General features: G+C 40.1%; 3 protein-coding genes across 3 annotated transcripts; 1 reads left to right on the top strand and 2 right to left on the bottom strand.

Moving 5' to 3' along the window:
- Window positions 1-4702: 4702 nt before the first annotated feature.
- On the bottom strand, window positions 4703-7541 carry CLDN2 (claudin 2). The gene has a single exon (XM_045537905.1). It carries the CDS (start codon window positions 7363-7365, stop codon window positions 6673-6675), a length of 693 nt encoding a protein of 230 aa, XP_045393861.1. The 5' UTR covers window positions 7366-7541; the 3' UTR covers window positions 4703-6672.
- Window positions 7542-30499: 22958 nt separating this feature from the next.
- Window positions 30500-33768, top strand: RIPPLY1 (ripply transcriptional repressor 1). Its single transcript, XM_045537903.1, has 4 exons — window positions 30500-30746; window positions 31638-31692; window positions 32365-32429; window positions 32965-33768. Exons 1-4 carry the CDS (start codon window positions 30595-30597, stop codon window positions 33212-33214), a joined length of 522 nt encoding a protein of 173 aa, XP_045393859.1. The 5' UTR covers window positions 30500-30594; the 3' UTR covers window positions 33215-33768.
- A 22824-nt stretch (window positions 33769-56592) lies between these two features.
- TBC1D8B (TBC1 domain family member 8B) lies at window positions 56593-120385 on the bottom strand. Its single transcript, XM_045537902.1, has 21 exons — window positions 120220-120385; window positions 106204-106314; window positions 103479-103597; window positions 102397-102622; window positions 101472-101712; window positions 98739-98946; window positions 97595-97762; window positions 86860-87009; window positions 86112-86262; window positions 85357-85571; window positions 75661-75778; window positions 72828-73113; window positions 71430-71559; window positions 70774-70872; window positions 65863-65931; window positions 65460-65700; window positions 64631-64696; window positions 62323-62406; window positions 61247-61303; window positions 59447-59544; window positions 56593-58057 (listed from the first exon to the last, which is right to left on the bottom strand). Exons 1-21 carry the CDS (start codon window positions 120347-120349, stop codon window positions 57662-57664), a joined length of 3363 nt encoding a protein of 1120 aa, XP_045393858.1. The 5' UTR covers window positions 120350-120385; the 3' UTR covers window positions 56593-57661.
- Window positions 120386-120764: the final 379 nt, after the last annotated feature.

Genomic DNA, 120764 nt, shown 5'->3' with positions numbered 1-120764 from the left:
TTGGCAGCTTTCCTGATAACAAAACAGTCATCAAGATCCTATTCTTACACTCCAGGAGGTCTTGGACTTGTTGGCCTCTGCCCATGTGTGTTTGTTCTCACTGGCTGCTTTGAATCCTCCCTCCCCAGACAGTGCTGAGTTGGACAAGTCTCTTGGAGAAAAAGTGACACTTGAGAACATATTGGTTTATTATTATACACAGAGGAGTAAAATTAACCATATGAGGCGCCTCTGGAATTGCTAACAGGAAGATGGCACACCTTTCTCATCCTGTCTGCCTTTTTCTTGATTTCTACCTCATCTCCATTTTTGAATCATTTAGTTGAAGAGTGTGTTATTTGGGGAAATCCTCTGATCCCCTAAATTCCAGGGTCCATTTTCTCTGAATTGCTGTTCTATTTTTTAAAGCCATTGGATTCCTCTTCTGGCTCCTTTTAGGGCTAAACTGAGAAACTAGGGCAAATTCTGGTGTTAATGTCTGACCTGTGGCTCAATGTGTTTCTCTTCCCAGAAAACATACTTCCTTTTTAATCAAGGCATTCCATGCCTTTAAACCAAGGGAGTAGGGTCTTCACAGTAGCATCAGACAACCCTTGCGGGGATGCTGATCCATCCTCTTGCATCCCGTTAGGTAATTCCAGAAATAAATTCAGGTGAAGAGGCTGCAAAGGGCATCTTATCTTTGTACCTTTGGTGTAACTGGCCTTTCTCCCCCACAGGACTTTGTCAGATATTAGACTTTGAAAGTGCTGTTGGAGAATAGGAGCAACCACTCAAATGCTGGGTTGCCTGCCACACTGCTCATTTGGCAGCTCGTTTCACATCCCATTATACTCCCTACTATCTTTTTAAAAGCCTGTGAGCATTCTCAGTGATAGCTCCACAAAGTCATGAGTATTTGCAAACAAAGTTCCTCAAAGTCACCAGGAGGTGGCTACCTTTCTGGAAGAATGGGACTTCAGGGAGGACAGGAAAGCAGCAGCTCCCTCCTAAAAGGGACCTGATGATGTGCCCTTGCAGGGTGGCTTCCCGCTTGTCTTCTGGAGCAGTGAGGCCTAGAGCAGGGAACTGTAGGTGAGCGTTAACCAGGAATCCCTGAGCTGCAATTCCCAGGCAAGTGGTGGGTTGTAGGTGGGAGGAGGTGGTCAGATTACAGCCTCTATCACTGTGCCTGATAACAGCCTGTTAATATTTTATCAGTGATCACATCGCAGCATATAGTGAGCCACCTCTTAGGGCAGAAGAGAGAGATAACCTGCTGGACTTCCTGTTTGAGGTTCTTTTCCCTCTTGAGATAACAGAATTTCTCATCAAAGCCAGGAACCGCTTGGGTAGGGAGACCAGTCTGGGCGAAAGCCAGACTTCAGCCAGCTGAGGAGCACATGCGCTTCCCAGCCTGGGGCCTTTGTGTCCTAGAGTGGGCAGCCACAGGCACAAAAGAATCCCTTGTCCAAGGACCCAGGGCTGAGTGGGAGGGAACAGTTGACCGTGCAAGGTCTCATTTGCTTTCCTTTTAGCACTAGGCCCTACTGTCCCCTCTCCCTTCTCCCATGCCTGTGAGTCTCCTCTGGGCCAGAGCCAGGAGGCCCCCGGCTACCTAGATGGGCACTGCCTCTGCTGCCCTCAGCAAGTTCTGGAGACCTGTCCAAGGGAAGGGGATGAGGGAGGAGAGGCTGAGCCCCAGTGTCACTCTCTCTCTTAGAGCCACTTAGGGGTCCTGTAAGGCAAACTCAAAAGGATTCTGGGTTAGATGTGCAGTAGTTCCCTGTTACCTCCTTAGCACTGCCCTCCACCCTATTTCTCGATATCCCAGTCCTTCAGCTTCAGAAGGCAGTTTCTTTCAATCATCCTTCCCCTAGAAGCTCAGTTAGTGTCAGGCCCTCATTTCTTATGGATTGGAACTTAAAGGGACTTACACTCTTTTTCTCAGCCCCTGACACCTCTATCTTTGATAAGGAAAACCCCCATCTATTACTTAGCACAGCAGCCACCTGAGACCCCCACCCCTCACGGAAGACCCACATTAGCATATGACTAACCTAACACCTGGCACATTAGCATATTACTAACCTAACACCTGGGACATCAGCATAACACTAAACCTGTTACCTGGTGCAGACACTAAACCTATTACCTGGTGGGCATTAATCACCTGAGACCCCACCCCTTGGATCACCCCAACTTGATAAAAGTGGGAAAAATTGGGTAGACAGGGCTCAGAATTTGGTGGCGAGACCCCTATGAGCCCGCCGACAGATAAACCTTGATTCTTCGACTCTCCGTGTGCCGCTCGGTTTGTCCTCGGGACCACTCGCTGTAACACGTGCTGTAACATCTTAACGTCATTTTTCCCGTATCTTTCACAGGACAGTGCGCATTCTGCCTTGTACCATGGTTAAGTGTGCATGTCTTAGCTCCCCTAGATCAGCTGTCAACTCCTACAAGGTACAGACTTTACCTTGTTCACTCTTGTCACCCTCAAAGCCCTTAGCATGTTGCCTGACGCGGAGTAAGAGTTCAGTTAGCGTAGGCTGGCAGGTGGCTATTTGAATGGCAGTTTGACTGGGGGGATGAAGGTCTCTTGGAAACCTGGAACTTGCCTTTCCACTAAGAAGCCAGTTTCAGTCTTTCCGCCCCCACTAATGATCACCTAGCAGTGGGTTACCAGGCCTCCAGGGGGTAAAAAGCATGAGTCACATTATTATCAGAGGAACGGAGGGAGGGCAGAAACATCTCTCCTTGTGCAAGGGTTGGAGCCATGAGGTTGGGGCGCAAACACAATGGCCTTCACTATCCCCTAGGTCTATGGCTAATCTAAATTACTTTATGAGGGAAGGTAATGGGGTGAGCTGAAAGGTGTTCACCTTGGACCCAGGCAGGACTCAGGAAGATTTCTAGCAAACTAGAGCAAAACTTTTCTTGCTCAAACAGCCGAAGGGAATAGTTGCTCTTTGTCAGGTGTTCCCTGGTTTTTCTAGTTGAGGATAAACTAACTCCTTCCCTTGAAACTTCCCAGATTAACAAAGGTAGGAGGATCCCCCAGGCCAGCCTCATCCTAAGATGAAGGGAAGCTCTGTGCTCTGTTTTACTCAAAGGCCATCATATTCCAGTGGCAGACAGGGACACAGAGGCTGCAGGAGTATGAAGAGCAACGGGCCCTCATATACCTTCTGAGACCAGAATCCGGGACCCACATTGTTGTGGGAAGAGTTTCCAAGCTTATGTTCAGACTCTGACACTCTGACTTGGAGGACTTTACTAACTACTCTGGGCCTCCAATTTGTCCGCTGTAAAAGTCCTGCTTCACTGGGGCATTAGGAAGATACAGTGAAATTGGTGGATCTGAAAGTGCTTTGGCTGCCAGGTGGTGGTCATCAGAGCCCACACTAGACTGCTGCCCACTCAGAACAGCAGAGTCAGCAAGGCAACCCTGTCTTCCAACCTCCAGTGGCTCCCAGTCAAGGGCTCTGCGATCCCTGGTGTCAGAGCAGAGACATGACCTCTTGTTAAGTTTCTTTCCAGAGAGCCCTCTCTCAACCCTTATTCCCACCTGCTGCCCTTCCCTCTAAATTGGCTTGGATGCTGAGGTTCTAGTGTCTGCACCAAGGAAGGCCCACTTGAGAAGTGCAAGGGTAGTGTCTGGTTTAATAAGCTCCTATGTGCTGAAACCCTCTAGGTGCAGGGCCTGGTTAAGCTGAATTTTGCAGGGCTCCGTTATTGTCAGTGTTGCCACAGTTAACACCCTTGTGAACAAGGCTTTGTTAATTCTCAATGAGAGCCATGGGGCTGGGGCACAAACCCAGTGGCCTTTGCTATTCCCTAGGTCTATGGCTAATCTAAATTATTTTATGAGAGAAGGTAATGGGGTGAGCTGAAAGATGTTTGTCTTGGACCCTGGCAGGACTCAGGAAGATTTCTAGGAAACTAGAGCAAAGCTTTTCTTGCTCAACCAGCTGAAGGGAATAGTTAGAACAGGGCCAAATCGTTGGCCTCCTAAACTCCCACACCCCCAGAGTTAGGAGAATTGGAACTGAGGTATTATGTCTTAATCAAATGTAAGCCTGGCATCCCCCTGGTAAGGCCGCTAACTGGGCCCACGCTGGCCAGCATGGCAGGAGGGGCGGTTCCAGGCGGTGCATTTGATGAATTGGTCCTGCTCTCCCAGATCACCCTCGTGGAAGACTAGGAGAGCCTGCGCCCCTTACTGTTACCTGGCTGGCCATAGTTATTTTCCCCGTGCAGCTTCGGGAACTCTCGAAGGCTCTTCCTATTGGCCGTGAGTAATATCGAATCAGCAGGGTCCTACTTTGGGAGTCAGGAGACTGCGGTACTAACACCAGCTGTGTGGCCCTGGGAAAATTTCTTCACTTGTGTGGGCTTTAGTTTCCCCATCTGCTCAATGGACACGATCAGAACTCGTTCACCTTCCTCTTAGTAGTGGCTCAGAGAAAGAAAGGAATACATACATAATCATTTAGCAAATAAATGAAGTAATTGTTGTGAAAAGGGAGGAGCCCTGGTTAAGATGAAGAGGTAGAGTTTCATGGGGAGGGGAGTTGCCATGCTTTCTGTTTCCAGTAAAGTCTAGAATTTTCTATTCATTCTGTGGGGAGAAAGGCCAGCTTCCACCCTCCCCTCCCCTAGCCCAAATCCCTCCAGTCACACCTGCCCTGTCTGGGCCCCTTTTAATCAACAAAGCAGACTCAATCAACAAGTGTTTATTGATCACCTACTGTGTGCTCAGCACTGTTACAGATAGTCTGGGGGATACAGAGAGGTCTAAGATGTGGTCCCTGCCCTCCAAGAGTTTACAGTGTACTTGTGAGATCAGGCACACACATGAAAAGATAACTATCAATAGCTATCAATCAAAAATTGTGAATGATAAGCATCAAGAAGGGATTTATACATTGAGGGTTGGAGGAGGGAGGGAGAGGAGAGGAACGGAGTGGTCAGAGAAAGCTCAATGAAGGAGGTGACACCAAGCAAGTCCTCCAAGCACGAGGAGGACTTTGCTAAGGGGATGGGGCCTTCCAGGTTGGGAGAACAGCTGGAACGTAGGCAAGCAGGTGGAAATGTGAAAGGCACGTTAGAGACAATGAATGGGCCTCTTCTGCTGGCACTGAGGTTTGGGGAGGGGTACTGGAGTTTTTCAGAAGCTGGTCATGCCTAGGCTGGTGAGGGAAAAGGTCTTTGGCTTATGACCCCCACTCCCACTGCAGGGGAAATGGAGCATTTTCAGACCTTAGAGGTGGAATTGTCTGCCTGGGAACCGTTCTCTAATCTCCCACCTCAACTGCAATCCCAGCTCAGCCATCACTCAGACCATGGTCATAGCACCTTGGGCAGGGATGTGCCACACTGGAGCCTTTGGTCACCCTCTGGCAATTCTGGAATATCTTCTGATGGCTGTGGGGAGAACAGGCCAGGCCCGCTGGGTGCTGTGGTCCTCCAGAGGCTCTGTAGTACTCTGTGGGTAGCCCCTGGGGGCCTGATCTCAGCCTTCGGGGCTGATTTTTCATTAGGCCTGAAGACCCTCTGAGGGGCTGCCTCTCTCTGGCACAGTAGAAACACCCACTGGAGCCACCACAGATGTCCACCCAGCTTCTTAGATACCAAAGTTCTTATTCTTCCTTGGCCAGCATTGGGGAGTGGTATGTTCCTCTGTACCACACACTTCCGTGCTGTCATCCCCCAGCCAAGGACGATCTCTAGAAAAACTGGTTCACTGTTCTTAAGACAACCATTGTCTAGGGTCCTTAGCCTTGTGGAGGAGGCCAGGAAGCCGGTCAGGTGCCCCAGAGGAAGGCAGGGACCTTAGCAGAAGTTGGGGCCGCAGCTTCTGAGGCAGTTTCTCCGGGGAGTCAAAGTCTGCTGCCGCCCGAGCTTTCCACCAGATCTTCTTTCCTCATGTGTTCCTCAAGCCACAGACTCCATCCCTGACCCACAAACATGAGGGAATTCTGGGAAGTGCCCCGGGAAATGGTTCTGGTCTCTTTTTGCTCCCAGGCTGCCTACCCGTCCTCTCCTCCTACACCCAGTTGCTTTCTGTTCCCTAGATGCCGTGGGATGGTTTTATTTCAGTTCGTGCTCAAACCAGTCTGGACACTGTGGAGTCATAACAAGAGTGGGATGGAGGTTCCACGGCCCATTACTGACCAGTCAGTTTCTTTGGAGGGAGGCTTGAGAAGGAGGTTCGAGTCATGTCCATTAAAGCCACCTTCTCCCCCACCCCATCCTCCAGCAACAAGCTAAGAGCAACCTCAGCCAGAGGGAGAGGGTCTTTGATCAGAGAGAGTAAGTCCCCAGGATGTGATTAGTGGGTTTGGGGATGGATTCCCAGGTAAAGCAAAGGGCAGAAGGGAGCCTCTGGGGCCTGGATAAAGGTAGGGGCTGTGGTTTCAAGCTGAGAGTTGGGGACTCAGAGCAGGGGGAGGGCAAGGTGAGGGAAACAGAAAGGCTGGCTTGGCGAGCATCCTGCAGGCAATTCAACCTGCACACTGTCACATTAGCTCCCATTTCTGCCTTTGCTCAATCCAGCGGCCAAAGTCAGTCTATCCTCAGCAGCACCTTCTGACATGATCCAGTGGCAATGTCCCTCACCTGTGGCCCCAGAGGCCTGTCCACTGGTTTTCACAGACCCAGCCACCCCCAGCTCTGGCCCCTGGTTCTTCACACATACCCTGTCAGACTGTAGGAGTTGAATTCACTCTTGGCTTTGGGAGGCTGACCAGGCCTGGGAGAGCTCCCAGTGGCAAGAGGCTGGGCTTGGTAGCCATCGTAGTAGTTGGAGCGATTTCTCTGGGTTGGGCAGGAAAAGCAGAGGATGATTCCAGCCACCAAGGAGAACAGGGAAGAAATAATGCCCAAGTAAAGAGCCTCTCCGATCTCAAATTTCATGCTGTCAGGCACCAGTGGTGAGTAGAAGTCCCGCAGGATCCCATGAAGATTCCAGGCAACAGGAATGAAGCCCAGGAGGCCTCCAAGGATGAAGAAGACTCCACCCACTACCGCCACTCTGTCTTTGGCTCGGGATTCTTGGCAGAAGACTGTGCATCTCATGCCCACCACAGAGATAATGCAGGCCAGCGAGGAGATTGCACTGGATGTCACCATCATGGCCTGGGCAGCCTGGATGTCAGCGGGCAGGCCTAGAAGGGTGCTGTAGATGTCACACTGGGTGATGCCTGTGCTGTGGGTGGCACACTCCATCCAGAGGCCTTTGGAAAAACCGACTGCCGTCACAATGCTGGCACCGACGTAAGAACTCGTTCGCCAACTAGGGAGCAACATGGCAACCACTGTGCCCAGCAGCCCCAGAAGGCCTAGGATGTAGCCGACAAGTTGGACGCCAAGAGAGGCCATGGCAGACCTCTCAGTGGAAGTGTCTTCAGGGCCCGCTCCCTCTTCTTCTGGCTGCAGTTCTTGCTCCTCAGATCCCAGCCTCTAATCCCTCATTTCAGAGTAACTCTGCCAAGCTGACTTCTCTCCTCCTTACAAGTGTCTGTGGGTGGCCACAAGCAGGCTCAAGAAGGCATCTAGAAGACCTAAAAAAAAAATCCATAAACCAGATTAAATATTGACCAGAAGCTTATGAGAAACCAGAAAATGCTGGATGCCTTTTGACCTTTGTTATCTTTAGAAATAACACACGAGAAAGGGCGAAAAAAAAAAACTTTGAAAGTGGAGCCAAAATGTCATCGCCTCCTGCGTAGGCACATGCCTTACGTTGGCAGCTAGACAAAGCCAAGGGCCAGACAGGTGGCTACTTTCCAGGAAGGTGGTGATGGCAGTGGCGGTTGTCGTGGCTGTGTTAACTGCTAGTATCTAAGGCCTTCCACGTAACACGTTGCCAAGGAACAGTGCCACAGGGCCCCTCAATTGCAGACTGAGGCCAAACTCCAGGGGACTGGATCAGGAGGAACAGGTCCTAGAATACAGCCTTGGACTCCGGCTTGTTAGAGGCCTCTTGGATCTCCAAGGGCCTAGAGAGTAGTGCCCATGGTGAAAATCTACTCCAGGGCACACTGGAGTAAATGGGTAAAAAAGCATTCTGTTCATACTCTGAGAGTTCAGATCCTTCCAGCTCTGCCCAAATCCCCCTCTGCAGGCTAGCCTATGGCCTCCTGCATTTATAACACACTCAGACATTTCCTGTCTGGTCTCTTAATAGATGCCCCCATCCATCATCAGCCTCTCAAATGATGAGGGAGTACTCTAGAGCAAAGAGGTTGTTCCAGGGCCTGGAGGGAGCCCTGAAATTCCCTGAGCTATGTATTAGGGGCACTAGGGCAGACAGGAGAAAGGGAGGCTGCTCTAGAATAGAGGGGTTTGTATGAGGCAGGCATCTGAGCCAATCCTTTGGAATCTCAGAGCTATAAAGGATTTTGCAGTGTTCAGGGAGCCCCAACTCTTACCAAGGTTCAGGACACTATGGGTCAAGAGCACACCCTTCTCCCTATCCTATACAAGACCCTCCAATCCACTAATTTTTTCAACTTAACCACAATCTGGCTATTCCATTTTAGCCTTCTTCAAGATTTCTCTTTCCCTACTCATCTCTTACATGTGGGTATTCCTCAGAAGTCCATCCTTCTCTCAATCAACATTCTGTCCCTGAGCAAACTCATCTGCCCCCATGAGCTAATCTACTACCCATCCATCCACTGGCTCTTCCAAATCTGAATTTCCGGCAAAGACCCTCCTGAGCTTCCAAGACTGGCAGAGCAATCACCTAGTTAAAATGTCCACATGGAAAGCTCATAGGCACCTTGAATTTAACATGTCCAAAGAACACTTGCTCATCACCTCCCCCATTGCACCTCTCCCCAAACAGTTCTTCCTTGGGTCCCCTGCAGTCACTGAGTGATGCCTCTATCCATCCCCTTGTGCTGGACTACAATCCAGGAAGTGATCCTTGAAGTCACTACTGTACATAAAACATTGCAATGGCTTCTCATCAACTAAAGGATAAAGTCCAAACTTGCCTGTACTCCATTACCTCTCAAGCTTAGTCTCCTGCCATTCCCCTCCTTGTACTCTATACTCTTGCTGAACTAATTTATTTTCAGTTCTTCAATCATGCCATGTGGTCTTTTGCTCCCAAATGTGAGCACAGATTGTTCTTTGCGGAATGCTCTGCATTCTTCTTCCTTTGTTTAGTGCCTTCTCATCCTTTAGGACTCAGCTCAGATGTCTTTTACTCTAGCCTGGGTCAAGTGCCCCTTCTTTATGTTCTTACAGTATCTTGTGTTTACTTACTTCCATCACAGTATTAATAACAACAATAATAGCAACACATATAGTGTTTCTTATGTGACCATTATAAGCACTTTACACATTTTAATTCATTTAATCATCATGACAAGTTTTTTGTGGTAGGTACTATAATCCTTATTGTACAGATGAGGAAACTGAGGTAGAAAGAGTAATTTTTGCACAATATTGCAATTTCCTGTTTAAACCCTTATTCTGCCCCATTGGTCTGTGAGCTACTTGAGTACAGGTACTATATCTTATTTTTCTCTGTATCTCATGTGCCTTGCACAGTGCTTTACCCAGAGCAGGAGTTCAAAAAATGTTTTCTTAATGAATGAATAAAAGTGGCAAAGAAACTGGAGACCATTCTCCTAAGTGAAGTATCTCAAGAGTGGAAAAACTAGCACCACATGTACTCTCTACTAAATTGGAACTAATCAATGAGCACACATGTGCACAGAGGGAAGTAAAACTCAGTGGAAATCAAGCAGGGAGGATAGGGGAGGAGGGAAGGGGCAAAAACCTACCTGGTGGGTGCAATGAACATTGGTTGGGTGATGGACACATCTATAGCTGTGACTAAAGCATTACAAAAGCAATCCATGTAACCAGAAACATCTGTACCCCCTTAATATTTTGAAATAAATAAAAAAAGAAAGTAAAAAAAAAAGTTGAAAGAGGTTTGAGGAGCTCCGTATGACTACCAGATAGGGACTTTCTAAATGAGTCGATGATGCTGCAGTGTAAGGGTCATCGAAGTGCTGCCCAATGTTGGAAAAGAAGATTGAGAGAGGAACAGGGGATCAGAGGAAGAAGGGAATTAATAGAAAGAGAGAGAGAGAGAGAATGAATGTGTGTGCAAGTGCAAGAAGAGTTACACCATTATATATATTGGGCAGGACTTAGATGACCCTTACACTGCAGTGTCATTGACTCATTTAGAAACTCCCTATCTGGTAGTCATATAGAGCCCCTCAAAACCTCTTTACTACTTTTATTCAGTCATTAAGAAGACTTTTTTTTTTTGAGACAGAGTCTCACTCTGTTGCCTGGGCTAGAGTGCGGTGGCATCAGCCTAGCTCACAGCAACCTCAAACTCCTGGGCTCAAGTGATCCTTCTGCCTCAGCCTCCCGAGCAGCTGGGACTACAGGCATGTGCCACCATGCCCGGCTAATTTTTTCTATATAGTTTTAGTTGTCCAGCTAATTTCTTTCTATTTTTTGTAGAGACGGGGTCTCGCTCTTGCTCAGGCTGGTCTCAAACTCCTGACCTCGAGTGATCCTCCCACCTCGGCCTCCCAGAGTGCTAGGATTACAGGCGTGAGCCACCGCACCCAGGCCCAAGAAGACATTTTTTCAACTCCTGCTTTGGGTAGAGCACTGTGAAAGGCACAAGACCTTTGTTGAATACCTTGTCTCTTCAAATTCTAAACAATTTGAAGGTGAAAAAACTTATATTAGACTTCTATTGTGCCTCCTCAGCACTGGGCACATGGTTGATAATAGCATTCATCAGCGTTGGATATGACAGTGCCAACGCAAAGCAGTGCAGAGTAGGAGCCATTAAACATTTGATGACAGCTGAGACGGGAAATCTAGTTTGAATCTCAGCTCTGTCACTTATCAGCTGTGACACTGAGCAAGTCTTCTTAACCCGGGCACAGTAGTACCTATCCTGATCATGACTGAGCAGCTCAGTAAAGCCTTCAGTGCTGCTTGGCAATCTTTCTCCTTCCCCTGGGAAGCATTCTCCTGATGACTACTTCAAATATTTACCATGCTTTTTGAGCTCCCTACCCCACCTCCTCCCTGTGCAGCTATTAGCTTATCTTGATCATTCTCTTTGCAGCCAAGATCCTTAAACAGCCATTAGTATTGATGTCTCCACTTCTTCACCGTTTCACTCACTGCTCAGCCCTCTGTAATCTGGCTTCTGTCATTAGCTCTTGATAGAAAATGTTCTCACCAAAGCTATCCGCTATTTCCTTGTTTCAAAATCCAGTGGTCATATCTGTCATCTCAGCTTGTCCCTTTCCTTCCTAAAACTGTCTTCTCCCTTGTTTTCTGTAGCACCACTCTGTTTTCCCCACCTTATAAAATGATTCTTCTAGGTCTCCTTTATAAGTTTCTCTTCTGTCCACCCTTTAAATCTGACTATTCCTGCTGTCTTAGGGTTTCACCTAGACTTCCAGACTGCTGTTCTTAGTCTTAACATTCTCCATGGGTGATCTCATCCACTCCGTCTCTATACCAGTGACTCCTGAATTTATACCTCTGCCACAGATCTCTCTCCTGAACTCAAGATATGTACAGTCAACTGCATTTGGAATGACCCCACCTGAATGTTTTAATGGCACCTCAAATTTAACATTTTCAAAGCTGAAGTCATCTACCCTCTTCTCTCCCCACCCTCAAACTATTCCTCATCCAGTGTCCCCTATCTCAATAGGGCCATCACCCATCCAGTAACCCAAGTTAGTCATCCTGGATTCCTCACCTATTGTTGAGATATAATTAATTATAAAGTCCCATCAGATCTACCTTCAAAATATATCATGAATCCACCCACTTCTTTTTATCTGTACTGTCCAAACCTTAGTTCAAACCATACAACCATTATCTCTTGTCTGTTTGGAAATCTAATAGGCACCTCAAATTGGTCTCTTTTAATTCCACTTCTGCCCCACTTCTTTGATGAATTATCCATCCAATAGTCAAGGGTTTTTTCTAAAGTAAAAATCAAATCATGACTATCACCTCACCCTTTGCTATGCTTAAAAAACTTCAGGAGTTCTTAAGTGCTTTCAGGATGAAGTTCAAACTCCCCAGCCCAGGAAACCTGGAGAGCCCTTCGTTGTCCGATCCCTGCCTTTCTTCGCAGCCTCATCTCTCACCATTAACTTCCAACCTCATGCTTTATGCTGCTACACACACACACACACACACACACACACACACACACACACACACACACACACACAAACACGATCCAGCCATACTTAAGCACTTGAATATCTGAATTTGCCTTTCTTTCTGTCTTGAAGCCCTTAAGCATGCTATTCCACCATCCACCATTCACTTGGATAATTGCTAGTCATTCAACTCATCCTCTCCTTGAAACCATCCTTGGGCCCTCCCCACTTCCCATCCAGGCTGGGTTAAATAGGGTTCCTTTGTCCCTCCTATCTGTATCTGGGCATTCAGTGAGAGTGGGTGAGATACCTTGAGATTTTCAAGGGAAAGACCTACTGCCTCCCAGAGAAGCGCAGCTCCTGCTTCAGCCTTCCTGGGATGGCAGCAGAAGAGCCAAGCTTAAGTTTCTTATGGAAATCAACAGTGTCCCTAGGAGGTGAGTCTCTCCACAGAGCCAGTCCTGACTCAGAAGGAGTAAGTAGGAAAGTATTTTGGGGCAGTGGGAGGGCAGGGTCAAGAAAAAGCCATCACTGAGGCTTGGAATCTCTAGAAAGTCTGACTTGGCATAGATGGGAAGGAATAACAACTTGTTCTTACAAGTTGTTGGAGCTTATTCAAATGGCAGAAATGGCCCCATGGGGGTTAGCTTTCAGCCAAGGTCAGGAAGACGGGTAGACAGATGGTTTCGTGGTAAGCCAGGCTAGGTTCAGCCAGGATTTTGTTTGATGAGCAGTTGAGGTGAGGACAGACAGGGTTTAGATGAAGGGTCCTGGCCTGAGCTGTGCCTGGAAACTGGTTGAGGAAGTCCCCTAACTTCTCTAGGCCCCACTTTGCTCATCTCCAAAGTTTTGAATCTCAAGCAAGGTAACGGGGACAGGAAACCACTTTGACAAATACAGAAGACTGAAAAGCTGTTATTCCAAGCAGGCAGCTTTAAAAGAAACCTCTTTTTGAGGGATCCTCCTGGAAGCCAAGTGCTGGCTGCTCTGAAGGTACAGAAAACTACAGGCCTTGCCAGCTGAATTTGTCTTCTGGGCATGGGGCCAACAAACTCCATGGCCCCAGGGCCCGGCAAGAAGGTTTCACTTAGGATACTTACCTAATCTTCCTTAGGGGAGGGATTGGAGCTGTAGGAGAGGATTAGGAAGGTCAAGATTGACAGCCACTCCTGACTTAACCCCTTCCTGCCTAGGGACTTGCCCTGCTACTCTTCACATCTCTTGCTCTAAGAATCTTGTGCATGGTACCCCTTCTTTGGGGGCACCTTCATAAGACTGCATGGGACAGGATACTTATGGTTATCAGACTCAAGGAAGGTCCTAATTTGGCCTCCTGAGAGTGATGGGGGCCACCACAACCCTCTTAGATCAGTCAGCCTCATTTCTCCATCCCTTGATCTCACCGCCCCTCAGAGGACTCTGAGACACTTGCCCCCTTCTCTGAAACCTCACTCCCAGCTGCCAGAGGCTCTAGTAGCTGGCAAAGCCATTTCCTTGAGGCCCTACTTTCTGGAAAGTTTGTCCTTGGAGCAGTTTGCCTTTCCTTCTACATCAATTGATTGATGACAACTCAGGAAACTGCAACTGGATTGAGAGATTTTCTAATAGTTTTTAAAAGTTTATTTTTGTCCTGATCATCAAACTAAAACATTCTCACTTTTAGAACACTGGAAAACACAGAAAGGCAGAATTTGGAAAACAAAAATCACCTACAATCTGTCCTCCTGGAAGTGCTGTGAGTATGGAGTTCCAACTCCACTCTCAAGGAGGGCACTTGAAGAGAATAATGTCTCGGTCCAAAGCAGGAATTTCTAATGGCAGACTTTCAGGGCAGTGGGGGAGAGCCATTCCAGGGCTTCAAGGGGAGACTTTAGGACTTCACTCAGGAGCCCACCTACTGCTTCCTCTCTGAGCCTTCATGCCGAGGAGGGCACTGGAGCTGGCTGTGAGGGAGGACCCCTTCCAGCCCCCCTCTGGGCCAGTTAGGCAGAGGCATAAACTATAGCTCCCTTTTGTTCCATTTTCATTCCCGTCCTTTGGCCCCCAAAAGCTCCAGCCAGAAATGATCTGATTTGGAGAGTGCTTCCTTTGGCCTTGTAGTTTTGAATATGGGAACCTTTCTGATAGCTTTTAAGAAACAAATACCACCAACCTAAGTGCCACCAGAATTTTCCCTCCCATACCCTTTACTCAGAACCCAAGGCAGCCCAGCCTGGCTCCACCATGGGCTGAACTGATAGCAACTAGGAAGGAAGAGCACTCACACAGGTGAACTCAAAAGGCAGCAACTAAATCAGGATGGAGATACTTACAGAGCAGTTCTTTTGCAGAGCCTTGGAATGGGAGATGCCCCTGAAGAGGGAGGAAGGGCTCCTGAGGGAGGGGAGCGAAGTGCAAGGGGCCACAGCCAGAGGTGATAAAGGATTTCTAATTGTTAGCCACAGCTTTGCAAAATCCATCTGCAAACCTGAGCCTTGGGTCAGAGACTTATTACAGATCAGAATTAAACCCCTGGAGGCTGGGAAAGATTGAGGTACTTAAAAAAAAAGATTTGGTGGGTTTTGTGTTTTTTCTGTCAAAAACTCCAGCTGGGCTTTTGTGTGGTGACCTCTGTGAACCCAGGGGAGGCCTCTTGGGGAGGGCGGTTTGGCCCAAGGTGGAATTCAGAACATTCCAGCTTTGAGGGTGGTGAGTGGAGGGGGCTATGTTATGCCCATTAGGTGTCCCTGGCTAGCGGCCCTGAGGCCCAGCATGGAGTAAGCCTCATAAGCACAGCCTTGGTGAGCCAGTGCCCAAGCAGCCCTGGGCTCTTCTACCCAGGTTGGTTCTCCTGCAAGCCCCCAGCCCTACCCCCTGCCAAAGTTGTGCCCAAGGCTCAAGGGCAAACATGTGTACTCTAGGTTTAGACTCTGTGAGTTCAAGAGCAGGTCCTACAGGTGGAAATGAGGTGGCCCTCATAACGGCAGGCCTCCCGTTTTTACCACATACCACAGTACCGTACACTATGTCATTTAAGCCTCTCAAAAGTGCTTTGGAATGGAGTGCAGTGACTGGGTTTCCTCTGCAAATGGAATAAAAACTTTCCTGTATTTTTCCTGAGTAGAAAAATACTAGATACTATTGAAAAGACGTCAGAAAATGAAGTACAAAGAAGAAACTAGAGGTTCTCATAATGCTACCGGCCAGAAATAGTCAATGGTAACAGTTTGATGTCCTGTAGAAGACATCAGTAGAAATATTTTTTATGAAATTGAATCATACTATACCCACAGTTATCTAACCTTCTGTCATTGCTAAATAATGTGTCAGGCACCATGTCAATTAAAAAACAGAGCTACATCATTCTCTTATGGCTGTACTGCATTCTATCATATAAAATATTATTCATTTAACCACCGACTACTAAACATTTTTATTTTAATTTTTTCACTACTATATCCTAGCATCTTTGTTCATAATACTGACAAATTCCTAGGAATAGAATTATTAGGTCAAAGGTTAATGCAACATATTCCAAAAGTAGGGCAGCTATTACTATTTCCAGATGAGGAAACCTAACTCAATGAGATGAAAAGAATGAATTACCCAACATCCCAAGTTGAGTAGTTATAGTTAGACCTGGAATCTAAGTCTCTAGATGTCTAGTTCAGTAAACTTTCCAATGTACCACACTGACTCCCTCCCAAGGATTCCCATGTAAAAATGATAAAGCTAGTGGCCACTATTCATTGAACACCCTCTAGGTGCCAGGCACCATGCTGAGGGCTTTCCTATCCATTGTTATACTGAGCTAGTGCAGAGCAGAACCAGGCCTGCATACCAAACCTGACCAACTCTGGGACCTGCCTCTTACTCATTACGCTCAACTCCCTTTTTCAAGTAATATCAAGGCAAATAGTCAGATTTGTTGCCTAGGGTGAATTCAGTGAAGCAAATCAGAAATCACCTTCCCAAGGTGGCCCATCCCTGCCTTGCACTTATCCCCTGGCAGTGCTCCTGAGCAGGGGTCTCTCAACGGTACTCCCCCTTGGCAGGCTGGGGCAAACAAAGTGCAGCCATGCCTGAGCTCAGGCCTGGGGCATCTGTGGGCACAAAAGCAAGCAAGGCTAAAAGGGTGGGAGGGATACCAGGCTAAGGGCAAGTCTGGCTGTCTTCTTTCTCCAGGCTTCAACCAGCCAACTTCCCAAGGCTGGGCTAATGAATGCGAAAGTATTTTGACAAGTTAGAAAATGCTGGTTGAATGCAAGATATTAGAACGTAAGGTAGTAGAGGGGCACCTTATCAGCTCACAATGATTCTGTGAAGTTGAGGATAGGAAAAGGCAGAATCTTAGGGGCAGGTGCCAGGGCGGATGAGGGGACTGTGTTGGCAGGATGTGGTTACCAGATTGGCAATCATTCAAGGACTGGGTTCTAACACCGTGTTTTCTATAAGTCAGCACTATCAGATCCTGGTGGAATCATGCCAAAGGCTATGACTCCTCAGTGTTGAGCCTGGGAGGCTTCTTAATAATCATTCTGCTAAGACCCCTGCTGGGATCCAGAGAGCCTAGATAGATGAGGCAATGGAGAGGGTCTGAAAGAAGAGAGGAAAGAATAGCAGGCTGAGAAAATCAGTATCTGGTTTAGGAGAGGAGTGAATGCTGAGAGAAGAAAGGGAAGAAAATAAGGTTCTGGGAAGACATGGGTGAGGGAAGACAACAGGAGAAGAGGTAGGAGAGGAGTCTTTGAGGAAAAAATCTAAGAGAGCTCTGTATAAAGCAGGGTCTTGAGGAGGCGGAGATGTTGCTATGAAAAGAGGAGTCTAGAAGGAGAAATGAGAAATTCTAGGGGAAAGGGGGTAGAGATGAGAAGACTCTGGGAGAAGGAGTCAGGTCTAGGGCAGAAAGAGGCTTAGAGACATTTCATCTTCATTATTCCACCAAATCAAGAAGTTCTTTTCTCGGTCACCAATCACCAAATCCATTGGCCACATTTTAGTCCTTAACTTCCATGACCTCTATGCAGCTTTCAGTGCCCTAGATAACTTTGCCTTTCTTAAAATGCTTTCTCCTCTTGGCCCTTGTGACATAATGCACCCCTGGTTTTTCTCCTGTCTCTCTGGGTTCTTCTTCATTGGCTCCTCTGCCTCTGCCAGACCCTTAAATATGGATATTTCTCAGGAGCCTGACCTAGGTTCCTCTTTTCCCGCTCCACATCCCCACTCTGGGAAGTCTCATTTATTCTCCATGGTTTCAATTACCCTGTATAATCTGATGATTTCCAAATTGTCATTTCTAGCGCAGACTTCTGTGAGCTTCAGACCTTTATATACCTCTATATCCATTCGGACAGCTCAAAGTCATCTCAAACACAGCATGTCTAAAACTGTATCCTTGATTCCCTCTTAAATGAAAACCAATCCTCCCTCAGTCTTCTCTATTTGAGAAAGCCAATTGTTTAAGCCAGAAACCTCAGAGTTAGCCTTAATTTCACTCTTCTCTTTCTCTGACCCTCCACACCCTGTCTCATCTGACCTCTAAGTCCTTCCAACTCTACCTCCAAGATATGCACTTCCACCTCCATTGCCATCCTCTTTCCCCTAGACACTGCAACAGCCTCCGGATTTTTCTGCTTCTCCTCTTGGCTTTCTACGGTCCAGTCTCCACACAGTAGCTGTGCGTGGTTTGGCCGCCACCTAGCTCTCCAAACTGATTTTGTGCTACTCTCCTCACTCGTTACACTCCCCACTGGCTCTCAGTTTCTCAAACCTACTATGCTCTCCCTCCCCTCTAGGCCTTTAAAAGTCCTATTCCTTCTGCCTAGAACTTTGTGGACCCTGAGCCCAGCCCACCTTCACCTGACTTTGTCTGAAAAAACGTCTCTTTCAGGTCTCAGCTTAGGCATTGCTTCCCTGATTCCTGATGCCCGTTAGTTGAATGTTCCTACTCTGTGTTCCCAAAGCCCTTTGTCACCCTTGTTATCTCCCCAAAAATTGTCCTGGATTGTATTTGTTGTTTCTTCTCCACCATAGGGCTATGAATCCCTGGAGGGTTTGGCTTTCATTTGTTGTTTTCATCACTCTACGCTAGGCTAATACAGTGATTAGCACATAGCAGTTGCACCACTGAATTGATGGAATTGGACTGAGAAGAGAATGTGGTGAGAAGGGAAACAGTAGATCAGTCAGGGAAGGGAGGAGTCTGGGAGAAGAGGAAGGAGAGACAAAATGATGTTGTAAGGGAGTTCTGGGAGGGGAGGCAAGAGAAGGGCTCATGAAGACACATCTGGCAGGAAAGAGAGAATAAAGGTTTGAGAGGAGATGGATGAGATCTAGGAGGAAAGATGTGGAACAAGTGGTTCCCAAGGACCAATGCAAAGACTTTTAAGAAGGAAGGAAGGGCGTGGTGAAGGAATCACCGATAGAAGGAAACTAAGGTCCATGTGCCAAGATTTTTGAATTATTTAAAGTTTATTCAATTTAAAGGGCTATCTGTAATTCTGAGCTTATTCTTTGAATAGTTAGTATTAAGGTTTCTTTTGTAAAATAAGAGGTAGTAGTATTAATATTTGTTAGGGTGGAAATTTTTTTTAATGCCCTTAATTACAAAATGAAAAGTTTTGCAACCACATGTCAATTCCCCCTCATTGTTTTTAAATTGTAATTTTAAATTTTAAATTTTGAGATTGCACTGGTTGAAGTACCAAAGAGGGGAGAGCTCTGGGAAGAGAACATTCTATGTCAATGGGTCTCAATATTTTTGGTCTCAGGACCACTTTACACTCTTAAAGATTATTTAGAAAATGACCCAAATCTCTTTCAACTAGTGAATGGAGAAACAAAGTGTGGTATGTCTGTACAATGGAATACTACTCCACAATAGAAAGGGGAGTGTACAATTGATACGTGCTGAGTGAAAGAGCCAGACTCAAAACGCTGCTTACTGTATGTTCCGTTTATATGACATGCTCAAAATGACAAAACTATAGAGATGGAGAACATATTAGTGGTTGCCAGGGGTTGGATGGGGGAAGTGGTTGAATACAATGATGTGGCAGAAGGAAATTATTTGGGGTGTTGAACTCTAATGATTGTTTCATAACTATGCATTCATCAAAATTCAGGGAGCCGCACACCAAAAAGAGTGAATTTTATGCGTCCTTCCACATTTTGTCACACGGAATATTAAAAAGGCATCTGTGTAAATTTTAAAATAAATAAATAAAAGACATTAGTTAAAAAATTATTGAGGACTCCAAGGGGCTTTTATTTTTATGGGTTATATCTATTGACATTTAACATTTGAAATTAAAACTGAAACATTTTAAAACTATTCATTTATTAATTTAAAATCACAGTTATAAACCCATGACATGATAAAAAAGATAATGTATATTTATAAAAAATAGCTATAGTTTTTGAAACAAAAAATGGCAAGAAAGTGGCATTATATTAGATTTTCACAATTCTCTTTAATATCTGGCCAAACAAAACGCAGCTGAGTTCTCATTTTCGCTCTTGCATTCCCGCTGTTGCAGTACGTTGTTTCGATTGAAGTATATGAAGAAAGTGCAGTCTCACAAAGATAGGGAGTTAGAGAAAGGGGGTACTTGATGGTCTTTTTAGGCAGAATTCTAAGAATGACCCCCAAATGACCCTCACCTGTAGAGAAATGCCCTCCCCTTTGAGAGTGGGTGTTTATGATGAGCGATCACTCCCATAATTATGTTAGTTATCTGGCAAAGGGAAATTATCCAGGTGGGCCTAATGCAATCATGGCAGTCCTTTAAAAGAGGGTTTTCTGGTGGCAGAAAAAGAAGTCAGATTCAAAGTGTGAGAAGTACTTGACATGCCATGGATGGTTTGAAAATAAAGGAGGCCATGCGTAGCTTCTAGAAGCAGAGAGCAGCCTTTGGATGAGAGGCGGAAGGCGATGGGGCCTCAGACCCACACTCTGAAGGAAATGGGCTCTGCTAACAACCTGGGTAAGTTCAGAAGGGAATTTCTCTCCAGGGCCTCCAGATAAGAGTCCAGTTCCGCTGACAACTTCACCCTGTGAGACCCTAAGCAGAGAAAACAGATGAATCCACCTGGACTTGTGACCTATATAACTGTGAGATAATAAGTGGATGTTGTATAACATTAAGTTGTTAAGTTTGTGCTAATTTGTTATGGCAACAATAGAAAACTAATAAACTGTGTGGGGATTCTTCTTGATAACTACACCTAAACTTCAGGAGTGGTAGTTTCTTAATGTTTATTTGCTATGTTGAATCTGAAAGCATATCAGGGAACCTTTTGTACTCTGTTACATTAAAATCCATTGGTCTATCTTGCACTTTGAATGGCTCTATTATCCATGCATGATTTTGTAACATCATGCATTAGTTATTTGGAAAATATCAGTCTACCCAGTCATGCAGATCTTCCAATTGTTGACTCATTTTTGATTATACAATATTGAAAAATCACGTTCATTACTATTATTAATAATCTTTTCAGAAAGGTCTATAGGGTTCTAGGAAGCTCTCAAGCTCACAGTGGCAGATATAGGTTTTCCAAAATTATGCTTTTTACTTGGAAGCTTAAACTTTATCATCGACAACAAACAGTATCATCAGTTTTTTTCCTTGAGGTGACAGGATTCATTTTTAACAAAATACTGGCCAAGTACCCGAGTTTGAATAACCATAATTTGCCTCTCAATCATTCTTTCAAGTTAAAAAAACAGTGTTCCATGAAAATTGGCTAGTTTAGCTTGTAATTCAATTGCACGAGTGCTTTTCCTCATGGCAGCCATCATACCTCAGTATGCAGAAGGGCTTTCTATATCCTTCCTATTTTGTTACACAGATTATGAAGAAGACATACTCAAAGGATTGATATTGAATAGAAGTTAATAATTTTTACTTTTTTCATCAAGACATTCTTAAGAGAAGCTGACATTTCTTTTACCAGGAATACATTGGTGCTAAAGAGTAACATGAATACAATGTAGTGCCACTGCCTTGGTCCTTGCTAAGGCACCTGCACTTTTACCCACCATTGCTTTTGCTCCTTTGGTGCAAATGTCAACACAGTAAAAAACACAAATAGTGCCTTAGTATGATCATGAAAGTAATTTTGACTGAACCCCCTGAATCTTAGGGGCACCATGGGGTTTTCGCTTTTTTGTTTGTTTGTTTGTTTTTGAGACAGAGTCTCGCTCTGTTGCCTGGGCTTGAGTACCGTGGCATCAGCCTGGCTCACAACAACCTCAAACTCCTGGGCTCAAGCAATCCTCCTGCCTCAGCCTCCCAAGTAGCTGGGACTACAGGCATGTGCCACCATGCCCGGCTAATCTTTTCTATATATATTTTTAGTTGGCCAGATAATTTCTTTCTATTTTTAGTAGAGACATGGTCTCACTCTTGCTCAGGCTGGTCTCGAACTCCTGACCTCAAATGATCCACCCACCTCAGCCTCCCAAGTGTTAGGATTACAGGCGTGAGCCACGGTGCCCGGCCACCATAGGGTCTTTGGACCACATTTTTAGGGATGCTGGTCTAGGCTGAGGCTGGAAGAGGAAGGAAGAGGCCTGGAGAGGGTGGAGATGAAATGTTAATCATAATTAGAAATGTCCTATCAATAGAGGAGTCACTTGGGAATGAGGAGGAGGAGAGAATCCTTAGTTCCTTCTCCCAAGGATCTCTGCTGTGCCATTTCCTACTCCTGACCTATCCTGGTCATGAGCTGTCCCAGCCAAGTCAACAGCTACCCTCTAAAGCCATTCCCATCCTGGGATCTTGGATGGTCTGCCTTACAAGGCCAAAATAAAACACTAACAGAGAATCTCATCCTGGCCCATGCACCTGTCAGGGCTGTTTGCCACCCTACCCGGGAGCCCCAAAGCCCTGCTAGACTAAATCTGTTCGTCTTCTCAGACCAGTGACCTGTGCCAAATACCATTCTGTGACACCTGCTGTGTCCCGAGTCCTGTGCCAAGCGCTGATGGGAGGGAGGAGACATGACTAAGCACAGCCCCTTCCTGGATCACCTCAATAGAGAGGCTTGCGTCCCATCTGAAAAAGTGACTGAAAAGAAGGCTGGCACCCTTACATGGGAGCAGAGCTCAAATGAGAGGCCTGGGGAAGGAGGCAGGTGTTACTGTGGCTTGGAGGCTCCCTGCAGTAAGTGTGGGTTCAAGGAGGACCTGAAAAGGAGAGGCAGAATTGGTATCATGGGGGAGAGAGAAGGATTTCTAGACTTGGGCAGGGGGTGGAGACAATCACGTGCAGGGACAGTATAGTAACAAGCCTGCTGGAAGTGACAGGGAGAGCTGGGTGGAGCCAAAGGTGAGGCTGGGGGTATAGGGAAAATCTGTGAGCGCCTGACTTATTCCCGTCAGTCATGGGCTGCCAATGCAGGTGTGTGAGTAGGATGGAAGCTGGGTTTTAGGGAGCCGAATCTGGCCAAGCATGCAGAAAACACCTGAAAGTGTATGGAACAAAAAGAACTAACACCAGTGTATGCACAGTGTTTAATTCCATCCTCACGCCAGCCCTATGAGATAGGTACTGTTATTTTCATCCCCAGGAAACTGAGGCTCTGAGAAATTTATTAACCCACCCAAGGTCACCTGGAGGGAAACGACCGAGGAAGGATTCCAAGCCAGGCCTGCTTCCAGAGCCTGTGCTCTGAATAACCACAGTATACTCAATGAAGGAGCCAATATCTACCGAGTGCTAAATACTCGTCAGGCTTGAAGCAAAATTGATGCACTATTTCATTCAATCTTCACTGCAACCCTGTGAGGTAAGGAACATTCTTATCCCACATACCCACATCGAACTGTAGGGCCCAGGCTTTTCCACCTTAAGGCATCAGACGAGAAGGGTCTGCGCTGGAGTGGCAGCCAGACCTCTCAATAGCTATTTCTTTTTTTTTCTTTTTTTTGAGGCAGAGTCTCACTCTGTTGCCTGGGCTAGAGTGCCGTAGCGTCAGCCTAGCTCACAGCAACCTCAAACTCCTGGGCTTAAGCGATCCTCCTGCCTCAGCCTCCCGCATAGTTGGGACTACAGGCATGCGCCACCATGCCCGGTTAATTTTTTCTATATTTATTTTTAGATGTTCATATAATTTCTTTCTATTTTTAGTAGAGACAGGGTCTCACTCTTGCTCAGGCTGGTCTCGAACTCCTGAGCTCAAACGATTCACCCGCCTCGGCCTCCCAGAGTGCTAGGATTACAGGCGTGAGCCACCGTGCCCGGCCTCAATAGCTATTTCATCCTGGTCAATCACTTACTCTCTCCACACCCCAGTTTTCTGCTCATCTTTAAATGGGAGCAATAATCCTAACTTATAGGGTTTTTATAAGGAGTAAATAAAACAATAAAGCAATCAAGTGCTTAGCATAGTGCCTGGCACACAGTAAGCATTCAATAAATGTTAGCTATTTTTTTTATTGTTGTTGTTGTTATTAAGAGTTTGTCAGGGTCCGCCTCCCAGGAAGGGAGCTGCCACTAGTTACCAATGTCTTAGTTACCAATTGCTTATTAGCCAGGACACCAAGACTAAAAGGACAGAGGAAAGACCGCACTGCTGGGAATTCAGCACCACTCCATCGTCCCAAGGCCTCAGGCCTGGCTGGGAAAAGAGGCTATGTCAGAGAAGAGGGGCTGGATAGGGTGGCCAAGGGGCCGGGGGTGGAGCTGGGTGGACCTAAAGGCGAAACGTGCGGGAAGGAGCCCGGCTAGGAGTGACCTTTCCAGGCACCCTCCCTCCCACCCTCCTCCTTCCGCAGAGCTTTGTTTTTCTAGGCCTCTGCCGTCCAAATGAGGAGCAAATGGGGAGCTGCTAGAGACTGTGCCAGGAGAGCCCGCGCCACATGGGCCACAGCCCTGGCTCAAATGGCGGGCCAAGCGGCAAAGGGTGCAGGAGGAGAGCTGACCCAGCAACAAACTGCTCTCCAGAGGAGACCCCCTGTCCCAGGAACCCAAGGGGCTGGGTCCAAGATTTGGCACATTTGGGACATTTGGACTTGAGGACAGAGGCCCCAGGCACCATTTGCTATTTTTGCTTTGGGGGCAGGCTTGGGTCAGGGAGAGAAAATTCTCCCTTCCTCTTCTCTCAGAGCAGGCCCTGCATCCACCTGGCACCTTCACTGGGTGCTTAGGCTTCCTGTCCCCAGCCCCAGGGGCCCTAGCTCACAAGGCAGAGGCTGGAGGGAAAAAGGGTAAGAGCTCCTTCCCGGAGGTGAGCGCAGAACCTGTTGCGGGGGCTTTCCACCTGCCATTCCAGGTCTGCTCCCTCGATGCCTGCTGGCCCACCCTGGCCAGCCCACCTCTCCACACCAGCCCCCAGCGCAGGGCAGGGCAGGCCCGTGCTTAAGAGCACAGAGACTACCCGAGTTCAAATCCTAGCCTTGTCACTTTCAGCTCTGTGATCTTGGGCCAGGCACTTGTCTCATCTATAAACTGAAGCTTTGAATAGTACCTTCCTCATAGAGTTGTTTGTGAGGCTTAAGTTAATCCATGCAGAGTGCTTAGAACAATACCTGGCCCATAAATGTTTAACAAATGTTCTCTACTCTTATTATCTGCCTCTGTGCCATTTCTCCCTGCCGGAATGACATTTCCCCCTTCTCTCTGCCTCCGTAAACCCAGCACAGCTCCATCTCCCCCTCCTCCATGAAGTCCTTCTGGCATTATCCAGTCTCCTGACCTTTGTTGCACCCCCTAGTGAGACTAGAACCATTTTGAGAGTTAGGGACTGTGACCTGAACAGCACTAACTAAATGGAGCATGGAGTAACATCTGTACTAACCCTCTTAGTGCCGTCAAATTTTTTGACTGTGACCCAGAATAAGAAATACATTTTACAGCACAACCCAGTACATGCATTTGCATATCTTTATATAGAGACACTGTATAGTTATATTCACATATATCTCCATACAAAAGCTTCACGGAATAATTTATATCCTTACCGTGTGTGATCTACTCTTTTATTTGCTATTCATTTTCTCAAATGCTGGTTGCAACCTACAAAACTGATTTTAAGCCCTGCCATTGACAGTGTGTGACCCAAAGTTTGAAAACCACTGCCCCAAGTGTGTCCCTGATTTTCCCTCCTCTGTGACAAACCCCACACAGGGTGGGATTAGACTTTCAGAGGCCCAAAGCCCTGGAAAGACCGCACGTGAACGGCCTGTTCACAGTCTGGAGCTAGAGGCATGGGGGCTCGCAGTGGACACACGTGGAGGGCCTTTGGAAGCAGGAGACCAGAGAGGCAGTCAGGACTCAGAGGGCAAAGAGCTTCGAATGCCACACAAAAGATTTTGGGTATTTCCTACAGGCACTGGAAGTTCTTAAGCAGAAGACCACACTCAGCTACGTGTTTTAGAAAGCTCACTGGGGCAGCTGTGAGGAGAATGGGTTAGAAAGGCTAAGTCAAGGACAGGGGGACATATCAGGAAGCCATTTGGGGCACGTAGGTGAGAGAGGACAGATGAGGCCAGAATTGAAGACGAGAAGGAGAGTGGGGAGCATGGAGGAGACAAAAGTGAGAAATGGTGGAGATTAAAATCAACAGGGCTCCATGGCTGGTGTTTTTAGCTTGAGTAAGTGGGTCACTATGATGCTGGTCACTGAGGCAGGTATGGAGGTTTGTAGGGGAGAAAAACAGTTCGGTTTTGGAATGAGTTTGAGACACCCCTCAGGAAAATTTCATCAAGAAGCACAACTCTCGTTCTTTCATTCTCCAATAAACATTTATGGGACTGACACAGAGAAGCTAACGTTTTATTTTGCCAAGTAGGAACATTAAGGAAAGAAACTAACATCCATCCTCACCATCATTTTGAAACAGAGAGACTATTTTACTACCAGAACCCAGGAAGGGCATAATCTCAGAATGAAGGACGGTCCTTTATAACTGAATAAATTTAGATTATGGGAAAACTCTCCTAGCACAGTTTTTCTCATTTTGCCGTGACCCATTGAAAACATCCCTGCACATCAGGCTGATCTGTGCACTGCCATTTAAGAACCGCTGACTTGAGGGATGGACAGAGGAAGAGAGGCCAGCAAAAGGGACCACAAGGAAGGCTTCTGGAGGCAGGAGGAAAGCCAGGAAAGAGTGCTGATGGCGGCTGAAAGAGGAAGGAGGACTTGGCCAATAGTGTCTTTTGCCACCCAGGGTTCAAAGAGGTCATCGAGTTTGGCAATTAGAAGTTCATTGGTGACCTTTGGCAGTGCACTTTTACTGAGCTAATGGGGCTGGGGCCAAATTGCAGTTGGTGTGAATGGGAAGCTGGGAAAAGTGGAAGTCTAGCATGTAGTCTATTTTCAACAAATTTGAGGGAAAAGAAAAGAAAAGAAAAGAAAAGAAAAGAAAGAAAAGAAAAGAAAAGAAAAGAAAAGAAAAGAAAAGAAAAGAAAAGAAAAGAAAAGAAAAGAAAAGAAAAGAAAAGAAAATAGAGAACGAAAGAGGGAGGGGAGAGAGAAAGAGATCAAGGGAAAGAGCAAGTTATGGGAGCAAGAGAACACGTCCGGGAAGGAAGGGTGCTTGTGTTTTGGGATAACAGAGTGTGGGATTCTATAATCAGAAGAGAAGGAGAAGGTAGAGAGAAGCTGAACTTGCCTGAAGAGAAGGAGCGCAACGAACGTCTGGAGGAAGGGCCCAGAAAGGGAGGGTGGATGAGGCCAAGGCCCAGGAGAAGGGATTAGCCTTTAACTAAAGGGGCATCTTGTCCCCTGAGAAGGGAGGGCTGGAGGGGAAGGAAGTCGGAGAGGCCAATTTTTGGGGGGTGGGGCAGGGCACTGAGGTAATTCACGCTTGAAGGCCTCTGTTTTCTCAGGGAAGTAGGAGGAGAGGTTGTTCCGTTAAGGGAGAGGGGTGGGGCGGGAGCATGGTCGGGAGCTGAAGGAAGTTTGGAATGTGGCCCAGAGAAATAATATGGAGGCTGGAGCTGGGGCCTTGACAGGGGAACGTGCTCAAGGATGGCTGTGGGGTCCGGCCGCAGCTGAGGTCGATGGAGTCTTGTCTCCCTCACTGGGCTGTAAGTGCCTCGAGGCAGGGTCCATAGCACTTTCCCCTTCCGGGCCCATCCCCTTGTAGGCAATGCCCAGCAGGGTGTCCGGCCCAGAGGAGGCCCCCACAGAAAGGCCTGGCAAATCCAGAAGCACTCTAGGGCTGTCAGGGGAAACAGAGGTGAGATCTGAACTGCCCTGACAGGAAGCTCTCCATTTTCGTTGCCCCAACACCTTTTCTGCTGCCTGTGACCAGTTTACTCCTGTTCCGTGCCAGGCGTAAAGAACAGCCAGCTCTTGCCCAGCAACCCCTGCAGGCCGGGGACAGGCCCACAAGAGGGTCGCGTGGCTTCGTCCCCCACAAGCTGAATGAATGAGGCAGAGGCAATTTTTTTTTTTTTGAGACAGAGTCTCACTCTGTTGCCGGGGCTAGAGTGAGTGCTGTGGCGTCAGCCTAGCTCACAGCAACCTCAGACTCCTGGGCTCAAGCGATCCTCCTGCCTCAGCCTCCCGAGTAGCTGGGACTACAGGCATGCACCACCATGCCCGGCTAATTTTTTCTATATATTTTTAGTTGTCCAGCTAATTTATTTCTATTTTTAGTAGAGACGGGGTCTCGCTTTTGCTCAGGCTGGTCTCGAACTCCTGAGCTCAAATGATCCACCTGCCTCGGCCTCCCAGAGTGCTAGGATTACAGGCGTGAGCCACCGCACCCGGCCTCAGCAGCAATTCTTAGGAGGTAGCGAGACAGAGCGTTGAACAAAGAGCTCCGGAGACTGGATGGAAGGTGACTCTCTGGGCTCCAGGACTATGCTGGGAGCTGGGTGCAAGGGGAACCCTGCGGCCTGGCTGCTCAGGGGAGTGAAGGGACTGGACAGTTCCCATCATCCAGGGAGTGACTGAAGGAACACAAGTTCAAGTTGGGAGGTGGCATGATGGATGATGGCAGGGCCGAGTCTGGTTGGGCTGAGCCCCAGCTCAGGAAGAATGACTGCCTCTTCGACCTTTCCCTCCTGCCTCCTACCTATTCTCAGAGGCCACCTAGAGGTCAAAAAGATCCTAGAGTGTGACAACAGGTCTTGTGCTTTGTCCTTTGCATGCCATCCCCTTCCAACCCAGTCTCTTCGGTGTGGCTCCTTCTCTCAGCCTCACTCCTCATTTTAGCCAGTGAGGCAGTACAAGCCAACTCTCATTTCCTGATGGTAAATTTAGCAAGAACTCTCAGAGGCTGATAGAAGCCCAGGCTCTCCAGCAACCCTCCCTTTGCTGCCAAGATTTCCCCCTTTAGGATCCAAGATCCAGCCTGTACTTACAAAATTCAGGGACAGAGCACTCGCCCCAGTCCAAAGCAGCACATTCCACTGAACCCATTTCACCTCATGTAATAAACCTCTGTTTACTGAGGGCCGGTGAGGTGCCAGACGCTAAGGTTAGGTGGTGGCTGAGCTGTTAGAAAGTTTTCCTTTGATTGAGCCAAAATGTGTCTCCCTGTAGCTTCCAGGGCCTGTAGCCTCAGGCCCGCCCTTTGAAGTCACCCAGAACAAGCATAATCTCATTACAGTCTAATCTTTAGATATTTGAAAGTGGCTGTCACTTCCCCCAGAGTTTTCTCTCCTCCCCAGATAAGCACTTCTTTCTTTGTTTCTTTTATGCATCTTTACTTTTTATAACTCAAATATAGAATATCAGTTCATTGTGGAACTTTTTAGAAGATTGTGAAAAGCATAAAGAAGTCAAAATCCACCCTATTGTTACTCCCAGAAATGACAACTGTAACATTCTTTCTTCTCACCAGTCTTTTTTTCTCAGCATACCAAACATTCTATACTTTTTTTCTTACCAAAATGGGATCATCCTCTAAGTAATATTTTAGAGGCTTATTTTATTTCACTCTTCAATATCTTAACTTTTCCCTCATTCTCCTACCATGCCAAATTTAATATGAAATTGTGTAGCTGCTCGATGATTTATTTAATCAGCTTTTAAAAGTGGGACATTTAGGTCATTTTCAATTTTTCTTTGCTGCAAAGAACACGGCAGGGCTGGAATTTGAAGTGGGACAGAGGTTGGGGGTTAGGTGAACCGAGAAAAGAGGAACCTTTAAGTTACTCCTACTATTTTAGCATCTGATTTTTTTTTCACTTTCAGTGTTAACAATTAGACTTCCTAGAACATGATCGTGAACACTTGCTTAGTATTCAGGTGCAAGGATTAATTTATGTCACTGATTTCCTATTATTGGACATTGAGGTTGTTTCTAATTGTTGACGATTACAAATCAGGCTGTGATGAATGTCCAAGAAGCTAAATCTGTGCTGGCGCTGGACACTGAGGTCAGGAGGAACAGTTTCAAGACCTCTAAAGGGTGAGACACCTGCGAGTAGTTGTAACTGGAAGCTTTTTGGCCAAGGCCCAGAAGGCTGGCTAAGGCCGAGGACTGTGCTCAAGCCTCTGGGCTCGCCCAGGGTCAGTACCCATTTACTCAGCCCCTACCACGGAGCGGTCAGACCGGCGGGGCCCTTTGGGACCACTGGGCCAGCACCCTCATCGCTCACGTGAGAAAACCGAGGCCTGGGGCTGGGGAAGGTCCTTGAGCAGCTTAGTGGCCAGACAGAAAGAACTCTGCCTGTCCCCAGCGCCCTGGCTCCCCCGCTGGAGGTTGAACTGTGAGATTTGGAATCTGACCCGGAGACCCTACAAAAAATCCTGCCTGCTCTCCTCCACTGGACCACTTCCTGCCGAGGCTGGAGAGGGCACTTTTGCAAATGAGCTGACCAGTAAGGGGTGGGGGAGCACTGCAGGAAGACTCGAGTTGACCCCCACAGGTAACTGGGCCTACTCTACCCAGAACCCCTTTTTTTTCCTAACCCAGATGATGTGCTTAATGGCGGCCATCCCATATCAGGGCCAGCCGGCAAAGCTATTTGGGGTTTGAACTGAAATAACCTGTCAGTCCCTTGCTCTCCTTAGTGGGGTCAGCTGTCTCTTCTTGCTGGGAACTGGCTTTGCCAAAGGCCTGTCCGTCCAGCCCTCCGTCCCTGACAATTCTGTAGTGTCAGGTGCTAATGAGCTCCCCTCCTTCCCCCCTTGGGCCTTGCTACTGCCTGGGGAATTCACACAAATTGTGTGCAATTTGCCCCTTCTGTGTTTTCCTTTCTGATTTGGAGGTAAAGCAACCCCCTCGCCTCCCACTGACACCCTGTTGATTCAACTGGGAGAGATTTCACACCCAGGAATCCAGCTCCCCCGCCCCCAACCTCCTTTCCTACATCTTCATTCAGCCCCCTCCCAAGTCCCCCCACCCCTGCACTCCCTGACTAATTTATGAGTCCAGGCAGGGCTTATAAAAGGGTCTCCCAGAAAAGGCCAAAAGAGTGTAGAAGGTTCTGGGAAATAGGAGACCCCACAGCCTGCCTGGCCTTGGCACCCTAAGGATGGACTCTGCCACTCACGCCGCTGCCGCCCCCGGCCCAGCCCCCGCCCTGGCCCTGGCTCCAGCCCTCACGCAAGCCCCCCTGGCACTCCCTGGCCTGTTTTGCCCAACGCCCCTCCTCTCCTCTGGACAAGAAGTGGATGGGAGGGAAAGGTAAGTGGAACTTGGTCTTTGGCAGCCTGAACTGAGGCTTGAGGGATTCCTGGGAGAGGAAGTGACATGAGGCGTTCAGGGCACCCCTTTTCGCTGTGCATTGCTGGCTGGAATATCTCACCTGGCTTTTCACCTCAGTGATCTCTGTGGGTGGCAGGAGGGGACTTGGGGACAGTAAGCATTGCCAAAGCTGAAGGCCAAGCAGCCAGCCCTTCGTGGGCCAGGCTGCTGAGTCCACTGACGGACACAAGGACACTGCCATGGAACCCGGGCTTCACACGACCTAGATTGCAGCGGTGGGGTGTGGGGAAAGAGGGCCAAAGTCTAAAGAGGCCCTTGTCTGGGGCACTTCTCTTTCCTTGACCACATCACCGGGTTCCCATTTGCTCGTTTCCTGCCCCTGCAAGTCCAGTGGGGACACAGTGGGCCCAGGAATATTTCTGGCCCTTCTTCCCAGCCCAGGAAGATGGTAGGGCTCTGAGCTCTCCTTCTTAGAGCCACAGGTAGGAGGCAAGATATTTTCTACCTCACCCCCATTCATTCCTCCAAACATTTAACCTTCAACAAACATTGACTGAAACGGCTGGCTACTGTGTGCGGCATTGTGTTAGGTGTTGGGGATTCAGATAGGGATCAAACATATCTTTGAGCTTAAGGAGCCCAAAGATAAGTAAACAGACAATTACAAAACAGGGTGATAAGAGTAATGTTGACATTGCCAAGTCCTAGAGGAGGGGCATCTGTCCTGGCCTGGGCTCAGGGACGTTGGGAAGGGCTTCCTGGAGCAGATGGCACCGGAGCCAAGCTTTGGGGAGCCCTCTTTTATTATCTCAGGGAGCCCACGTTTCAGTCTCTTCCTCCACTTACTGATCTCTCTCCTTTTTGTCCTAGAGGACCTTGTCACTGGAGGCCCTGGCTGTCCTCCACAAATGACACTCCAAGGCAGGTGAGGAAGCTGGTGGATTTTTTGAGTTTGAGCCCAGGTGACACATAGTCACACACACACACACACACACACACACACACACACACACGCAGCCACATGCATTCACACTGACTGGGTCCCTTCCCAGAGATCCCCTGACCTCAATCCATGGCTGCAGATCAGGGCAAGCATCCTCACAGCTTTGCTAACTAACATTCAGTGCCCACAACAGCCCTGGGAGGAGGGCACATCTGAGGTTTCCGTGGCAATTGGAAAGATGAAGAGGTTGAGGCTCACAGTGGACAGGGGATTTGGGCCCCACAGCCAGCGTGTGGCAGTGCTGGTGCTCGAGTCTCGGTCTCCTGGCACATTGCCCCGGTGCTCTCCCATCCCCTCCCTGAATCTTTGTTGCTCCAGTAGAACTCTGTCCCCTGGCCAGCCTCCAAACAGGTGTTGGAACAGGGGCAGAAAGCAAACAACCCCCCCAGGACTCTGTCCACTTGTTTTTCAAACAGAACCAAGGGGGACCTCCCCCCTGTTGTGGGGTGGGTGTTTTGGGGGGCAGGTAGACCCTAGAGATGTCGAAGGTATCTTCTAGATCGTCTTGCCTGTGGGTTTCAGACTTCTGATATGGAGGAGGCAGTTATCTGGCCACGTACTTTAAGCCACATAACTAGCTTTTGCTTTGGACAGGCGGCTGGTGGAGCAGCAGCTACTGAGGTCACCAAGACCAACTCTGAGTTTCATCACCCCGTCAGGTAAGCTTCTGGCACCAAGCTCCAAATTTGACATGAATCCATTAGCTCTTTGCATCCTCATAATAGTCTTGCGGCGCAGAAGGGCAGCAGTGCTATGATTGCTGTTTCACAGAGGAGAAAACTGAAGTCCAGAGAGGTTAAGGGACTTGGCCAAGGTGGCTTTCCCTGGAAGCAATGTCATGACCCCCAAGAATGAGGCCCTTTCCGTGGGACAGTGAAGGAATCCTTGGAAGGGGATGGGGACAACAGGGCTAAAGAATGCTTGGCTAGAAGCCTCCTGGGGTGGGCTGGGAGGAGCGGGGGAGGGGTGGGCTGTCGGGGCCAGAATTGATAGATGCTGGGGCTGGGGCCCCCGGGGCCATTTTGTAACACTTCAGAAGGTTCTGTTACAAAGCTGGCCCTTTCCTTCCCTCTGACCCCATTACTGCAGCTAAGAAAAGGGATCGAGGGGCTGGCTTCCTTCTTGGCCCTGCTGGTCCCTCTGCACATATGAGGCCTTGTCTAAGTTGGGGCCATGTTTCTTCTCTGTCCGCAGGCTCTTCTGGCCCAAATCCTGCTCCTTTGACTACCTGTACAGTGCTGGGGAGATTTTACTGCAGAACCTCCCTGTCCAGGCCACCATCAACCTGTATGAGGACTCAGACAGCGAAGACGAGGAGGAAGAAGAGGAGGAGGAAGAGGAGGCAGATGAAAAGGGGCCAGAAGGGTGTGCCAGGGTACCAGGGTCCGCACCACACAAGGCCACAGCTCATCCCCCTTCCCTGCCCCTGCCCTGTCCGAACTGAAGCAACAGTATGCCTGGCAAGCTTCCATGGGCGTCGATCAGCCAGGAGTCTCTGGGCACAGCTTTCTGGACTGAAAATTGGGTCCTCAAGCTGCCCAGCTCACCCTGGCTTACCTGACTGGCCTGTGAACCCAGGCCTCTGGCATCTCATTATCTGGGCTGCTGTTGTGTTGACAGCGGGAGGGTCCTAGGAGCTCTAGAGGAAGGAAGACCTGGTTTCTGAAGCCCCCAGGAAGCAGAGCAGGACAGAGCATGCCCTTGCAGGGGGAAGCAGTCACCCCTTAGGGCCCTTTGACTCTGCAGCCTTCCCAGGTGGCCATGTGGTTCCCGCCTCCCCATGTAAAGCCCGACTTCTGGCTTCACCTCCAGAAATACCGACGCCAGAGCCAAGAAAAGCTGGGGTGCCTTTCTCATGGGTCTTACAGGAAGGGGAGGGGGCATCTGCAGAATCAGCCCCCTCTGGGGTCCCTCCCCCTGTTTAGCCTACTGTCCATTGAAGTCTGTGTGTTGGCATAAGATGAATCAGAGGAAAAATAAACTGGATGTTTGCCTTTTTCTTGGAACTGTGCTGATTTCCTAACTGAACTCTGTCCATGTTGTGAAGCCGTGGGCAGAGGGTCAGAGACCAGCTCAAGGCCAATTCATTGCTCTACCTGAGGTCAGTCGACAGATTTTTCCCCATGGGGCTGTAGGACTGGGGACCCAGCATGGGGCCAGGTCCCCTCCATTCACGTGTGAAATCAAACTTGATTAAACTTCAAGGACAGCTTGGAAAGGGAACAAAAAGGCTCCCAAAGGGCAGCTTGAATGCTGGGAGTAGGGATGGGAGTTGGGGGAAGATGAGAGGTACAGCCTCATTTGAGCCTCAGAGACGGTGCATGTGGGGAGGGGACTGCTAAATCCTATCAATTTCGTCTCCTCAATCCGCTTTGTACCCACCACAGCTCACACCCTCATGCTGACCCTGCCCCAATTACTCTCCAACTAATTTTCTTGTCCCCAGCATGCCCCTTGCAATTCATCCTCCACACTGACCACTGATCAGACCATGTTGTGCCTCACCAAATAGTTGGACTTTATTTTTTGTCACCTATCCCCTTGAGAATCTATGGCTTCTCTACCCAGAAAAATACATGCGTATACACACACAGTGCTGGGTATTCATAAATCAAGTCCTTAACCTGATATTCTAGACCTTCCAATCGTCTGTTTTTTGCCTTTCGCCAGACTCATCTCTCAACACTCGAAACTTACACCACCTATCCTGGAATGTGGCATGATTTCTGACACCCCTGTGGCTTTAAACCTGTCTGGAATGCCTTTCCACTTTTGCATGCCTGGTAAACTGCCATGCATCCCATAGAACTAGCTCAGGCACCCTCCTGCGGGAAGCCTCCCCGGATCCCCAAGTCTGGCTTGGGTGGACCCATGCAGCCAGTGCCTCCCCTACCATGGCATCCGCCTCCTTCCTGTGCAGGGAGATGCGGCTGCGTTTGGTATTCCCCTATGACTTCACTGCACAGCATCCTGCCGGGCACTAAGAAAATGTTGAAGGAGAAAAGATTCACAGGTCTTCTTAAAGCAGCTCATGGTAGAACTACCACTGTCTCCCCACTTGCCAGCTTCCCAGCTTAGCTACAAAGGGGACAGGGTAACATCACCTTATTCAGAAGCAAAATGATGGCCATCTGTCTTTCCCTCCTCTCCCAACTTGAGATAGGCTGCCTCACAGTTCTGAGCTCTAGCTGGGACTGCCCTGAATTGGACACAGCCTTGAGTAGGCTACCAAACCCATGCACTGGTGCCATCTATTGGTCAAAATTTAACCTTGTTCCTTAATTAAGGCGGCCAGGCAGCTGACCTTTGTCTATTTTAATTCCTTTAGTCTGTGCTGTTTCTGCTTGTAAGTAAAGTGGAATTTACCATGTGCGAGCTGTATGACCTTGGTCAAGTTACTTAGCCCCTCTGAGCCTCAGTCTCTGCATCTGTAAAATGGGGATAATAATGATACTTCCTCTCAGGGTGGTTCTGACGATTCAATGAAATAATATATGTAAAATACTTAGCATAGCCCCTGGCATGTAGCAAAAACACTCAATAAATGGTAGGCATAGTAACAGTAGTCATAGTAGCTGCTATGATTGATTTCATAAAAGAAATGAGCTTATAGCCTAGAGTCAGCTAATGGTTGATTTACCCAACTAATGACTGATTTGTCAGTCATCCCCTCTTGATCTCCCTGGCACCGTTTGGTGGTTTACCAGTCATGGTGTAAAGGCCCACTAGAAAACTTATGCTTGCTCGCTAGATGACCGATGTCCACTTGACCTAAGTCTATAATTTAAACCTATGTTTGCTCGTTAGGTGACGTATGTTCGCCTTGACTTATGTCTGCAACTGGAAAGACGTACTCTGCAAAGATAAAATAAAGCAATTAACTTGTAACTAATTGTTTAAACTTTCCAGCTGCCTGTCATGAAATTTATTGTGCTTGCTTGATGCCTGAAAGAATGTTCCTTAATTGGTGCTATCTGCTTCTGTAAACCTGCTCGCTTGAAGATTGTAACCGAAATGGGGGGGGGGGGGTCCGGTCTGAGGCTGGTCCCAGACCCCACAGCTGTAAAAAAGATGATATAATGTTGTTTCTACCACTGTGCCTAAAGTCACATAGCTCTAACTCAGGATAATATAAAACCTTCCTGTTTTTTCGGCTCAGGGCCATTCTCTGTACCTGCACCCTAACAGGGCAGGGGGTGGGTGCTGGCCAGCTAATAAAGACTCATGACTTGGCTCAATTCGGTCTCTAGGTGGTCATTTCTCGCACTCCATACTATAACAACGGCATCTTCGAGGTGTCTGTTCCCATTAAAAACAAACAAACAAAAACCCCAAACAAATTCAAACAAAAAAACAGAGGCCAAGTGTGGTATCCTGGACCACTCTTTACATTCAGATGGTAGCTCATAGCTTTCAGGCCCCTTTTTCCTAGGACAGAGGTTTTAAAACTTATTTTTTGTGCTTTAGCCAGAAAACTCATCTTTTGAATTAAATGCAAAAGCCCAAAATAGAAATCAAATAAAAATGGAGCCCCCCTAGTGGAAGTCACAATGGGGGGGCCCAGAATTCCTACCCTGGTGACCTCTCTGCCCTAAACCAACTCTCGCCACCCCCTTCTGTGAGGTACCTTTGGGGATTGTGAGAAAGACAACTTGGAAACCACTGTCCCAAGGATTAAACCCGGATTGATCTGAAGTAGAAGAGGGACTAATTCGTACTTTAAAATGTCCAGTGTTCTGTTTAAAATCCTTGTTTGGGGTCCTAAGCTCCCAGCATTTCATCATTCAAAACTTGCTTCAATCCTTATACCATAGGTTATAGGGATTTAAAATCCGTGGAATCCCAATATCCTTGGTTTTAAGGTATTATATAGCATAGAATTACAAATCCCTAAATCTCCAGGGATTTAATGACCTTGGAGCAGCAATTCTTAACTGACTTCCCAGCTCCCCCCTCACCGCGCATGTGCTGCTGTTTACTGGACATTTTGTCTGACTTTCCTCCCAGTCCCCTGTCCTAAAATGGCTTCCAGTCCTCCTCCCCATACATGGTTGCTAAGTGATTGGAATACACTGTTCTGGCTAATCAGAGCCCAGTGTGAGTTACTTTGTCACCGATGTATCCGATCCTAGTAGCAGCTTCAGCTCTAGTGCACAAACTTAGGAGAAAAAATCTCTCTGCAAAACTTGAGTCCTTCCTCCAGCTCCACCTAGCTGTCCCATCTTAGTGTCCCAGCACTTCCCTACCGGAGCACTGATTTCCTCTTGTTTCCCCCACCTCATAGCAACAGGGAGAGGGCACATTGCTAGGGTGAGGCTGCATTTGAGCTAGGCCTTGAAGGATAGGCACAGGGAGAGATAGAGGGAGAAAAGCTTCCAGAAACAGGCAGTAGTATAAATTCCTTCATTGAACAAATATTTATTGGGCACTTACTATGTGCTAGGCATTAATTTTGCAATGATTAAGAACCTGGGCTTTGGAAGCAGAAATACCTGGATTCAAATTCCACATCTGCCACGTGCTGGCTCTGTTCATAGGCCTATCCCCTCGGTGTCAAGGTCAGCGCTCTGCTCTTAACCGTTTCACTACAACCTCTGTGGTTCTTTATTATATCACACCTCCACCCCACACAGCACATGCTCATTAAAACAGTTGCCTATTCTCCTCTGGACCCCGAAAGCACCATGCCCTACCCAGCAGGTGTTGCCCCCACCTTTCACCTCCTCCTGGCGACTGTACCGTGTGGCTGTCTAGTGGGTAGATATACCGTCCCCTTTCCTCCCCAGTTCCCTGTTTTAAAATGGTGGCCAATCCTCCTCCCAAACAAGGTCATTAGGTGACCTGAGTTCAGTGTTTTGACCCATCCAGAACCAGGTTTTGGTTCCCGTCTCTTTGGTTTACCCCCAGCCGGCAAGGCTTGCAGCAGCCTCCACCTAAGTGCACAAATCCAGGCACAGAAACCAGCAAAGGGTGAGTAAGTGGTAGCTACCACACCCACTCTTTGCCCGGCCCTTGCTACTCATGTTACACTCATCACCTTGCGTGGGACAGTAGTCACAATAATCCTAGAGATGGGCACAACTATTATCCCCACCTATGAATGAGAAAACTAAGAGTTAGCCAGGCTTTTGTACCTGGGTTTGCGCATTTGCATTACAAGCCTTGCCAGCTGACGCCAAACCAAAGGGACAGGAACACATTGCCAGGCCCCTGACTGGTCAGAACAGTGAAGTCAGGCCACCATTTTACAACAGGGGACTGGGGAGGAAAGGAGACAAAACTGTGTGCCCACTAGATGGCCACACACGCACAGTGTGAGTGGTGGGTAAGACGTGGTGACATCCACTGGGGTGGCAGAGGGGGCTTTCCCCTGTCCAAAGGACAGTAGGCAACAGGATAACTAGGAGGGTAAGAGTCAGAATACCCAATGAGTCTTTTTTTTTGAAACAGAGTCTGGCTCTGTTGCCTGGGCTAGAGTGTGGTGGCATCAGCCTAGCTCACAGCAACCTCAAACTCCTGGGCTCAAGCGATCCTCCTGCCTCAGCCTCCCGAGTAGCTGGGACTACAGGCATGTGCCACCATGCCCGGCTGATTTTTTCTATATATTTTTAGTTGTCCATCTAATTTCTTTCTATTTTTAAGTAGAGACGGGGTCTCGCTCTTGCTCAGGCTGGTCTCTAACTCCTGACCTCGAGTGATCCTCCCGTCTCGGCCTCCCAGAGTGCTAGGATTACAGGCGTGAGCCACCGCGCCCGGCCTACCCGATAGGTCTTTAATTCTTACTATGGATTGGGTGCACAGCTAGGATTAACTCCTTTAATACAACAACTCTGAGGGATAGGTACAGTTAGGGAAACTAAGGGTTAGAGTGTTTTTAATTAAAAAAAAAAACTTGCCACAAATCACACAGTTGGTAATCTGTGGCCCCTTCTAAATGCCAGGCCCTTTACACCTATTACCTCATTGAATCCTTACAGCAACCCTAAAACATAAGTACTGTTATTACCCTTGTTTTATAGACGAAGAAACTTAGGTTCAAGAATCTGCTCAAGATCACACAATTAATAAATGACTGAGCCAAGATTTGAGAGATGACTTGTCCAAGGTTGCACCGATAGCAAGTGGCAAAAGCAGGATTCAGGTCTGCCTGACTCCAGAGCCCTTGTGCTTTCAGGGGGTGAATCAACAGATTGAAGTAAAGGCTTAAATCTGTGGGAGGGCGAGGGAGAAAGGGTTTAAGTTCTGGAGGGAAGTGAGTCAGAGGATATGAAGAACTCTGGGCCAGGGTCCAGGAAAAGCTGAGGACCTCTGAAAGGTGTCACCGAGGGCAGGACATTCAGGGGCCTCCTGCCTGGCAGTGGCAGGCTGTCACAGAACCTGGGCTGTGAGCACAGGGCTAGCAGAAGCGAGGGGCTGATGAGAAAACTTTGTTCCTGCTGCTCGGTGCTGGCAGCCTCGCTCTGGCTGAAACACGGGAGGAACTCTGAGCTGTCCCGTGGCACCCCAAGCACTGTGCTCCTGGGTCCCCCACCGCGCCCGCTTTATCCCCAGTGGGGCAAGGGGTAGGGAATGGCTACCTCGTGTTTACAGACAAGAGACTAGGGCACAAAGAGGTGAAGGGACCTGTTAGTCACACAGCCAGTAAGTGGGGAAGCTGGGGGAGAATCGGGACAGTGTATGACAAAGTCTTGGCTCTAACGACTAGGCTCCTCCTGGCCTCCTCCTCCCTCCCCCAGAGAAGCCCTGAAAGCCCCTCAGGGCAGGCAGCCGCCCTGGCTTCAGCCTACAGAGAAAGGAAGTGCATAAACTGTCCTACAAAGGCATTTCTGTCCCCATCGTTGTGACACCTGAGGCCTGGGGCCAAGTGTGAACTAAAAGAGGCCGAGGGAGAGTGGAAGAACCAGCTGGAGTCAGGCTCTGGGTTCTTCCGGAAATCCTACACCCCAGGGCGAGAACAGCCAGGGGCACGTCCCAAGCGAATCCAGCGCTGCCCGTTAACAACAGGAGAGGCGGCGCCCTCTAGCGGCTGCGCTCTAAACCTACAGCGCTAGGCGCGGAATCGGGAGGCCTATCCACCCAGAGGCTTCTATGCATGGCCTGCAATTTTTAGTGCCTGGTAGTTACGGGGATAGGCTCTGGAGTTAAACCGAACTTGGGTTCAAATACTGGTTCTATTCCTTGGTAGCTAAGAGACCACGAGAAAATTAGTTTCTAAGCCTTAATTTCTTCATCTATAAAATAGGAATGATAATAATACCAATTTCATAGGGTTAGCGTAAGCATTAAATGAGATAATACATGTAAAGGCCTCAGCAGAGTACTTGGCACATTATAGATGTGACATACACATACATTTATACTTATATGTATATATGCACACAATATATGTGTAAATACATTTATATTTACATATATACATTTATATATACAGACACTATAGTACATATGAATATATATACGTGTAATGATTCATTTTTGAAACATGCTATGTTATTAGTCATCACATCTGTGACTCCCCTTGCCATTCCCGTCTAGCTCTGTTAGGTCCCTGCTGCCCCCACGCCTGCTGTCTTGCCCCAAGGGAGGCACTGTCAACAGGCCCTCCTAAGGCTTGTGGGCAAGACGTGAGCTAAGGTACTTGGTTTTCTCACTTTCAAGAATCTTAGACTACATATATTTGTCCTTTAGTATCTTAAGAATAAAAGCTGGTTTTACACAGGTGGTATGTTCCTTCTGCATTTTAGAGCAACTTTACATCCATGACCTCACTTGAATCTCTTAATATTCTCAGAGATATATTCTCATTTTTCAATGAGGAAATTGAAGATGATGAGAAGGGAACTGACTTGCTTGGGTTGCACCGTAAGTCAGTGCAGGAGTCAGGACTAGCCCCCAGAATCTTGATGTTGATTGAGTTTAATACTTTCCACCAACCCTTGCAGTTGTCCAGGGCCTTGAACTCTGGCTAAATGTGAAGCACCTGTAACCCAGGACTTGGCTTACTTTTTTTTCTCTCGAGACATGGTCTCTCTCTGTTTCCCAGGCTTGAGTGCCATGGCGTCAGCCTATCTCACAGCAACCTCAAACTCCTGGGCTCAAGGGATCCTCCTGCCTCAGCCTCCCAGGTAGCTGGGACTACAGGCACGCACCACAACGCCCGGCTAATTTTTTTCTTTTTTCTTTTTTATAAACAGAAGGGTTCTTGCTAGCTTACTCAGAGTGGTCTTGAACTCCTGGCCTCAAGCAATCCTCCCATCTTGGCCCCCCAGAGTGCTAGGATTACAGGTGTGAGCCACTGTGCCCAGCATGGCTTACTTTTGAAGACTACATCACTGCACTCTGACAACCAATTTCCTGCTTCTACTGAGGCCAAGTAAATTATCAAGCTATGATTCCTCACCTGAAAGACGTGGCAGCATGTTGCCAGGACTGGTGACCCAAGACAGCTATATCTCCAAAACATACCAGGAATACAATTAAAGGTTAGATGACAAGTTTGTGGAGAGGTGAACATTATCTCCTCAGGCAAGCTGCATGGACGGCTGAGGAATCAGCTGCTGTCCTGTACTCACGGCCAGCTTGATTTAGCCACTTGTCTCATGTCGGACATAACCAGCAGGGTCTCAGAAGGGCAACCTTGTCCCTAGTCAGCACAAAGATTGGGAGGTGTTGATGTGTGTCATCAGCATGGGTCCCGATGGCAGCATCTGCTTGTAGGCACTGAGGGAAGCAGTCTGATAATAACTCCAAGTTCTCAGTGTCACTTGACGTGACTGTGGGGGCAGAGAATGCAGGCTTAACTGTCAGGACCACAGGCCGTTCCTCTCTTTCTAACACACTGGCAACAAACACGGGCACCACTGAGATAACAAGCCATTGAGCCCAAACACTTCATCCCTAGCCCCCATGCGACACTAAAGCACTGGCAAGCTTGGTTCTGCTCAGAAGGGAATCTTGTCACTTCCTCCTGGAACACTGGATCTCTGGGTGGCACTGAATTTCTCTTTCTGCTGTCACTTGTTCTTTACTCTCTCATCACCGTGGCAACCCAAGAGAGGGAGCCAGCATTGAAATCAACCCTCCCCTTAATAGACATATGTGGAAAGGCAAATGTACTCGCTCTCTACGATTACGGAAGGGGAACATTTTTAACTCTCTCTCCATGTTTCAGCCTTGGTCCATGGTGGAGAGAAAATACTTCCCCCTATAATTTTGGGCACTTTGATATACCTCTTTTTTAATCTTCTTGTATGGGAGTTACTAACCTGCTTGGTCTGAAGTCAATCATTGGGCATATTTCACCAGTGAGCAGGCCCATCACAGTAAAAAATGTCACACATCTGTAACTATATAGTCAGTCCCACTTGCTGCTGGATGATTAGGTCATGCCACATTTGTTCTGAACACTTGAGCTTCTCAGATTCAGAGGGGAGAGAGTAGCTTAAGCCGCATTTTCCAATCCATATTTTTAAACCAGAGAATCCTGCAACAGAAAGATAGGAGGACGAGGTTACCAAGCCTATGCTGAATTCTCAAATTGGGCTTTTATTAATATTTAATAAATATTTTGCTTACTCTTCTACTATTGCTCCTAGTGCATATAGCTTCCCTAGTGGGAAGTCTCGAGGAGAAGAAGGGTAAGTGGTAGGATTCAAGCATGAAAATTTCCCCTTGAACCCAGAACACCTAGGAAGATTTGCCCAGGGTCAGACTTTTGTTCCAGCGTGTCTGTGCTGGGCATAAAGGACACACATGTTCAGTTTCCCCACTTTCCACTGTCCCTGGCCTCTGAGTGGGTTTTTTTCCGAATTATTGTTGTTCCCCACAGAAAAGAACTTCAGGATGCACCACATAAGCCAAACAAATAAAAGCTTTATCGAAAATGAAAGTATACTCTCAGGAAAGAGTGTGGGCAGGCCGGAAAAGAGCGGCTGCACTGAGAGGAAGTGGTCTTAGATCTTTTGTACTCTTACTAATTGAGGGGAGGAATATTCAAGGCCAAGGGGGTTGGCTTTTACTAAAAATTTGGGCAGTAATTCCCAGCATTAAGTCCCCCTGACCCCATTTTCATACTTTATATGGTTGTTTCAGAACTGTCATGGTGATTTCAAGGGCAGAGAAATTTTAAAACCACATTGTAAATTACAGGTCCCCAACCTATGGTAAGTTGTATAATTACTTCATTATGTATTACAATATAATAATGATAGTAGAAATAAAGTGCATAATAAATGCAATGTTCTTGAATCATCCCCAAACCATCCCTCCAGCCCCGGCCATGGTCTGTGGAAAAATTGTCTTCCATGGGAACTGGTCCCTGGTGCCAAACATGTTGGGGACTGTTGCTGTAAATGATATTGTAATTAGCCAAAGTTCATGTAAGGTGTCAGAAAGCTGACAAGCAGGTTGAGGCCGGTTCTTATCTGCGTTATCAGCCCCTCCAGTTAACTTCTGTTTAAGAGTTGTTTATTTTAACACCTGCACCTGATCTTGATCTTCAAGCACCTGCATCCGGTCTCAGCCCTGTCTCCTAGTCTACTCTAACACTGCTGATTTCTGAGGACTCGCAGAATACATTCAATTCGAATTCAAATTTGATATTGAGCTTCCAGTGGTGTGTAGCTCTCATGGACACCCAAAAGCAACCTGCCCATGTAGTGGAGTTGTTAGCCTGGGAGTAGGGGCTTTGCCTTGGCCTAACAGGGAAAAAGTTCCTGGCTCAAACACAATCATGGAAACTTGTTTAATTACCAAAACATTCTTGGAAAACTGTTGACAATTTGCATGAGTAAGAAAGCCTTAAAATAAAAATCCATTTTTTGTAAACTTAGCAGATTTCAATGGATATTTAGTGTTTTCTGAGATGGGGGCAGTGTGCTGGGAAGGAAAGGACATCAGGCATCAGGAGACCTAACTCAGGTACTTGTTAAGGTTGTGTCATTTAACATCTGTAATAACTTGGACAAGTGATTTAGTTTCCTCATCTCTAAAACGGGGACAATCTTTAGCCTATCAACCTCACAGTTTTGTTGGCAATGAGTTTCCAGTGAATAGTTATATGATATTAATAAAACTACTCTGAAAACTGTAAAATGTTATATAAAGTTGTGTTTTAATAAGTACCGTGAAAACAGCTTCAGCATAATAGTCTGCCTTTCAAAAGCCAGGTGCAAGCCCCAGAAATTTCTGGGAGAAAGCTTTGGTGATCTGGCATAAAAGCCATTCAGGTCAGTTGCTAGAGAAGCTAAGGTACATGACTTCACTTCTAGAGGTAGCTGGAATATTTCAGTTTTTCTTTGCCTGCCCACCTTCCCTGGATACACTGTTTCCTAATCAACTTGGGAAAGCCGTCCAAGAGGCTCTGTATGTGAAACCGTGAATATGGGAGCAGTAGATTTGCTTGAATTACTGGGAGTGGTGACATTTGGTGGTTGCCACTGGCAGTGGCTTACAAAATCTGCAGTTCATGTTATTTCTCCAAAACTAGGCTGCTTGCGCATTTGAGTAAAATGAACATATTATGTCACTCTGGAGGCACTCAGCATGTTAGGAAAATGGAATTTTTTCCCCCTAGAAACCACTTTAAGGATTCTTACTATTTAAACTCGAAAAGGTATTGGAAAACTTTTCAAAATTTTCTCTAAAATGGTGGCAAAACTTACAAATATTCCATAAAAGAATCACCATAGGCACAAAAGCAACACTAAAAATGATAGGAGAAATCCCAACCGACCAAAATGTTTGCTGAAACATAAAAGGGTAAAATGAATACAGAGTCATGAGAATAAAAATAAAATGATCAAAGGTAGGACAGTTTCTTTTTATTTTTAAGAAACAGAAGGGTGAAAATACTAGTCTTTATGTAACGTATTATACACTTCTTGCATACCCCTCCCATCTTAGATATATACAAAACCATATGTAGGCCTATGAGGAGTTAATAGAAAATATTGCTCTTCTTATGTGAATAGAAGGTAAGAGTCATAAATGTAGATGTTTGCAATGCTTCCTTATATCTATTTTTGTGAATCCAATAAAATTGCATGCAGTTGGAGATACCACAACTGAAACCAGATAGAAGAGAGTAGGATTAAAAGAGAGAAGTAGGAAGAGGATTAGAGAATTAACCATCTTAAAAATGCTTATGGAAAATAGTATCCAGAAGCACAAAACTGTGGTTATATCAGTGTGGTAATGTTGGATGTGATTGTACTTTATTTTCTCTTTTATACAAATGCTCCTTAAATGGCTTAAGTTGTTTTGATTGATTGACTGAGACAGACTCTCACTCTGTTACTGGAGCTAGAGTACAGTGGCATCATCATAGCTCACTGCAACCCACTCCTGGGCTCAAGTGATCCTCCTGCCTCAGCTTCCCAAGTAGCTGGGACTACAGGCATGTGCCACGATGCCTGGCTAATTTTTTCTATTTTTAGTAGAGATGGGGTCTTGCTCTTGCTCAGGCTGGTCTCAAACTTCTGACCTCAAGTGATCCTCCCACCTTGGCCTCCCAAGGTGCTAGGATTACAGGCTGGCATGAGCCACCGTGCCTGGCCCTTACATTGTTTTTAGACTTTTTATTTTTTTGAGACAGAGTCTCACTCTGTTGCCCAGGGTAGAGTGCTGCGGTGGCAGCCTAGCTCACAGCAACCTCACACTCCTGGGCTCAAGCGATCCTCCTGCCTCAGCCTCCTCAGTAGCTGGGACTATAGGCATACACCATCATGCCCGGCTAACTTTTTCCATATATATTTTTAGTTGCCCAGCTAATTTCTTTCTATTTCTTTAGTAGAGACGGGGTCTCGCTCTTGCTGAGACTGGTCTCGAACTCCTGAACTCAAGTGATCCTCCCGCCTCGGCCTCCCAGACTGCTAGGATTACAGGCGTGAGCCACCACACCTAGCCGTTTTTACACTTTTAAGTTAAGGGTTAAGGCAGTCAGAGGGAAAAAAAAGACATATTAATCTCAAAAGAGCAACAATAAAAGTGACAGTTTAACAGAACCAATAAAAAAAATCTTTAAAAAATGAAGGTAAATACACCCATACAGATATGCCAAATTAATTTTTGTCAAAGTTGCAAAAGCAATTCTATGGAGAAAGACAGCCCTTTCAAACAAAATGAACTTTGACCTAAACCTCACACCTTATACAAAAATTAACTCAAAATGGATCACAGACAAGTGCAAAATGTAAAATCACAAAACTTTTAGAGAAAACCATAGTAGAAAATCTGTGGTATCTATGTCTAGGTAAGTAATTCTTAGACTTGACACCAACGTCACAATACTATACAGGAAAAATTGATAAATTAGACTTCATTAAAATTAAAAACTTGTGCTCTGCAAAAGATCCTGTGAATTAGATGAAAAGATAAGCTACAGACTGGGAGAAAATATCTGCAAACCACATAGCTGACAAAGGACTCATACCTAGAATATAAAAAGAACTTTCAAAACCCAGCAGTAAAAAAACAAAACAATTCAATTAGAAAATAGGCAAAAGACATGAACAAACATTTCTCCAAAGAGGATATATACATGGTAAATAAGCACATGAAAAGATGTTCAACATCATTAGCTGTATTCATTTGTTAGGGCTACTATAACAAAACACCACAGACTGGGTGACTTAAACAACAGAAACTTATTTTCTTACAATTCTGGACGCTGGAAGGCCAAGGTCAAGGTGTCAGCAGTGTTGGTTTCATTCTGGGGCCTCTGTTGTTGGCTTGTGGATGACCATCTTCTTGCTGCCTCTTCCCATGGTTGTCTCTCTATAAATACACACCCCTGGTGCCTCTTTCTCTTCTTATAAGAACATCATTTATGTTGCATTAAGGCCCCACTCTAATGGCCTCATTTTAACTTAATCACCTCTTTAAAAGTCCTATCTCCAATTAGTCACATTCTGAGGTACTGAGGGTTGGGACTTCAACATATGAATTTGAGCAGGGACACAATTCATCCTATAATAGCTATTAAGAACATAAAAAGATGCTCAACATCATTAGACATGAGGGAAATACAAATTAAAACCGCAATGAGATTATCATAGACACCTACTACATGGCTACAATAAAAAGACAGAAAATAACAAGTGTTGGCGAGGATGTAGAGAAAATGGAAACCTCATACACTGCTGGTAGGAATGAAAGATGGTGCAGCCACTTTGGAAAAAAATTTGGCAAGTCCTCAAAATGTTAAACATAGTGTTAACATATGTATGACCCAGCAATGCCACTCTTAGGTATATACCCAAGAGAAATTAAAAGATGTCCACACAAAAACTTGCACCATGAATGTTCATGGCAACACTATTGATAATGGCAAAAAAGTGGAAACAATCCAAGTGTTCATCAATTGTTGAATGAATATAGATATTGTGATATAGCCATACAATTAAATACAACTCAGCAATTAAAAAAAATCTAACTACTCAATCTTGGCTATGACATAAATGAACTTCCAAGAAATTGTAAGTGAAAGTAGCTAGATGCAAAGACGAAATGTATGATTCTGTTTTTATTAAATGTACAGAAAAGGTAAATCAGCAGAGATAGACAGTAGATTAGTGGTTACTTGGGCTGGGAGTGGTAATGGGGATTGAGAACTCTTTTTGGAGTGATGGAAATGTTCTAAAATTGGATTGTGGTGATGGTTGTAAAACTCTGCAAATTTACTAAAAATCATCAGATTTTACATTTAAAAATGGGTAAATTTCATGGTTCATAAGTTTTATCTCTATAAAGCTGTTCTAAGAGTATATAAAAATTAAAATAAAATCTTATAAAAACTGCTACATACTGTATGATTCAATTTGTATGAAATTCTAGAAAAGCCAAAACTATAGCGATAGAAGGCAGATCAGTATTGCCAAGGGCCAGTGGTGGAGGGAGGAAATCACCTCAAAGGGGCCTGAGGGAACCTTTTGGGCTGATGGAAATGCTCTGTATTTTGATTGGAGGGGTGGTTATACAAGTGTATACTTTTTCCAAACTCCTCAAGCTGTTTAATATTGGTAAATTTTATTATATGTGAATTATAACTCAATAAAACTGATTTAAATTTTTTAATCAGTGAAAGATTTTAACAGACTCTTCACCAAAGAAGATATAAGAATGGTCCCTAAGTACATTAAGTGATGCTGAACTTTATTAGTCATCAGTGAAATGCAAATTAAAATACAATATGAAATACTCTATACACCCTCTAGAATGGCCAAAATAAAAAAGGTCAAAAACTTAAAATGTCAAATGCTAGTAAGAATGTGAAGCAATTGGAGCTCTCATATATTTCTGGTGGGAATGCAAAATGGTGCAGTTAATCTGGAAAACAATTTGGAAGTTAAAAATATGAAATTAAAAATATGCTTATATGTCCCATCAATCCCATTCTTGAATATTTACCCTAGAAAAATGAAAATAGGTTTACACAAGACTTATAAGCAAATCTTCCTAACAACATTATTCATAATAGCCCCAAACTGGGTACAACCCAAATGACAGTCAACAGGTGAATGGATATAAAAATTGTGGTGTATTCATAATAATGGAATGCTAAAAGAAATGAACTTCTGATATAGGCATGGCTGAATTTCACAAACATTATGTTGCCAGAAATGGTAGACAGAAAAGGGAACTTAGTGTACAACTCAATTTTTATGAAACTCTGCAAAAATACATCTGTGATGACAGAAAGCAGATGAGAAGTTGCCTGGACGGGGGTAGGGGAGGTTGAGCTAGTTGAAAAACAAGGGAATGTTTTAGGGTGGTAGAAATGTTCTTTATCTTGATTGTGGCGTGGTTGGTTACACAGGTGTACAAATTTGTCAAACTCATCAAAATGTACACTTTAAATGAGTACATTAGTTGCATGTAAATTATATCTCAATAAAGTTTATTTTAAAAAATAATCAGGGAAATGCAAATTAAAATTGTAATGAGATACCGTTATACACCCACCAGAATGGCTAAGATGAGAAAAAACAGACAATACCAAGTGTTGGTGAGGATACAGGGCTACCAGAACTCTTATTCATGACTGATTGCAGTATTAATTGGTACAACCACTTGGAACACTGTTAAGTAGTAGTCTATCAAAGCTGAACATATACATACCCTATTCACACAGTAATTCAACTTCTAGATATATAAATATATATCCACTCAAAATGCATAAATATGGGCATCAAAACACAAATATAAGAATGTTCATAGCCACATTATTTTTAATATTCCCAAACTGGAAACAACCCAAATTTCCATCAACAGTAGAATGGATTAAAAAATTTTAATTATATCCATACAATGAACTACCATACCACAATACAAGGGAATGAACTACTGATACGCTACATAAATGAATACCAAAAACATAATGTTGAGTGAAAGAAGCCAAACACAAAATAATACATACCATATCATAGCTGTAGGATTCCATTTACATAATTTTTTCTATTATTGTTAATTGACACATAACTGTACATATTTATGGAGTACAGTGTGATATTTTGATACATGTATACAATGGGGACTGATCAAATCAGCATAATCAGCATATTCACCACGTTAAATATTTCTTTTTTGTGTGCTGGGAACGTTCAACATCCTCTCTTGTAGCTATTTGAAAATATACAATAAAGCAGCAGTCCCCAACCTTTTTGGCACCAGGGATTGGTTTCATGGAAGACAATTTTTCCATGGTCGGGGGTGGGGGGGGTGGGGTGGGGGGTGGGGGTGCAGATCTCTGCCCCCGGTCCCTAACAGGCCACAGGCTACCGGTCTGGGGCCAGGGATTGATGACTGTAGCAATAAAGTATTGTTAACTATAGGCACTGTACAGTGTTACAGAACACTAGAACTTATTCCTTGTATCTAGCTATAATTTTGTATCCATTAACCAATCTCTCCCTACCCCTACTCCCCGACCCCTTCCTAGCCTCTAACAATCACTATTGTACTCTCTACTTCTATGAGATCAATTTTTTAGCTTTTACATGAGTGAGAACAGGTGGTATTTGTCTTTCTCTGCCTGGCTTATTTCACTTAACATAACGTCCTCCAGACTCATCCATGTTGCCATGAATGACAAGATTTCATTCTTTTTTATGGCTGAATAGTATTCAGTTGTATAGAAATACCACATTTTCTTTATTCACTTGTCTGTTGATGGACACATAGGTCAATTCCATATCTTCTGTATTGTTTTTTTTTTATTTCAAAATATAAAGGGGTACAAATGTTTTAGGTTACATGGGTTATTTTTGTAATGCTTGAGTCTTGGCTATAGGTGTGCCCATCACCCAAATCGTGTTCATTGTACCCATTAGGAAGGTTATTCCCCTCCCCTCCTGCCCCTTCTCCCCTGGTTGATTTCAGTACTGAAATGGGAGTGCAGATATCTCTTGGACACACTAATATCCTTTCCTTTGAATATATAACCAGTAGTGGGATTGCTGGATCATATGGTAGGTCTATTTTTAGTTTTTAAAGGAGGGCCGGGCATGGTGTCTCATGCTTGTAATCCTAGCACTCTGGGAGGCCGAGGCAGGAGGATCGCTCAAGGTCAGGAGTTCGAGACCAGCCTGAGCAAGAGCGAGACCCCCTCTCTACTAAAAAAATAGAAATAAATTAGCTGGACAACTAAATATATATATATGTAAAAAATTAGCTGGGCACAGTGGTGCATGCCTGTAGTCCCAGCTACTCGGGAGGCTGAGGCAGTAGGATTGCTTGAGCCCAGGAGTTTGAGGTTGCTGTGAGCTAGGCTGATGCCACGGAACTCTAGTCCAGGCAACAGAGCGAAACTCTGTCTCAAATAAATAAATAAATAAATAAATAAAGGAACCTTCATACTGTTTTCCACAATAGCTGTACTAATTTACACTCCCACCAACAGTGTATAAGCATTCCCTTTTCTCCACATCCTTGCCAGCTTTGTTATGTTTTGTCTTTTTGATAACAGCCATTCTAACTGGGCTGAGATGATATCTTATTGTGGTTTTAATTTGCATGTCCCTGACAATAAAGGATGCTGAATATATCTTCATATACCTGTTGGCCATTTTATGTCTCCTTTTGAGAAATGTCTATTCAGCTCATTTGCCCATTTTTTAATTACATCATTTATTTATTTATTTATTTTTTGCTGTTGAGTCCCTGGTATGTTCTGGATATTAATTTCGTGCCGGATGAGTGGTTTGCAGATATTTTCTCCCATTCTGCAGGATGTCTCTTCATTCTGGTGATTGTTTCCTTTGTTAGTTTGATATAATCCCATTTGTTTATTTTTGCTTTTGAGGCCTTATTAATAAAATCCAGACCAATGTCCTGAAGTGTTTTCCCTATGTTTTCTTCTAGTAGTTTCCTAATTTCAGGTCTTACATGTTACATCTTTAACCCATTTTGAGCTGATTTTTGCACACGGTGAGAGAGAGGGGTCTAGTTTTATTCTTCTGCGTATGGATACCTAGTTTTCCCAGCATCATCCATTGAAGAGACAGTGTCCTTTTCCCATTGAATGTTCTTGGCGCCTTTGCCAAAAATCAGTTGCTTGTAAATATGTGGATTGATTTCCGTGTTTTCTATTCTGTTTCATTGGTGTATCTGTCTGTTTTTATGCCAGTACCATGTTGTTTTAGTTACTATAGCATTGTAGTATATTTTTAAGTCAGGTAGTGCAGTGTCTCCAGCTTTGCTCTTTTTGCTCAGGATGGCTTTGTCTCTTTGCGGGCTTTTGTAGTTTCATACAAATTTTAGGATTTTCCCTATATCTCTGAAGGATATCATTGGCATTTTGATAGGGATTGCATTGAATCTGTAGATCACTTTGGGTAGTATAGACATTTTAACTATTAATTCTAAGTCTCCTTAATTTCTTAGTTCATGCTTTCATTGACAATAACTTGCTAATTTCAGTGAGAATAATGGGAACCTAGAATGGCAGAGAACAAGTGGTAGCACTTAATGACCAGAGATGGGTTGAGCACGGTGAATATAAGAATGTGGCCAGAGAAGTAATCTGAATGTTTTGACCTGCTGAAAAGTATGATAGTGGCTAATTATTCCTCAAGTCTCTTAGACTAAAATAAATGAGCAGTCTGTTAATTCTTACTTGATTTATATAGCCAAAATAATTCAATGTCTGGTGAACAGAGACCTAATTTGCATCATTATGATGGAGATTTATGGCCTTTCACCCAATTTGCAGACCTGAGTCTGTTCACACACCAAGAGGCCTTCACAGGGAAAGCCAGGTACCCTTGAGGAAGGACTCTGCAATACCATAAAATATGTGTTGTAAATCTTCTTTCTAGCTTTCCTTTTTTCCTTTTGGCCAAAGGGGTCTGTGGCCATTTACTGGGGTAACTGTGCACTGGGCAAATAGAATTACTCAGACTTTCAGAGATTCTTGGACCCTGACTCTGAGTTCACACTCATGCCCAGGGGAACCTGGAGGGGGTTAGAACACAACGGTCATCCACTAGTCAGAGTCAGGGCTTATGGAATCAAGGGACATAGTTTTATCTAAATCCATCTAGAATGGGTGTAGTGGACCTACAAATGTATAATATGGTTATCTCTTAGTCCATGAGTGCATACTTGCAATAGCCACAAGCAGCAACTGACAGATACACCACATTTGCTCCTTGACCACTGTAGTAAGAACTATTTATGATAAAAAGGGCCAAGTAGAATTTACTGAATCCATCAATACCATATCCCTAGGGAAATCAGAGATGAGTGTGCACCAAAGATTTGAAGAATGTGTTTGTGCATAGGAGGTGGGGGTGATTGCCATCATGTTCTCATTTAACTTGCTTGTTTGGCCTGTGCAGAAGGTAGACAGGTCATGGAGAATGATAGTTGATTATCAAAATTTAATCATTAATCCCAAACAGGATTTTTTAAAAAGCTAAATAAATCATAAACTGCAGAACATTGGAAAGATCAAGATCTTAAAAGCGGTCTTAAAAAAAAGACATTACCTGCAATGGAAAACGAGTAGAATTAGGAGCTAGGGAATCTATTACTTGATGCTTCTGGGATGGGAGAAACATGTAGTTCTGATGACAGAAATAGAAATTGCAGCATAATGTGAGATAAAGGACAAAATGTGCTTCTTATGGTGATTATGTGCCTATGAATACAGCTACTGGAATAATTTGCCTTGCCTTGAGGGATGCAGTGCTACAGGGCCCCCAGTGTTACATGTATCTATCTTACTTTAAAGCCAACAAAATATCCTAGCTGATAAAGAAAAAGAGGAAAATGTTTATTGGACTGTTTGGCTCATAAAATGACTAAGCAACTCCCCCTAAAAGTAGGGGATAAAGAAAGTCTGGGCATTCAAAAGCACTCTAAATCCTATCGTAGAACCAGAGTGTTGATGTGAAGATGCCACTACTGCCACCAGAATGTACTGTATTCTCCACTTTCCCTCCTACTTCCTACAGATTGAGAAATTCCAGGCAGAAAATTCTGATTAACCATTTCTTGCCCCATGGCTGCAAGGGGCGGGGATGCTGGGAAAGCAAACATCTGCTCTTTTATATGGTGGGCAGAGAACTGATCAGTGGTTGTTAGGGTGTGACTATAAAGGGATAGCGTGAAGGAGTCTTTTTAGGGTGATGAAATTATTCTGTGTTCTAATTGTTGTGATGGTTACAGGTATACTTGTGTTATTATAAAATTCATAGAAGTATGCACCAAAAAAATTATTGTATAATAGAAAAAACCCAAAATACAACTATAGCCATGCAACCAGTTGCAGAAATGAGGACTTAGTAGCTACCGGTCATCTTTCCTTGTCTCTTTTAGGTACATAATAATCTATCTCCCTACTTTTCCTCTACTGTTTTATATGAGTTGATGGTAATTAACTTTATAATTTAGCCCACATATTATAGGATATCAACATGGGCTTGAGACTGAATTAGGAGTCAACATCAGTCATGGATAGAGCCAAGTAACTGATAGAAACTTGGATCTTTCGTTAGCAGAGAAGATAGTACACTTTTGTATGAGGGAGATTTATGTTATAATAGGTGGGATCATGCTGCTGTTGCTATCAGTGGTTATTTAGAAGTATGGGAAGAAGGGTGTGTTGTATGGCAAAAAAGGTAACATGGAATGGTGCTTGTGGTGGACAGACTCTAAGACTCTATGGAGCACCCTCCATGATCTCTGCCTCCTGATGTTCATGCCTTTGTATAATCCTTTCCCCTTGAGTGTGGGCAGGACCTGTGACTTTCTTTTAACCAACACAACATGGCAAAGGGGATGGGATGTCACTGCTATGATACATTATATAAAACACTGTCTTGCTAGCAGACTTGCTCTAGACTCTCCTTGCTGGCTTGATGAAGTAAGTGGCCATTTGGGGGAAGCCTGTGTGGCAAGGAACTGTGGGTGGTGGCCTGTAGAAGCTGAGGACAGCTGCTAGGAACTGAGTGAAGCCTGTAGAAGCTGAGGGTGGCCTCCAGCTGACTACCAGCAACACGCTGGTGTTCCTAGACCTACAACCATAAGGAAATGAATTCTGCAAACAGCCTGAGTGAGCTTGGAAGTAGATTCTTCCTTAGTTGAGCCTCTATATGAGAACCAGCCCAACTGATGCCTTAAGTTGCAGCCTTGTGAGATACTAAGAAGAGGACCCAGCTAAGCTGAGCCCAGAGTCCTGACTCACTGAAATGGTGAGATAATAAACGTGTGTTGTAATTTGTCGTGTAGCAATAGAAAACAAATACACTGTTCAATGTGCTTTCCACCCTCTTAGTGCACCTTCCTGTACTGCAGAGGCTAAAAAGCTAAAAGCACATTTGCCAGATACCTTTGTAACTAGGATTCTGGATTTATAATAGACCAATTAGAAGCATACATGTGAGACATGAATGACAGAAGCAAGGTGGAGGCTATGCTTCTGCCATTCCTGCAGTTAAACATGCTTGTGAAGACGTCTGGCTGTTCTATCGCAATTTAGTCACTAGCTTGTGGGTGCTGAGAGGCAAGGGTGCATGGCATCTATTTTGCTGACGATATAAATCACAGCAGATGGAGCATGGTTCAAGAGGTAACAGCAGTAGTGACGGCTTTTTATTACTGCAGTAGGAAGTAGCAGTTTTCTAATCATTGAAGAGTTAGCAACTCCTTTGGTGGCCTGGTAGTGGTATGGCTTTGAAAGTTGTTCATGAAAGCTCAGTTTAGTCAGTCCTCCTGATAATTATGTAAGCCATTTAATATCCAATAATAAATCTTTTTCTGCCTGAAATAATGAGAGTGAATTTTGTTCTCTGCAACTGAATCCTAACTAATAAGGGAGGGAAGTCCTCAAGTGCTATTAAGTACAAATAAAAAGACATCATAGTAAATAATATTCACATCTTAAAGTAAACTATTTTTCACATTTAATATAGATTTATAATATTTATTTTTATAAAGACAAGTAAATATATTTAATTTAATGTATAATGCACTGATTCAGTTTGAAACAATTACATAAGATTTTAATATTAAGAACAACCCATTTGCTTAACAAGGCAGCAGCTATAAAACTATAATGTTCAGCTTGTTTCTCCTGCAGACTCAGAAAATAAATGTTTGTCTTTTTACTTTGCATTTATAATCTTTTTGCAACTCAAGAATCTAAGTATTCAATTTTAATTAATCTAGGCTAAAATATAATAGTAATCTTCACTATTCTGACTTTAAAATCATATCAAATATTAATAACATATGCTCTTAAGAAAGTATCTTTCTTTGTAAATACAATTGGCACAATATTCAACAAAGTGTGTACAGTAGTGCTTTTGTATATAAGCACAGACTGTGTCTTTCTAGAGCTACTGTAGTGTAATTTAATAATCATTGCATAATAGCAGATGTGTGATAGTTTTCATATAAACTATGAATTAAACACTAAAATGTGGACATATTTCAGCAAATCATTTTGGAGCAAAAGCATGGATGCTTATTTACCAACTATCTCTTTAAGTGGTAATTTCCTTGAAAAGACAAGATTGATCAAATCACTTAAAAGACACTAATATAACGTGTTTAGCTAAAGTCAATTTATGAAATTTTCAAAGACTCAACATGAAAATTCTTTAACTTTTCTGAAAGTAACATATTCTATGATGATGAAGCCCTCTGTGTTACGCTTTGTTCACAGTGGATTCTTGCCAAAGGCTGACTGTACCAATTCTTTTCCAGAAAGGGAGACTTCCTGGATCACTCTGAAGGAGGTCTGTCCCTCAATTGTTTCACATTTCAAAAAGTCAAATGGCTTAAGACCAAAGTCTTTTGTGAAGAAAGAAGCGCCAATGGATGATTTCTCCTCCAATTTCCTAAGTCAATTGATTAATAAATTGTTCTTGTCAGAAACAGCACAGAAGTGGACAAGTGTGGTTGGTTTAAGGCGCTAACAAAGCCCATTATCTCTAAATGGACTGTCATTGTAATGACTGAAATAAAAGCAGCATAAAGAATATAGAAATTACGCATCTAGGCCAGGCGCGGTGGTTCATGCCTGTAATCCTAGCACTCTGGGAGGCTGAGGCGGGTGGATCGCTCAAGGTCAGGAGTTCGAGACCAGCCTGAGTAAGAGTGAGGCCCCGTCTCTACTAAAAAAAAACAGAAAGAAATTATCTGGCCAACTAAAAAATATATATATAGAAAAATTAGCTGGGCATGGTGGCGCATGCCTGTAGTCCCAGCTACTCGGGAGGCTGAGGCAGGAGGATCGCCTGGGAGTTTGAGGTTGCTGTGAGCTAGGCTGATGCCACGGCACTCACTCTAGCCCAGGCAACAGAGCGAGACTCTGTCTCAAAAAAAAAAAAAAAAGAATATAGAAATTGCGCATCTAAATCAGATAGTCAAAACTTTTTAGATAGATGCCAGCAATTCTATACATGACCTTGGCAATCATGACACACAAGTACACTTGATGTGCTTCCCAGACTAACACAATTAATTCAGTCTTAGTGTAACTATTCTTTACTATCTAATGTCAATTAAAACATGACTGGTGAAAATCTAAAACCTAAAACTAGAACCAAAGCAGATATAAGCTAGTCTGAGAAAAATGCTACAAACAGCAGTTCTCAGAAGAATTTCCCAGTCTAATGAGAAACCTATATAGTTAATTGAACTGTTTCTTAACTCTTCTCAGAAGGCTGGCTTTATCTAGCTTAAATCCAAATCCAATATTGTTTTTCCTTATATCAGCCCAGAGTTTAGAGTTCTTGATTTGCTTTTATCAGTATCAGAGTTAGCAGTGTGAGTTTGTAGCTTCTGAACCACCCAGGTAGGAAGGATGCATAAGTTACTTAAAAAATTATCACTAGAAGACTGAACGAGATTAACTTTAGAAACTTAATAGTATGTCAGTTAAATAACTTGAAAATGAGTGTCCCAAATGGTCCCAATCTAGATAATTAAGGCTCTAGATCTAAGAGCCCAGTTTTCTAAAGCATTCTAATAGGACTGAAGCAATTTGGAAAGAAGAGTTTCTTGATATGACATAACAGCATCACTAACACTCAAACATAACACCATCTTTTCAAAATCATCAGTAATTCATATGTAAAAAGCAAAACAAGCTAGTAATTTCCTTACTAAAAGTGATATGCTGGTGCCCTCTGGTGGTAGCATTTGCATATTCCCCTGATATTGCATATCTTGTGAAATATAAAAAAGTATATTTGTATTTGAGAATATCAAAATTTGAGATCATCATAAAGGAATGACGCATTGTGCTTGTGAATTTTTTTTTTTTTGCCTTCAAACACATTGATAACAAGATAAATCCCTGAGCCCCACTCCCAGGAATCGAGCTGATAGCTATAGGAATCTTGGTAAACTTGTCTATGATAAGCAACTCCTGTTAAAAGATTTACATCTTGGTTCTATACCTTAACTGAGAGGTTTTTGCATTTTCTAGCTTGGCTTTTACATCTATGGGTTTCTCAAAAAACCTCACGAAAGCTGGTTCATTCAAGAGAGATGCAAGAATCTGTTCAAATGCAAATGACCACTGAGGTTCCGCCTTAGGAGAGGAGGGATCTTTCTCCAAGTGGTTCTCTGTTTTCCTCTCACTGGGTCCTCCAGAAGCACAGACTGTACCAGACAATCCTTTGGCTGATGATGTAGGGCTATGCAGTTTTCTTCCAACTTCTTCCATTCTAAGCAGAAGGCTGGTTACGACAGCAATGGCTTGATATAATGACTCTTCTTCAGGGTCCTCATGAAATAAGTTATAGAGGGTCTTTGAAAACTGAATAAATTGTGACTAGAAGACACAAGTTGGAAATATCACATTTGAATATTACACTTAGAGAATATAAAGAGAATTAAGAAGTGATTAGTCTTCCATATAGAATTTGTACCATATAACCTTCACCTTAGATGTTATAAGAACTGATGATTTAGTCCCCAAATAAATCTTGGTTCTAGAAAGATGACTATGAACCATGGAAGAAAATTTAATTTAAGTCCTCTCATTTATTGCCTAATAGCAGTGCCTGCCAGCATTATTTCAATGTGAGGGGGTACTTTTAATTAGGCAAAGCCCCATATTTCTGTACATGTAAATTATTAATTCATTAACCCATCTTAACAAAATGATTAAGAATGAGTTGCACTTGATCTCAAATGATTCGAATGGGTAGCTCAGTTAGGATGAATTAAATTTAGGGAAAAAATGACCTGGGACCTATCTAGTAGTGCAAGGTAGCTCCAAAGAACACATTTAGACAGACAAGTGTCTTTTTAAAGGCTGAGGGGGAGAGACAAACTGCTTTGTCTGCTAATTGCCACTAGATAATCCATAGACATTGCAGGAAGATATCTGTCAATTTTAAAAAGTGATTCCAACATGAGTCCTATAAGTCAATCATCCTACCAGAAAAGTTTATCTGTAAACAAAAAGCAAATACAAAGGGCATACCTCATAATAATATATTACAACAAAAGTTTAAGTTTTATTTCTTTCTTCCCTAGTCTACAGTTCTGTTCATTTATAATAATTTTAGAATAAAAGTATAATACTGACTCATTTTAAGAAGTACTTATTCGATTGTCAAATTACATAGTCTATTGAGAAATACTAAGTTATTTGATACTTCTCATTCTGGTAAAGTTCTTGGGATCCTCAGTATCTGTATCAACCAAATTTTAATTAAAAAGAAATAAGAACATATTCTGACTGGACAGTGTATAAGAAAGAGATGAATTTAAAATTGTGTCAATAGTAGTTATTAGTGTTGGCTGAGCAGGTTCAAATATAAGATCATTAGGAACTAGGATGTGACTTATCTCAGTAATTTCTTGTTCCCAGTACCTAGCTGGCTTGGCATCTAGTAGGCACTAAAAAAATGTTTACTGAATAAATGAACATTTCCAATAAAGCTGGAAATATGTTATATATACATTTTCTTCTATACGTACAAATGTCATAGCAGAGCAATTATCTGAAACACTAGATGCCTTTAAGTGTTTAAAGTAAAATATCATTAAAAAATGTGTTCCCACTCTTCTGCACCCATTTGAAACTTACAGAGATGATACATAGATTATTTAACTATTTTTTAACAGCACACTAGCTATTTTAGAGTTGGCTACACCCACATTCAAACAAAAAAAGCAAGAATCTAGAACTTTCTCTTTGAAAACACTATACCTGATTCATTCTTGGTAAATCCTTAATGTTTTCTTCTTTTTTCAACAGCTCATCTTGCCACTGACTTAGATATGCTTGAATATCAATTTTTCCTTTGCCTGAATGAGAGAAGTAAAACCATTTTGTAGTAAACAGCCCACTATATTTTCCTAAATCTCAAAAAGAATAGTTATGATTGAAAGATATTTCACTTAGATATAAGATTCAATCTCTTTTAAGCTAGGAAATGATCTTATTTTACCTTTTATTTCATGTACTGGCTCTTATAGTACTTTCCCCATTTCCATTTAGACTAAAACTTTTACTTTGGGAAGATTAGGGACTAGGGAAGGCATGGGGAGACAGGGAGAAAGGACATATTTCGATTAAAACAGCATACCCTGACTTGACAATGCAAATTCCATGTAGTCATTCTCATGAATACAACTAAGTTTAACAAAACTTCTATATTATCTTCTTAATACGCAGATACTGTACTAAAGTGGTCCATAGTGGCTCTTTTTCAAAGATTCAAAATACTACTTATTCACTCATTGCTTTAAAGAGCTTAATCAAGATGATATTAGCATGACTTTTTAAATAATTATTTAAGATACTTTGAAAACTGAGTGAAAACACTGGGGAAGTTGTTATATTTAAATATATCTTCAAGGCCAGGCATGGTGGCTCACGCCTGTAATCTCAGAACTTTGGGAGGCCAAGGCAGGAGGATTGCTTCAACCCAGGAGTTCAAGACCAGCCTGGGTAACATAGCGAGACCCTGTCTATACAAAAAATAAAAACAATTAGCCAGGCACGGTGGCAGGTGCCTGTAGTCACAACTACTCTGGAGGTTGAGGCAGGAGGATCGCTTGAGCCCAGGAGTTTGAGGTTGCTGTAAGCTATGATTGCACCACTGCACTCTAGCCTGGGCAACAGAGAGAGATCCTGTCTCTTAAAAAAAGAAAACAAAGATTTTCAGCAACTGATTATTTTTTTCAACTAAATGTTTTCCAAAAATATAAAAAGAATGATGGGCTTCTGAAGAACAAATTTGATATCCTCTATCAAAATATTAAATGTGCATACTATTTGATTCAGCACTCCCACACTTCTATGTATTTATCCTATGCTAAAGAAATATTTGTAAAATTATCCTAAAATATAATTTTTTTACAGTACACTTTGCAGTAAAAATAATTGGAAACAACCTAAATGCCCACCAGTATTGGGCTAGTTACTGAAATAAATTATGGTACAACCAAAGAATGAAATACTCTGCACCTATTAAAAAGAATAAGGTAGATCCAAATATACTGACATGAAAAAGATGTCCATGATATATTGTAAAATCATAAAAGGAAATTATAGAACAATATTATGGAATGTTTCTTTCTTTTTTTTTTAAAAAAGAGATGTCTACATATGTTTATATACACATAGCAACAGGTCTGGAAAGGGTATAGACAAAAATATTCTCAGCCTTTACTTCTAGGTGGTGTTGAGTGAAAATAGAAGGACTTATGTACTATCTGAATTTCTTTTACAAGAATTATCTATTACTTTTGGAATTAAAAATACTTAAAAATAATAAAATTAAATGAATATAGGTCATTTACTATTATATTTTCTATAACTTCTAAGACTTAAGTATCAAGAGAAAAAAAGAATAAATTATTAAATTAACACAAAGGAACTTAAAAAGCTCTCAGGACAAACCAATCACCTTTAAAAAGAATCCACTTTTTTCTCCTTTGTAGTTATCCTTATTCACAAAAACAATAACTTAATAAACTAAATTATATCCCTAGATCACAGTACCTTTTTCAGGGCTGTTTTTTACTGATTCTGCTTCCTTCTCATTTGCAGGCTTGGAAACTAGAGGAAAAGAGGGCAATTGCATTTTGTAAAAGAACAAATATATTTGAAAGTAAAATAATATTTTACTTTAATAATAATAAAAGTATGTTATTTTCTTCAATTCAGCAAACCAATTTTAGCTGACCTGACCTCCTATCATTAGAAGACAAAGTACTCAAAAACTTTCTTAGTAAAAAGAACACTGGGGGAAAATCCACATTTAAAAAAATCCTAGAAGGAAGTAAACAAAATATTAAGTATTTATTTCTGGGTAGTATTTTCTTCTTTGTGACTTTCTTCAAATAAAATTGCATTATTTTATTACCAGGAAAATAAAAACACATCGGAAGTCAGAAGACTGAGCTACAAGCCCTGACTGTGGCAATAACTCATTGTGAAACCTTGCACAAGTCACTTCTCTCTGGGCCTTAGTGCCTTTATCTAAAAAATTAAGGAACTTGACTAGGTGATTTGTGAGATCTCTTCAAATCTAATGTTCAAACACTTTAACATATAGTAAGCACAACATACATTAATCAGGACTTATCCCTTTGTAAGACATTGCATATTTATGAAAATGAAGCAAAAGACATAAAAATAAGCTCATATCACTTTAAATTATGTCTTGGTGACAGTCTCATTCCTGTCTCCTACACCTACAGTGATTTATAATAGGTATTCACTGTTTGAATAATAGCCATGACCTTTAATCATCAAAGATTCTATTGTCTTCACTGTATTTTATCAAGCATGAAAATGGTCTGATACCTTTCAGAAGTTTCTGCAACATACTTAGAAACAAAATACATTTTCTTTTTGATTTTTCCAAAAAATAAGAAATTTTATAAATCAAAGCCCTAAAATGACTTTGGTTAATCAGTCCAATATTTATGAACTATGCTAAGTGCTATTGTAGCATAAAAGTATAAGGTAAAATGAACCCAAATTTTACTAGTGGTAGCTGGGTAAAGAATATCTAAGCCAGGAAGATGGGTGACTAATCATCAAAACAGTTAAACTTTAAAACAGATATTTACCATGGAGTTGACTGAAATAAAGTAATTCTTCCTTGGAAAGTTCATCTCCTTTTGAAGGGTCCTTAGATTGCACTTCAGTGTAAGCTGAAAACATATAACCCAAATTACATTTAGTGACAATGAGGTACAGAGATGGGGTTCATAATGGGTCAGGTAAATTTGGGAGCAGGGAGTTAAACAAAGGATTTCTGTATAAGAGAGACATAAGTGAAGAAATGTGGAAGGAGTACTACTCTACTGTATAGTAAATAACAAAAAGAGTGCTTGATCACTTTGAGTTTTATTATTCTCCTATGTGTCTTTTAATTATTTTCCGAGAGCCATTACAAGTTGAAATAAGAAAATGTAGCATTGGAAATCTCTGAAAACGCGACCTCTGCCATCTAAACTTCCTCAATAATAAGAAAAACATGAAGTTGAATGTACTGTTTTACTTTCTACCTATGCTTTAATGAGTACAGGTTTTTCCTATTTTTGATCTATTAAAAGCACATTCAATGACAATATTAAACATTCTAACAGCAACCTGACTTGACAATGTAAACTTTTACAATTTAAATTATTAAGTGGTTTGTCTTTTGTTTTTTTTTTGTTTTGTTTTTTGAGACAGAGTCTCACTCTGTTGCCCGGGCTAGAGTGCCATCGCATCAGCCTAGCTCACAGCAACCTCAGACTCCTGGGCTCAAGTGATCCTCCTGCCTCAGCCTCCCGAGTAGCTGGGACTACAGGCATGCACCACCATGCCCAGCTAATTTTTTCTGTATATTTTTAGTTGTCCATATAATTTCTTTTCATTTTTAGTAGAGACGGGGGTCTCGCTCTTGCTCAGGCTAGTCTGGAACTCCTGAGCTCAAATGATCCGCCCACCTCGGCCTCCCAGAGTGCTAGGATTACAGGCGTGAGCCACCGCGCCCGGCCTGTCTTTTGTTTTTAATGCTGTGTTTGTGATTTGAGTATGTGAAGGTTTAAAGATGATTTTAGCCTGTTGGTCTGGTAAATAATGTTTCCTGGCTATCCTGAGAAGAGTTTAAAAGGGATCCCATGTGTAGCTTTAGACAAATTATAAAGTGCTGTTTGTTTTTGTAAACTGTCCTGCCTAAGCTAAAAGGTGCTTTTTGCAATGTTCCTTCAGTGGAAAGCCTGTTTTCTCAAAGTAGGGCTCAGGCCTTTGAAAGGCAACCTTTTAAAGTCAGTGGGAAAAAAATAAACTAGAATGGTGTGGTAACTTTGAGTGTATGGTAGAATAGAAAGAAATGTGAACCTTGGAATCAGCTAGGCCTCAGTTCGAATCCCAGCTATGCAATTTATTAGCTATGTGATCTTGAGCAAATAATTTAATCTTTCCAACTCTCAGTTTCCTTATCATCAATATTAGAAGGATAATACCACCTTTTAGGGATACTGTGAGGATTAAATAAAAGAATGCATATAAAGTAATTGTCTTGACAGAGCAAGTGCACAATAAATCGTAGCTTTTATTTTGCTTCCTTTTCCAAATATTTAATATCCCTGCTGCCTGGTCCCACTTTTCTGAATAATTTATAGAATTTTGCAAGTTTGGCAGTTTGTCTAAAGTTAATTTTTATTCTAATAACAACAAAAATTCCACATTATACCAATATTCAAATTACACATCATATTCAAATTGCATATCATATTCAAATGATATGTAATTCTTATATACAAACTATTTATCATTAAATTAATTGCCCACTAACAGGAAGGAAAGTTAAAGACTCATCTGTTACACAGAATCTCTTCCATAGATTTCACTGCATCTGTATCAGCAAAAGTAGTGGTAATATGATTTGAGGACCACAATGAAGCAGTGACCTTACATCATATCGAAAATTATGTTAAAATGGAATAGCTGGCCGGGTGCGGTGGCTCACGCCTGTAATCCTAGCACTCTGGGAGGCTGAGGCGGGTGGATCGCTCGAGACCAGCCTGAGCAAGAGCGAGACCTCGTCTCTACTAAAAATAGAAAGAAATTATCTGGACAACTAAAAATATATATAGAAAAAATTAGCCGGGCATGGTGGCGCATGCCTGTAGTCCCAGCTACTCGGGAGGCTGAGGCAGTAGGATCGCTTAAGCCCAGGAGTTTGAGGTTGCTGTGAGCTAGGCTGACGCCATGGCACTCATTCTTGCCGGGCAACAGAGCAAGACTCTGTCTCAAAAAAAAAAAAAAAAAAAGAAAAAAAATAATAAAAAAATAAATAAATAAAAATAAAATGGATTAGCTGTAATACTTGTTAAGATGGAATCAATTGCTGCTGTATATCATTAAAGACTGTTAAACTCTTACCTGGAGGAATATGAAGCTTAAAAAGCAGCTTGAGCTTCTCAGTAAAACTTCCATTGTACATTATATCTGTTCAATAAAATTCAATTGCAAATAATCATGTATCCAAAGAACATTCAACCAATTCCAGCAGCAGAGATTAATTAAGATAAAGATATTAGCCAGGAATTAGAATTCAGAAACCTTTTATTACTTAAGCTAACAGTTAAACAACCACCCAGTCAGCCAGATTCTCTTTTTTAAATGTATAAGCAAAATACTCTTGACCAAAGGGATAAAATGCTATCCTATCTATCTCCTTTCCCCCAAATGCAGATTGTTTTTTTCCTTTGAATGAGCCCTTCTACCTCATTTGAGGAGAGAAATTCTCTTTAAGGAGCAATCCCTGATAAGAAAGCATGCTGGGGTATCTTTAAAAGCAAAGGAACAACATCTACAGGTACAACATATTGACTATCTGTAGGAACAACTTATTTGTTGAGTATTTCTCTGCCACTTTTCTTGGCAACATGGTTGGATTTTTACTGAAGGAGAAAGTCCTTCTATGGCATCCATGCATATGAGTGTGGGGAAATCTAGATATTCTCTTCTTTTGTGTTAACTCTTAAAACATCCATATCTAACAGCTTGCTTTTCTGAAAGTGGGGCAAAATGTGATCAACATACTCAGATTTAGCAACAAACACAGGAAAAGGCCCATTTATTACTAAAGCTGGAAGTAATGTAACCCAGGGTGATATAATCTGACTAAACTGGCAAATAATAGGCAGTATTAAATATTTATAGGAGCACCTTTATTTTTTGCTTAAAAAATTATTGGACATCATCCTACCAATTGCAGAGGAGAATTCTTTGAAGTTTATAAGGCAGTCAGAGTTTTCATCCAACAATCTGAATGTCCACAAAGCTAGCGAATCTCTGTTTGCAGAATGAGCCCAGGGACTCAACAAGTGATACAATGCTCTGAACTGCTGGCAGTCAATCTGATACTGTTCCAAATATGGCAGACTGGGGTCATGGTGCTTCATTACCGGACAACTCAAACACCAATAACAAGATAAAAACAGCTCTTTCTATTAAAAACAAATAAAAAAGGGAAATTCATTAAATCAGAAAAAATTTTGGAAGTTTTTTTAAAACATATATGCTAAAATAAAGATAAAAATATTTAAGAGTGGTTGTGATACAATTATGCTAAAAGGGCATTATTTTTATTTAAAGAACAACAGCAGTACCTTAAAGATGACATAAAGTTCATCCAATTCATGAAGGCTCAATTTCACATCTTGTGACACAACACGCAACTTTAAAAAGATTAAAAACAATTTAGAATTTTGAATTTAACACTTCAGTATAGAAATTCTGTCAGGGTCTCTCTCTGACAGAAGAAAATATTTTTCTTTTAACTTTTTAAAGGAATACTCAAGGTAAATGCATCTATTTTTACTCTTTTAAAAAGTTGTACATAGACTACAGTTCAATTCTACTCTGATACATACTTTGACGTTCATCTCTTCATATCCAGAAATCACTACCAAAGGACAGCCACTTAATGTCTATAAATATAAGTAACAGCATTCTAAGTCTCATTCCATTCTAAGTCTCTCTTGTCACATAAGCAATGTGTCAAGCCATTATGTGAGGTTGTCATTAAATACTTCAAAGGCAATGGCAGATATACATTCCCTCTTTGTCTCTTTGTGCCAAAAAACATAACCCAAGAAGTAATAAGCTTAGAAAATATGTAATTTCATCCTACTCTATGAAGAATAAGCACTAATGGTACAATCATTATGGTATTTAAGAAATTTAAAAGTAAGGGTAAAGAAAAAGCTAGAATTAATGAAACAGGAGAAACTTTAAAAAAATTCAGTAAATTTAATAAGTAGAAGAGTTGGTTAATTGAAAAAATAAATAAAATAGACAAATCTCTGGCAAGCGAGATAAAAGAAATCACAAAAATCATTGAGAAGAAAAGGATAATATAAACGTGGCTAAAGAGGTCATTAAAAGTACCCAAAATATAGAAGCAATCATTAAATATTTGTTGAATGAATTCCATAAGCTTTATACCAATATATATAAAAATCTAAACACAATAGTTAATTCTATAAGAAAATATAAATGACCAAAATTGGCCAGGCGCAGTGGCTCACGCCTGTAATCCTAGCACTCTGGGAGGCCGAGGTGGGCGGATTGTTTGAGCTCAGGAGTTCGAGACCAGCCTGAGCAAGAGCGAGACTCCGTCTCTACTAAAAATAGGAAGAAATTATATGGACAGCTAAAAAATATATATATATAGAAAAATTAGCCGGGCATGGTGGCACATGCCTGTAGTCCCAGCTACTTGGGAGGCTGAGGCAGGAGGATCACTTGTGCCCAGGAGTTTGAGGTTGCTATGAGCTAGGCTGACGCCATGGCACTCTAGCCTGGGCAACAGAGTGAGACTCTGTCTCAAAAAAAAAAAAAAAATGAACAAAATTGACTTAGAAAAGCAAAAAAAAAAAGAAAGAAAGGAAAGAAAAAGAAAAAAAATTTGAATAGACAGAACTGAAACGGAAATCAGATATTTTCTAGGCAGCAAATCCAAAGACAGCAGACCGAGATGGCTTTAAAGGGTTGTTTTCTCAAACCTTCAGGTAACAGATGATTTGAAGAAAACTTTAAACCAATGTCACTTTAACAAAGATGCAAAGAATCTATTTAGCAAAATTATTAAAGCAGAATATTCAAAGAATAATACATCTAAATAGGATTAAATACATCTAAAATAGGATTAGGATAAATGACTGAATAGAATTCATTTCAAGAATAAAATAGAAGTGTAATGTAAGGAATTCTTTAATAAAATTTAAATTAATAAAGTAGAAAAACATATCATCTCAAGATATGGAAAGGTCATTTGATCAAAGTTAACACTCAATCTTGATTTTTAAAAAAATGTCCCAAAACTCTTAACCTAGAAACTGAATAAAACTTCCTTAGTTTGATAAAGGACATCCTTTAGAAATTAACTACAATAAAATACTAGAGGTATTCCTATTAAATTCAGGAATCAGACAAGGAAAACCTGTTTCTATTATTGTTCTTCTATACTTCTATGAAGATCCTATCAAATGCAATTTAACACACACAAAAAGAAAAGAGGTATAAATATTAGGAAGGGTAAAAATTCTAAGACTGGAAATGATATGCTTGTCTATTCAGAAAATTTGAGAAAGTAAACAGAAAAACTATTACAATTAATGGCAGTCAGTAACGTGGCCACTCAGAAAAGCAACATACATCAATAGCTTTTACGTACACAGCAATAAAGAATTAGAAAATGTAAAGGAAAAATGATCTCATTCATATTAGCAGCAAAACCATAAAATACACAGGTGTAAAAAAGACCCAATAAGAAATGTATAAGACCTACATGATGAAAATTATAAATGCTTACTAAAGGACATTCAAAAAGATCATTAAAATGGATGTTAAAAGGAATTTTAAAAGCCTTACCAGATTTCAAAATGGACAAAGCTACAGTAATTAAAAGTGTAGTACTGTTGTAGTAACAAAAAAAGAAAGTCCAGAAATAAAGCCCATGTATGTATATAAGAATTTAGTATATGAGAAAAGTAGAATACAGTAAGAATAGACTATTTAATAAATGGTTTTCAGACAATGGGTGATTTTGGTTGAAAAAAATAACATTAGAACCCTGTCTCACATCATAAACAAAAAATATACTCTAGATGTATCAAAGTTTTAAGTGTTAAAAAAGCAATACTAGTACTATAAGCCAATATGAGAAAGTATTTTTATAATTTATATAATTTTAAATAGGGAAAGCCTTGTTAAGTTTGATACGAAACCCAGACACTATGAAAGAAAAAAGAGAAAGACTCAACTACATAAAAATTTGTAACTTGTATACTCTGAAAGATGCCATGAAGAAAATGAAAGAAACAACAAGATTAGGAGGAAATAATATAACTGACAAAGAATTAATACCACTAGTATTCAAAGAGCTCCCAAAAATCAATAAGAAAAAGGTCAGGCATGGTGGCTCACGCCTGTAATCCTAGCACTCTGGGAGGCCAAGGCGGGTGGATCGCTGGAGGTCAGGAGTTTGAGAACAGCCTGAGCAAGAGCAAGACCCCGCCTCTACTAAAAATAGAAAGAAATTAGCTGGACAACCAAAAATATATAGAAAATGTTAGCCGGGCATGGTGGTGCATGCCTGTAGTCCCAGCTACTCGGGAGACTGAGGCAGAAGGATCGCTTGAGCCCAGGAGTTTGAGGTTGCTGTGAGCTGGGCTGACACCACGGCACTCACTGTAGCCTGGGCAACAAAGCAAGACTCTGTCTCAAAAAAAAAAATTAAAAAAAAATCAATAAGAAAAAACAATCTCGTAGAAAAATTGGCAAAGGCTATGACCAGGCAATTCAGAAGAAATGAAAAAGGCTAATGAACATTTATGATCAATGGCCAGGTACAGTGGCTCATGCCTGTAATCTTAGCACTCTGGGAGGCTGATGTGGAAGGATTGCTTGAGGCCAGGAGTTTGAGACCAGCCTGAGCAAGAGTGAGATGACATCTCTACAAAAAAATAAAAAAATTAGCTGGGTGTGGTGGCGCATGCCTGTAGTCCCAGCTACTCAGAAGGCTGAGGCAGGAGAATCGCTTGAGCCCAGCAGTTTAAAGTTGCAATGAGCTATGATGGTGCCACTGCAATCTAGCCTGGGTGACAGATAGAGACCTTGTCTCAAAAAAAGAAATATATGATCACCAAAATGAGATTTGATTTTTTATCTAGCAAATTGGCACAAATTAAATATTTTTAACATCTGGTATTAGTGACAGTGTGGGGAAAAGGGCATTCTAATACATTGTTGGTTGGATTACAATTTAGTACAAATCTTTTGGAGGATAATTTGGCAGGACCTGTCAAATTTTAAATGGGCATACCCTTTTACCCAGCTTCCACCTCCAGGAATCTACCTTACAGAAATACTCTTACAAAGACTATATATGCAAGGATATTTACATAAAGTATTATTTGTAAGAGGAGAAAAAAGGGAAGACATTAGAAGTATATTAACAGGGAATAGTTAAATAAATTATAGGATATCTTCACTATGGTACCTTACGGTGCATTAAGAAGAGTGAGGCAGATCTACATGTACTGATACACAATGACCATGATATATTTGAGTGAAAAAAGTTACAGAACAAAGTGGTATGATCTCATTTCAAAAACTATATGCCCATCCATACACATTTATGTGTGCAGACACATAGAAAAATGATCTGGAAGGATATATGCCAAATTATTTTAAGATGGTTACTACTGGGGTGGGGAACCTTTACATTTTACATTTTTTGTAATACTTGCATTATTTAAAATGGGCATGCATTGCTTCAGTAATTTTTTAGGTTAATATACATAAAAACTAAAACAAGGGGGCTCTATGCTAACTATGTCACAGTAACATCATTGAATTATTTAACTGAAATCTAAACCTGGAATCTTCAGAAATGTTAATGTTCCCAGATTTGTATCTCTGAGGACCTAACCTGGCCTTTAGGTAAGTAAGTTTACAAAAACAACTTACACTCACAATAAAAGCTCAAACAGTACAGAAGAATATAAAAAGCAAAGTAAAACCCTCTCCATTCTGACCAGAAATCTATTTTCCTATTCAGCAGAGACAACCAACAGTAACAGCTTCTTATAGAGCCATCCATATACTAAAAAGTCAAGTACTTAAAACACACTATTTTATATCCTTTTTCACTTTACCTTAGGTGTCCAAGGATAATATTTTTAGCAGCATCGATTACCACATAGATCATCTGTTCTTATTAATGCAGCACATCACAAATGTTATGCTTAAATGCCTACATCATAGCATTCAATACTGCGTTGCAATGCTATTGAAGGTCAAATAACACAAAACATGTTGGAGAAAGCAATATAATTCAACCAGAAGAAAATAATTTATTTCCTCTCAAAAAATTTACAATAAACTAAACCTTGCCAAGAATCTGACTCACAAGTTTAGACCTTTTCATTTTATTCACACAGAATAATTTCTAAAAGAAATTAAAGAAAAAGAAGTTAGTCCACCTGGCTTTACCCCAATGGGTGCATACTCACCACATTCTGCTTTGTTGTTTCCTCTAGGGTCTGTATCACATACAACCTATTTCGACAGCGCATACTGTGTATATCTTCATAGCGAATATTACCATATTTCTGCAAGAAATACAATTTCAGTGGATACTCATTTATAATAAACATCCACTTCTCCTCTTACAATTCAATTCATCAGACTCAATTCTCGGAGGTCTTGGTTCTATTTCTAGCTATTTTCCTGACTTGTTCAGTGATTTTGTGAATTTTCACCTCCCACGTTTCAGTTTTGATATACATTCACTGCAGATAATTCCATCTACTAAGTGTCTAGACTAAGTACAAGAACATTGGTAAAATTCTTAGTCTTTAAGAAGAGATTAATAGGAAGAGAAAATAATTTACCTTTTTATACAGTAAGAGATATTTAAAAGTGGTCATTATTTGTGAAAGCAAATGAATTTAGTTTTATTTAATAAAAGGCGAATTGGGGCAGAAGAGAAGAGGTTATACAACCTAGGATTAGTTCACAGAACTTCATTTTTAAAGTGAAGTTGCATTTTAAGTTGTATCTTTACTTGTGTTATTATCTTACTCTTAATATACCATTAGAGATATAACTACGGTATCAATCATTTTAAATATGCTATGTAATATATTTATGGTATAAAAATACTTACCTCATTTGACTCTCTAATCAAATCTGTAATATCCACTCTAATATGACTGCTTTTTTCATCACTCACATTTGAACCCTGCTGAACACTTGAAGGCAATGGGCTATCCTTATTAGTGACATTGTCAAAGAACCTATCCAAAGTGATAGTAATACAAGAATTAGTGGAATTAAAATTATTAAAGCAGAGAAAATGACAGTTAATTTCTCCCTAGTTAGTTAGAGGTTAATTTCAACAAAGAGGACAAGAGAAGGTCTTATGAAGAAGTGAAACTCATAGATGGTTGGCAATTAGGAAGAAATGGGTGGGGGGAATGGGATGGTGAAGAAATCATTTTGGGGTGGGGGAGGAAGGCATGAAGGAAGCAAACAGGCTCAGAGAGTACTCAGCATATACCACATAGCCCAGTAAGAATGGAATATAGGATGTATAGAGGCACGTAAGGGGAAATAAGTGAAGAAAGGTACATTGAGGCCTTATCACAGAGTTCTGAATGCCAGAGTGAGGCATGTGTATTTTATTCTGTACATAATGGGATCTGATGTAGCATTACAATGGCTGCCCATTCAAATATTCATTCAACATATACGAACATGTGCATACACATACACACACACAAAACACACACGCTCCAATACAAAAGAGCATTCATACAAAAGCCACTAGGAAAATAAAGTTGCCCTACCCTGGGGAGGGGGGATAAAGTGGGGATAGTTAATAGGTACAAAAATACGGTTAGACAGAATGAATATTTGATAGCACAACAAAGTGAGTATAGTCAACAATAAGTTATGGTATACTTTGAAATAACTCAAGAGTAGAATTGGAATGTTCCTAACACAAATGGTAAATGCTTGAGGTTGATGCCTATTCCACTTACCCTAATTTGATTATTATACATTGTATGGCTATATCAAAACAACACATGTGCCCCATAAATATATACAACTTTTATGCACCCATAATTAAAAACCTTTTCTTAAAAAAAAGAAAATAAAATTCAACCTCCCTGACTGAAACCACATGGAAACCAGAACAATTTCCCCTACTGGATATTTAACATTATTAACTACTTTTCCCCCACCCAAATTACTTTTACACAGAGACACTTTATAACTCAAGTTGATACTATGAAAGTCCCAGCATACTGAATCAACAATAGTAGTGTAAATATGTAAATAACCTAATGGTTCACTTCAAAGTAATGATTTACTTTGGTTATATTCTGTTTGGAGACAGAGGACTGGACTTTAGGCTTAGCTCTTTCACTCAACTAGCTCTGTGACCTTGGGCAAATTGTTTGAAGTTTCTAGGGCACAGTTTCCTCTGAAACATAAGGGGACTGAACAACATAATCTCCCAGAGCTTCTCCAGATTTAAATGTTACAATTCTTACAATACCTGTTTAAAGTTGTCACAGCTTCAGCATCATCTTTACAAGTCAGCAGTTTGTCTAAATTGTAGTCAAGTATTGCCAATCCCAGTTGCAAAATGGCCTTTATTCCATCATAGAAGAAACAGTCCACCACATTCACTGCACTTTCAATAGGCAGCACACTAATAAAAAGTGTGAGGAACCATGAGAGAGAAACTGAGGAAAAGAATGTCATATCAGTCATGTGCTCTGTCAGCTGAGGGAGGTGATCCCTTATAAGTTCTTCAAAGACTGCCTGATCCACCAAGGCACCTAGAGAATATCAAAAGAAGTTTAACAGTAAACATCTTTCAAAAGGACTTGTTTCCAATAACTCCATACTTCTATTAGCATGCTGATATATCTCATCTCTCTTCCTTACATTATGAACTCCTTCAGTGCCTTTTCTATTTTTCATACATCTTTATGTCTGCTAATAGAGTCTCACATATTTAGGACTTGAGAAACACAATTCACATTCATTTGAAGAGTTATTTGTTGAGTCTTTATTATACACAGAGACCTGTAGGAGGTACTACAAGAGATATATCAATTAATAAAATGGTCTCACTTTCAGAGAACTTAGTATCTAGAACTCAAGATAAACACACCAATGAGGCTAGGCTCGGTGGCTCACGCATGTAATCCTAGCACTCTGGGAGGCCAAGGCAGGAGGATTGCTCGAGGTCAGGAGTTCGAGACCAGCCTGAGCAAGAGCAAGACCCTGTCTCTACTAAAAATAGAAATAAATTATCTGGACAACTAACAATATATATAGAAAAAATTAGCCGGGCATGGTGGCGCATGCCTATAGTCCCAGCTACTTGGGAGGCTGAGGCAGGAGGATCGCTTAAGCCCAGGAGTTTGAGGTTGCTGTGAGCTAGGCTGACGCCACAGCACTCTAGCTCGGGCAACAGGGCGAGACTCTGTCTCCAAAAAAAAAAAAAACACACCAATGACAATAACGAATGACAGTACAATCAATGATCTAGTCACAACACTGAAAGCTTATAAGGGTACAAAGGAGAGACCATCCATGAGTTTTAAGGTAAGGGATCACAGGCCTATAAATATTTGATGACTAAAGAAAATATTATACAATTAGAAAACTAAGAATTTGTCCTTCTTTCAAACCTTGCAAATATCTAAATAATTCATATAAATGTGGAGATTTTAAGCTGATTAAAATCTCCCTCCCATCAAGAAAACTATTAAAATCCCCTGGTAGCTCTAGGTACTTCAAATTACCATTGTTTCAGAGACTATAAACTTAAAATTTCCATTTTATTAAGAAAAAGACCAGGTATTTTATTTTAAAAAGCAACATAGTAAACAATCTTTCCAACTATACATTCAGTACAAAAAGCTCTTCTTTTGAGAATGTCAGGGAACGTGACATTTTGATATTGTTTGCATTGTGTATTATAACCTATTAGGTCATTAAATATGAAATGTCCAATTTCAAATCAAAAGTATAGTTTATTATATCTCAAACAAGAAGCAATAAAATTAATCAAAGTATGTGCCTATCGATGCAGTTTTGCCATCTTAATGGTAACTTGTTTATACCAGTAGCTAAGAAGCCCAGTGAGCAAGTGGCGATGAAATAATGAAAGGCGTTTTCCGCAGCTTGTTGAGAACTGAGTATTTTTCCTTGTAAGAAGTGATCCAAAGCCTAGAAGTGGTAGTCAGTTGGTGCAAGGTCTGGTGAATACGATAGATGACAGAGAGTTTCCAAGTCCAGTTTCTGTAGTTTGAGCAGCGTTGTTTGTGCGACATGCGGTTGAGCGCTGTCTTGCAAGAGGATTGGCCTGTCTCTATTGACCAATCTTGGCTGCTTAATCACAAGCATCCTCATCATTTTGTCCAATTGGTTGCAGTAGACATCCGCTGTAATCGACTGACCAGGTTTCATGAAGCTGTAGTGGATAATACCAGTGCTGGACCACCAGACAAAATTAGCTTTTTTTGATGAATATTTGGTTTTGGACTATGTTTAAGGTACTTCATCTTTATCCAACCATTGTGCTGAATGCTTGAGATCGTCAAACAGAATCCATTTTTCATCACATATAACACTACAGTGTAGAAATGGTTCACCTTTATGTCGTGACAACAAAGAAAGGCAGGCTTCCAGATGATTTCTCTTCTGACACTTGTTTAATTCATGTGGTACCCATCTATCCAACTTCTTTACCTTTCTGATTTGTTTCAAATGCTTCAGTATTGTTGGAATAGTAACATCAAACCTTGCTGCTACTTCACGTGTAGGTTGAGATGGATTCGCTTCTACTACAGCTTTTAGCTCATCATTATCCACCTTGGTTTCAGGTCACCCACGTGGCTCATTTTCAAGATTAAAATCACCAGAACGGAACTTCTCAAGCCATCATTAGCCACATCCTTCCAAAACACTTCATTGATATTTTGAGCTGTCTGTGCTGCATTGGTTCCACAATGGAACTCATATTTGAAAATCACACAACTTTTTTATTTATCCATAGTTTTGCAAACATTGCTCCAAAAAAATTTGAAAGATAATCACAAAGTAAACTGTGTGTTTGCAATACAAGGGATGTACCTTCACAATAAAATTAAAACAAGAAGTGTCAAAGTGAAATGTCAGAGATATTAACTGTCAAACTTAGTACTTAAGGAAATCGGACATTTCATACTTAATAACCTAATACTTCATCAGTTCTTCTATTTGACTAGTGATTGGATAGATAAGAGACACTGAAATTGTTTAGAAAAGAAATACGTGTCTGTATCTGAGTGTATGTTGAAGAGTGTTTTTTTTTTTTTGGTTTGTTTTTTTACCAATGATTCGACGATTAAAATAATCAGGCAACATCCGTTCACATACAGCAACCAGAAGCCAAAAAGCTTCTTCTTCTTTTGCATACAGAAGCAGCATTGAAGTCAAAATGTTCATTGCCTAAAATTCATAGAAAAAAAATTTTAAAAGTTAATATTGATCAGGTAATAACTATACTTCTTCAAATGTAATAGTTTTCAACAGTAATAAGAACTGAGAATAAGAAGTGTAATAACACTGAGAACTCTGAGCCAGTCCAAAATAAAACAAGGTGAAGTCAGGCTAACATTTGATAATCAGTTATTTTATATAGCAACATTCAAGGAAAATGAAGCAGTGATATCATGAATGTAGAACACAATAAGTAAAACCTATCTAATTTAGACAAATTTCAATGGGTCAAAAACCTTAATTATCACAAATCTGAGAAAAAACCCACATAATTTTTAAGAACATACTAAAAAACTGGAGAAAACAAACTTCATCTGTATTTCCAACTACCTATAGAAGAATAGCCCTTAGATGTCAATCATTCTCAATTATGTCCAAAATTAAACATTGTCTTCCCTATCAAGTAGAATTCTTATCTATTCTAATTTTGATCATATTAGAAACCCTATTATTTGCTACATCCAATTTTTTTTTCATATCCTAGAGTTTCTTCTTATAAAACATCTTTTAGATTTGCTTTTTCCTATTTCCACTACCACCCTAACTTTCTGCTTCTTCTAATCTATCTGGCATACAAATGTCAGATCACTACTTTTATATACATTGCCACATCCCTTATTATAAAGATAATAAACTCTTAATGTATAGAATTTGGAGAGAATGGAAAGGTGTGAAGAAAAATCAAACCTCATGCATCCTACCTACCCAGAGATTGCCACTGCTAACAAGTTGATCAATTTTTCTGCAGTTTCTTCCTTCCTTTTCTCCTTCTAAAATTTACATAAAATTGTATACTAAATATTTTTTTCACTTAGCACTATATTGTACACATTTGATGCCATTAAATATTCTTCTAAAACAGTATTTTTAATGATTGTAAAATAATCTGAGATGGATATAATATAAATTATTTAACCATTCTGCTATTGTTAGGGACAGAAAAACAAGTGAGAGGTAATAGAAATCAGAAAAACAGAAAGAAGAAAGCAGTTATAGAAAAACAATAAGGAGTAAATGGTTGCAGAAAAATAAAAAAAAGGGAACAGTTATTTCAGTCTTAAAGAATGGGGTAATTAGGCCATGAAACACTGACCACCAGGGAATGAAAAAACACCATAAATGGTTATGGAACTTTTCCCATCATATATATACTAGAAAGAATTACTGGAACATAATCTTTAAGTCATGTCCAAACATAGAAAGAAGCCAGTCCCCCAAACAGTGACATATAGTTATAAATAGTTATAACTAATTTTTACCTAAACCTAACATATAAAAGGAAAAACAAAGAAGTAGACAGTGTCTTCTCCACTTGCGGAGACAGCCATTTCCCCTTAGGAAATGTACTTTCGCTTTGCACCCTTAAACTTTTCTTACAATAAATTCTTCACGCATACTTGCTGAGTGTCTGTCATCTCTCTCCATTTTGCGGGTCAAGGCTTGCCATTCCTCCAAGCCAGGACCCCAAGAACTGGGGAAACACTTCAAAGTCCAGCCATGGACTGAACCGTGACACTATTGTTGAACATTTAGGTTAATTCCAATTTTTTTACTATTATATTAATATATAACACTGCAATGGATATCTTTGTATACAAATCTTCATCTAAATGTTATACTATTTTCTCGGGATAGATATCTAGACATGAAATTATTTGGTCAAAAGGGTATTTTTTTAAGAGACTTGATATTATTGCCAAATTGAATTTCAGAAAGACAGTACTGATTTATATTTTGGACCAATAGTGTTTGAATGTTTATTTCACTGCACCTTTGCCAATATTGAGAATTGTACTAATTATAATCATCTTTGTTGATTTGATAGTGAAAATGGTATCTCACTGTTTTAATTTGAATTTCTTTGAGGTTGAACTTTCTTTTTCAGGCTTTATTATCAATTCATATTTTCTCTTCTGTGACTAGTCCTTTCATGTCCATTGCTCATTTTTATACTTTAACACCTTTCTTATAGATTTACATATTAAGTATGTCAATTCCTTGCCATCTCTGGCACAATGTTTGATTTCAACCTTTGCTTTTACTCCATCACTTTCCTGTGCAATAATCCATAATGACAGGGATATAGTGGAAATAGCAGAGTAAGGGACTTTCAAAAATGCTCTTCTCTATAAAAGCAACAAGAACACTGTTAAAAATCATCAGAATTGGGTTAAGAAAAAAAAATCATCAGAATCAATTTTTTTATAACTCTGGAAATTAACCAAGAGCTTACAGCAATTCAGGTAGCATTTATTTAAGCAAATGACTGATTCTCAGCAAGAACAGTGAGCTCTGTGGCATTTTAAATTGCCCTATTGCCATTCCCCCTCCCCAGTTTCAGGGAACAACACCCAGTAATCATGGTGAAAACTAGTAACCTAGCAAACGCTGGAGGGAACAGAATGGGGTTGGAGCTCCTTCAAAGCCCCATTCCCAGAGAATTGTCATTATTTGACCCATCTGGTGATTCCTTGGAAGACTCCTCTCACAAGGCTGTCTTTATTTGACCTGACACAGAGTTCATCTAGTGTAAACAGCCTCTTCCCCAGGGATGTTTGTTGAAAAAAGAGGCAGTTGTTGGACACGTGGCTATCTGAGGCGGTGGATAGTAGCTGTGCCAAAGAATATGCTAACAAAGGGTTAAAAGAAAAGCTGGGGGTTTTGAAAAACCTTGACACATTCCTGGGAACCTAGAAGGCCATCTACATGCATACGGCTTTAAGCATACTCATAGCTGTATGTATGCTTAGAAAAGTACAGAAAAGACCTAAGCCTTCACCTCTGGCTAATCTTGAGGCTCCGCACAAGCAGAAAGTGACAGAGAACAGAAATAGAGAAAAATCAACAAAACCAAAGTTTGGTTCTTTGAAAAGATTAAAGAAAAAAAAAAGGACCGAAAACATTAAAACACCTTTAGGTAGCCTAACCAAAAAGATAAAATAACCCCAAAGAGAGCAAGAACTAGAGAGTGAGAGAGCAAGAGCATGTAAGAACAAGAGTGAGAGAAGGAACTCAAATTATTACAATCAGAAAATAGAGAACATTACTACCAACCTCACAGAAACAAAAAGGATCATAAGGGAATATGATGAACAATTATATGCCAACAAATTAGATAACCTAGGTAAAATGGACAAGTTTCCAAAAAGCAGAAATTACTGAGACTAACTCAAGAGGAAATAGAAAAATCTGGCTGGGTACAGTGGCTCACACCTGTAATCCTAGCACTTTGGGAGGCTGAAGCGGGAGGAACGCTTAAGCCTAGTAGTTCAAGGCTGTAGTAAGCTATGATCATGCCACTGCACTCCAGCCTGGGCAAAAGAGTGAGAAATTGTCTCAAAAAAAAAAAGAAGAAATAGAACAATCTGAATAATTCTGTAACAAGAGATTGAATTAGTAATATTTAAAAAAAAATTCCCACAAAGAAAATGCTAAGAACAGATGTTTTTTTATCCAAGATGGTAGAGGCTTTGTTAGCATGCCTCACCCACTTGGAGACAGCAAAATAGTGTGTAGACAGTCACACTGTGAACTTTTATCCAAGAAGGAACACGGGACCTCAACAACAACAACAACAAAAAAAAAACGAAAGAAACTTCGGATACTGTGAAAAATACAGTGGGCAGCAGCCCACACTGCAGATTCAGCAGAAAACTGTGAGTCTGTCTCCGCAATACAGGTTCCACTGGGGAGTTGTGCAATGTAGGCCAGGGGGGCTCCTTGATCCTACCAAGCGCTGGATCTGACTTGGGGGGCAGTGGGGAGGCAGTGAGAAGGGGAAGCATCAGAAGTACTTTGCAATGTGCTCCTAGATCCTGCACTGACATAAGGAGGCCATTCTGATCCTAACTCATATGGGGCTGCGTAGAAATCTGCCAGCCAACACAGGCCGCAGTCACTGGTTGGGAGATGCTCCAAACTGAGATTTGCTACTCCCACTCTCATCTTGAGTAGGGGAGGAACCCTCATGGCCAGAACTGAGAAGTGCGGTGTGGGCTCATGCCTCAGGAGCTGGGCATCCCATCACTTCAAGGGACAGACTGGGAGAGGTGTGGCCTGGGAGCCATGTTTTTTGTTCCTAGCAGGGAGTTTTGCAACCTGGAGCAATTTCGCAACCTGAGCACAGACTGCTGGGGACTTGGCTGACTATTTCAGCTTGCTGCCAGTGGCTGGTCATGACAAAAACAAAAATGCAATAAAAACAAAAACAGACAAATGGGACTTAAACTGAAAAGCTTCTGCACAACAAAAGAAATAATCAACAGAGTGAACAGACAACCTATACAGTGGGAAAAAATACTTGCTAACTATGCATCCGACAAAGAACTAATATCCAGAATCTACAAGGAACTCAAACAACTCTACAAAAAAGTCCCAAATAAACCCATTAAAAAGTGGGCAAACTATCTTCTGAAACTGTTTCATGAAAAAAGAAAATAAAAGTGGGCAAAGGACATGAACAAACATTTTTCAAAAGAAGATATACAAATGACAAATAAACATATGACAAAATGCTCATCATCGCTAATCATCAGAGAAATGAAAATCGAAACCACAATGTGATACCATCTTACACCAGTCAGAATGGCTACTATTAAAAAGTAAAAAAATAACAGATGTTGGCATGGATGAGGAGAAAAGGGAATGCTTATAAACTGGTGGTGGGAATGTAAATTTGTACAACTTCTATGGGAAACAGTACAGAGATTTCTCAAAGAACTAAACGTAGAACTACCATTTGATCTACCAATCCCACTACTGTGTATCTACCCAAAGGGAAATAAACCATTATATCAAAAAGACACCTGCACTCATATGTTTATCATAGCACAATTCACGATAGCAAAGGTATGGATTCAATTTAAGTATCAATCAAGGGATGATTGGATAAAGAAAATGTGACACACATAGACGCACCATGGAATGCTACTTAGCCATAGAAAATAATGAAATCATGTATTTTGCAGCAACATGGATGGAACCGGAGGCCATTATCTTAAGTGAAATAACTCAGAAATAGAAAGTCAAATACCGCATGTTCTCACTTATAAGTGGGAGCTAAATAATGTGTACACATGGACACAGACAGTAGAATGACAGACATTGGAGACACAGAAGGGTGGGAAGATGGTAAGGGATAAGAAATTACTTAATGGATAGAAAGTACACAATTCAGGTGATGGCTAAACTATAAGCCCAGACTTTACCACTATGCGATATACCCATGTAAACAAAACTGTACTTGTACTCCCTAAATCTACCAAAAAAAAAAAAGAGGGGGGGCGGAGAGAGAGAGAGAACAGATAGCTTCACTGAAAAATTCTACCAAACATTTAAACAAGAATTACCACTAATCCTTCATAAACTTTTCAAAAAAATAGGAGATAAGGAAGCACTACCCAACTTATTCTAAGAAACCTTGATACCTAAAACTAGACAAAGATATCACAAGAAAATATATATCAATATATCTTATGAATATAAATATAAAAATCCTCAACAAAATACTAGTAAACTGAAGATCCCAAAGACCATGTGGGATTTATTCTGGGAATGCAAAAGTGGTTCAACATATGGAAATCAATCAACATAATATACTGTTATTAAAATAAAGGGGAAAAAGCACATGATCATCTCAATGAATACAGAAAATTCATTTGACAAACTCTAACACTCTTTCATGATAAGAACACTCAACAAAACTAGGACTATAAGGGAACTTCCTCAACCTGATAAAGAGAATCTACAACAACCCACAGCTAACATTATATTAATACTTTATGGTGAAAGACTGATTGCTACCTCTAAGATAAATAACAAATAAGGATACGCATTCTCACTACTTCTATTCAATACTGTGCTGAAGGTTCTAGCCAGGTCAATTAGGCAAGAAAAAAGGCATCTAGATTGGAATGGAAGAAGTAAAACTGTTCAGGTTCCATGATTTTGTATATAGAAAAAACCCGAAGGAATCCACAAAAAATCTACTAGAATAAATATGCTCAGCAAGGTTACAGGATATGAGATCAATATACAAAAATATCAGCTGTATTTCTATATACTGGCAACAAATGATCCAAAAATAAAATCAAGAAAACAATTCCACATATGACAATATCAAAAAGATTAAAATACTTAAAGGAAATACATCTGTGCTCATGGATTGGAAGACTTAATATTGTTTATATACAATACTCCCCAAGTTGATCTACAGATTCAATGCAATGACTATCAAAATCCCAGCTGGCATTTTTTCTCTTTTTTTCAGAAATTGACAAGCTGATCCTGAAATCCATATGGAAATGCAAGGGACCCAAAATAGCCAAAACAATCTTATGAAAGAAGAACAAAGTTAAAGGACTCACACTTCCTGATTTCTAAACTTACTACACAGATATAGTAATCAAGATAGTGTGGTACTGGCATAAGGGTAGAAATATAAATCAATGGAATATAATTGAGAGTCCAGAAATAAACCCTAACATTTATTGTCAATGATTTTCAGCAAGGGTGCCAAGGCACCTTTCACATGTACTGAGATGGCTGCAATCAAAGAGAGACAATAGGAAGCACTGTTGCCGAGGTTATGGAGAAATTGCGACACTCATACATTGCTGGTGGGAATGTGTAAAATGGTGCAGTCTCTTTGGAAAATAGCTTGGCAGTGCCCCAAATTGTTAAACATAGAGTTATTATATAACCCAGCAATTTCACTTCAAGGTATATGTATATCTACAAAATCAAAACCAATGTCCACACAAAAACTTGTACACAAATATTCATAGCAGCATTATTCATAACAGCCAAAACATGAAAACAACTGAAATGCCTATCAGCTGTTGAATAGTTTAACAAAATGTGGTATATTCATACAATGGAATATTATTCAATCATAAGAAAAAATGAAGTACTGATACATGTTACTACATAGATGAACTTTGAAAACAATATGCTAAGTGAAAGAAGGCAGACGTAAAAGACCACATATTGTATCATTCCATTTAGATAACATATCCATAATAGGCATATTCACAGAGACAGAAAGTAGATTAGTGATTGTTTGGGTTGGGCACAGAAGAAATGGGGAGTAACTGATAACAAGTATAGGTCTTTTTGGGGTAATGAAAATGTTCTGGAATTAGATAGTAGTGAAGGTTTGCCAGCTTTGTGAATATACTGAAAACTACTAAAGGGGTAAAGTTTGTGGTGCATGACTTTTATCTCAACATAGATAGATAGATGGTAGATAAAGACAGATAGACAGAAAGACAGGTAAGCAAGCTAGCCAGCCACAATGTGTCTGTATGGCTCACATGGGTTTTTTATCAAAAGCAATAAATCTTGCTTACCATATTAAATTCAAATTCTTTTCCCAGGCTTTATAAAAAATTCTCCATGATGTTGTCCCACACACTTATTTATTTATTTTTTGATTCCATTGTGAACCTAGCCAGTTTTATCTCCAAGGCAGGCTTATTCTCACTTGAATGGTATCGTTCATAGTTACCTTAACTCAGAATAACTTTGCTCCTGCCCTCCATGTTTCTAAATTTGCTCTCATCTTTTAGAAGTCAAAATCAAGTCAAAACCTACTTTGAAACTATCTTTAAACTACTGTATATATAACAGATAACATCATAGGCTCTCTGAAGGTAAGCTCCTTGAGAAAAGATGCATTATGATTCTTTTGTACCTTTCAGAGACTCTAAAATATGCTAAAAAATACTTGCAATTTAAATGGTCCATTCATTTAAATTGTTTTTCAAAAAAATCTCTATTGATAAGTTTCAATGGATAGATAGTATTGATATGTAATCATTATGGGTGCTCAACCCATTATAAATGAATGTACGATACAGAGTGCTATCTATCCACACAATCCAATCTCCCCTTCTATAATAGTTGCACATATGTCTGCTCAGCCACACTACATTTCACAGACTTCCTTGTGAATAGGTATACCCATATGACTAAGATCTTCCAATAGAATGTGGCTGAAGTGATGTGTGCTTTTGTCAGGCCTTGCCCATAAATTCTTCCATAATTGTTTCTCCATGCTCTCTCCCTCTTTCTGCGAGCGCTAGTGGCAATGAAAATGTACCTCGGAAGCCTTGTTTTGAAGATAACAAAGTCTTCTGTTAGCCTACAGCCTAAGTCTCTGAATAATTTCATGGAGAAGAGCTGTTTACCAACCTGAACACTCACTCTCCTCTGTTTGTTCCTTTAAGAAACAGACTTCCATTGTGTTTCAGCTATTATCTATTTGTGTTTGTGTTAACAGTCTAGCCTACCCTACTTAATACACTGTGCTCCTAAATATTTTTTCCAATGATTCCTCCACTGCTCCACTGCCTACAGAATAAAATCTGAATTCCTGACCTATCCCAATCTACCTTATTGATTTTTTTCTCCAACTACTTTGCTTCATTCACCCTACACTTCCACTAAACTAAACAGAGCATGGTACTATATACATTCTACATTTACTTCTATCTGTGCTGGGTTACACTGATCCCTTCTCCTAGAATTCTCTTCTTTATTATTTTTTTTACATAAAATGTTCTCAACTTTTGCTCCCAAAGGTGTTTCTCTGTCAAACATTTTCATTCATTGAAAGAAAACAGCTTATGATGCATCTTTAAGAAAGCATGCTTACATTAAGAAACATGTTATAATAACATATTCTCAATGTTTGCTTCCAAAGGGGTTTCTCTGTCGAACACTTCCATTCATTGAAAGAAAACAGCTTATGATGCATCTTTAAGAAAGCATGCTTACATTTGCCTTTTAAAGCTGGATATGTAACTTGTCATAATAAGTGCCAATGCAGAAAGAAACATGTAATAACATGGTCTCAACATTTGCTTCCAAAGGTGTTTCTCTGTCAAACACTTACATTCACTGAAAGAAAACAGCTTATGAAGCATCTTTAAGAAAGCATGCCTACATTTGCCTTTTAAAGCTGGATATGTAAACTTGTCATAAGTACCAATGTAGAAAGAAACTCAATATTTGCTAAAAAAAATATTTCCTTCCATCTTCATATGTCCAAAATTCACCAATTTTTAAAACCTGCAAATGTTACCTCTTCCACGAAGCCTTCTCTAATTCCCCCAGATGAAAATAATTTCTCTTCATTATAATACTGACAGGACTTATATTTCTCTAAGTTTGTCTCAGTTGTTTTTCAGTTTCCCAATGAATATGCTTTAACACCTACTAGTCTCTATACTTTTAAGGTCAGGATCCTTATCTGATACATCTTTATATAGCCTTAAGTATCTAGAATAGTATATTTTACAAGCAGGAATTCAATAAACATTTGTTAAATGAAAAAGAAAAAGAAAGTAATGAAATATCAAGTCTCCTAAGTATTCCCACTATCATCCTACTTACATTAATACCATTTGTTATTAACCTCACTCCAACCTCTGTCCTTATCACAATTTCCAAATTAGTAGAGTTGAATTCAATGTGATTTTATCATTTGGAACATGTGCACAATTGGGCTCATAGTGAAGTCATACCTGGCAGTATCCAATTTTGGGATTCCTGTATGCATAAGCAGTAAGTACCCGCCTCAAAGCAGATATACCAGTGTCACTTTGAAAGGCTGGGTGCTCAGGCAGGGAGCGACGCAAATCACGTTCAATTTCTTCAGTAGCCAAGTTGGAGGTCCCTAAGGACTGCTCAACCACTTCAGCATAATAGCCAGGATTAGTAGCCATGTCATTAACAGCACCTGTGAAGATGACGGCATTAACTAACATACAACAGAAGAGGAATATATTAATAATACAGCTACTATTTGCATATATACATGAAGAATTGGATTTCATTACCTTGAAATTTAGCTTTATGCTCAAGTGGTATCTGAGCACAAAAGAAAAGAATAAACTTGGTAATGAAATGGGGGCAAAAAACATGAAAAGAAAACAGCTTCACACTAGAATCTATAACATCAAGGTACTAATCTTATCCAACAGAATAACATTTTCATGAGCTGTTCTCCCCCTCAACTTTCCTTTGACACTAGAGATAGAGATTTTCTCCACATTACACATATCTTGCCTAATAAACTAACCTTCTCAGATACTGGAAGTGTGGACATATAGATAAGTACACATAATTACTTACCTCTCTCTTTGACTAGTCTGAACTCAAGATGAGTAAGACTTTGTCCTAGCCATTTTTGTAATTGTGTGCTGTTAGCTTAGTGTATAACCACTAGAAAAGGCATAGTTAATGACTATTAGATGAATAAAGTGAATAAATGTCATACCTGAAAAAAGCATCCAGAGTTCTCCTCTTAAGGTCTCTGGAATCCCTCTTACAACCAGATCTCGAGTCTTTTTGGTCCGAAACATGCTAACACCACGCCCACATTCTGCAAATAGGATGTTCCATGACTGTTCCTTCATCTTTTCTTTCAACTGTAACAGAAAAATCAAAGCAACTAAACCTGGTGAGAAATTAACTTCTTTAAAATAACTTGCCTACCCTCTGTACCCTGAAGCAACATCTACGGAAACCAAGAACATAAAAAATAAAAATCAGTATTCTCACAGGGGTGAAACACTGGAACCTTGTCATCACAAAAATCTTTTAAACTCATGTGAGCATCATAATAGCTTTAATTTACTATTACAATTCTTAGCTTAACTCATATAAAAATGGTAGAAGCATTATACTTAGGAGGTAAAGCTTTGAACCATCATTCTTCTCAAATCACCTCTATTTCAGGACAGATTATTAGAAATCCATGCAAATAAAACCCAATGTCAATAAATATGTACAAATATTATGTATCCATTAAAAAACCCAATGTCTAACTTTTACATTTTATCTTCATTCTTGATAATAGTCCTTGTGTATAGTGGAACTAATAAGTCACACATTGGTACTTGTTGGAAAACCTTTTCAAGTCCCAAAAGAAGAGTTTTCAATTGTGGAAGCTTCTAGTCTACTTTAAGATTTTTATTTTTCATCAACAGTTTCAGTCCATAGATTTAAACATTTTGTTTCCCTACCATTTTAGAATTAAGATTCTCCAAATTCTGAGGGTGAAATACTGTCATTAAGGCTTCAGTGTTCACAGTTTTACTGCATTCTCTCTGACATGTCAAAGATTGCACCTCAAAATTATCAGATGGTCCTGTAGAGTCAGAACTAATACCAGGCTGAAAAAGAAAGAATGTAATTATCCCAAATGCACACTTAAAAGTTTCTGCAAGAAAAAAGTGCTAATGTTTTATCTGTCATTTATAAACCACAACATGTATACATATCAAATATTAAAGCCATGTCTCAGACATTGTTTTCCTAGTAAAATTAGAGATATCAATAAACTGACTTCTAAAATGGCAAATTCAGAATCTCCATGAACACCCTCTCCAACAAAACAACAAAATACTGGCAAAACATTCAAAATAAATCATTTCAGAATACTGAAGTTAACCAAAGGCACAGAACAAATTGTAAAGCACCTATTCAAGAAAAACTAATGAATCTCAGTACGAACAGCAGAGTCTGTGGGGCTTTAACTTGAGGCTATTCCCATCCTACCACCCTTCCTCCCAAGCTCAGAAGTATAATAGCCATGAAAACCAGCAGTATGACAGCCAGTATATCTTTTGGAGCTTCATTAAAAGCCCTATCCCCAGAGCATAGTCAATACTTTGACCAAACTAGCAACTTCCTGGGAGCAGACCCTGGAAAACTCCGTTCCCAGGGTGTCATTATCATTTGATTTGATTCACAGCTCAACTTGGTGAAAAAAAACTCTGTTCCCAGGGCATTATAGGAAATAGCAATGTGCTGGTAACATCACAACTGCCTAAATGTGTGATTTTAGCCTGGGCAAACAAGAGCCCAGCTAAAAATTTAAAACAAAGACCTGAAAAACCAGAAGACCATATGGAACTTTGAAAGGCTCCAACATATTATTGGAAATCTAGAAGTATGCACATAGGTGAGCATGTCCAGAAAAGAAATGGGAAAGAAGGCCCCAGTCACTCAACTCTGGCTGTCTCTGAAAGAAGGAAATGAAAGCTAAGGCTGATTTGTAAATTGCTTGAAGTTTGAGGTACACCTTCATGCAAAGGTTCTCTTGGAAAAAAGATGGAAGACTTAACGGCATAAGGCATTTAAGGAAATCTTCTGAACCATCAATGAATAACCACTAAATTATACTGACTCAGGGGTGATCCAAGTAAACCAGGCTTAAAAATAAAAACAAGAACTTAAAAACAAAAGCAACTAACAGAAAATGTCCCTAAAGGGGCCCAGTTGTGGATTTCATAAACAAAGAACGTAAAGCAGCTATTATAAATGTACTACTCAAAGAAGTAAAGGAAACTATGTTTAAAAAAATAAAGGACCCAATAAAAAGTGGTCAAAAGATCTAAACAGACAGCTCATCAAAGAAGATACAAATGGTAAATAATCATATGAAAGATGGCCAACATGTGTCATTAGGTAATTGCAAATTTAAACATTGCACACCTATTAAAATGGCTAAAACCCAAAATATTGACAACACTAAGTGCTCATGAGGATATGGAGCAACAAATCTCATTCATTGCTGATGGGAATGCAAAATGGTACAGCCACTTTGGAAGATGGTTTGGCAGTTTCTTACAAAGCTTAAACATAGTCTTACCATATGATCCAGCCATTGTGCTCCTAGGTATATATGCAAATGAGTTGAAAACTTCTATGTCCACACAAAAACTTTCACATGAATGTTTATAGCAGCTTTATTCATTAATTGCCAAAAATTGGAAGCAACCAAAGTGTCCTTCACTAGGTGAATGGATAAACACTGTGGTACATCTAGGAAACGGAATATTTTTCAGCAATAAAAAAGAAATGAGCTATCAAACCATAAAAGACACAGAAGAACCTTAAATGCATATTGCTAAGTGAAAGAAGTGACTGCGAAAAGAATACAGATGGTATTACAACTATATAACATTCTAGAAAAGGCAAAATTATAGATAGTAAAAAGATCAGTGGTTGCCAAGGGTTGGGGGGAGAGATGAACAAGTGGAGGACGGGGGATTTGTAGGGCAGGGAAACTATTCTGAATGATACTATAATGGTGGATATATGGTATTATGCATTTGGAAAAACCCATAGAACTGTACATCACAAAGAATGAAACTTAATGTAAACTTTGGACTTTAGTTAATAATAATAATGTATTAATATTACCTCATCAATCATAACAAATATACCACATCAATGCAAGATGTTAATAACAGGAAACTGTGGGCAGGGTAGAGGGTGAGTGGGAGTATATGGGAACTCTCTGTATTTTCTGTTTAATTTTTCTATAAACCTAAAACTGCTCTAAAAATAAAGTCTATTAAATAAAGGAAAATATGGTAACTACATCCCATCAAATAGGGAATATTGATAAAGAGATAGAAATTACTTTAAAAATAACCAAATAGAAATTCTGGAATTAAAGATGGAGGGCTTGAAGCAGTCTCCACAGGCTGCTTTCACGGAGAGGATTGAAAGTGGTGAGCAGATACTCACCTTCATCATCCTATCTAAGAGAGAGTGTTGGAAATCAAGAGAGGCAACAGGAGGCACCCAAAGTGAAGGGAAGCAGGGAAGCACGACAACCCACTTGGTGGGATCAGAGGTATCCTGGAAAGGTGCCTGCATGTGGGGAAGGGACAGAGGAGAGATCCCTGGGGCTCCACACTTTCCCTACGGACATTGCAATCTGAGATGTGGGAGGACCCCTCCACCGCAGCATCCCTCTGGAATAAAACAGAGAACTGCCTAGAGACTGTACAGCGGCATTACTCTAGAGAGAAGGCACAGTGGGGTTCCACTGACTTCCAATCCCTGGATGCTGCAGATGGCACCATTCTGAGGTCACAGCCCCAGAGTACTGCATCTATCTGGGGGCCAGCTCCATTGCTGCCACCTCCCCATTACTGCTGCTGGGCCAGGAAGGGAGTGGGGAAGCCGGGAGTTCTCACAGGCCCTGTGGGTGGCTGCCACGTGTTCCTGCCATCACCAGGGAACCCAAGCAGAGCAAAGCAAGCACCCACAGAGCCAGCGCCTGTTGCCACCACCTAAGTAGCCCTAAATATATATGCAGCTACCATAGGAGCTCCCAGATTCATCAACTGAATTCTACTAGATCTAAGAAAAGAAATAAACAGAGACATCATAATACCCGGGAACTTCAACACTCCACTGACAGAACTAGACAGATCATCAAGGCAGAAAATCGACAAAGAAATGCTGTACTTAAATGGGACTCCAGAACAAATGGACCTAACAGACATTTATAGAACACTCTATCCCAAAACTGTAGGATATATTAAATATATTCTTCTCATCAGCACATGGACATTTTTTTAAAGTGTATTTTTAATTCATGTATGTATCATGTAAAACATGTTTTGAAGTATATATACATTATCAAATGCTTGATTCTAGCTAGCTGACTAATGCTTTACCTCTCATAGTCATTATTTTTGTGGTGAGAACATTTAACATAGACTGTCTTAGCATTTTTCAAAAATACATCAAAATTAACCATAGTTGCCATGCTATACAACAGATTTTTTGAACTAATTTGAAGAATTTTGATTTCCATCTTGATTTCATCATTGATCCAAGGATTGTTCAGTAGCAGGTTGTTTAATTTCCATGTATTTGTATAGTTTTGAGAGTTCCTCTTGGAATTGATTTCTGTTTTTATTCCGCTGTAGTCTCAGAAGATACATGGTATGTGGCCTTAAGGCCACAAAACAAGTCTCAGCAAATTTAGAAAAAATGGAAATCATACCATGTATCTTCTGAGACTACAGCGGAATAAAAACAGAAATCAATTCCAAGAGGAACTCTCAAAACTATACAAATACATGGAAATTAAACAACCTGCTACTGAACAATCCTTGGATCAATGATGAAATCAAGATGGAAATCAAAATTCTTCAAACTGAATGACAAAAGGGACACAAGCTACCAAAATCTCTGGGACATAGAAAAAGCAGTGCTAAGAGGGAAGTTCATTGCCTTTAACAACTACATCAAAAAGACAGAAAGGTCATAAATTAACAACCTAATGTCACACCTTAAGAAACTAGAGAAAGAAGAACGAATGAAACCCAAAGCTAGCAGAAGAACAGAAATGACAAAGATCGGAACAGAATTAAATGAAATGGAAACTAAAAAAGCAATACAAAGGACCAGTGAAACAAAAAGTAGGTTCTTTGAAAAGATTAAATCGATAGACCAGTAGCTAGATTAACCAAAAACAGAAGAGAAAGGATTCAAATAATTTCAATCAGAAATGAAAAAGGAGACATTACAACTGATGCCACAGAAATATAAAATATCATCTGTGACTACTATGAAAACCTCTATGCACACAAACTAGAAAATCTAGAGAAAATGGATACATTTTTGGAAATACACAACCTCCCAAGCTTGAAGAAAGAGAAATCCTAAACAGACCAATAACTAGTAGCAAGACTGAAACAGTAATAAAAACTCTCTCAGCAAAAAGAAGCCCAATAACAGATGGATTCACAGCCGAATTCCACCAGACCTACAAAGAAGAACTAGAACCTATCCTGCTGAAACTGTTCCCTGAGAAGGAGGGAATCCTCCCTAACTCTTTCTACTAAGCCAGTATCACATTGATACCAAAGCCAAGAAAGTATACAACAACAAAAAAGAAAACTGTAGACCAATATCCCTCATGGACATAGATGCAAAAATCCTCAACAAAATACAAAATCCATCAGCACATCAAAAAGATAATTCACCATGATCAAGTGAATTTCATTCCAGGGATACAAGGAGTGTTTGACATATGCAAATAAATAAATGTGATTCACCACATAAGCAGAATTAAAAACAAAATCCATATGATCATCTCAGTAGATGCAGAAGAAAGCACTTGATAAAATCCAGCACCCTTTCATGATAAAAACCCTCAACAAACTAGGAATAGTAGGAACATACCTCAAAGTAATAAAAGTCACATATGACAAACCTTCAGCCGACATCATACAGAATGGAGAAAAGCTGAAAGCATTCCTCCTAAGAACTAGAACAAGGCCCTCTGGGAGGCCGAGGTGGGTGGATCGCTTGAGGTCAGGAGTTCGAGACCAGCCTGAGCGAGACCCCGTCTCTACTAAAAATAGAAATAAAAATTATCCTGACAACTAAAAAATATATATATAGAAAAAATTAGCCAGGCATGGTGGCGCATGCCTGTAGTCCCAGCTACTTGGGAGGCTGAGACAGTAGGATCACTTAAGCCCAGGAGTTTGAGGTTGCTGTGAGCTAGGCTGATGCCACGGCACTCACTCTAGCCTGGGCAACAAAGTGAGACTCCGTCTCAAAAAAAAAAAAAAAAAGAACTAGAACAAGGATGCCCACCGTCACCACCTCTATTCAACACAGTGCTTAAGTCCTAGCCAGAACAATCAGGCAAGAGAAAGAAATAAAGGGCATCCAAATTGGGAAAAAGGAGGTCAAACTATCCCTGCTTTCTGATGATATGCTCTTGTATCCAGAAAACCTTAAAGACTCTGCCCAAAGACTCCTAGAATTGATAAATTCAGTAAAGTCTCAAGTTACAAAATTAATGCACACAAATCAGGAGCATTTCTATACACTAATAACAGTCAAGCTGAGAGTCAAATCAAGAACTCAATACCATTTACAATAGCTACAAAGAAAATAAAATACCTAGGAATACACATAATCAAGGAGGTAAAAGATCTCTACAAGGAGAACAAAACATTGATGGAAGAAATCACAGGTGACACAAATGGAAAAACATCCCATGCTCATGGATTGGAACAATCAATATTGTTAAAATGTCCATCCTATCCAAAGTGATTTACAGATTCAATGGCATTCCCATCAAAATACCAGCGTCCTTTTTCACAAGTCTAGAAAAAACAGTCCTAAACTTCATATGGAACCACAAAAGAGCCTGAATAGACAAAGCAATCCTAAGCAAAAAGAAAGGCACTAGAAGCATCACATTATCTGATTTTAAATTATACTACAAGGCTATAGTAACCAAAACAGCAACGGTACTGGTACAAAGGTACACACATAGACAAATGGAACAGAATAGAGAACCCGGAAATAAAGCCATATAGCTACAACTAATTGATTTTTGACAAAGCAGGCAAAAACATACATACACTGGAGAAAGGATGCCCTATTCGATAAATGGTGCTGGGAAAATTGGATAGCCATACGCAGAAGAATGAAACTGGATCCCTATCTCTCCCCTTCTTAAAAAAATTAACTCAACATGGATTATAAGACTTCAACGTAAGACTTGAAACCATAAAAATTCTAGGAGAAAACAGGCCGGGCACGGTGGCTCACACCTGTAATCCTAGCACTCTGGGAGTCCGAGGTGGGAAGATCACTTGGGCTCAGGAGTTCAAGACCAGCCTGAGCAAGAACGAGACCCCGTTGCTACTAAGAAACAGAAAAAAATTAGCCGGGCAACTAAAAAAAATACAAACAAAAATTAGCTGGGCGTGGTGGTGCATGTCTGTAGTCCCAGCTACTCAGGAGGCTGAGGCAGGAGGATCGCTTGAGCCCAGGAGTTTGTGATTGCTGTGAACTAGACTGACGCCACAGCACTCACTCTAGCCTGGGTGACAGAGTGAGACTCTGTCTCAAAAAAAAAAAAAAATTCTAGAAGAAAATATAGGAAAAACCTTTTTGGACATTGGCCTAGGCAAAGAATTTATGACTAAGACCCCAAAAGCAAATACAGCAACAAGAAAATAAACAGAACTTAAACTAAAAAGTTTCTGTACAGCAAAGGAAATGATCAACAGAGTACATAGACAACCTACAGAATAAGAGAAAATATTTGCAAACTATACATCTGACAAAGGGCTAATACCCAGAATTTACAAAAAAACTCAATCAGCAAGAAAATAATAACTCCATCAAAAAGTGGGCAAAAGATATGAACAGATTTTTTTTCAAAAGAAAATAGACAAATGCCAACATATGAAAATATGCTCAACATCGCTAATCATCAGGGAAATGCAAATTAAAACCACAATGAGACATCACTTTACCCTTGTCAGAATGGCCATTATTATTATAAAAAGTCAAAAAGCAATAGATGTTGGCATAGATGCAGTGAAAAGGGAATACTTATATACTGTTGCTGGGAATGTAAAGTAGTACAGCCACTATGAAAAACTGTAGGGAGATTCCTCAAAGAACTAAAAGTAGACCTACCATTTGATCCGGCAATCCCATTACTGCTGGGTATCTACCCAAAGGAAAGGAAGTCATTTTATAAAAAAGATATCTGGGCCGGGCGCGGTGACTCACGCCTGTAATCCTAGCACTCTGGGAGGCCGAGGCGGGAGGATCGCTCGAGGTCAGGAGCTCGAGACGAGCCTGAGCAAGAGTGAGACCCTGTCTCTACCAAAAATAGAAACAAATTAGCTGGCCAACTAAAAATATATAGAAAAAATTAGCCAGGCATGGTGGCACATGTCTGCAGTCCCAGCTACTTGGGAGGCTGAGGCAGTAGGATCGCTTAAGCCCAAGAGTTTGAGGTTGCTGTGAGCTAGGCTGATGCCACGGCACTCACTCTAGCATGGGCAACAGAGTGAGACTCTGTCTCAAAAAAAAAAAAAAAAGATATCTGCACTCCAATGTTTATAGCAGCACAATTCACAGTTGCAAACATATGGAATCAACCTAAGTGCCTATGAACTGATGAGCACTTGGATTAAAAAAAATGTGGGGGCCAGGAGAGGTGGCTCTCGCCTATAATCCTATTACTCTGGGAGGCCGAGGCAGGAGGATCACTTGAGGTCAGGAGTTTGAGACCAGCCTGAACAAAAGCAAGACCCCATCTCTACTAAAAATAGAAAAAATTAGCCAGGCATGGTCGTGCGCCTGTAGTCTCCGGTACCTGGGAAGCTGAGGCAGGAAGATCACTTGAGCCTAGAAGTTTGAGATTGCTGTGAGGTAGGCTGATGCCACGGCACTCTAACCTGGGTGACAGAGCCAGGCTCTATCTCAAAAAAAAAAAGTGGTATATATAAACCATGGGGTACTACTGAGCCATAAAAAGGAATGAAATGATGTCTTTTGTAGCAACTTGGATGGAACTGGAGACCATTATACTAAGTGAAATATCTCAGGAATGGAAGAACAAATATCACATGTTCTCACTTATAAATGGGAGCTAAGTGAGGGACACATATGGTCATAAAGTGGTGTAATGGACATTGGAAACTAAGAAGGGGGAGAGTGGTGGGTTGAGGGATAAAAATCTACCTATCATATACAATGCACATTATTCTGGTGATGAGCACACTAAAAGCCCTGACTCCAGTATTATACAATTCATCCACGTAACAAAAAACACTTGTATTCCCTAAATCTATTGAAATAAAAAAAAAATACAAGCATCAAGTAACAGATCTGCAGTAGCGCTTTCTGTTCCTAGGCCACTTTGCTTAAAACTAAGCTAAAAAGGCCCATTTTTTCTTTCATTTAGTAGTTGTGAAAAATTACCATATCTAGTAATATTTCTTGATTATATGTATCAATAAAAGTAAAAGATTAATGTGTTTTCCAGCCAGTTGATTAGAATTTTACAAAACCTGTTCATGTACCCAGGTTTTAATATAACTTAATATATACCTATTTTAAAAATTAGAACTGGTACTCATACATAAGCACAATTACTTTGGGGAGTATTTGTTATTCATCTCACATTTTTTTAATATACTCACAGGAAAAATTTCCTAAAATCCTTCCTGTATTCATTCATATTTAGACTTCTTGATTTACTCTTTGAGATTCAGATTAAAAAGTCTTGTTTTGTGCAAAATTCCCAAGGTTTTTAAAAATTACAAATGCAATTGTTCTCTTTCAGTATAACAGGTGTAGCTATAAAAGAATATAGCTACAATTTCTGTTATTTAGAAATCAAGTAGAAGTAGCTCTTGTTTAACAAGCTTTCTCTTTACTAATTTTTAAAATGTACTATTATTTAAAACTAGATACATACAGATAAGAATATCTTATCAATATTCCTCATCATTGATATGATAAAAATCTTAAGTGAAAATAGAACATTATGACAATTTTTAAAAAATACATTTCCCCAGCCTGAGCAAGAGTGAGACCTCATCTCTACTAAAAATAGAAAGAAATTAGCCAAACAACTAAAAATAGAAAAAATTACCCAGGCATGGTGGCACATGCCTATAGTCCCAGCTACCAGGGAGGCTGAGGCAGGAGGATCACTTGAGCCCAGGAGTTTGAGGTTGCCGTGAGCTAGGCTGACGCCACGGCACTCTAGCCCAGGCAAGAGACTGAGACTCTGTCTCAAAAAAAAAAAAATAGATAAAATAAAATAAAAAATATATTTCCAAGCAAGCCAGTATACTGACTGGTATTTTGTACTTATCTTTATTAACACTGCTAAAAATGGGTAACAGATACCAGAAAACCTTAGAACTCTGACGTGTATCTGGAAAGATGGTAAACTCATTTTGAAACAAAATCCTTTCTGAAAACTGAGCATACTCAGCTACTAGAGGTACATGCTAGTTCCCCAGGTTTTAGAGAGGCAGATAAAGGAAAAAGGAAGATAAGTAAAGCATTAAAACTAACACTCAGACTGAATTTGAAATGGATAGGACAAGGAAAAGAGTGATACAAGCAAGAACACGGGAGCACTGGGAGAGAAACTAACAAGATTGGTCAGATTTTATTTGGTCCTCACATCAAAATAAGGAATATCCTGGGTACATACTAAAAGAGAATGAGAGATAATAAAGTTAGGGCAAGAAGAATTCTTGATGGGCAATGTGAAAATCCTGTATCTGGAAATGAGATGAAAAAAAAATTTTTAGTTACATGTTGTCACTGTGCTTTTTTATTATCAAAGGGAAAATTGGTCTTATTAATACTGCATTATAATAGACTTAGCATATTATTTTTAGTCTGCTTTGGAGACAGAGGTAAAAGGCTCTATACTCCAAACCAAACAAAATAATATAGCCAGTAAAGCCAACATTGATTTTTTTCTTTGAATTTTTAACTAAAATGTAAATATTAATAGTTATAATTTGATAAGTTTTATCTCTTAAAACATGAATGAGGTTCTTGGACACTGAAGAAAATTCATATGAATTCAATCTGTCTACATTTCCACGGAAGACATACTAAACATCAAAATCAGGTTCTTAACTATCCTTTGCCAAGAATATTTTGTCCTCTCTAATATTTTGCTAGTAAAAAGATATGCCACTATTTTGCTTTGGGCTAGATTATATTAAATAAGGCTGACCTACAAGATATTAAATAAAAGATTCAGACTGGTTCAAAATTGCTCTCTCTCTGCAATAGTAAGAGGACAGTCCTTTTTCAAGCCCTTGTTGAATTCTCAAATATAATTTGACTTGTTAAAAGCCAAGGTATGTGAAAGTATAAGGTATGTTTATATGATAAACAGCAAATATAATAAAAAAAATCAAGTTATAATCTTTTTTTAAAAGTATGAGTTTCTAAAAAAGGATAAAGTCGTTAATTCTCACTTCTGCTTTATGATGCAACTTAGAGAATATAATCTCTTAGATTCAGTCTTTTTAAAAAATAAATCTAGGTATAAACAGAGAAAGGTACTATGAATTCCTTTTGAAAGGAAAGACAACACTAAACACAAACCTTTTTCTCAAAATGATTTGATGGCTGCATAATTACCTCCGTGCTAATATCATGATATTGAGTTGAAGCTGCCTCGCACTTGAGCCTGAGTTTTGCCACCAGTTGCTCAAAGTCTTTAACTTCACTGAAGCGAAAAGCTGTTTTTCCTTTGATGCTAATGATGACAGATTTGCTGGAATCATTTGTCTTATCTATAGCTAAGACCTGGGGGGGGGAAACATATACAAATGAATCGTATTTTCCCTTGCTGTTGATACATTCAGGTAAATTATGTTTGGCTTACTCTTGTGTGGCTAAAAGTTTTGGTCCATGGTATGCCTTATTAAGAAATAGACCGCGCACGGCGGTGGCTCATGTCTGTAATCCTAGCACTTTGGAAGACTGAGGTGGGAGGATCACTTGAGGCCAGGAGTTACAGACTAGCATGAGCAACATATTGAGACCCCATCTCTATAAAAAATATAAAAAATTAGCCAGACATTATAGCACCTTCCTGTAGTCCCAGCTACTTGGGAGACTGAGGCAGCAGGATTGCTTAAGCCCAGGAGTTTGAGGTTTCAGTGAGCAATGATGATGCCATTGCACACTGCACTCTGCTGGCTGGGCAACAAAGCAAGACCCTGTCTCAAAAAAAAAAAAAAAAAGAAATAGACTTTGTGTACTAGTTGCAACAAAGATACATGTAACCTCAGTGCAGGTTATTTCACTTCTCAAGGAAAAAGTTTAACTAACACATACCCTTTAAACACGACAATACAAATGTAAGAATTCTGTAATGAATACTGACAATTTATTTCTGACTTACATAAAAGCTATCAATTCTATTTTTTCTGACCAAGTATATCAAATGTGAGAGTCTAAGTTTTGGTATTCATGTCATAAATGTCTGAATGATAAAGCTTCATTCTGCATCGTTTTAAGCCCTCATCTTTTTTTTAAATTTTTAATTTTTAAAAATGTTCACTTTCAGTAATAGCTGTAAGGCTTCACTAAAAGAAACAGAATTTCTCAGAAGCTAGTACTCTTACCCTGAAGAATAATATTGAACTTAAAAAAGTATTTTAAATTACTAAAGGGATACTGCATGTTGAGTTTTTAATAATTTATAGAATTAAAGGACATTTTACTCTGTGAAAACATTTTCAAACTAAAAATTTATACGCAACCAAATTTATATTACCTCTCGTAACGGAATGATTACACTACATAGACTGCCATCTTGGCTAGCAAAGCAGATATAGTTTTCCGAGATGCACATTTTTCCATGAGTATTAAAGTGGCTGAATGGTACCCATAAGAAACATTCATGTACTTCTTTCAATGTCTCCTCTTTAGGTAGCCTAAAAAAGGCATTAAATTGCTCACTGTGGGCTCGATTTTCTAGACCTCTGTAGGAAAGAAAAAAAAAAGGATGAGACCCAAATAATGAATTTTAAAGTGTACACATGCCTATATCAATTAATCTAAATACACTGTAAAACAGATTAAACACTAAATGCTATGTTCTCTGACAAATTCTGAAATAGAAAAAAGCACAATGATTCCTAACAAACTCATTTTGTTTGTTCTTTTTTTCTGATTTCATTTTATGAGTAGATTAAAATGCACAAAAGTTAGAGATGATGTAGGTCTTCAAACCATCTGTTAAGGGGTGATTTGCTGGAACACTACTCTTATATTATCATATATTCATAATATGTGAGTATGGCTAAAACCAATCTTGGCAGACAATAATTTTCATATCTGGTTACCAGAAAATCAAGAGAGTTACCCAATATAACAAAATAATGAAAATTTATGGCATCAAAATTTAGAGGGGAAGAATAGTCCATAAAAGAGAATACTAAAAATTGAAATAAAAATTTGAATGTTTAAAAAAATCCAAAGTAGAGGAACGATAAAACAACACTGCTTGCACATTGTTGGGCACAGGATAGGTGTCGATAAATACAGATGACTTGTTAACTGATACATAAATATAGAAATAAAAAGCAAAGAAAGCCATTTACTTGCTTTAAATAGTATAATTTTTCTAGAAGCACTAAACACTTGTACTAAGCAGCAATGCCATCTGGGATAGTAAGTAAATTATTCAAATTCTAACTCAAATCCAACAAAGTTAAAACTAAATTCATCCTTTCTGCATATACTATTTAAATATGTGGCATTTCATTATGTCTTTCAAAATAATTCTGATAAATATGAACAGAAACCATGACCATGTTAATTTTTATCTCACTTAAAATTATAATTTGGTGAGTTATTTCGTTATCATTTAAAAAGATGAAGTCAATTTATGTGAATGAAAAGATGTCCATGATGTAAGGGGAAAAAAAGCAGATTGTAAAACAATATGTGAATATTCAGACACATTCATGTTTTTTGCAAATATTTTAAAATTCATGCATGAAAAAGCCTGGAAAGATATACACTAAACTTAACTATCATCATTATGCTTCTGTATTGTTTAAATTATAGAAATAATACATATTTGTAAAAACAATAAGCAGAAGCAACAAAGATATTCTATTTTAGAAAAAAGCCATTTGGAGACTAAGTCCCAATGAGTTATTATTCTTTTTCACTTATTAGAAAAAAAGACTTTACATATATATATATATATGATTTTCAATAGGCTTTCTTAAAAATGCACACAGACAAAAATGAATTTACTATATCTCATTTAAATACAGACTTGGTAATGAATAACTCATTGATAGATGACCTTTTAGACTATATTTTTAGGGAAATAAAATAGCTAAAAATTTTATGCTTATGGTGATCAATCAAGGAGCAAACTACAAAAACAAATGCCCAACTATAACATAACACAAATAGGATTCTTAAGCTCTATAGAGTTCTATTTATACAAATCATGCATACTGAGACCTAACTTTAGTAATAAAGTATAAAAAATTCACCTGGCTGATCTAATTTCCAGAAAAGCAGGCAGGCTCACAAATAAATCCTTATGTATATGGATTTTAGGAATGGTTTAGGAATAGGCAAGGGGAACAACTACATCCAATTAGGGCTATGTAGTAATCATGCAACCTTCCTGGTCACTTGTTCTGGTCTATCCATAGGACCTTGGCTTAGGTTCCTCTTACACTTTTCCATACAGTCATCATCCTTGCCAGAAGCTACTTTCACTAGCTATTTCTGGATCCTCTCCTCTCCCCCTCCTTTTTGGCATGTTCATTTCAGTCAACTGTTCTGAGTGTTGAGCAGGATGAAACGGCTCTGGTCAGTTTCAGCAGACCAGATATAGTGGCAAAAAGCTACCAGACAGATACTTCTGAAGTAGGTACTAGTAATGATTAACATTTACCTAGTGTTTTTATTTTACAAAGTGCCTTCCTACATGTTTTACTCATTCCTCATAAAGTGTCTTCTGACATAGAAATGACAGATGAAGAAACTGAGGTCCTGAGAGATTATGGCTTGTCTAAGGGTTGCTCTACTTTAATTCTAAAGCCCATGCTCCACTGACTCTACTAACTTGCCTCTTCATAAAAAAATTATGTCAATAAATTATTAAAACAATAAACATGTTTAATAATTTCAGACTTGAAACTATCTAGACTACTCATAGAGAAATTTAGTTAGACTAATCTCAGACACAAAAGTCTCTACAATTTTAAAAGCACTCCAGGGCAAGTCCTGTCTGAATCTCAAAAAATAATTTTCAAACCTAATTTCTACTATTTCTTAGAATTAAATTTCATGGAGAGGAAGATACTATTTATGAAATGCATATGAATGAACTCACAAAAAACCACACATATCCATGATCAACTTTGAAGAAAAATTATCATATAACAGAAGAATTAACTTTTAATGTTAATCAATGCTATCATTCCTATGGTCAAACAATACTTTAAAAAGTAAATATTAATTAAGCTTTGAATACCTTTTGGTGATTTGCAGAGGATCATCAAGGATTGGGTCATTATCAAATGTTTCTTTATCAAAAAGTCTCCTTATGGCATAGTTTGCCAGCTGTTCCATAAGAAGGTATGTTTGGTTAATGTGTAAAAACATTGAAAAGTAGTGATTCTCCCCTTGGGAACACACATGAATACTCTCTGTTAGTATGACATTTGAAGTCTTTTCAAGTTTTGAGACTGCATCCCAGGAGATAATGAGTTTTACTGCAAATAAGAGTTATAAGCAGGTATGAAAATTCTCAATACCAATTTATATTCATTAATCAGGTTTTTTTAAACAATAATTAACCACTTGAAAGTGCTGTGAACAGCTAAAATATTTTAGATTTCAAGATTAGTTAAAATTGTGAAGCATCACCATGAACATACAATAACTGGTGATTTTAAGAACAGATAATTTTCTGATTTGATATTTAAATCTGTTTCTTTATATAATTACATAATTATATAACTACTGACATAAAAGCTGTTTGTATGTGTGCTATAAATAATACTGTTTGATTCTTCATTGTGGCTGCGAAGTGGGGTATGGGCCATTAGGTACTATGGTACTATATTTATGTTTAAAACAAGGATTAAAACACAGACTAAAGCAAGTAGGTAGTTTATAACATGGGATAGAAAGCAGTTATATGCTAGATTGCTATCATCATTTAATATTCATTCACTTCCCATAATATGCAAGGCATTCTATACACACTTCTAATTGTTCCTATATTAAACAACCAGCCTTAAAAAGATTTTCTCTAGAGGAAATGAACTTTTACGTGTACAGTTTAGCTATCTTTAATATCAATTCCATTACTTTATTTATGACCTAACACCACCACAGAATTGATAGGTCAGACAGTAAGTTCAAAGCCATGGTAAGCAATAGAAACCACTTACTTTCTGATCCCAATAAAAAAGAATAGAAGCTCAGAAAGTTGGTGCTAAGATAAAGCCAGCCCTGACAAGGAACCCGTCCTTTCCAATAACTGCACGAATAATAGGTCACTAACTTCTCTTGCTCTGGTAAACCAAAATATTTTTCAAATTTCAAAAGGGCTTCTCGAAATTTCTCAGGATCATCTTCTTTTGCAAAAGAATGTTTTCCCTCTTCAGCAATTAATCCCTAAAGGAGACAAAATATTTTCTGAAAATTCATCATCACCTACCAATAAAGACATATCTCATACATTTAAACAGATTATTGAATACAACTGTACAGTTAGCCCTCTGTATCCATGGGTTCTGCATCTGGGAATTCAACCAACCACGGATTTGAAAATATTTGGAAAAACAAGTCCACAAAGTTTTAAAAAGCAAAACTTGAATTTGTCACACACTGAGTACTATGTTGAATCCACACAAATAAAGTGATGCATAGTCATTGTATTTGGTATTATAAGTAATCTAGAGATGATTTAAACTATATGGGTGGATGTGCATAGGTTATATGCAAATACTTTGCCATTTTATACAAGGGACTTGGAGCATCCATGGATTTTGGTGTCTATGGGGAGTGCTGGAACCAATCCCCCATGGATACCTAGGGATGACTATATATATATCTATACAGGTACCTACAGTGTATGTATATATGTGTGCACATGCATAATTCTCTAAGGATAGAGAAGAGCAGATTTTCTTCAATTATGTACTTAGGTTTCTGCTAATGCCTCACAAGGAGCTACCACAAATATAGGTGCTAAATATCTTCTTCTGAATGAACAAAGGGTTTATTCAAAGTCAAAACTCAAGAGATATTGAAATGAAAGTGTCCCAAGAGCACTCACAAGGGCACCAAAGACAAACCACCAAAGACCTCACAATTTTTCTTTAGCATTGATTCTGACATTCATACACGTGCCTCTACCAATCGTGAAAGGTGCCAGTGAAACACTGACCTTCCATGCAACTTTTGATCCACATATAGGAGAATCAAACATTGTAGTATTTCATCTACAAAATATGTCCATGCCACTTACTCTTATCTTTCCTTGTACAAAATTAGTAATATCTTCATTTGAATCAAACACAGATAAGGTCTTCATTATATTTTGTTCCAACCAATCCCAATGCTTCGTTATTTCTTCTCTGTTGGCTCCTGAATAATAACATAAGAGAAAAAAACACTCAAGGAAAATTCCACATCAAAACTGTACTTAATATTTAAAAGTTTAGTTCAAAAAAAAATAAAATGTGCTTACTTTAAAAAATGATGGTCATAAAGGAATAAAGGTACTACATTTATTCTCTACTTCATTCCTATATGTGGGCATGAACAATATTTCTCATTATAAATAGAAAGAATAAAATATTTAATGTAATAGGAGAAAAGTAAATACAACTCATGAAAAAAAGATATAAAATTCTGAAAACAAGATACCAGTAACTGGTGCCTCGAGAGTAACCACTATCTTTTAAGAGACTGTATAGAGTACCAGAAAATACATATACATAATTCAATCTTTGGTCTTCAGATAATATAGTTAGTACTGTCTCTATAATCTGTGTGGCTAAAAACAGCATGCACGTGACAATCCTATGCATGTTGTGTAAATGTGGATTTCAATTGTGGCCACCCACTCTACTTATTTCAGAAGCCATGCAACCTTTGCTCAGAGTCACCACATTCATTAAAAGACCTAGTAAACTTAAAAATTTTCATGAAGTTTAGAAACCCTGTAGCAAGATTAAATCCAAGTGTCCTGCTAAATCAGTGTTGAGTGGCTTGTGGAGGGTCAGATTAAATATTATTAGCTCCAGTTTGCTTTGGTTTGAAGAATATTTCAAAATCTTCAATCTCCCCCTATTACTTACATACCTTGAAGATCTTCCCAGCATTGTGGATTATACAAATCTCATTCAAAAGAAATATATTAACTTTTTTTTTTTAGAGATGAGGATCTCACTATGTTGTCCAGGCTGGTCTCAAATACCTGGCCTTGAGCAATCCTCCTACCTCAGCCTCCCAAGTAGCTGGAATTACAGGTATGCACCACTGTGCCCAGCTATGTTGACCTCTTAGTATGTTTTAATGATATATGCAGACTGACACATTAAAAAATTTATTGACATTGCAAAATTGCCTATTTCCTTATAAATCAGTTAGAACTTTATTTGTGTTACTAAAGTCACCATACCAAGAATAGTAACTTTCTTTAATGAACCACAAATAAAAGCGATGGAGAAATGTTAAGGCCTTTATTTTGATTCTTTAGCTATAAGGAAGCTTCATTAGTAGGTAACAACTATATTTCTGTATCAGGTTCATTTGGGGGAATGAGTTATATAATCATCCTTTATTTTTTTAACGTAGAAAGGACATTTTTTTCTAAATAATTTCTACCAACCAGATTTAGAGTTGAGATTACAGAATTATCATGTCAGCAGGTATAATGTCATCTTCATTTTGTTTAAATGGCATTCAATTTAAGAGAGCCAGGAGAAAAGACTGGCAACACTAAGAGAAATTTAGAGAGAAATAAAAAAATAAGCCACACACCCTAAAAAATTAATTGTATACTGTATGTTCACGCATATGAACTGTCCATAAATTCACGTGCTTTTGTTCCTTTTTTAAGCATATCCACTTTAGAAGAGAGGGGGAGAAGAGAGAAAGAGATAAAGGCAGTCTTTCAATATTAAAAAGGCTAGAAACCTGTGATTCTAATTTAGACCAACATTATAACAGCATCACCAAAAACATAAAAAAACTATGAATGCGGGTTTTATTTTTTTTGGAGACAGAGTCTCACTCTGTTGCCCAGGCTAGAGTGCCGTGGCATCAGCCTAGCTCACAGCAACCTCAAACTCCTGAGCTCAAGCGATCCTTCTGCCTCAGCCTCCCGAGTAGCTGGGACTACAGGCATGCGCCACCATGCCCAACTAATTTTTTATATATATATTTTTAGTTGTCCAGCTAATTTCTATTTTTTTTAGTAGAGACGGGGTCTCGCTCTTGCTCAGGCTGGTCTCGAACTTCTGAGCTCCAACGATCCACCCACCTCGGCCTCCCAGGGTACTAGGATTACAGGCGTGAGCCTCCACGCCCGGCCTGGATGCGGGTTTTTAAAAGTTATTTTGACTTGCTTTATTAGAAAGAATTATGCTTATTTCTTTTCTACCCACTATATACATGTGGAAGCATCTGAACTAGCCTGGCATGAACAAATATGTAGAATTACTTATAACACATTCCTTCATATCCTAACACATTCCATCATATCCTCACAAAAGGATATGATGCCTTTTGTGAGAAAATACATGTGTAAATAAAAAAGGTTTAATTTTTCAGGCTTATACTTTCTTAGGTGACAACTTTTAAGTCTTGGGCTCACAGTTAACTTCAGATTCTCCTCATCTGAGTTATTAGAAATGAAACCATGGATTTCATGGGAAAGTTCCCATCTTCCCTACAGTTGGGTGAAGCAGAAGTTGAGGAAAGGAGACATACAGCAGTAGCAGTTACCAAAAGCTGATCAGAATCAGCACTGCTGGACTACATGCTTCAGGTCCTTCTCACCAATGGATTTTTAAAAACCTTAATAATCTGTAACCTTCTTAAACAGAAGTCTTGCTATTCTCTCAAAGTAAACTTGCACATTTAACTCGTTTCTAAATCTCAGAACTAGGCAGTATAAATATAAACATTGAGTTTCTTAGTATCATTATTTAATTTGAATTATATGTTTAAAAAATCATACTCACCACATGCAATTGACAAGTAAACTTGAGAATCCGGTGTCTGGTGCAGGATGCGAAATGGAGCTACTTTAGCAGTAGAGTCTAAAACTGAATCCAGAGTCCCAACCAGAAGCCCTATGTAATAGAAAGATTATTGATATAAGGACTTTACAAGAGATAAATAAAATGAATATCATTTCATATAATAAACTAATGAATTTATTTAAAAAATTTTCTAGCCCTAGCCCAAAGAGTCCTTATAGAGATGTTTTTAAAGAAAAAATATATTTGGGATGAAGAAAGTACAGTATGCCAATGTGAAGTGTTTGAGATAATTATCTTTCAATAAAAGAGTTAAGTCAGCTTCAGTTGTTCAAATCTCACAATGTATCTGAAGCACTTATATATATACCTGGTTCATACGGTTGCATGTATAGGAGATAAGAATGTAGGACCTGGTACCACAGACTAACTGGGTTTGAATCCTGGTTCTGTCACTTACTTGCGTCAACTTGAGTAAATTAAACTACTTACCCTTTCTGCATCCTCATTTGTAAAATAAGGAGGTTAAAACAGAACCTACCACAAAGGGCTGTTGTAAAAATTAAATGAATTATTACATATAAAACACTTAGAACAATGCTTAGTACACAGTAAAACACACAATATTAGCTAATACTATTATTGTGTAAAAAAATCTTAGATATTTAAACAAGATAAAACCTTGATTAATTAAAATACTTCCATAAAGGGATTTTCTTTTTAACAACTCTTAATTCTTCAATTTGAAATTCAAGGCTCTTGATCAATTAGTTCCAATTTAATTATCTAATTAAATTTACTACTACTTCCTACAACAAAGTTTGCTGTTTTCTTAAATGGCCAGCTAATTTCTCCCTTAGGATCTCGGATAAACAATTATCTTTTTACCTAGAAATGATAATGAAAGTCTTCTGGCCCAATCCAGCTAATCCAGATGCTACATTTTCTTCGAGACTCACTTTCCCCATGAAATCCTCACTGGCAACTCCAAGTAATAACGTTTTCCCTTTTCTCTGAATACTAATAACATTTAAAGTCTATACAAGTTGAGTATCCCTTATATGAAATGCGTGGGACCAGAAGTGCTTCAGGTTTCAGATTTTTTTTGGATTTTGGATTATTTGCATATACATGAGATATCTTAGGGATGGGACTTAGGTCTAAACATGAAATTCATTTGTATCATATAATACCTTATACACATAGCCTAAAGATAATTTTATATAATATATATAAATATTTTGTTTACGGAGACGGGGTCTCACTGCGCTCAGGCTGGTGTCGAACCGCTGAGCTGCAGCTATCCTCCCGCCGCCTCAGCCTCCCAAGAAGCTGGGACTACATGCGTGAGCCACCGCGCCCAGCCATATATAATATTTTTAATAATTTTGTGCACAAAACAAAGTTTTGATTGTGACCTGTCACATAAGGTCAGGTGTGGAATTTTCCATGTGTAGCATCGTGTTGGCAATTAAAGTTTCAGATTTTGGATTTCTGATTTTTGGATTAGGGATGCACAACCTAGCATTTGATTATTAGGTTGGTTATAACAACTACTTTCTAAGTACTTCACGTATATTATTCTTTCTCCTTATCTAGAGTATTAGTTCTTTGAGGACAATAACCATGTCTTCTACCTCTGGGTTTGTATCCTTAACTTTCAACATATTGCTGGGCACAATAAGTTTGTTGACTTAACTGTATCAATGGGATGGCTGAAATATGTAAATGTACCTTCCTTTTCTGGAAGCCTTGATTGGCTAAGTGTTGGTTTTGCTTTGTCAGGCATTTCCCTTTAATTTAGCACATAGATTTCTGAGAAAAATTTAAATCAATTATAAATCAGGCTTCTGGCTCTTTTCCTATTGTTACCCACATAAAAAGAGTCAAGCTTTGAATGAGAATATAGGTAGGTTGGCAGATGTGAGGTAGGAAGTTATTATAAGCATAGAGGCAGATAAATTAGAAGAATAAAAGATAGAACAAAGAGATAAAGAGAAATTTGGCCCAGATGAAAGGAAAGGGTGGGATAAGTGAATACAGGAATAGATAAAAAATAAAAATAGGGGTCACAAATGCAGCATAAATCAATTAGCAATCTGACAGAGAATTTTGATAGTGGGGGCAAAATATCAAGAAAGAAGATTTTGGTAGTGACAACACGTGCAGATTATAGAAGTTATCTGATATGAAAGAAGTTAGGGTATGGGTTGAAGATTTTATTTAAGAAACAGAAATGAGGAAACCCAAACAAATATTACGAAAGATGAGGTACTGGAGAATAGACAATGGGAATGAGGAGGAAGGACAGAAGAAATGATTATTATACTTCAACTAATGATGAGGGAATTACTGGTGAGTTTGGGGATAATAGGAACAATAATACTATCACTTTCAGCATTGAAGTAGTGACTGAGAAACTGGAGATTTAGTCAAGGATAAAGAAAGAAAAGTAAGAGCTAAACATATGCTAAACAAACTATCTGGTGTCCTCAGAGCAAAGTGATTGAAATTACTCAGGAAATGGAGGAAAGGAAAATGTTCTCAATTTGAAGATAGGAGTGTGAAAAATACCCAAAATAAAGATAAAAAAGAGTGGTAGGTAGCAAAAGACAACCAAAAGAGGTCACTATCTCCAGTGGAGAAATAGAATAGAGTAATAAGCATATGAATAAAAGGCTCAACATCACTAATCATCAGAGAAATGCAAATCAAAACCACAATCAGACACCATCTTACACCAGTTAGAACGGCTATTAAAAAGTCATCAACCTAAGTGTCCAAGGGATGATCAGATAAAGAACATGTGATACAGGCACACACTATGGCATATATACCATGGAATACCCAATGCTCAGCTATAGAAAAGAATAAAATGTCTTTTGCAGTAACATGGATGGAACTGGAGGCCATTATCTTAAATAACTCAGAAAGTCAAATACCACATGTTCTTGCTTATAAGTAGGAGCTAAATAATGTGTACACATGGACACAGAGAATGGAATAGACGCTGGAGACTCAGAAAGGTGAGAAGGTGGGACGGATAAAAAGTTACTTAATGGGTACAATGTGCACTATTTGGGTGATGGTTACACTAGAAGCCTAGACTTAACAAAACTGCACTTGTATGTATAAAAAATATATAAAAATATATAATTTTTTTAAAAAACACATGGGCACAAAGAGATGTAAAGGTCACTGGAAATCAAGAAGGGGGGACTGGGAGGAAAGGAGGGGTAAAAACTTAGCTGTTGGGTACAATGAACACTATTCGGGTGATGGGCACACTAAAAGTCCTGACATCATAAAATGTATACATGTAACAAAAACATTTTTACCCCTTTAATATTTTGAAATGAAAAAAAGATTTTAAAAAAAGAAGTGTATAGATATATATGTAAATAAACATATAACAACTTGGCAAAATTGTCTAAACGAAGGAATTATAGTTTCAAATAAAAGCATTTATTAAACACAGGAGAGTTTTAGTTTTAGTAAATAACAGATAAAAATATGATTTTTTATCTTTTTAAAGATAGTGTTTAAAGGTAACAGCAGCAGTGTGGGTGTAGGGAGTGGTCAAAATCACTGGCAAGATTAAGGTCACTTTTTTGAGACAAGGTCTCACTCTGTTGACTAGGCTAGAGTGCAGTGGCATCATTGTAGCTCACTGCAACCTCAAACTCCTGGGTTCAAGCAATCCTCCTGCCTCAGCCTCCCGAGTAGCTGGGACCACAGGCATGTGCCTCCATGCCCAGCTAATTTTAAAAAATTTCTGTAGAGATGGGGTCTTGATATATGGCTCAGGCTGGTCTCCAAATCCTGGCCTCAATTGATCCTCCTACCCAGGCCTCCCAAAGTGCTGGGTTTACAGACCTGAGTCACCATGCTGGGCCTAATGCCACATTTGCCAGCAGAAACTTTCACAAGATTATAAGTGCCTTACACTATATGGAAAGGAAATTGTTCAGTTTTTCTAAGTATAAAATCGGGCAGTTAATATAAAACTATGCAACAAATAATTTGGAAGCCACTGCTAGAATACATTTCCAGTCACTTAGGGAACACTTTCAGCTCATTAAGCTGTAATCATCATAAAGTCTCTGCAAGTCATTCAGGAATTAATATGTGCTAATGTCTGGGTTTTAAAAGTACAAGAAAACAAGCAGACAATTTTGAGTTGCTTCTCCATATACACAGAGGTTCATCTTCTGACAGCCTGAACATTCAAGGTCATGAATCAGCCTATACATGGGAAATCTTATAGCTATACTAAATTGGGAAGAGAATCGATATTGTTAGCTGTATGACAGAAGAAGAAATTTTAAAATATCAAGAAATTCAAATCATCCTTGAATGAGTATAACTGAGTAAAGTATCAGTGTTCCAGATCCTGGTAAAGGTCTATGAGACTTTGGTAGCATCCGCCACACAAGTAACACCCACCATCTTAATGAAATTCACCACCATAATTGATGTGAAATACTTTTTATTAAATGGTATAGCAAGATAACAAAAAAGATTCTATGATTTTAAAAAATAGGTACTTTGAAGATAATGATTATTATTTATGAACTGTTTTTAGCTGGATAGAGACAGAAGACCATAGACTTTAGAGATGAAAAATATCCTAACAAGTCATGTACAGCACATTTATCTCCTCTGCAGTATACCTGACAGAAAGCCTGGCTTTTTCCTTGAATAATTCCAGAGAGTTTACTTCTCCCAAGGCAGCCTATTGCATCGGTGGAAATTTCTATTTATTAGAAAGTCCTTTCTAAAATATGGAAGGATTTATATATCCAAATGTTTGGGACAGCTTCATGGGCTTGGGACCTATGCATAGGGCCCATGCTCAGAAGGACCCTGTGATTGGTTTAAGCTCTGTTGTCACTGTCTTGAAATTCTTAATTTTTGAACAAGAAGCCCTTCGTTATCATTTTACACTGGGTCCCGCAAATTACATAGCCAGTCCTGGTTATATGTGGTTACCTCTGGGCAGTGAGATCACAGGTGATTACTATTTTTTTCACAATGAGCATCTTTTAACTGTTAAGATAGAAAAACAAAGCTATTTCTTACTCAGCAATAAAAGAAAAAGGGAGGTCTTTCTTAGGATAAATACAGTGCTACTTCCTTACAACTTCAGGACAATACAAAACATCTACTCTATTCCACACAATGGGTCTTCAAATATTATAATTATAGTTATCTTGTTTCCCCTTATTTATTCTTCTCTTCTCCTAGCTTACATATGACTAGTTCTTTCAACTGCTTGTTGTATGAGATCATCTAGGTCTCATATTATTTCTTCTACCATTTCCTTAACATACTTATTTGTCAAAGTTTCTTTTAAAATATGTCATTCAAACCTGTATACCAGATATGGTCTGAACAAAGACAGGCTTTTTATATTGTGGGCTCCATGGTTCTATTAATATTAATGCAATCTAAGATTATTAGCTTTTTTTGGCCACTATATGTTATTATCATACTAACTTTGTTATCAAAAATACTTTGACCTTTTTCATAAATACAAGTGCCAACCTAGGTATTCCATACAGCTGATTTTTTAAAAAAAAACCTAAATGCACTTTACATTTTACTCATGTTAAATTTTATCTCACTGATTTCAACTGTGCTCAGATCTTTCAGAATCTTGATTTTTATCTTCAAAGATAGTGATTCTTTTCAACCCAAACTGCAAATTTGAATCATTTGGAGTTTTAACCTATCTTTTCCTCAACTTTGCATTATAAAATTTTTTGAACATATAAAAATAGAATAATATATTGGAACCTCCATTGAGTCATCATCTAGCTTCAATAATTATCAACATTTTTTCAATCTTCTTTCATTTGTCCCTCCTGGAGTATTTTAAATTCCAGACATTATATCATTTTATCCATAAATAATCCAGTGACCCTTAGTTTTAAAAGGTCCTCAGTTGAATCTAACATGCAGCCAGCATTGAGAACACTGATCTATGGTATTAATTGTCCCTTCCAATTTTTAGACACCTGTAAATTTGATAAACATTTCTTTTTTATACTAGGTCAAGGTAATGATGAACAAGTAGGACAAAGGGGAGTATTGGAGGAAAGACCATGAAAATAACCATAGCTTGTATATGGTACTCATTATTAATGTGTTAGTTTAGTATACAAACCTAAGTGTACTTTAGTTTGACAAGTGGCCCTTTCTGTTTCTAAACTAGACTGAGGGCACTGTGTAAGGCAATACTGTTCTAACTACAGAAGGGTTATGCAAGTGAACTTCCTAATTACAAACAAGATTTATTTCCATTCTAAGTGTTCAATTATAAATTTTGTCTAATGACTGCTGGAACCTTACAGCAGATTCTGTATCTCATCATAAGCTGTCATGCTTACAACATCAAATAAGTACACCTTTACTGAATTTTCTATCATGTCAACTTCATTAGATGTTACTAAAAAAAGCTAATTAGTAAACTGCCAATACACTTAGTAGGAAATACATTCGAATGAGAGAAAGTAGTATGCTCAGTAGAGGTTGTGGATTTTCCTGGTTCTATTACTTTGCTACCAGATCTAAGTCCTTAAAACAAGACTGTGAATGCTTATTTTAGAATAATCCAATAGCCACAGTTGGCATTCTGAAAGCTGCCAACTTTATACTAAGAGCTTTGAAAAACAGTTAATAAAAATAATTCTTCTTCTGTTCTGTTTTCCCTCTCTGTGGATTCTTTTAAAGGCATTTAGTTGAAAACTATATATATATATATATATATATATATATATATATATATATATATATATATATAAGCACTCATTTCCTTCCCTGACTGAAATCTTTGCTCATTAAAGGATTTAGAATTTTTAGGGAACCAATTAATGTCACAAACAGCAGATTACAATATCTTATAGGAAAAAAAAATTATCAAACTCAGCTACATTTCTAAAGATTAAAACAGAAAAATTGAGAATTGTTACCATCTTTATTTAGTCACTTCTTACTCTTCAAGACTTATGTACCAATGTACAAATAGAGTAATCCTCAGAAAATTAAAGAAAACGCAATCTCTGAATTCCTAGTTAGAAAGCAAAAAATAAGACAGGAAATGAATACTCATATACAGTATAGTACTTTTAAATATTATTTAGAATAGCTAAACCAGGCCATCACTTTGGTTAGTTTAAAACAAGAAGACAACTAATATAATAATAAAAATCAGAAAATGTGACCATTCCTTGTTTTAAAACTTCACTTCTTTATACCATAATAAGGGAGAAAAAGAAAAAAGAAGACGGTCTAGAGTTGGGTTGAAAGAGCAGGAGACAAAAAACAACAAAGGTTTCTTAGGTCCCTTTAATTCTCTATCTCAGGTCTTCCTCTGGTATAGATGAAGATTTTGCTCTTCAATAACCTTTTTCTAGTTGCTAAGGGCATTATATCTTCAGTCTCATATTTTCAACTCCAAATAAATGAATCTGGTATCCTTGCTATGTCCCCAACAACTGTCATCTTTTGTACTATCACATTATTCCTCCCACTTAGAATGTCCTCCCCACTTCTCTCTACCAAACCACCTCCCAGATATGGTTAGTGCTCATAGATGGATGATTTAATTCAAAAACAATCCACACTGGTTTTTGGCAAGATGCTTCACAGATGTCACACTGGAATTCTGCCACCAGTACACTGCCTATTATTAATCACTGCTTTTAGGAAACCTTTGTATCTTTAACAGGACTTCAGATAAGCATACTTTATGCCAGAACTGGCCTTGGAAAATTGCTTTGGGGGTTTCTAATACCCCTGAATTCATGGAGATTTATAAGCCAACAAAACCAGACTGATACTATTATTCACTACCCCAGTAATTATATATTTGTTTGCTTACTTGTTTATCATCTGTCTGTCCTACTATATTATAGACTCTGTAAGGGCTGGAACTATTTCTATTTTATTCACCACTGTATACTCAACACTCAGGACTGGGGTCAGCTACCACCCTATTTCTCTGCTTCCCTTCACAACAAATTTCCTAGAAAAAAATCAGTATTCACCCTGTTCCCAAATATCCGCTTGGCTCATATACTCTAGTACCTCAAGTCTCTGCTCATAGGTCACCTTAAGAGATGTTCCCAGACCAATTTATCTAATATACCAAGCCCCTCCCCTCTCTATCATGATATCTTATTTTTCTTCATACTGCTTATCACCATCAGTCATATCATATATTATTTATTTGCCTCCTCCAACTAGAATGTTAGCCCCATGAGAATAGGGATTTTGTCTTCTTCATTGCTTTATCTCCAACACCTAAAACAGTGATTGGTTTTTAAAAGGGATTCAATAAATATCTGTTATACGAATGTATTGTATACCATCATATTTAGGATTTACTATTACCTTTTGTGCTCATATAGCAGTAGCAAAAGGTGGAAAACTGGGTACACTTTCAACATAAAGGCAATATAAAATCTCTCATAACTGTGCAGCAATGTGGCAAACATTATAATGCCTTTTATTATTTTATTTTTTAGGGACAGAGTCTCATAATGTTGCCCAGGCTGGCCTAGAACTCCTAGGCTCAAATGATCCTCCCACCTCAGTCTCCTGAGTAGCAGGAACAACAGGTGCGTGCCACTGGGCCCAGCTGCCTTTTATTTTTATCATTATTTTTAGCTTACCTTATATCCATGGGCCTTCCACAACTGTCCACAAGCAGCATGAGCTTTAACTAGTTGAAGAGTTATTTCTTCTTCAAGTATTATGTTTTGAAAAATACTACTAAGGTAACCAAAGTTATATATACTCTGCAATACTACTCAGCAAAACAAGTGATGCTAATTATACCTGTGAAAGCACTGTTTGAGAACTTCTAGGTTTTGGGCAATCATAGATCAAAAGGAAATGTTGTCATGATAAATTATTCTAATTCTTATATATTATTCTGGTTATAAACCACAAACGCATAATCACAATCATACTAAAATTCTTCAATGATTAACTATCAGTGTTTTGCTTTTGCAGTGATAATCACTGCATATTGGACATAGTCAATATTACCACTCCAAATCAATTTCTACCTAAAACATGGGGAAAGTAATTATTAGGAAAAATGGCATAAATATATAGCCCCTTTAGGTCTTCAGCCACCAAAAATGCCACTGGACATCTTAATCCTTCATTAATAGATAAATATAAAATATTTGTGTAGTTATTCACAAGTTTCAAAACTCATTTTATCCACCTAACAATGCTGTGAGGTAAGGAAGACAATTTTTATCTCCATTGTACAGATGGGGGAACTAAGCCTTTATAAAACAAATACAGACAAAAAATATCAAAGAATCAAGGAGGATAAAAGAAGCAGGGTTAATGGGGCAACCAGAATCACTGGACTTGGTGATGTAGTCATATATTTGTGGATGTTGACTTGTAGTTGGTTTATTAAAAAGAAAATCCCATAGGGCAATACCCAGGGACAGCAAATCACAGTGTGTTCCGCACCTTCCCTGAAACATTTTGGTCCCTGTGAAATCAAGTAAAAAATTACCTTTAAATATCTCTTTGAACAAGAAAGGGCAACTTTGCAGGGGGGTTAGAGAAATGAAGGATGGTCAGTGTCATCACATTTTAGTCTTGTTTTTATTTTCATTAGAATGAAATCCACGTGATAGCAAATATTAATTTTCTACTTACATTATAAATCTCCACTATCTTAACCAAAAAAACCAAACACACAAAAAACCCTTTGCAGACAATCCACATCATTATGACTTTAACTTAACTCTTGAGGCTTGAGGATGTATGGCCCTAAGACAAACGGGAGTAGTGGTTCCAGTCAATGCACGAGAAAAGGCCCCAGCAGTAAGCAGGGGAGGGGAAAGGGAAAGAGAATTTATCAACAGGTATCTATAAAAAGGCCCAAGGCTTACAGGTATGCAGCCAATAAACTTTCTACCAAGAAAAAGGGGTAACAATGATCATCCTTCATTTCTCAAAGCTTCCTACAAGGCTGCCCTTTCTCATTCAAAGAGATCTTTAACGGTAATTTTTTACTTGATTTCACAGGGTTCAAGATGTTCCAGGGAGGGAGGGGATCATACAGTGTGATTTGTCCTCTCTAGGGGCTGCCCTGTGGGATTTTCTTTTTAATAAGCCAAAATGATAATTTATTACCTTTGTGTGTGTATGTATATGTGTGGGGGTGGGTAGATCTTTCCTTACCTAAAATGAAATGTCATGCTCCCCATTTGGGCACCCCCTTATCAGTAATGAGGTACCTGGAGGCCAAAATTTTTTTATCAGATGGCTCCTTTGTGAGCATGAAATGCAGGGATATTTTGCTAATAAATACTTAATGCGAACACTTTCAGAGTTGAATTCCTTGAGTTGAGGGTGGGGAAAAAGAGGAGAGAAGCTTTATATTTTCAAGGGATGGTCACTAAAAGGTTTTTAAAAAGGCTACTTTATTGTTTATTATGTGTTTATGAAAAATCATTTACATAGTGATTTGTAAAGTCTATATAAATACAATAAAACTAAAAGCTTATTTCAAACATTTTTGAAATAAAAAGCTTATTTCAAACGTCATCATGTTCTAGTCTTTACAAATGATTTAATTTCAAAGTAATGGTACCAAGATGAAGGAGGATATAAGGAAACAATGTCTAAAAGATTCCATTTTAATAAGTTTTATTTCTTAGTTTTGCTCTATGTACACTACAAAAACAATGTCTCCTGAGGGAGATTATCAATTCAGACACCCAAGAACCTGCTTACACTATTCAGATATGGAAAATTCAAGAGTAAAATACTCTTAACCACCTAAATTAAGATTTCCTGATTGGCACGTCTTCCTAAATCCCATTCACTAGAGTACTTAATAGAATGTAGTCCCATAATTCCTCCCATGTAATAGTTCCTATCTGTCAAGCAGAGCAAATTGTTGATTTGTGCTTAATAAGACAAATACACATAAATTATTTTTAGTTCTATAAAACCGGGTGCTAAATTTAAGTGCTACAGAAAAGTCATTACCCTTATCAGCCAGAAGAAGCAAGGGATAACATAAGGGAACTGTCAATACTCAGAAAGGTGAATTAACTTCTCTAAACGAAGGAAAATCATTATATCTGTAAAACAGCCCTATGTACTACAAAAATTTCCACAAGATATTCTACCTGCTGTAAGCCAGGACAATTAAGTAAGATAAAGTTAGGCAAATGGTCAGTAATTTACCAGATACCCACTACAAGTGTTTCGAAAATTTAGAAAAGGGGCCTCAGAATTCTAACTTCCAAACTAGTCTCTTGCTATAACCACCCTAGAGTTCTCTGTTGCTATTCTATTATAAGAAAAAAATGGAGTCAACTAACTTTACCAAGTCCACACCTAAATTACACTGCTGGTAATTACTGCCAATTATCACATGGCAAAGAAATGAAATCTTAAAGAAAGTACAATAATTAACATTTCGAGATTGTCATCTTTTGTTCATTAAACAAAATGTATACGCTAACTTGTTAAATGGATAGCATATAAAACTAGATTTTAGCAAACAAAATGGACAAAGGCAAGCTTATGCTGGCACACAGTCAAGCTCCTGTGAGAGCTAATCCAAATCTGGATTTGCGGTCAAGCACAGTAAAGCTCTTGGCTTCACAATTTTAAGTAAGAATACAGTAATTGAGCAGCCATGAAAATCACACACACTTTTGCTCTAGACCAAAAAGAACCAAACAAACCTTATAAACATCTCTTTGCTCCTTTCTGATCCATTTTGTCTAATTTACATGGAATTATAGTGGCAGTTTACATGCAGCAATTTCAAGCATCTTTTTTCAATACCACAGGTAAAATAATCATGCAGCGATATAAGTTGACCACTAAGTCAACAGGGCTATCACTAGTCACAACATATATGTGTGGTAAAAATCTTGGTTTATTTCATTAGACAAATTTCCTCTTATTCTAGAGATATGGGGACTAGTAAATGGGGGGAGTGGGTGGGATAGAGATAAGAAACTCGTGCATTTGGTCCATGCTTTAAGCAAGCATGTCAAATGAAAAATGAAACACACAAAACAAGGAGTTATTGTTTAAAGGAAATTTGCAATAAGTAAAAAAATCATTTAGTACTACATTATAGTGATTTGATTCCCAAGAATTTGATTTACCTTCTTATTTTTCAGGAACACAGTTGTACAAAGTGAAATACACTTCTCTGGTAAATGTGGGCAGAAGCATCAGTAAAAATTCTGGTCAGGTAAAATTACAAGGAATCAAAATATAAGATTATTTCTGAGGCTGTAACACAGGGCTGTAAAATCTATTTTAAATATATCCTGACCTATTCTCAATGAACTCAAGCGGATAATTTATGTCACTGGATAATTATGAACACTGAGTCTCAAATTTTAATCTGGAAAATATCTGCATATATTAAATGGAAAGACTCTTCTGCAAAATAAGACTTGTAATTTTTTTTCAGGCACAGAAAATGACAAAATGTCAAGTTTAACCAGACAATTTTTGCTGCCATATTTTCAAGAAGGCCTTTTTTAGAAGCCAAATAAGATTACAGGTCTTCCAAAAAAAAATTTTAATGTCCTATAAAACCTCAGAATTCTCTCCACCCTGGGAGTGGTTTGAAAAAGAAATAACAGCACATGTTTATCACCATTTTAACAACATACATTGATTTTTCTTTCTTTTTATCTTCTCAACTCTGTGAGGTAGGCACCATTTTACAGAAGAGCAAAAGCAAAGTAACCTCCTCCATGAGTTTTCACTCAACTTGTCAGTCATCTGGTTCTATGGATAATTTACCCGATTTTCCTAGGCGGTCTTCCTTCTCCCTTATCCCACCCTTCCCCCCTTATTCAGATAGAGGGCACAGCAAAGGCAGAGAACTGAATCTTAATTGTCTCTGTACAGGAGAATTGCTAATGGCACTCAGTAGGTGCTTATGGTTGAGTAAATGAAAGAATTTCAGGAATGTCATCCTACAAGTAAGAGATGAGCGTGGGGCTAACATGCAGATTACTGTACTTTCTCCTCTTCCCACTACATCACGCTGCCTAAATTAAACATGGTCCACCACTTCAAGACCACAGTACCAAACCAAAAATTGTCACGAAAAACAGTTGTTGTCTCCCCAACGTCCAAAAGTTTGAATGTCCCTACCCAAGACGAATGATCTCAAAATAACATTCTTTGGAGACTTTAAACACTCAGCCAAGAAACAGTTCTTGTTAAGAATTGGGGGCAGGGTGGGTTAGGCAGGGAGAGTTAAACTCCCGTTTAATTGGTGTGGCTTACAATCACGGCTTTGAATGAAGGGAGAGCGCCAAATACTCAAAGAGAAATTTGTTACGACGCTATAATGGCCTTTAAGAAGGGATCCCAAGGATTGAAAACTTGGAGACAAAGTGAAAGATGCTAAATTGGGAGTGATCAGCAATTCTGAGCCCTGCCCCTAGACCTTCCCCGCCTCCTTAATCTTTCTTTTGAAGCCTATTTCCCAGGATGTGACTGGGGCGCCTCCCTTTCTCCTCGCCATCCCCGCGCCTCCCCAAACCCCTTCCCCCTAATTACACTCCCCTGGGTGGTGATGGTCGATCTGGGTTTTGTGAAAAAAGTTAAGTCCACAACTACAAACTGGCCCCGGTCACCAGCCTAAATGCGACCTGTCTAGGTCGAACACTTGTCATCAGCCCCCTCCCCCCATGGGAAGCGACTGGGCAGGTACCCGTTTCTTCCTCTGCCTCAGAAAGAACCGCTCCTCCCTTCCCCTGTCCCACCCAAAGAGCAACCCGTGGTCCAGTGAGATACTCTCAGGACTTGGAGGTGGTAGCGGAAAGGCGGTGGCGGGAGAACCCCAGTCCCTCCGCCCAGGGTTTAGGATCGGGAGGCGGGTAGCTACGAGTAACTGTTTTCCTCACTACCTTTTAAGTGACAGTGAACACGGCCCTGAGGCAGGTGGGGGTGGCCAAAGCTTACCTGTGAGTCCTCCTCCGCCTTCCTCTTCGTAGCCCCGACGCCGCTGCAGCACGAAGTAGTCGTTGGACCTTTCCATCAGCCACAGCTTCAGCGCATTTTTCAGGAGCACTTCCTCAGGCTTCAGCCACATCGTGAAGAACTTTGTGCCGCTCGGGCGAAGCGACGTGGATGCCCGCCTTACCCCACCCTCAACCCGTTTCTTCCCTTCTACTTCTCCCACCAAATCTTCCTTAGGCGGCAGCAGCTCAGGTTCAGGCTTTCCACACTTCCCCCAACCCTCCCTTCTCTCCCACGTAGGCAGCGAGATTGCCAATTCCCTCCCACAGCGCTACCGCCCGACTGGGAAATAGTCCCGCTTCTTTACGTCCTGGGAGTTGTAGTTTGCTACTCGCTTTTCTGTACTCGCGCGACTGGAGCGCGGGACTACACTTCCCACAATACACTGGGGTGAGACCCGCGTGGGGGTGCTTTCAAAGCGGGTCCCGCCACCAGTTAAGTGTGTTCTGCCTATCTGAAGTTTAAAGCGGTTTTTTTCGTTCCAATAA

This window comes from Lemur catta, chromosome X (assembly GCF_020740605.2).
Source record: "Lemur catta isolate mLemCat1 chromosome X, mLemCat1.pri, whole genome shotgun sequence".
Classification (NCBI taxonomy): Eukaryota; Metazoa; Chordata; class Mammalia; order Primates; family Lemuridae; genus Lemur; species Lemur catta.
This window is presented reverse-complemented; position numbering and strand designations above follow the sequence as displayed.

Bases quoted from the DNA above. Each gene is read 5' to 3' on its own strand.
- CLDN2 (XM_045537905.1), bottom strand. From the start codon at position 7,365: ATGGCCTCTCTTGGCGTCCAACTTGTCGGCTACATCCTAGGCCTTCTG.
- RIPPLY1 (XM_045537903.1), top strand. From the start codon at position 30,595: ATGGACTCTGCCACTCACGCCGCTGCCGCCCCCGGCCCAGCCCCCGCC. The intron at 30,747-31,637 runs GTAAGTGGAACT...TTTTTGTCCTAG, and splicing joins GAAGTGGATGGGAGGGAAAG to AGGACCTTGTCACTGGAGGC. The intron at 31,693-32,364 runs GTGAGGAAGCTG...TGCTTTGGACAG, and splicing joins CAAATGACACTCCAAGGCAG to GCGGCTGGTGGAGCAGCAGC.
- TBC1D8B (XM_045537902.1), bottom strand. From the start codon at position 120,349: ATGTGGCTGAAGCCTGAGGAAGTGCTCCTGAAAAATGCGCTGAAGCTG. The intron at 101,713-102,396 runs GTAAGTGGTTTC...TCTTATTTGCAG, and splicing joins TTTTTTATTGGGATCAGAAA to TAAAACTCATTATCTCCTGG. The intron at 59,545-61,246 runs GTACTGTGATCT...TCTCTCATTCAG, and splicing joins AAAAAACAGCCCTGAAAAAG to GCAAAGGAAAAATTGATATT.